The following is a 144179-nucleotide window of genomic DNA, read 5'->3' as shown; positions in this document are numbered from 1 at the left end:
TTCTGTTCTTGGACGGCGGAGAGGCGTCATGAGCCAACTTCGCAGGGGATTGCCCTTGTCACCCAGCAGCCATCCATCCAGCTGAGCCAGAGCGCTGAAGAGCCTCGGCACCTGGGAGTGTCTGAGGATGTAGGCACGTGGGAGCTGCCTGGGTACCTTGCACAAACTTGCAGAATCACATCCTGTGATCACACACTATCTGCACGTTCATGGAGTGGAAGCCCTTCCTGTTGACAAAGGTACCGGGCTCACCTGCTGGCACCTTGATGGCCACATGTGTACAGTCGATAGCACCCTGGCTCGCTGTGTCTGGCTTGCCTGGTCGCAGTGGAAGTGGATGAAGGTCAATGTCCATCTGAACAGAGTGTCTGTAATCTGCTTGTCACAAGTGTGCACAGCTGATTGGGAGACACCGCAAAGATCACCCACTGAGCCCTGGAAGGAGCCAGATGCATAGAAGTGGAGGGCAATTGTGACCTTCAGAGCCGCTGACATGGGGTGTCCACCCACATAGTTAGGGGAGATCTCAGGGCCAATCATCTGACAGATATATTTCACTGTCCCCCTTGACAGCCGGAGCCTCCTTCGGTACTGCATCTCAGTCATATTGAGGTAGCTGCTTCGCCGCCTGTATACCCTGGCAGCAGGATAGTGGCGTCTTCTGTGGCCTCATCCACCTTGGACTACCTCTTGGCCCTGCGCCCCTTGTGCCTGCACCTGGCCTCCCAAAGGTGGCTCCCCTGGAGGCCAATTGTCCACTCCTGGCCTCCTCCTTATTCTATCCCTCTCTTCCTCCTCAGAGGAGCAGCCTCCAGTGGAGATGTCAGAACCCATACCCAGGCTAAATGGAGGTCTCCGGAAATGCAGGCCCGATAAAGATTACTGTCTGCAGACTGGTGAGCTGAAGTTTCAAAGTACAGAGAAAGCTATTGGAAATCGATCTGAACTGCTGACAATCACACAGGCAAGTTTAAAACACTTTCTGCATTAAATACTTCAGATACAACTTTAATAAACCCTCTGAGCCCACATATTCCACCTGTGGATGAGGTTTGTTAAAAAATCAGTTACCCACCTGCCTGTTGGGCCCGTGTGCCGAGGCAAAGATCACACGGGCTCCTCAAAATCAGCGTCAATTGTCGAGTTAAGGTCCTTAACAAGGCCTTTAATTAATGGCGGGCGTGCGTCGTGCTTCATAGCGCGCCCGCCCAGCTAAATATCGCGGTGCCGCATGCTGACATCGGGACGCTCGCCCGACATCAGTGCGCGACATTTTAAGCACTGACGTGTGGGCTCCGCCACCCGCACGTCAGCTAGAAAATTCTGCCCCTTGAGTTGGTCAATGGTCTCTGTCAGTTGTTGCCTAAAAGACATGAATTCCATCCAAATAGTGTATTCTAAAGTTCAGCTTCACTCGTAATTGATCTTCAAGTGTTGACCTTATTTTATCTGGTTTCTTAAGAAGGTGGTCAGACAGACCTGATGCGTTCAGTCTGTGGAGGCCTTCATCGCCTATAGCAATTTAAAGTTTTTTGGCTTGTTTATCTGGCTTGGAAATATTGTAGTCCAGAAAGCATAGCTCGACGTATTGTGGGAACAAGGTAAATTCAGATAGAAGATCTGTTGCCTTCCAGTGTTGGAAATTTTGTGGTAACCTTTTAGCTATTTGCACTATTTTCAACACTATTTGGAGCTTTTGATAGCTATCAGGTTTCCTCCAGCTTGGGTTAATTTAACCTTGAATTGCAGTACGTTTAGTGCCACTGCCTTTGCTGGTCTAGGTTACTGCTTGACTGCAATGGTGATGTTATTGAGCTCTTTCTGATTGTTCTTAGTTTGGCTCTAAGCTACATCCACAAAACAGGTGGGATTTAGGTGGGAAAATGGCTGCAGGCTTCAGAAGTGAAAAGCAAAGAGTGAATAGCTTTTTTTACAGGCTTCCTCTGGCTATCATTGGATGGATTCTTCTCAGCCTAGTCTGCAGTATTTTACTTCCCCAGAAAGAGTAGCAATGGATTGTCTCCTGTCTGTGAGTACTAATCAAAATGAGACCCTCCATGCTCTGCCATTTTATTCCTGTTCCCGCTTAAACTTCACAGCATGTAGACTTTTGCTATTTAAGCTCTCCCAAATTTGAACAATCTTACCAGGACCCGATGCCTGCTAACTGGAGTGAGATGTGACCCCAGAACGGGGAGCTACTGTGTATGGAATCTCTACAAAGCTGCAGAATCCTCACGCACAGGGACCCTTGATAGTTGTTTCACTTTCACACCAGCTTTTTTCTTCTATTGTGTGTGAAGGGCTGAGGCTTGTATATTTTGCAGTCAAATTTTAAAAACTATGCTGCCCTACCACTATCCCCTACCACCATGTTACGTTCTACTTCTCTTCGATGTAAACATACCAATCATACACAAGGATTGGTGAAACAGTAATGTGAGTTCTTTATTTGAAGATAAAACTTTATATATATATATATATATATATATATAGATAATGCTCACCAGGAGACTGTGAGACACATGACCTCAACCATTGCTACTTGCCGACTGACTACAAGTCATGGACTAATATGTCATGTCCTGTCGAGGTAGTAATGATTGACAGAAGTTTAAGATACTTAAAGGTATATGCACATCATATCACAGCAACTATCATGTCCTCAACTACCTGTGTGATTTGAAAAAATGATCCAGTACATTAGTGATGTCGTAGTATGAGCTGACGCTTGCAGCTGGTTGAGAAATGCATTAAATTTATTTGCAGCAATGTCCAGATCTTTATTCAAGCTGTAGATTGGTTGCTTACATAATAATTTCACACAGTAGAAGGTGCATGTAGTTCAGGGAACAAGCGTCAAATAATTTTTGCCTGTCTGGCAAGTGGGTTTGTAGATTGTATAAAATGATGCCAGGATTCTTTCAATGGCTTAATAAGTAAATTGTCTTATCTGCTGTGTCATTATGCCAGGCCATAAGTTCCCAGGTTTGATTCTTAATTTATGATGAACTGGCTGATCTCAGCCAGCACGGGTGGTACAAACTGGCCCTACCACTGGGGAAAGAAATCAGCCTGTTCCTGACTGTCACATATTAATCCTTGCTGAGAAGTGTATGTTAATGCATCCAAGTGTGTGAGTGTTTGTGTTAGTGTGCAGATGCGCACACACGTGTGTGTTTGTGTGTGTGTGTGTGTTTATTTGCGTGTGTTTGTATGTTTTTGTTTGTATGTGTGTGTGTTTGTTTGTATGTGTGTGTTTTGTATGTGTGTGTGTGTTTGTTTGTATGTGTGTGTTTTGTTTGTGTTTGTGTTTGTGTGTGTGTGCTGGTTTGTTGGTTGATTGATTGAGAACAAGTGCAAAATTTTCCTGGGGGCTTCTGACCCCTGCTGGCAGGCTCAGATGGGGGTCAGAAGCCCGCACTGTGTGGGAAACAGTCACCCGCTTGTGATTTTTCCTGAATTGTAGGTGGGCTCATGGTCCAATTAAGAATGGTGGGCGAGCTTTTGAAGTTAGCGTGAGCAGCAGCGGGATGCCATTGGCAGCTAAGTCTAGGAGAAGGCGTGCCAAAGTGGAGGGCCCCTCTCTCCAACACTTTCAAGTTTAATATAAAAACAGGTTTTTGCAGCCAGGCCTCCACTGTGTGGGGGTGAGGAGGGGACCCTTCCACAGGGAAGTCTGTGATGACTGCTGAACCCAGGCAGGCAGAAGGGGCCTCTAAAATAAAAACAACATGCTGGGGTTGCTGGAGATCTGAAATAAAAACAGAAAGTGCTGGAAAAACTCAGCAGGTCTGGCAGCATCTGTGGAGGGAGAAATAATGTTCCAAGCCCAATATGACTCTTCTTCGGAACAGAAGGAGCTCTACACCAGCATCATTGGTCACTGGTCTGCTGCTGGTGGACCATCTCCAGGGAGCTACACTCTCCCCTGTCACCTGCAGATACCTGGAAGCCAACTGGAATACCCCAGTCAGCCTCTGACAATAGGCCTTTGTAGGCTCTTAAGCAGGTCAATTGGCTTCCTGCAACTTGTGGGTGGTTAGCCCTGCTGCCCACCCCTCCATCCAGCTTGTAGGAAAATGGCCTGGTGGTGGAATGGAACCAGGGAACTGGCACTCAGGCCAGAGGTACAAATTTCCACACCCACCTATCACTTCCTATCTCTGGCAGGGGATAAAAAAATATAACCCCAAGTTTTGGTTTGTTTCCCCATAATGGAATAATTTGCCAAAATTCAGTTGCAAGGTTTAGATGCAAAGTATGGATAGTTGGGTGAGACTCTGGGGGAATGCCAGTGACATACAGCCATATCATAGCACCTTCAGAAGAGGGGAAGGGAACAAAACAAACACTACCAAAATATTGAAAGGATGGTAGGACTGAGATGAGGAGAAATTTCTTCACTCAAAGGGTTGTGAATCTTTTGAATTCTCTCCAGAGGGTTGTGGGTGCTCCATCGTTGAATACATTCAAGGCTGGCATAGACAGAGTTTTGGTCTCTCAGAGAGTTAAGGGAGCAGGTGGGAAAATGGAGTTGAAGCCCAAGGTCAGCCATGATCGTACTGAATGTGCTACAACCACAGCCAATGTTATTCACCGAGCAATCCAAATCCCAGAGGGAAACTTATGTTGCTGATCATAACTTTTTTTCCTGTATTTTAAAAATGAGGGGAAAACTACTGATCCCAGAAGTATAGAATCCCAGTAACACTTTTAGGATTTTATAATTAAAAGATTTATTATCAAGGAGAAAAAAAACTTAAACAGGGAAGAGTAAAATTGCACAGTTGAAACAGTTGAACAAAACGTTCCCCAAAAATACTCACTTGGTCAGAACACACAAATTGTAACTTTTTAACCATAAAAATCCAGTAATATTACCCAAGGCAAAAACTGCTGTTACTTTAATTAAGTATACCACATGACTGCTCACCCTCTTCCACTCTGCTGTGGAAATCTTGAAAGAAGCTCAGAAACAAACTACTTTCTGAAAATAAAGACTTTTCTGGCTTGAAACTGGATGGTTGATTCAAGTTCACAACTTTCCTCAGCACTGACCTCAGGACATCTCCCCCACACAGCCACCTCAACTCAATTAAACATCTCCCTTTAATATATTTTTTTACCTTTCATTCTAGACTCCATTGTCCAAAGCACCTCTTTGAATTCAACTTTTCCAAAATATAAAAAATCTTTCATGTCTTCCTATTGCCTCCACTTTTGGGTCAAATAAAATTTAATAACCTTCCCTTGTTTACTTATGAAACCTTTGTAAGTTGTAAAAGCCCGTTGAACTCCCTTTGAAATTTGACAGCTGAAAAGTCAAGTCCTTACCTATCACCTAATGCAAATTTTAAAACCCAACTTATTTACTTGTAATTCCAACTTCACCATCATCTCTCATTACAAATGCATGCATCTAGCACCTTGATCTTTCATCTCTCAGTTCCCATAGACAAGCTGTCCTTACTAACCTTCTCCCAGTTTATTTACCCATGGACACACACACAACCTTCTTTACAGAATACCACCATATTCCCAAAAATATTTAAAAAAAGATAACATCCATCTTCATAAATGGCAGAGCAGACATGATGGACAGTGTGGTCCACTGCTGCTCCTATGTCTTATGTTCTTATGGTAATAGATTAATGGTCCTTTATCAGTGGAGTTAGATGTTAATTTATTAGAACAACAGACAGTAATTTTCTATTTCGTTAATGTACATCACTAACCACTAGAGGGAAGTCTCGCCACATAAGGTTAATATTGGGTTACGGCAAAACAAAAACAGAATTACCTGGAAAAACTCAGCAGGTCTGGCAGCATCGGCGGAGAAGAAATCAGTTAACGTTTCGAGCCTTCATGGCCATTTTACGGCAGTTACGGCAGTTCACCTTTCTGTTCTCCTTGCATTTTTTATTTAGTAGTATTTTCACTTTACGAGTGAATACTTTAAAAAATAAATCGATTTTATGTGATATAAGACATCTTTACTAGGCAGAAGATACATGCAGACATGGACCCTGGGGAAAAAATGTTCGGAAAAAAAGAGCTGCACAGAATTTTGAGCAATTTGTGATAAAAATAATCAGCAGCACCAGATTAGAAATGTGAAACTGCTGGGGAATATTTTGGGGTTTTCTGATGCTAAAACATACATAAGGTAACAAAGTATGGAGAAAGAAAAACTATTCAGCTGATCAAGCTCATTGTTCCAATGCACAACTTGCCCAGGAATTACTTTGTTTATAATATTAACAGACAAAACTTTAATCTGTTTATTTGGCATTTCTTAACCTACTATTTTAACACGGGCATTAAAAAGGTTAAAAGAGATTGGCTGCTGCATTCATTCAAGTACCTCAGAAAGACATGACATTTATTGCCAACCATAATTACTAAACTGTTCTCCAGGGCCAGAACATTGATGGATAAAATTCAATGAAATGTCTCCTTGACCCAGCAGTGTAATTGAACCAAGGCACTGATTTTAATTCCAGATGGGTTTTGTGTGGGTGGGTACTATTCAAAACTTACCCAATGCAACATAAATAAAGCATGGGTTATTTTAACACAAAAGCAAAATATTGCAGATGCTGGAAATCTGAAATAAAAACCCAAAATGCTGGAAATACTCAGCTATCTAGCAGCACTTACTCAGCAATAACTTGTTCACTGACACCCAGTTTGGCTTCCACCAGGGCCACTCAGCTCCTGATCTCATTACAGCCTTGGTCCAAGCATGGACAAAAGAGCTGAACTTAAGAGGTGAGATGAGAGCAACTGCCCTTAAGATCAAGGCAGCATTTGACTAAGTGTGACATCAAGGAGCCTTTGCAAAATTGAAGTCAATGGGAATCAGAAAATCATACTGAGCACAAAGGAAGATGGTTGTGGTTGTTAGAGCTCAATCATCTCAGCTCCAGAACATCACTGCAGGAGTTCCTCAGGGTAGTGTTCTCGGCCCAACCACCTTCATCTGCTTCATCAATAACCTCCCCTCCATCATAAAATCAGAAATGGGGATGTTCGCTGATGATTCCACAATGTTCAGCACCATTTGTGACTCCTCAGATACTGAATCAGTCTGTGTCCATATGCAGCAAGACCCAGACAACATTCAGGCAGGGGCTGATAAGAGGTGTAACACAAGTGCCAGCTAATGACCACCTCTAACAAGAGAGAATCTAATAATCACTTTTGACATTCAATGGCATTACCATTGCTAAAACCCCCACTACGAACATCCTGAGGTTACCATTGACCAGAATCTTAACTGAACTAATCATATAAATACTGTGTTACAAAAGCAAGTCCTAGGCTAGGAAGGCAACGGGGAGGCAATGGTGACTGGACGAGTAATCTAGAGACCCAGGGTAATGCTCTGGGGACCCAGGTTCAAACCTGCCATGGCAGATGGTGGAATTTGAATTCAATAAAAATCTGGAATTGAAAGTCTAATGATGACTTTGGAACCATTGTCGATTGTTGTAAAAACCTATCTGGTTCGCTAATGTCCTTTAGGGAAGGAAATCTGTCATGCTACCTGGTCTGGCCTACATGTAACTCCAGACCCACAGCAATGCGGTTGACTCTTAAATGCCCTCTGAAATGGCCTAGCAAGCCACTCAGTGTAACAAACTTCTACAAAGTCACAAAAAGGAATGAAACCGGATGGACCACCCGGCATCGACCTAGGCACTGGAAACGACAACAGCAATCTCAGCCCTGTCGACCCTGCAAAGTCTACCATAGTGCCAAAATTGGGAGAGCTGTCTCACAGACTAGTCAAGCAACAGCCTGACATAGTCATCCTCACGGAATCATACATTACATATAATGTCCCAGACTCCACCATCACCATCCCTGGGTATGTCCTGCCCCTCCGGCAGGACAGGCCCGGTAGAGGTGGCAGCACAATGGTATACAGTCAGGAGGGAGTTGCCCTACGAATCTTCAATATTGACTCTGGACCCCATGAAATCTCATGGCATCAGATCAAATATGGGCAAGGAAACCTCCTGCTGATTATCACGTACCACCCTCCCTCAGCTGATGGATCAGTGCTCCTCTATGTTGAACACCACTTGAAGAAAGCACTGAGGGTGACAAGGGCACAGAATGTACTCTGAGTTGGGGACTTCAATGTCCATCACCAAGAATGGCTCGGTAGCACCACTACTAACCGAGCTGGCCGAGTCCTAAATGACATAACTCCTAGACTGGGTCTGCAGCAGGTGGTGAGGGAACCAACAAGTGGGAAAAACATACTTGACCTCATCCTCACCAACCTGCCTGCCGCAGATGCATTTGCCCATGGCAGTGTCGGTAGGAGTGACCACCGCGCAATCGTTGTGGAAATGAAGTCTCGCCTTCACATTGAGGATACCCTCCATTGTGTTGTGTGGCACTACCACTGTGCTAAATGGGATAGATTTCGAACAGGTCTAGCAGCTCAAGACTGAGACGATGTGGTCCATCAGCAGCAGCAGAATTGCACTTGAACACAATCTGTAATCTCATGGTCCTGCATATCCCCCACTCTACCATTACCACCAAACCAAGGGATCAACCCTGGTTCAATGAAGAGTGCAGGAGGGCATGCCAGGAGCAGCACCAGGTATACCTAAAAATGTGGTGTCAACCTGGTGAAACTATAATACAGGACTACTTGTGTGCCAAACAGCATGAGCAGCAAGTGATAGACAGAGCTAAGTGATACCACAACCAACGGATCAAATCTAAACTCTGCAGTCCTGCCACATCCAGTCGTGATTGGTGGTGGACAATTAAACAACTCACTGGAGGAGGAGGCTCCACAAATATCCCCATCCTAAATGAGGGGGGAGCCCAGCACATCAGTGCAAAAGATAAGGCTGAAGCATTTGCTACAATCTTCAGCCAGAAGTGCTAAGTGGATGATCCATCGCAGCCTCCTCTGTAGGTCCCCAGCATCACAGATTAATTCCACGTGATATCAAGAAACGGCTGAAGGCAATGGATACTGCAAAGGCTATGGGCCCTGACAATATTCCAGCAATAGTGTTGAAGACTTGTGCTCCAGAACTTGCCGCAACCTTAGCCATGCTATTCTAGTGCAGCGACAACACTGGCATCTACCCAGCTATGTGGAAAATTGCCCAGGTATGCCCTGTACACAAAAAGAAGGACAAACCCAACCAGGCCAATTACTGCCCCATCAGTCTACTCTCCATCATTAGTAAAGTAGTGGAAGGGGTCATCAACAGTGCTGTCAAGCAGCACTTGCTTAGCAATAACCTGCTCACTGACGCCCAGTTTGGGTTCTGCTAGGGCCACTCAGCTACTGACCCCATTACAGCCGTGGTTCAAACATGGACAAAAGAGCTAAACTCCTGAGATAGGTGAAAGTAACTGCCCTTGACATCAAGGCAACATTTGACAGAATGTGGTATCAAGGAGCCCTAACAAAACTGGAGTCAATGGGAATCAGGTGGAAAACTCTCCGCTGGTTGGAGTCATACCCAGCACAAAGGAAGATAGTTGTGGTTGTTGGAGGTTAGTCATCTCAGCTCCAGGATATCAATGCAGGAATCCCTCAGGGTAGTTTCCTCAGCCCAACCATCTTCAGCTGCTTCATCAATGACCTTCCTTCCATCATAAAGTCAGAAGTGGGGATGTTCGCTGATGATTGCACAATATTCAGCACCATTCGCAACTCCTCAGATACTGAAGCAGTCGATGTCCAAATGCAGCAAGACCTGGACAATGTCCAGGCTTGGGCTGGCAAGTGGCAAGTAACATTTGCGCCACACAAGTGTCAGGCAATGACCATCTCCAACAAGAGAGAATCCAATCATCACCCCTTGATGTCCAATGGCATTACCATCACTGAATCCCCCACTATCAACATCCTGGGTTACCATTGACCAGAAACTGAACTGGACTAGCCATATAAATACTGTGGCTACAAGATCAGGTCAGAGGCTAGGAATCATGTGACGAGTAGCTCACCTTCTGACTCCCCAAAGCCTGTCCACCATCTACAAGGCAGAAGTCAGGATGGAATACTCCCCACTTGCCTGGATGAGTGCAGCTCCCAAAATATTCAAGAAGCTTGATACTGTCCAGGACAAAGCAGCCAAACGATTGGCACCATATCCAGAAACATTCACTCCCTTCACCACCAACACACAGTAGCAGCAGTGTGTACCATCTACAAGATGCACTGCAAGAATTCAGCAAGGCTCCTTCGACAACATCTTCCAAACCCATGACCACTACCACCTAGAAGGACAGGGGCAGCAGACAGATGAGAACGCCACCACCTGGAGGTTACCCTCCAAGTCACTCACCATCCTGACTTGGAACTATATCGCCGTTCCTTCACTGTCGCTGGGTCATAATCCTGGAACTCCCTTCCTAACAGCACATCCCATGAATGAATTTTTAAAAAAATTCTGCATGAGTAACTCACCTCCTAACTCCCCATAGCCTGTCCACCATCTACAAGGCACAAATTAGGAGTATTCTCCACTTGCCTAGATGAGTGCAGCTCCAACAACACTAAAGAAGCTCAACACCATCTAGGACAAAGCAACCTACATCCCATTCACGACCTTAAACATTCATTTTCTCCACCACCAATGCACAGTGGCAGCACTGTGTGCCATATACAAGATGCAATGCAGCAACTGACATGCAAATTCGTGAATTGTGCCATATTTTTAACTCAACTGTATACAATTTACATAATTGACTTGGATGATGGGATCGAAGGGATGGTTGCCAAATTTGCTGATGACATAAAGATAGGTAGGAATGTAAGTTATGAAGAGGACATAAGGAGGTTACAAAAGGATATAGATAGGTTAAGTGAGTGGGCAAAGATCTGGCAAATGGAGTATAATTTGGGAAAATGTGTAATTATCCATTTTGGCAGGAAAGATAAAAGAGAAGCATATTATCTAAATGGTGAGAGACTGCAGAGCTCTGAGATGCTGCAGGATCTGGGAGTCCCATTGCATGAATCTCAAAAGGCAAGTATGCAGGTATAGCAGGTAATTAGGGAAGCTAATCGAATGTTATCATTTATTGTGAGGGGAATTGAATACAAAAGTAGGGAGCTAATGCTTCAGTTGTACAGGGCACTAGTGAGACCACATTTGGAGTACTGTGTACAGTATTGGTCTCCTTATTTAAGGAAGGATGTAATTATGTTGGAAGCAGTTCAGAGATTAATATTAATCATTAAATATTAATCATTATTAATATTAATAATAATAACATTATTAATAGCTGGAATGGGTGGGTTGCCTTATGAGGAAAGGTTGGACAGGCTAGGCTTGTATCCCCTGGAGTTTAGAAGAGTAAGAGGTGACTTGATCGAAATGTATAAGATCCTGAGGGGTCTTGACAGGGTGGATGTGGAGAGGATGTTTCCTCTTGTGGAAAAATCTAAAACTAGGGGTCACTGTTTAAAAATAAGGGGTCACCATTTAAATCAGAGATGAAGTGAAATTTTTTTCACTCACAGGGCTGTGAGTCTTTGAAACCCTCTTCCTGAAAAGATGGTGGAAGCATGGTGGAGTCTTTGAATATTTTTAAGGCAGAGGTGGATAGATTTTTGGTAAGCAAGGGGGTGATAGGTTATCGGGGTAGGCGGGATGCAGATTTCAGGTTACTATCAGATCTGCCATGATCTTATTAAATGACAGAGCAGGCTTGAGGGGCTGAATGGCCTACTCCTGCTCTTTGTTCATATGTTCACATGGTCGTAACTCATCAAGCCTCCTCCGACAGCAGCTTCCAAACCCACGACCTCTACCACCTAGAAGGACAATGGCAGCAGACACATGGGAACACCATCACCTGCAAAATCCCCTCCCAGCCACACTCCACCTTGACTTGGAAGCATATCACCTTTCCTTTACTGTCACTGGGTCGAAATCCTGGTACTCCTACCCTAACAGCGCTATGGGTGTTCCTACACCACATGGACTGCAGCAGTTTCACCTTCTCATGAGCAATTAGGGATGAGTTACAAATACTGGCCGAGCCAGCGACACCCATATTCCATGAAAGAATAAATAAAAACTAAAGCAGGCCAGGTAGCATCTGTGGAGAGAGAAAAACGGTTGCTTGCCAATCAGTGAGCTATTGACCTGTTGTGCTGCCTGCATCTTGTAAAATGGCTCAGCAGCGCAATGATGCCAGGCAGCCATCCTGATGCAGTCCTACACATTTGACTGACCCCCACCCGCCATCTCCATGCCCGCCGCCACGGGACTGATAAAATTCTACCAATTAATTCTGTTCCTCTTTTCACAGATGCTATCTGACCTGCTAAAAAAATGTTCTATTTTACTTCAAATTTCCGATGTCCGCAATATTTTACTTTTATTTGAAGGTAAATAAGAAACTGGGGTGGAATCATCCCGGATTTGCGCTAAGTGTGGTAGTGGATGGGTAAAAAGATGTTTTACCCGCCGGCAGGCAATGGCGGCTTTTCATGCCGTATCATCCCAATCCCGCCACGTTAATTATGCATTCCCGGGAAACACACCATTTCCATGGCGGGTGGGCTCTCATTCGTCCACCACACCATCACTTCTCTGCTTCCTCACGCCGGGCACCATATTTAAAGTGCATCCAGGCGCACACCTCCCAGTGCTACTAGCCCAAGGACTGCTGCACAGAATACATGGCCCCGAAAAGCAAGAAGACTGCAGCCCCTCGGTTTAGTGACGTGTCCCTCGAGTGCCTTTTGGACGCCTTGGAGGCCCGCCCTGATGTCCTCTACCACCGCTCTGGCCGCAGTTGTGGGGGGAAACAACATCACCGATCCTGCTTGGAGGTGTTGGCAGCGGTGGTCAGTGCAAACACCCTGTAAAAGTGTACAGCCACCCAATGCCAAAAAAGGATGAATGATCTCCTCCGTTCCCCCAGGGAAGTCACTCTTGTCATCACTCTCAACTCACACACTCATAAACCCATCACACATCCACACGGATCTCACTCACTGCCAATTCAAGAGACATCACCATTCACTCTCTCACATACTCTTCCACTGTCCTCATCCTGTCCATGGGACCACTCACCGCCCGCACATGCCAGGCATACTTATCATCTGGCCTGGCAGGTGTCCTGCTTACACTCTCTCCATCTCTTTCATGCAGGACAAGTTGGCACACAACAAGAGCGAGAGGTCGCAAACTGGTGGAGGAATGCCGGAAATCAAAGTCCTCACAGACTTTGAAAACAGAGCCATCCAGCTGACTGGCAAAGATCTGGACCGTTCCTGTGCTGATGGTGAGGTCGGCGATGCTGAACCAAGTGAGGATCCAGCAGTGTAACATCCATCAGACAACCATGCCTTGAGTGATGTGTCATAGTTCACAGGCCACTGCCATCCACTAATTATCTCTCCTTGCTTTCGCAGGCACATCTGGGAAACAGCCAACAGAGTCCCAGATGCTTGACTCAAGCCCTGAAGAAACCTCTGAAGAGTAATCTGAAGACGCTTCATTGAAAACGCATCATAGGGCTCACCCGCACCATCCACCAGCGCAGAGACACACACTTGGTGGAACCTAGCTTTAGAGTAGCCTCGGGATCACAATCTGGTGAGCACAATACACTATCCAATCCCCACACACACTCACAAACCCATCACATATCCACAGGGATCTCACTCACTGCCAGTTCAAGGGACAACACCATTCACTCTCTCATACACTCTTCCATTGTCCTCATCCCATCCATGGGACCACCCACCACCCACACAATACACTATCCAGCGCAGGGGCTTCCCAGGTCTCCAGCATTTGGAGGACTGCTGGAGGCCAGAAACTTGCTGAGTCCGAGTCAGATGATAAGCCTCTGGACTCGGTCATGTCACAGTTGCTGGAGCTGCAAAGGCAAGCTCGGGAACATCAGGATGGCATGTCCACTGCACTCCTCAGATTGCAAGCCACGATGGAAGAGGCTGTCTGCCTTCAGGCTAAGGTGATAGCATCGGCATGCCAACGCACCTAGGTCAACACTGGCCGGATGGAGGCTGACATGGAGACCTTGTTCCAGCACATCAGTCCTGCATTGCTCCATGGGCTGAACTTCATAGTTGACGCTGACACCATAGTTGGCCTCCAACAGTGTCAATGCGAGACTGGTGTGGGGCAGTTCGATCTTAGTCCAGCTACTCCTTCTCCTCAAGGAGTCAGCCAGGGGCCCTCAGGCACCCATAGGGAGGAGGGTCAGCAGATGCACACCTTGGGGCCATCCAGCCAGGTGACTCCGGGGGTGTCTGGCCCATCTGAATCCCCTCTTCCTGTGACCTCTGCAGTTCCAGCTCCACAGGCCGAGGAGGGTGCCATTGCCACACAACAGGGCTCCGCAAGCAGGCCGGGGCCCTCCAAGACTCGGCCCTCCAGAGGACGCCACCAAGGTCATCACAGATAGGGCGTTGCAGTCAGGAGCCTGCCTCCACCTCTGCTGTGGATGTCGGGGGAGCACCAAGATGTAGCGTCAGGGTTAGGAAAGTTAGGAAAATGTAGTTGCACAGCCTGGGCATGGGTATTAATCACTTGTACATAATGTTCACTATTGTAAATAAATTCCCAAGAATGTCTCCCTGTCGGTGGCTCCTTGTTATGATGAGCAGTGTTTGTGTCACTCAGATGTGAAACCTTGGTTCCTGCACAAGATAAAGGCAGGTGTTTCAGTCCAGGGCCTCTTCCCTGTGCAATGTGTAACCTTCAGACCAAAGTGATGGTTTGGCTTCACGCTCACTGGACACATTAGTGGTGCCTGCACCTCGATGGTGCTTGTTATTGCTGCCAGAATGTTGTGGGCAGGCGTCACAGAGTTCCGTCATTCTCTCTGTGTGTTCTCAGCACCTTTAAGGTGTGGCTGGCCCCCATCTCTACAGCATCTGTAACCGGTGACACTGTGCTCCTTGAGGGGTCAGGTGCTGAAAGCTGACAAAGGGTCAGATGCTTTTAAAGTTTCATGGCTGCGTCTCCATGATATGACCCTGATCACAGAGCGCAGGCAAGCTGCCCTCAGCCAGACTGGAGTCAGACATTCACAGAGACAATGTGAAGATCTATGGAATGTCCTCACTGCATGTCGTCATCATCCTCCTGGAATTGAGCAATTGTTAGGGCCTGCACTGCATCTGCATGACAGAAGCATTATCAAAGAGGGGATGTGCGCTACCATCTGCCAGACTGGTGTCTAGTGTTCATAGATGCAATGTGAGGATCTAAGGCATCTCCTCACTGCATGTTGTCATCATCCTCCACAAATCTAGCAGCTATGAGGGCCTACCGAGGATGCCTGCCTCGTCTGGCTAGTGCTATGGCCTCATCACCACCATCGTCACCTTTGAGGACTTCCTCACCCTCATCCCCATCGTGTCCTCATCAGAGGAGATATCCAGCTCCTCTATCTCCTCCTCAGCCAGCTCCTGTCACTGCTCAACTGCCAGGTTGTAAAGGGCGCAGCAGGTGAAGATGATGCGTGACACCCTCTGTGGACTATATTACAGGGCTCCACCAGACTGGTCCAGGCACCGGAACCTCATTTTCAGCATCCCGATGGTCTGCTCCACCAAGTCGCGAGTTGCAGCATGTGCCTTGTTATACCTTCGCTCTGCTGCTGTTGCACAGGTGTCATTAGCCATGGCCTCTGTGCGTAGCCCTTGTCCCTGAGGAGCCAACCCTGCAGCCTCTGTGGACCCTGGAGGACGTCAGGGGTTTGTGACCGACTGAGAATGTAGGAGCCATGGACACTCCCTGAAAACCGTGTGCAGACCTATAGGGTGTGTTTGTGGTGGTCGCACACAGCTTCACATTCAGCGAATGGAAGCCCTTGTGGTTGATGTAGTTGACCCCTTGTTGTGATGGAGATCTGAGCACGACATGAGTGCAGACTAACCAGTTCCCTCAACATGCACAGTTTTCAGTGACACTGGTTCTTGGTCAGCTGCAGGAATGAAAGGCGGCATCTGGGTCTAGATAGGCACTGACCAGCGACAGCTCACTGTGGCTGTTCAGTGGCGTGTGTGGGAGCACCAACCGCCCCTTCTTCCTAAGGGTGCTACTCCTCCCTATGCTCAACCAGGCATCTCCATCGCTCTCTTCTCCATCATCTTCGCTCTCTGCACACCACGAGGCATACAGCTAGTTCACCAGGCTCCATGATCCTGATATATTCCCCCTGAAAGATAAAAGAGAACGATGCGTGGGTTAGCATGGGTGTACTAGGAACCTGTCTTGATTAAGTCTTAAGGCCCCTTAACGCATCCTGGAGAGTGCTGGTCACCACTTGGATGGCCAGAGTTTATCACGCTGCATCACTGCCCGAAACCCCACCCATCTACACCCCACTCCACCTGACCGATTGGCGGCAGCTTTGCCCACTGGACTGCATGCTGTGCTCTCAGCTCAGGCACAGGCATTCTCCTAACCCACACTGCAAGGCTGCTCTGTTAGCTTGAACCATGGGGGATATTGATCCAAACTGGGATGATGACTTTGCAAGGGGCTGTGAGCGCCTCCATGGCCAGCTTTAGTAAGGAGATTGTACAACGTGCCAGTCATCCAACTGTTCTGACGTCCGCTAAAACACTCAATACTTTGCAGTCTGTGCCTGAGGGGTGAAAAGCTCTGGAGCACTTGGGGGCTCTTTCATGCCTCTGTGATGCTTGAGTGCTTGAGTCGAGTGCCTGACTCCAAGCATGTAAATGTGGCTGCGCCTGAACTGTCCCAGCTGCAAAGGAATTGGCACTTTATACAAGGTTTCCCTAATGTTTGGTTGCTTCCCTCTACCTCACCCTGCACGTGCTCGTGCACCACCATCCACCGCAGGGCAGCCCTTGCCCTGCAACCCCCCAACTCGCCTCAACCACCAGGCCAGTCCTTCCCCCCCACCCGCTCCTCCTAGCAAGTCATTTCCACCTTGAAGCCCAACAGGCGACCCTGGTGAGCACTCCATCACCTTACTGTGCACTCACCTCCGAGTTCCACTCAAAGTGTAACCCGCCAGGTTCACGCCTTATATATGCTGTTGTGAAACACATTGGTGTGTCACGCCGATGTGGGTGGATGATCCAGCGTGGGGAGATGATTCCGGCGAGCTGGGCTTATAATGAGATGCAGATGTATTACAATAAAATTCCCAAAATCCTGACACCCAGAAATATGGCCACAATTGACGGGCAGAGCGGACGATTGCAAACTGGTTTCGAGACGTCATGAAACCTATTTTTGGCCTTCTTGCCATATTGTCCACTCACACTGCCGAACACACTTGACACCAGTGAGCACAGAAAATTCGACCCTTGGTTGCATTAGCAGATGGACAGAATACAAAATCAAAAGCAATTGTTACGTTGCTTTATAAGGAGCTCATCATACCCCAAGTGTGACAAGTGGCAAGTAACATTCATGCTACACAAGTGCCAGGCAATGATCATCTCCAACAAGAAAGAATCCAACCATCGCCCCTTGACATTCAATGGCATTACCATCACTGAATCCCCCACTATCAACATCCTGGCTGTTACCATTGACCAGAAATTGAACTGGACTAGTCATATAAATACTGTGGCTACAAGGGCAGGTCAGAGGCTAGGAATCATGTGTTGAGTAACTCACCTCCTGACTCCCCAAAGCCTGTCCACCATCTACAAGGCACAAGTCAGGAGTGTGATAGAATACTCTCCACTTGTCAGGATGAGTGTAGCTCCCACAACACTAAAGAAGCTTGACACCATTCAGAACAAAGCAGCCCACTTGATTGGCACCATATCCACAAGCATTCACTCCCTCCACCACCGACGCACAGTAGCAGCAGTGTGTATTATCTACAAGATGCACCGAAGGAACTCACCAAAGCTCCGTAGACAGCACCTTTCAAACCCACAACCACTACCATCTAGAAGGACAAGGGCAGCAGACACATGGGAACACCGCCCCCTGGGGGTTTCCCTTCAAACCACACACCATCCTGACTTGGAAATATATCACCGTTCCTTCACTATCTCTGGGTCAAAACCCTGGAACTCCCTTCCTAACTAGGGGGCACTGTTTTTAAAATTAGGGATTGACCTTTTAGGACAGAGATGAGGAGAAATGTTTTTCTCTCAGAGGGTTGTGCAACTTTGGAACTCTTTGCCTCAGAAGGTGGTGGTGGCGGGGTTATTGAATATTTTTTAAGGCAAAGGTAGCTAGATTCTTGTTAGGCAAGGGAGTCAAAGTTTATCGGGGTTAGATGGGAATGTGAAATCAAAACACAAGAAGATCAGCCATGATCTTATTGAATGGTGGAGCAGGCTCGAGGGGCTAAATGGTCTACTCCTGTTCCTATTTCTTATGTTCTTATGTTCTAACAGCACTGTGGGTGTGCCTACACACATGGGTTGCAGCGGTTCACGAAGGCAGATCATCACCACTTTCTCAAAGGCAATTAGGGATGGACAATAAATTCTGGCCTAGCCAGCGAAGCCCACATCCCATGAATAAATAATAAAAATTGATTCAAAGTGGGACTTTCATTCCCATCTGGGAGGAAGCCCTGCCCTAGAGAGCTGCCAGCCAATCACAGTAGCATTATGGTCGGGTAAAGCTCACTGCTGGGACAACAAGCAGTCCCCAGAAAAGAAGTGTCATGGATTCTGGACTTCAGCTACATCCAGGGATTTTGGATGGGCCTACCTGGCAGACCCCAACGAAGGGGTAGGGAGGGGTGGAAGGCTGTGCTTTAGATGCCAGGGGAGGGCAGCAGACTGCTCAGTGAAAGCTGTTTGACTGCCTGCCTTGTTTCTGCCTTTCCCTGCCACACATATTATAATGGCAGAGGTGGAATGAAGCCCTTAGTGGTATTAATTGGCCACTTAAGGGGCTAATTAGGCTCAACGGTGGATGGGCTGCCTGATGCCTTATCCACCCGCTGTAATATGGAAGACAGGTAGGGAATGGATGGGAAGGTGCCAGACAGGCCACCTCTTTTATTTTACGAGTCCCAAGCCTTCAAATATCCCAGCGGGGGACTGTAAAATTCATTCCTAAAAAGAGGAATGGCAACCTATTGTGAATGCTTCAAATGCTTCAGGGAACACAAGTTAAAGCAGGACGTTAGGAATTAAGAAGAGATTTTAGCTAATAACAGAGCTGTGGAATAATTTTAAGTCTAATTGGGCCAGGACTAAGTGTCAGTGTTCAGGCAATTTGTTCCACGGGAGCCAAAACTCTAGTCAGCTCCGCCCACCTCTGAAACTCAGGCACTTGTGCTACTCAACCATGACAAAAACTGGTGCAGTAGCTTTCTCCTCTCACTGATGTGTTTGTGTGTGTCGCTTTCTCTCTTTTTATGCTCTAGTTCTCCTCTCCCGCTCTTCCCATCCCCTATCACTGTATAGTTTTTGCTTGTCGGATTTTGCATTGGCTGCTCGATCTTTATCAGTTATCTGAGCCTGTAGTGAATCATACCCATTTCAATAAGTGCACACAAATATATCTGTACGTTCATTACAGTGAGCAAGACTAAGAGCAGTAATTACTGAAGGGAGGAGGAGAAGTGAAAAATATAATGTTGGATACATTTGGGTGTGGCAATTTATGCTGACTATTGGAAAATACATTATTAAATAGTGAGTTATTAAAAATGAATGAAAACATAAGAGTTTCTTCCTGAAAATAAAACTTTCATCAGCGAATATTTTTTCTTTCGTGTTTTACTTTCAAATTTATCATATGTGCAATATTTAAGCCTTTTGCATTTCTCTCACTCAGCACTCTTCTCAAAAGTGAATGATTTGCCATATTTCTCTCAGCACAGATCCTTCTCTATAACATTAAAGGTTATATTTCAATTCCCAATATTTCATTCCTGGAAATTGCACAAGAATGGTCAGTGATTAACCCACTGAATTTTCCCCTGACCTTTACCCAACTGGATGAGTTGACTGAAGTTAGAAACTTCTCTACATGAGCGGAATTACACACGGCTACAGCCTCAGTGAATAAGGAGATAGCAGTGTTTCTTAGCTATAAATCATAAAGTAATTAATAACAGGCTGGCAGATCTCCCATGACTGCTCACGGCAATTTGGAGGATGGGGTGTTTTGTAACAGTCGATCTCTCGTGATGTTACTCATGGACATAATCAAGATTGCATCGTTGTTTACACAGCTATCAGTCTCTATCCCATTCTTTAAGGGATAATTTTTTCACTTTGTACACAGGAGTTCTAGCAAATGGGAGTGCAAATTGGAAGTAGCAGTCAGACAATTGCTTGTCATATACATCCAAATTTAGAATATTCTCCCCTGACAGGTAAGTCAAGTTGAAAAATAAACTTTCACCCCACCAGCCTCTGCATTCAAAGGATCCAGCTTCCGCCATTTCTACCACAACAGCAGGACGCCACCACCAAATACATCTTCCCCTCACCCCCCTGTCAGCATTCTGTAGGGATCGTTGCCTCCGTGACAAATGGCAGAGGATGATCCTCTGAACGCGGAGGCTGGTGGAGTGATAAGTGAGGACAAGGGGGACCCTCAACCGTGTCCGGCCCATCTCCTGCGCATTCACCCTCACACCTTCCTCTCCCTCCCAGAACCATGATAGGGTCCCCCTTGTCCTCACTTATCACCCCACCAGCATCCACGTTCAAAGTATCATCTTCTGCCAACTCCAGCACAATGCCACCACCAAACACATCTTCCCTTCACCCCCCCCCGGCGGCTTTCCGCAGGGATCGTTCTCTCCAGGACACCCTGGTCCACTCCTCCATCACCCCCTACACCTCAACCCCCTCCCACGGCACCTTCCCATGTAACCACAGAAGGTGCAACACCTGCCCCTTTACTTCCCCTCTCCTCACTGTCCAAGGGCCCAAACACTCCTTTCAAGTGAAGCAGTGCTTCACTTGCACTTCCCTCAATTTAGTCTAATGCATTCGCTGCTCCCAATGTGGTCTCCTCTACATTGGAGAGACCAAACGCAGACTGGGTGACCGTTTTGTGGAACATCTTTGGTCTGTCCGCAAGCATGACCCAGACCTCCCTGTCACTTGCCATTTCAACACTCCACCCTGCTCTCATGCCCACATGTCTGTCCTTGGCTTGCTGCAATGTTCCATTGAAGCTCAAAGCAAACTGGAGGAACAGCACCTCATCTTCCGACTAGGCACTTTACAGCCTTCTGGACTTAACATTGAGTTCAACAACTTCAGACCATGAACTCTCTCCTCCATCTCTACTCCTTTTTTAATCCAATTTTTTTTTCATTTTAATTCTAATTTTTATTCTTATTTATTTTCATTTTTTTATTTATTTTTACTTATTTATCAATTTTTAAATCCTCTTTCCCCAACCCCACCCCACCCCCACAGGGCCATCTGTCACTTATTTCTATGTTGTGCTTTCACAGAATGCTCAGCCTTGTTCTGCTATTAACACATTCTGCCACTATCAGCACTTCCTTTAGTCCTTACCACTACCATTAACACTTCCTTTGTTCTGTGTCCATGACACCCTTGTCAAATTTCTTCTTACCTCCCACCCATCCCTGATCTGCTGAATCACTTCATCCTAGGGTCTTAAAAGAAGCGTCTGGTGAGATAGTTGATGCATTGGTTTTAATTTTCTAAACTCCTGAGATTCGGGGAAGGTCCCATTATTCTGGAAGATAGCAAATGTAACTCCATTATTCAAAAAGGGAGGGAGACAGAAAGCAGGAAACTACAGGCCAGTGAGCTTAACAGCTGTCATAGGGAAAATGTTAGAAATTATTATTAAAGAAATTAAAGCAGGGCAGTTGGACAAGTTCAAGGTCATCAGGGAGAGCCGACATGGTTTTGTGAATGGGAAATCATGTTTAACCGACTTATTGGAATTCTTTGAGGAAGTAACATATGCTGTGGATAAGGGGGAACCAGTGGATGTACGTACTTAGATTTCCAGAAGGCATTTGATAAAGTGCCACATTAAAGGTTATTGTGGAAAATAAAAGCTCGTGGTATAGGAGGTAATGTAATGCCATGGATAGAAGATTGGCCGGTTAACAAGAAGAAGAGAGTAGGCATAAATAGGTCTTTTTCAGATTGGCAAGATGTAACGAGTGGTGTGCCACAGGGATCAGTGCTGGGACCTCAACTGTTTACAATTTATATAAATTACTTGGATGAAGGGATTGAAATGATGGTTGCCAAATTTGCTGATGACACAAAGATAAGTAGGAAAGTAAGTTGTGAAGAGGACATAAGGAGGCTACCAAAAGATATAGATAGGTTAAGTGAGTGGGCAAATGTCTGGCAAATGGAGGATAATGTAGGAAAATGTGCAATTGTCCATTTTGGCAGGAAGAATAAAAGAGAAGCATATTATCTAAATGGTGAGAGATTGCAGAGCTCTGAGGTGCAGAAGGATCTGGGTGGCCTAGTGCATGATTCACAAAAGGCTAGTATGCAGGTGTAGCAAGTAATTACGAAAGCTAATGGAATGTTATCATTCATTGCGAGGGGAATTGAATAAAAAAGTATGGAGATTATGCTTCAGTTGTACAGGGAACTAGTGAGACCACATTTGGAGTATTGTGTACAGTATTGGTCTCCTTATTTAAGGAAAGGTGTAAATGTGTTGGAAGCAGTTCAGAGAAGGTTTACCAGACTAATAGCTGGAATGGGTGGGTTGTCTTATGAGGAAAGGTTGGACAGACTAAGCTTGTATCCCCTGGAGTTTAGATGAGTGAGAGGCGACTTGATTGAAACATATAAGATCCTGAGAGGTCTTGACAGGGTGGATGTGAAGAGGATGTTTCTTCTTACGGAAAAATCTAGAACTAAGGGTCACCGTTTAAAAATAAGGGGTAGCCTATTTAAAACAGAGAGGAGACAAACTTTTTTCACATAGATGATTGTCAGTCTTTGGAACTCTCTTCCTGAAAAGGCAGTGGAAGCAGAGTCTTTGAATATTTTTAAGGTAGGGGTGGATAGATTCTTGGTAAGCAAGGGGGTGATGGGTTATCAGCAGCAGGTAGGATGCAGATTTCAGGTTACTATCAGATCAGCCATGATCTTATTAAATGGCGGAGCAGTCTTGAGGGGCTGAAAGGCCTACTCCTGCTCCTTGTTCATATGTTCTATCTTGCTTCACCTGCTGCACCCCCTCTTAAACAGTATAAAATCCATCACTTTGAGTCTGTATGGTCCTATCGCTAGCCTTCTATCCAGCTCAACCTGCTCCATCCCCCCTTAAACAGTATGAATTTAATCACATTTCTTCTTCTCCTCAACTCTGAAGAGTCACATGGACTTGAAATGTTAACTCTGTTTCTCTCTCCACAGATGCTACCAGACCTGCTGAATTTCCAGAATTTTCTGCTCTTATTTGAAAAAAAACTTATTTTTGTGTATTGCATTTTTAAGTTGTTCGAGTGGTTTTCAAATCTCTCTCATTCTCGCTCCTCCTCACATACTTTTTCTCTTTGTTTCTTTTTCTCTTTGTGTTGTGTTGGATAAACTCTCTACTGAACACTCCATTGTGGATCATTTTCCAAGACTTTAGGAGCAGAATCTCAAATGTGTCTCCACTCCATTGGCGTATGGTTCAGCTGTAAGCATGTTCATCAGGTGTTCTGATGAATAGCCATTAACCCGAAACGCTAACCCTTTCTCCGACTCTATAGGTGCCGCTGGATATTTCCAACACTTCCTTAATGTTTGCAGATTTTCAGCATCTGCAATATTTTGCTTTTATCTTGTACAAGCTCTGCATCAGAAAGCGAGATAGAGCTGTATGGACAACCCCTGTTAATATGCACAGTTCAGTTGACTCAATGCCAGGACTTGAGTATTGCTGTCTTGCCTCATCAGGATACTTGCAAGAATACCAGTGTAAGGGGAAAAACAAAATTTTATACTGTATGTGAAGAGTGCTGATTGGTTGGCAAGTGACATTGCCATGGAGAATGCACCGCTGATGGTGACTGACAGTTAACTGCCAAACGTTGTTCGACAGGACTGCTGCGCTGCAGCCTCAAACCCTGCATATGGTGATTCCTATCTCTTTATTTTTGATTGTCACTTCCTATCCCTTGCCTCTTTAGCCTGAGCTAATGGTTAATGCTTCATGTCCGTCTTGGGTTTTCCTGAAGGTTTTATGCATCCTCTTTCGTTGTGACACCCCCTCCTTTAGTTTTCCCATCCTTTTAAATTTCACTTGGACACAATTTACCACCCCACCGCTAGGTGAATACAGGAGTCTGTGCATCCAAAATTCTGAGCATAACTTTACATCAATTCTGAAACATGTTGAGCACAGAGCCATTACAATCAGCCACAAGAAGTCAAGTTCAATAAATGGGTGTAAAACATCGAGGAACTTTGGATGTAACCTTAGTCTGTACATTACACACATACTGCTGGATCTCCTCAAGATTTTTATGCCAGACTTTGGCTTTATCCCCCTTTTCCTATCCACAATTTTCCAGCCAGCATGTTCCACGTCAGGTGGCGCCCGACAGTGGAATCAGTCCTCATCGATGTTATGTACATTGACTGTTCTTGAATACCAATCGTCTATGTTACAGACCTTATTTATTCATATTGATTCTATTTTGTATTGTAGTTAATTACACTGATGTGGTGAGAGTACAGGATCCTGACTCGTTGACTGATCAGATATCACATTAAATTATGTGCTATATTCATTGATGAAAAAAGATACTTTGTGTATATACAGTTTTATTGACATGTACAATACATATACATATTGAATATAGAATAAGAAGGCTATACAGTACAAATTTGTGTTCACAGTTTGATATGACAAAATGTCATTACTAAACTCCCATGGGACAATCTAGAAATGAAGAAGAAATAGTAAAAAAACTTTATAATTTCACATCTTTAATTATATAGACTGCAGGCACTATCGTATTACTTAAATAAAGTTAACAAGACTTAATATAAACCCAAAATTAGTCTTATTAACCCTTGAAATATAGTCCTATACTGTTCTACATTTTCAGCACAATTTATTGCTTGATCTAACAGCAATAAACCAGAGTACTCAAAGCAGGACTGCAGAGGTGCTGAGCAGATGAATTAATCCTGGCCACGTAAAGAACAGAACATTATAAACTGAGAAGTGAAAGTGCTTAACAATGAATGGCGGGTAAATTATCTTCACAACTTAGGGTAATACAACATAATATTTTCGGGCAATATTTTTCAAGAACTTTAAAAACATCTTTGGAAATCAAAAGTATTTTTCCAACAGTGTGCACTTTTAAAATTTTTCTCCAGCATGCCTCCCTGTTGTCGGTTCTCATCACCACACATCCATCACTAGTCAGAAGGTTTGGAGTAAGTGGAGGTGAGGGGGAAATGGGGTAGTTCAGCCCACATGATTATTATCACTGCTGCGCTGTCCACTAACTCTTGCGGCCTGTCTGAGACTAATGAAAATCATCCGACCGAGGAAGTCAAATTCAAATGATAGGGGCTGTAGCCAATCACCTTCTGGTCGGAATTGAACCCACAAAAATCTTTTGAACTATTATTGTAAAATTCATTATTTCTACATCCTTTTTGTTAAAAAAAGGATAACAATAATGCTTTTTTAAAAACGTTTATAAAGTAACTCTGTTACATGTTTCATAGTTAAGAGCATTTTGCTTGATGGATTCTTGCTGGTAAAAATGAATTTATTCCTCTGCTGAATGTTGCTAGGTTCACAGATCAGTGGAGTGTTGAGGGACATATCTTTTCTTATTAACTGGTTTTGAAATATTGCATTAATTGTGGTATTATGCACATACTTCTGTAACTGTTGAAAGCTCTACATATTAATATTAGAGTTCAAAACAATACATTGTAAAAAGTGTAAATACTTAATTTAGGATTTGCAGCTGTGCATGTAATGCAGAATAAATATTATCCTAATGCAGTGTGGCTCCAAATAGTCAATCACATCAGGTAATATTTCTGTGGATCAGTTTAAAGTTCTATCTACAACAGCCACTGCATATGATCATGAAAACAAGGCAAGCATATTTACTACATTTCTTGCATCTGTTCAGCACCTCGAGTTTTCTTGAATGCCTCTTAATATTAATGCTGTCAAGTTATTATCCCAAAACCAACATTTTCAACCAAAACATGTGTTTCCCCCACAAAAAAGTTAAAATTCACATTTTAAGTATCTAAGCTGAGAAGAATTGATTCACAATGTGGATGCCATCTAAATCTCCCTTCCCACCTCAGTATATGACACAGCAAACAAGAGGACGTTTCAGTTTTTTCACACCCTTGCTGCGTTATTATAATTTTTTAAAAATTACTTTTTTACCTTTTGAAGCAGAGGCTTTTTTATACAAAAAATAGGAACTCACAACATTTTATTACTTATGTTGTGAACATTACCTGATTGCACTCATTTTCAAGTGCATTTTATTTTAAATTCTTCGAAAGATGTCCTACTCTATGGCAGGTACCCCACACCCCCCATCTTATAGAAAACCACATCATGCTTTCATATAGAAAACAGAAGAATGACTACAACCCATGAGGCAGGCCAGCTGCCACAAACTGCTGTGTTCACATGTCCCAGTTATCCCTCAGCCCCTTGTTCAGCCTAGAAATAATTCACTAAAATGCATGTGAAACTGATGTGCTCAACAGTTTTTATCCTATTACACAGGATGTTGTACCGTGCGCTTCTGATATTGAGCATCATCTGCAGCGATGTGCACCCAATTCCTTACAGGTATTCCTGCCAGTGATGACCCAAGCTCAGAATTTAACTCTGAAAAAATTGCGCTTAGAATATTTACTTCTAACAAAACACTCATACTATTTGAACCTGTAAACTCCATAGGTATTATTTTGCTGCTGTTTGGAAAGCTTACTTTAACTACCATTATTTATCACAATGCTGTGATGATACAATGAAAATTCATTTATAGAAATCAATAAAACAAAAAGCAAATTTCCTTCCAATTTTCTCTCTTAAAGGATTGACTGCTGCTGGGTTGCAGTTCTACAGGTTTAGACAACTCCCTCCCCTCTTCTCAGCCCCATCCACACCTCCTGAGTTCTTTGGCTAAGTAGCTGTTCAAGTGTAGACAGTGGATGTTGGTGGGCCACAGTCGAGCCTACTTCTGTCCTCAGCTGAAGTCCACCCATACATACGCTTTCCAGCAGCAGTCAATTGATCCTGATTGGAAACCGGAATCACACAGCTTTGATTGTTTGTGCCAGTTTATCCAAAGACATTTAGGCTAGTTGTAGCATCTCCACTGCTGCCTGCGGTGAGATTAAGTAATTCCTTATGAATTGGGGATCAAATCTGTGCCCTTTCTGGTTTGTCTGGCTCAATTCCAAGCTTATCAATGCTTTTACCAGCCGAGCCATTAGAGGATCTGCAGAAATAAATGTTGCATCTCAAATTCTACTTTATTTCAGAGTTTCAAAATGATATATGATGTTTGCTATGTATTAAAGTACATTATTGATTTAAATGCATGTTCAAATTGGCTGCAGTGGTAACTAACATATCTTACAGTCAATGTCTTTTCAAACATGAACATAGAATAAAAACTGGCACATTAGTGACTATTTACTTTATATTTTTAAAGATAGAGCAAGAATTGGAGAGGAATGATTCATCCAATATATTTTTACAGCAGGGATTTATATATGTATGTGATATCAGGCTGTAACTCATCCATTTTTACAGGTTTTTGAAATTTACATTGTCAGAAGTCATACTGGTAGGCAATCATTTTGTTTTGCTGTTCAATTAAAAGATTGTATTGCTTTAAATGTTCTACACAAAACTATTGGAACAGTTGGTGATAAATATATTTGAAAAATTATTCCCAAGGGAATTGAAGTTTGACTTTTCAAAATATGGAATAAATTAATAAAATTGGAATCTGATGACACACATTTTAAAATGCTTTCTGATGGCTGTTAATGTAACTTTACACAGGATACGGTTCACCTCTGCCCTAGATATATAAAAGAGGGTACCTTTAGTGACCCTATACTTTCAGCATTCAACTTGTTGACTCGATACAGATATGTTAAAACCTTATCAACTGCAAGCAATGAACCAATAATAAAAATATTTACACAAGAGTTTAAAAGACTGATGATTATTTTTTAAGCAGCTTAATATATTTGGCCCCAAATACCTTAAAATGATTAAAATTAAATGTTATAACCATTGCAATAAATGAAAACAACTGAGCTTTGATAAAGTGCCTTTTTTGGCAGATCTTCTTACCCACATTGACCCAATTCTTCATTCCCATTGATTATGTTTTCCAGAAAAGATTTTCCAGGACACAGCAACTGCTGAGTCTAGTCAATGCATCAGGAAACCAGGATTGTATCAATGGGCGGGATTTTCTGACCCCACTTGCCGCCGGAATCATCTGCTCCCGCTGAAAGTCAATGGACTTTTGGCAAGGCCGTCGAATGTTCCGCATCAGGGCCAGAAAATCCTGGCCTATGAATTTCTATATCTACCTGCCAAAGGAATATATCGAGGGTATTGGTATAATTGTAGTTTGGCTAAGCTGTTGGCATAGCCAATGAGAAAAGCATGGAGCAGAATTCTTTTGAAACAGGAATTGAAACAGGTTCCTTTCTCACACAGGTAATTAAGGAATTTTGTTATTTTTAATGTGAATCAAGTAATTTTTGACTATTGTCCATAACAAAGACAATGGCAACAATATGGTTTATTGGTGATTGCAAGACATTTAGAAGTTATGAACTCATGACACAGCATTCTTTTTATCTACTAATTCTGGCTGTAAGGAATCAAATTTAGCCAAATTTGACAAAATAAGATCAACCTTTTAAAATGAAATTTAATATTCTTCAGTTTTTGACCATCTTTTATGTGGTTTGAAATAATTTTTTCCAACAAAGACAGATTCTGAAAACAGACCTAAATATTTTTCTTTTGGTAATTTGAATTATATCTGGATACCCTATTTTTCATTTTTGTTTACCTTCTTAAGTTGGCTATAGACCTAAACCAAATAAAAAAGGTAATTAGAACATTAATGAAAGAAAACGCAATATAGTGCAGGACAAGGAATATGTATTTAAACCTCACTTTTACAAACTCTAGGGAACTGGATAGGTTGATTTCCTGGATTTTCTGTCTTTTTTATTGAGTCTCAGCCCCACGAGTGAAAGCATGAAACTTCCACTAGGGAAAGGGAAACTTTATTTGAATGACAGAATTTCTAATAAAGGAACTGTAAGAAAATGAAGCTTCCATTGTGCATCCATATGAAAAGAAGGCATTGTTGGTGAACATCCGGTGCTTATCTCCATTAAAGTGTTAAAGTTGATATTGAAACATAGATATCACTGCTGAAGAAATGACCCTTTCGAATACTAACACTGAAGAATGGTCGGATGACATTTGAGAAACAGGAGGTGAGAGCAATCCTGAAATGGTTGTCAAAATAGGCAGGTTCCTCCAATCCCAGGTTATGGCCTTTCCTTCTTTCACAGTTGTTTGCACAGGAATTTCTTGGGGTCCTCCAGCCTCACAACAAAAAATTAATTTTGCACCACAAGTCTCTGAATAATGAGAAACCATCAATATTTTTTTTTGCAAAAGAAAAACATTTTGGATGAGGTGTGGTTTTGATGAAGGAAATGGAATACAGCAGCATTCTACACTGAAGCAGGGGTTTCACTGGCAAGACGATAAAGGCTGATTAATCAATTGAATTGCCAACAATTTCAACCAACAAATCAGGCTGCACAAATATGTCATTTTATATTCACAAGTTTGCCCAGCACAGTGGGGAATGCTATGCATTAACGTAAAGACATTCATATTGTTAAACATAACTCCTGCATATAATGAGAAAAATAAGCTTTGTTTGTGTATCAGATACTGACTACATGAAAGTATTCATTTGTTGAATGATTCGGCCCAGCTGAATCTTGGTTAGGTAAAGGTATGAATTTAGTTTGCATCTTGTCTGGCTTACATTGTGAATGGTGACAGGCTCAGACCAGCATGTGACGCTTTCTGTGCAGAGCGAGGTGGTCTGAACGAGAAAAGCTACGGTCACAGTCAGGGCACTGGAAGGGCTTGATGCCAGTATGCTTACGATAGTGCCTGGTTAACTCATCCGAGCGGGCAAATTTCCACGTGCAACCTTCCCAAGTACATTTGTAGGGCTTCTCACCTTCAGGAAAAAGGAAAGTCTAAGTTTAGCTATAATAAATAGTTTGAAGTCATTACAATGGTTCTTATGCATATTATGAAGGGAAATCCAGACCAAACATCAAAGTAAACGTGAGTCTATATATAATGATAAGCATATTAACCTTGCATTAGATCAGAATAAAGATTATTCATAATTTTAATTAATGACCCATCTAAATTCAGTTGTGAAGGCAATCATATTTAAAACTTTAAGAAATATCCCTTGAAATGCAAGGGCAGAATTTTGCCCTCAGATGGCGAGCGGGCCCCACCGGCTCAGCGGCGGCCGGGCAGCCGAATGGGGCCGGCCGCCATTTTGAGTGGATGGGCCAATTAAGGCCCGTCCAGCGGCCTTCCCGACAGGATGCGCTATGCGCTTCCTGTGCGGGGGGGTGGAGGGATTCCCCATCTGTCAAAGTGCACACTGCTCCCTGAGGCAAAGTGCTGTCTCAGGGAGTTTACTACAGGCAAGAAAAGTCAAAAAATAGAGAAATATTAAAATTATTAACATGTCCCCCTCATGTGACAATGTCACACGAGATGGGACATGTTAATAAGAAACACATAAAGTTTATTAAATTTTTAAAAAATGGACATGAAACTTTATCCCGACTGGCAGGATGAGGTTTCATGTAGGGTTTAAAAAACTTTAATAAAGTTTTAGTGAAATTTATTAACATGTCCCATCTCATGTGACATTGTCACATGAGGGGGACATGTTAAGGATTTTTTTATTTTTAATGTTTGAACAACTTTCAGCGATCTCCCTGAGGCAGCACTTAGCCTCAGGGTGATGTGCGCATGTACGAAAGAGCGCACTCTCGCATTTGGGGAATCCCCCCCACCCACTCAGGAAGCGCATCGCGCTTCCCGTCGGGTGGGCTTTAATTGGCCCGCCCACTTAAAATGGCGGCGGAGCCTGCTTCTCCAGCGGGGATCGGCTCTCCGCCCGCCGGAGATTGGGTCGGGCCTGCCTGCCCGGTGGCACCCATTAACATGTAAGGCTGTATTTTATGAATTCATGCTCTCACTGGCATGCATATTAGAAATTCAAGCATGAATTCAGTGCAAGATTTCCCATCCATTAAAATCAATTTGTCCAATGTTGGTATATTCCAGAAAAACCAAGAAAATACTTGGTATAAAGGGATGACTTCAAGGAGATGAATTGAACTGCATTAATAAACTGTGTTAATCAGTAGTCTCCATTGTTGCATGAAAACAGAATAAACGCAATTTTAAACCAAAAGAATGTGATCAGTAATAGCTGACAAAAAACAAAGATCAGTGAAATTGGCCAAAAAAAACTGCAACCATTTGAACTACTAAGGCCGATGTAGCTGCAAAAAAAAAAAAGGGACACAATCCCGCCTGGAATTTTTCCAGGATTCTCCAGCAGCAGTCAGTGGAACCCGAGGATTATCACCTGTGTTCTGCTGAAGCTACAACAAGAGATCAGGGGAACCCTGAAAAAATTCATGGCTGGGTTCTTTAAATGGTTACAACTAACTGTTAGGGATCAGGTTGAACAACTTGATTAAAGCTAGTCCTCAAAGATTTTTGTACAGACAGTGGTTTAATGGCTCTATTCTAAAACATCTAGACTTATAAGAAATAACAATCTCTAAGGAATGATTTCTCTTACCTGTGTGAGTCCGTCTGTGTGCCTTGAGGTGTGAACTCTTTGTGTACACTTTGTTACATCCGTCAAAGTCACACCTGTGTATGCGACGCTTCTTCTGAGTGTCTGGGGATTCAATTGGGTGTGGTCTTGATACAGCATGTACAATAACTGAAGGAGTATGGCTCCTGATAGAATAGAAATGAAGTATCACATTTCAACTGTTCAACCAACAATGGATTCCTCATGCATTGATATTACAAGTCCATTTGTTCTGTATGCTTAGGAGCCGGACTTCAGATAAGATAGTGAAATTATGCGCCTGAGTTCATAACATACGAAAAACATATAGGCTTTTGACACTTCAATACTGATCAGAGGCATTTGTGCAGGCATATTTATTTGTAATGGCCCCCAGCAAAGACTGTTCAGAACATACAGCCATTTAAATACTCAGGAGTGTGTGTTCTATGACACACAAAGTGTGGTTTCAGGGATTCAATTCCCTTTGTTGTGAACAGATAATTTCTTTGTAGAGGATCACTCGCTGAGCACCTCAGAACTCTGCTTGTTCATCTTTTACCCATAAAACACAGTGCGAGGGCTGCTCATGCTACAACACTTTTGATACATTATCCGACACCAGATAAAAAGCAATTAGAGCCAACAGACTTTGCAAAGTAACAGGCCCAAAATGCATTGCATTAAGGATTTTGGCTGAATCTTCCTCAGTCCAAAGAGGTTCCAGAACGAACTTCATTGATTTGTACACTTCTTCAGTACATATCATCGATAGGTATAATATTTATAAAGGTCATTTCCTTTCTATGGATTTACCTTTGTTGACATTTTACCTGGCTGTAAAGTTGGAGGTGAGCCTGCCTCCACATTGCCAGGTTGCTCTGAAGTGATTTTATGACCAACAGGCTGTTAAGTGGCATGAAGGGGGACTCCATCCCCATCTGGGAGGAATCCAGCCTCCAAGAACTGTCAGCCAATCAAATGGCCAACAGCTCTTTAGTTCCAGCATCAGAAGCACAGGCCACTGCTGAGGCTACAGCCCCCAAAAAAGAGACACTTTGGACCCTGACTTAAGGTAAGTCTGGAGTTTTGCTGTGGCCAGGTTGGCAGGCCCCGATGAGCAAAGTAGGAGAAATGGAGGGTGAGAGTAAAACAACCTAGGGGGCGGTGATTCTCCATTGGGCACAGGGTGCCTGAACAGGAGGAACCCAGCACCCTAGCCCAGCAACAAGGCAGCCAGGTTTTACCTGGTTGCCTGGGCACCTAACTCTGGCAAAAATCTGCTAGTGCAAAATCCCAACAGCAGAGGGAAGAGGCCCTTAAGTGGCCATTAATTTGCTATTCAAGGGCCATAATTGGTCCATAGGCACACGCCCAACGTCTTCCCCTCCAAAGGCAAAATCCAAGTGGAGGCGGGTAGGCAATGGACCTGGTGCCATCCCATCCACCCCACAACCCACACCAGGTGGGGTATAAAATTCCAGCCCTGGTCTTAATTTTGCATTAGGAGCCAAGTTCAAAGAGAATATAATTTTGTGGATCATACACAAAATAGCTGACTAAAAGTTTGAAAGCAACATGAGGGTGAATAGCTAAATGTACTTCAAACTGAAACCATCTATTCTCTCTTGTTTCAATTCATACATCAGATCTTGCATTGTAAAAAGGGCTAGATATCCCCATTAGTGTTGAAATTGCATTTAAGCAATTTTTTTTTGGAAACCTCATCATATTCTTCCCACATATCAAAGTGAAGTGTTCAAGACCAATGCAAAATTGGTGAGCACTAAAATCAATAAGTTTACAAAATTGCAATAGCACTTACTGAAAGATAGAGCAGACATTTTCTGGGGTGGGCGGGGGGGAGGGGCGCAGGGGTGGGGTGGGTGTTATTGTTGCATTCCTCCTCGGTGTCTCATGACAAAAATTAGGCTGTATTGCTGCAAAATTATATTTTTGCATCAAGCTTACTTACACTGAAATAGGATCCTGGCTGATAATACTAAAATGACAAAAATAGATATTTATTGTCACTGGCAGCTAACCTAATCTTATTCTCACTTATAGTTAGGATCATTCTTTTACAGACTCATCTATCAACATTGGAAACATGATATGAAGTAAATACATCAAATATATTCTTTATAGAGAGAATTTCATAAGTGAATGACATGGCCCAGGTTTTCAACACAACAGAGGTGCTCTTCATCGTGACGAAAATAGCAGAAAGGGATGAAAATCCTAAATCCCATCCCTGAACACATTTCCTATTTTTATGGGTGCGGCACCGGATTCAGGCTGGGGTTTGCGCATGCATGCTTTATGGAGGCAGCTGGCTATTTAAATCATCAGCTGCCTCCACTGAAGTAGGATTTTGGTTGGCCAGGAATGTGACCAGGTAAGAGCTGGTCTGAACTTAGTGGATTCGTTTGGATAGCTAGGGTACACCTTTGGAGAGGTGCAGTACTCCTTTGGATATGGCCCTGGGACACCTTTTGGAGAGGTCAGGCACCCTTTGGGATTATTAAAAATAGACAGGATTGTGCATAAAAAGTGCAGAAACTCATTGGAACTGTCAAAGCTCATTAGAGCTGTCAAAGGATTTAAGTCTGCTGGGCTTTAAATTTTAAAAAGTACGGAGTTCAAAAAAAAATCAGTGCTTGATATTTCATTCTGTCTGCTGACATAAACCTGTGGGTTATCATTATAAGATTTGTGCTGCAACGGGAGTATGAGGCACCGTGGAGGTGGGTAGAGGGGCATGGGTTTGCATAGGGGGTATGAGGGGCCATGGGGTGAATGGGGGCATGAAGTGGCATAGGTTGTCATGGCTGGGGCATGGGAAATGTGTGGGACCTGGGGATTCTCCCGTCTTTGTGCACCTGATCTGGGAGCGAAAATCTGGGCCCATGTCTGTATTAAATAATATAGTTCTGTCAACTTATTTGACGCTTTAGTAATGCAATGCAAGAAGTACATTTAAACCAATTTGCTTAAATGTAATTTTAACAGGGATCATGTGAGGTGCTGAAACTTGATGCTGATGGGGAAACCGTCACCATCATACAAAGAACAAGCATTTATATAGAAACAACATACTGCGGATACTGGAGATCTGAAATAAAAATAAAGTGCTGGAAAAACTCAGCAGGTCTAGCATCTGCACAGAGAGAAATAGAGTTAACACTGAGTCCAATAGAACTCTTCTTCAGGACTGAGCGTTTATATAGTGCTTTTCTCAAAAGTGCTTCCTGACCGATTGAATATTTTTGAAGTGTAATCAATGCTATAATGTAGGGAAACATATTAGCCAAATTACATACAGTGAGGTACCACAAATAACAATAACATAAATGAGCATCTGTTTTCTAAGTGTAATGAATAAGACCATCAGATCCCAAAAGCTACCTTTATATTTACTCTCTTCCCATCAAACATTCAACTCTTCAGAGAGGCTCTCTCTCTCCAACTGTCCTCATATCATAGTGGCTCCCTTTATTTCCAACTCATTCCACTCCTTAATGCCAGTCCTAATTGTAGCTTCTACCTGCTGTTGCTGGTTGGTTCTGACCCTGAATACTGTACTCTGCTGACACTGGCAGGAAGAGGTTTAGTCAATGGAGCACTGCAATTTCCCAGCCATGTCTACTGGGGCAGCAAATCAGCTCCTGAAGTATGTACTTTGCATTCTCTTGGCTGAGTTACAGGTTTCCACATAAAGACACTGGCCAGGATTTTGACATCGGCATGCGGGGACAGGCCTGACAAGTCAACGTGTAAAATGACGCATGATGATGTCGGGCGTGCGTCCTGACGTCATTGCGCATCATTTAGATCTCTCGTTCGGCCATTAGGGAAGTTATTAAGATAATTATCAGCACTGCCCGTCCAACCTTAAGGTTGCTGGGCAGGCAAGGATCCCAAGCGGCATTTGTGTTTTTCAGGAAACCTCATCCACGGGCGGGATGAGGTTTCCTGAAGGTTTAATAAAATTAATAAATAAATTCTGTTAAATTGACAAATATGTCCCAGCTCATGTGACACTGTCACATGAGGGGACGTGTAAATAATTTTTATCTTTCTTTTTAAAACAATTTCAATATGTTCTTAATCTCCCTGAGGCAGCTCCGTGCCTCAGAGATATTTCTGCACTCTTTCTCGCATGTGTAGGCTCCGAATTTCCCTCCTACCCCCCGCCCACACAGGTAACGCTACTGGCCATGCGTCACACCAACTTAAAATGGCCGCGTGGAGCCGAACGTGGGCTGCGATCAGCTCTGCACCTGCTCCCGACCGGCCTGCTGAACATGCAGAAAATTCTCCCCACTGTAAATACCAATTGCATTTCTACTACAAAATTATCTGCTGTTGCCAATCTAAAAGCTCGAAAAGATTCAACTCAAACTCAGACTAGATGCCATCAGCAGGATTCTACAAATAGCAATTTGTTTAGCAACCATTACTATGAGTAAATGAGCAAATTGTAATCCTAAGAAGTTTCAGCTGATGTGTGCAATTGTGTGTATGTGTGTGGGTATGTGAAGGTCATCTTCAAATCCTGGCATCTTTCGGTGAACTTGTGTGTGTGTTTTGATGATTTATCCTCTATAATTTGAATGAAACTGGAACATAAATTTGCTCATACAATCCAAAATAATTCCACTCAATGCTGGAGGTGGTGGCAGAGGTGGGGCGGCTGCATGGTCGGGGCAGTGCAAGTTTGAAGTAAATAATGATCCTGTGTTGTTGAATAGAGCAATTATGTCATAAAGAAATGAACAGTGGATTGTTGTTTCTGTGGTGTATGTGTTGAATTGGCAGCCAGGTTATGTGTGCAGCACTGGGCATGTAGCAGACTGCAACTCAGCAAATGAGGTGGCTATCGTTTGGCTTCGGTGATTTGCATTCACTAAGTAAAATAAAGACAGGGCATATGTGGGTATTGAATTTTGCTAATTTATTTGTGATTTGAAACATTTAAGGCCATTAATGCCCAATGTTAGCTCAATCTAAACTTAAGGGTAATAAAACTATTATTTATACATCAATACTCCACTGCCCCATCTACATTAATGAAAGACAAGTTTTACCAAAGAGATTTTATCTAACCTAGTGCAATTAAAATTTTGACACAAGTTTTCAAAAATAGGTTTCCTCAGCTTTAGGGCTTTAATCTATTTGGACAAATGATCATGTTCATACAAATGCAAACACTTGTTTCTCCAATCCACATGAAAGGGCTTCAAAATAAGTTGGCTTATTTTTCAATAGTTGCTCCTCTGATAGGATTTTAAGGGGAAGGAAGGGGTTGAAAGCAACTTCTATCTTATAAATAGTACCACAGTTCCTATATGCATATAGAAAGCAAGGGTTGCTTAATATGAATTTGATGAGAACGTCAGAAAAGGTTTTATTAAGTGGACTATTTATTTAGAATTCTTCCTAGCAATAATCTAAAGGGAGCTGTTTACAATGATTTTTGTTTAATATGGATCAAAAGAGAATTGGAGTGATATAGCAGCAAAATATATTGTCTTCATGAAATATTGCAGTTTTACAGTAATAGATTATCAATACCATGATTAGATTTCACTCATAAATGTTTTGAATAAGCTAAAAGTCAGGTTTGTATCTAGGAGTATCAACTTTTACTTTTACTAACCTACCCATATGAATATAAGAAATACAAAATTGTGAAACTTTCCTTGGTTTTCTTCAGATTTATTTCTAACATGGACTGTTATGATTTCCCATCTCAATATAATGATTTTGTTCAATAAGCTTCAATGGGAATAAAATTAACCACGCGTTGATCCTCTGTATCCCATGGTTAGCAGCCCTGTGTATTTCTGGACAGTCTATGGCTTATTCCACTGCCAGATTTTGAACTCCAGTAGAAGCAAATGATTCGGGGAAGAAGGTCTTCAATTTTAAATAAGGCCATTGAAATTTATCGATGGATGAGCTGGAAGCAGACTTGGTGATAATATGCTAAATTATTAAAGAAATTATGTACAGTTATAACATACTACAAAGTTTGTCAGATTTTCTGAAAGGATTTTAAAACATTGAGTTACATATTACCAGTAGATTTTTTCTTATTTATCCTTCTAACACTGCAATTTATGCATAAATAGTAAGAAATCCATTGTTGAATAAGGGATTTTTCCTTTGTTTACTGATAGTATCAAATTCAGCTATATCATGAGTGAGATGAATAGATATTACCTACACAAGTTCAACACTATGCAAATTTTCTGCCTCAAATGACATAAATGTGAATATAGAACAAATTATGTTTTTCCATAGTGTACATTAAGCTTGATATGTTTAAATGACAATTCCGAAAGGGCTTCTCCTGCATCACCATATATGGTTCATTCCCAAATGGTTGTTAGCTAGTTGCAGTCTGTCAACTATTTACACTAAACTGGAGGATGGTTCATGCTGGATGTTCCAAATTTCTCAAACTAATTTCATTAAGGAGCCTTGATAGCTGTCAGTGAAAGGGTGCTTTCACTCAGTGTGACTGGACAGGAAAGTGAAAAGTTCAAACACATGACACCACCCAGTCCCCTGTTCCGCAAAACCCATTTTCACAACTATAGACAAACGAGGGAGTGCCAAAACTGTGTTCAGTGCCTCTCCCTGATGGTACAGGCAAGATTAGGAGGTCACTATGAATCCAAAAGATTTCATACCATTATAATTCTACTGCAATGAATTACAAAGCAAACCAGCATTCATTTTTATGAAATAACACTGCAGTTCCATGTATTTTACTTAGTGAAAAATGTAGTTTCCAGGAATGATAAATTTCGATATTATCTGAAAATATTTCTGATTTAAAACATCAAAATAAAGGTTCGGGGTCCCACACTAATTTCAAGTGTTGCATTCTTCAGCACTGACATCCTTTACCTTGATGAGTACACCATTACATTCAACTATTGGTGGGACAAGTTATTTTTTAGATTCTAAATTATCCTCCATTAGTCCTCTGTCTGCAAAAGTTTAGAACTTTGGATTTTTACTGTGGAGCCACTCCTTCAATGTGCTATTAACTGTTTCCTGTTGTTTTGATACTGCCTGTCGGGTGTGGCTGCTTTCAAACACTGATGTCAACATCTAAAAGTAGTTTCAGCTGTGGATCCCACCCACAGGATGTCTGCTACAGAGTCACCACCTCACAAACAGGTTTCCAAAAGGCGCTTTTGTTAGCTTAGTATTTAACATATAAAGATATTTAAGTAGACTTTAGGGTGAAATTCCTGTATTTGCTATAAAGTTGGTGTGAGGTTTTAAGCAGGAAGCAGAGGTTTATACTCAGAAATGACCTTACTGCTAAAATTAGCTTGGATGGGAATTCCACCTCTTTAAATACAGATGAGCGAAGAACTGATTGTCTGTATTTTGCTGACAGTTAATTAAGTATAATCAATAAGTAAATAGTTTTTTTAGATAAGTTATTTTTGATAAAGAGAGCCTTTATTAACATGTGTATGTATTGGGGTGGGGTGGACAGTTTTAAAGCACATTCTACCTTTTGAAAATGAGTAGGGAAATTATTGAACAGTTGGTTTGTGTCCATTATGCAATGCTTCATTTACCATAGAAACAAGTCACTGTGTTATAAAAATGTAATTGCATAACCTGAACATAATGGAGTAGTACCAATAGTGGCAGAGATACAATATAGTCTTACCCCAGAGGCTGGAATATGTGACAGACTGTAGGGGTACTATTACATTCCAGCCATCTTCTTTCCTCAAAAAACAACAACTTGTATTTATGCAGGGCCTTTAATGTAATAAAACATCCCAAAGTGCTTTGTAGGCCTGGATTTTACCTTTGGCAGATGCAAGCGATCAACGGGCCCGGGAGCAGACGGGAAACAGGCCCCCGACAACAATTGGCCCCCGACTGCGATTTCATGCTGACTGTCCAATTAACAGCCAGCCAGCATGAAATGTGTGCTGAAACGCTCAGCGCTGCCGGGTGAGGGCAGGAAGAGGGCAGGTGATGACGTTTTCGTGGGTAAGCGCTGTGAGAGAGCTCCCTGAAGCCACGCAGCTGCCTCAGGGAGTCGCAGAACTGAAAATACTAAAATAAAGGTTTAAAAAGCTGCAGAAAAAATGTCCATGCATCAGAATCAATCACCTGAAAATAAAGCTGATAAAAGTGCTGTCCACAGATATTTATTTTTAATTTTATTTCATAACAGGAATTTCATCCCGTCCTTGGATGAGGTTTGATAAAAAATGCAAAGTCCGCCTGGCCAACCGCAAGATTGGAGGGGCCATGAAAAATCGGAGACAATTGCGCCATTAATGGGCTTAATTGCCCTCTTAATTGTCAGCAGGCACGCTTCCGACTTTTGCGTGCGCCCGCCAAGTGAAATAGGATGCACGCCTGTCAGGTTGGGCGCACGCCCACCTGCGGAACATAGGAACGTTATAAAGCAAAATTTGATACCTAGCCACAGAAGGAGATATTAAGGCAGATGGCTAAAAAGCTTGGTCAAAGAGATAGGTTTTAAGGGAAACAAGAATGAAAATTTTAATAAGAGTGTCACTGCTTAACTGGGTGCCTATGTAGGTGAGTGGGCACAGCAGTGATGGATGAATAGGACTTGATGTGAGTAAGGACATGGGCATCAGAATTATGGATCACCTTAAGTTTCATCAAGGGTAAAATGTGAGCTTACCATAAGAACATAAGAAATAGGAATAGGAGTAGAACATTCAGCCCCTCAAGCCTGCTCTGCCATTCAATAAGATCATGGTTGATCTTCTTGTGTTTCGATTCCCACATTTCCATCTAACCCCGATAACCTTTGATTCCCTTGCCTAACAAGAGTCTATCTACTCCTGCTTTAAAAATATTCAATGACTCCACCCCCACCGCCTTCTGAGGCAGGGAATTCCAAAGTCGCGCAACCCTCAGAGAAAAAATTTCTCCTTATCTCTGTCTTAAATGGGCGTCCCCTAATTTTAAAACAATGCCCCTAAGTTCTGGAATCATCCACAAGAGGAAACATCCTTTTGACGTCCACCTTGTCAAGGCCATACCTTGTATACTTCAATCAAACCACCCCTCACTCTTCTAAACTCGTGGAAACAAGCCCAGTTTGTCCAACCTTTCCGCATAAGACAACCCACTCATTCCAGGTATCAATCTAGTAAACCCCCTCTGAACCGCCTCCAGTGCATTTACATCCTTCCTTAAATAAGGAGACCAAAACTGCACACAGTATTCGAGGTGCAGTCTCACCAATGACCTGTATAACTGAAGCATAACATCCTTACTTTTATGTTCAATCCCTCTCGTAATAAAGGATAGCATTCCATTAGCCTTCTTAATTACTTGCTGTACCTGCATACTAACTTTTTATACTAACATACTAGAACACTTAGTACATGAGAAGTGCATTGGAATAGTTGAGTCTAGAGATAACAAAAGCATAAACTTGGGCTCACCCAAAACTCTACTGTCGATATGCTAACCGTTAAAAATCTCATTCACCTATCATGCCCATGCTCACTGACCTATATTGGCTCCCAGTCCGGCAAGATCTTGATTTTAGAATTTGGAACCTTGTTTTCAAATTCCTCCATGGTTTGTCCCTTCCACATTCTGTAACCTCTCCCCCAGCCCTACAAACCCTCTGAGATAACTGCCCTCCTCCGATATGCATTCCCAAATTTAATTACTCCACCATTAGCAGCTTCACCTACTGCTGCCTCGGTCCTAAGCTCTGGAATTTCCTAAAACTTCCATCTCTCTCCTCCTTTACGATGTTATTTAAAACCTCTCTTTGGCTAAGCTTTTGGGCATTTATCCTATTTTTTTTAAGTGACTTGGCGTCAAATTTTGTTTGATAATGCTCCTCAGAAGTGCCTTGGGCTGTTTTACTATATTAAAAGCCCTAAATAAATATGTTATTATTGTTGTTCTCGACAGAGATAAAATGTGCCACGTTGTTCTGTAAGAATTTTGACTTTAAACATTTCAATGTTAAAGCACAAAGCCAACCTGGAAACCTAGGTGTGATTACTCCCATCCTTTGGCTGGCTGATACGTTAGGTTTCTTTGAGGGCGAGGAACAAAGGAACTCCCAATGTTGGCAGTGCCATATCCTTTGATGTCTGTCTTGTAAGGGTAGGGGGAGGATAAAAGCACCTTTCACAGATTCCATGACCTGAGGCTCCCTAAGTACGAAGCATTGGTCCACCAATGCAGTCTTTGTCAAGTTGAAGCCGAATTGTACAGAATGCACCACATACTTTTCGCTGGGTGACTGTACATGGAGATATTCTTATTCATGATACTTAGAAATAAATTTGTTCCAGATACATGGACAATCTTGGTAAGGCAGTATTTATTACTTTTCTGTGGTTTTCTGACAGTATTTATGAGTTTACTGCACTGCTTGGGGCTGGGGTCAAATGTAGACTAGATCAGGTAGGGATGGCAATTTCTGTTCCCTGAAGGACATTCATGAACCAATTGGACTTTTGCAACAGAGTGACAGAATTTTAAGGGCACAGAAGGAGGCCATTTAGCCCATCGTGTCTGCACCGGCTCTCCAAATGAACATTACAACCTAGTGCCATTGCCTTGCCTTTTCCCTGTACCCCTGCACACTGTTTCCATTCAAATAATAATCTAATGCCCTCTTGAATGCTTCGATTGAACCTGCCTCCAACACACTTCCAGGCAGAGCATTCCAGACCCGAACCACTCGTTGTGCGAAAAAGCTTTTTCTCATGTCACATTTGCATCTTTTGCAAATCATTTTAAATCTGTGCCCTCTTGCTCTCGATCCTTTTATAAGCAGGATCAGTTTCTCCCAATCTACTTTGTCCAGCCCCTCATGATTTTGGACAACTCTATCAAATCTGCTCTTGACCTTCTTCTCTCCAAGGAGAACAGTCCCAACCCCTCCAATCTATCTTTGTAACTGAAGTTTCTCATCCCTGGAACCATCCTTGTAAACCTCTTCTGCACACTCTCCAATACGTTCACGTCCTTCCTATAATGTGGCACCCAGTGTACACAATACTCCAGCTGAGGTCTAACGAGTGTCATATATAAATTTAGCATAACCTCCTTGTTCTTGTACTCTATGCCCCTATTAATAAAGCCCAGTATATAAATACTTTATTAACTGCTCACTCCACCTGTCCTGCCATCTTTAATGATCTATGCATATATACACCCCAGGTCCTGCACCCCCTTCAAAACTTCACCCCTTATTTTATATTGTCTGTTCATGTTCTTCCTATAAAATGCATCGCCTCACACTTCTCCACATTGAACTTCATCTATCACCTATATGCCCACTCCACCAACTTGTCTATGTCCTTTTGAAGTTCCTCTTTCCTCACTTTCCTCCTCACAGTTTACAACACTCCCAAGCTCTGGATCATCCACAAACTTTGAAACTGTCCCCTGCACACCCAAGATCTAGATCATTAATATATATCAGGAAAAGCAAGGGTCCCAATACCAACCCCTGGGGAACTCCACAACTAATCTTCCTCCAGCCTGAAAAATATCCATTGACCATTACTCTCTACTTCCTGTTTTTCAACCAATTTTGTATCCACATTGCTACTGTCCCTTTTATTCCATGAACAATAACTTTTCTCACAAGTCTGTCGTGTGGCACTGTATCAATTGCCTTTTGAAAGTCTATGTACACCACATCAACAGCATTACCCTCATTGGCATTTTCTGTTAACTCTTCAAAGACTCCAGAAAGCTAGTTAAACATGATTTCCCCTTTAGAAATCCATGTTGGCTCTTCCTTATCAACCCATATTTTTCCATGTGACTATTAATTCTATCCCAAATAGTTGTTTCTAGAATCTTGCCCACCACTGAAGTTAAACTAAAACAAAAATACCTGGAAAAACTCAGCAGGTCTGGCAGCATCTGCGGAGAGGAACACAGTTAATGTTTTGAGTCCGAATGACCCTTCAACAAAACTAAGTAAAAATAGAAGAGAGGTGAAATATAAGCTGGTTTGGAGGAGGGGGGGGGGGGGGGGGGGACAAGTAGAGCTGGATAGAGGGCCAGTGATAGGTGGAGATAACCAAAAGAATTCACAGACAAAAGGACAAAGAGGAGTTGAAGGTGGTGATATTATCTAAGGAATGTGCTAATTAAGGGTAGAAAGCAGGACGAGCAAGGTACAGATAGCCCTAGTGGGGGTGGGGTGGGGTGAAGGAATCGAAGAAGGCTAAAAGGTAGAGATAAAACAATGGATGGCAATACATCTAAAAATAATGGAAATAGGTGGGAAAAGAAAAATCTATATAAATTATTGGAAAAAAAGGGGGGGATCAGAAAGGGGGTGGAGATGGAGGAACCACCCCCTTTCCGATCCCCCTCCCTTTTTTTCCAATAATTTATATAGATTTTTCTTTTCCCACCTATTTCCATTATTTTTAAATGTATTGCCATCCATTGTTTTATCTCTACCTTTTAGCCTTTTTCGATTCCTTCACCCCACCCCACCCCCACTAGGGCTATCTGTACCTTGCTCGTCCTGCTTTTACCCTTAATTAGCACATTCCTTCAACACCTTTTTGTCCTTTTGTCTGTGACATCTTTTGGTTATCTCCACCTATCACTGGCCCTCTATCCAGCTCTACTTGTCCCCCCCCCCCTCAAACCAGCTTATATTTCACCTCTCTTCTATTTTTACTTAGTTCTGTTGAAGGGTCATCCGGACTCGAAATGTTAACTGTGTTCCTCTCCGCAGATGCTGCCAGACCTGCTGAGTTTTTCCAGGTATTTTTGTCTTTGTTTTGGATTTCCAGCATCCGCAGTTTTTTGCTTTCATATTACTGAAGTTAAACTGACTGGCCTGTGATTGCTGGGTTTATCCTTACAACCATTTTTGAACAATCTAGCGTATTTCATTCTAGCCCATATATGACCAGGCTTACTAAATTCAAATTAATATTCTGCTATGGTGAAATATGAACCAATGGTCTCTGGGTTGTCAGTCCAGTACCAAACAAACTCACTAGGTTACTGTACTAGCTTCAACCACTTTGTAAAAAAAATCTGCTATCTTAAAACGCGCATTACCTAACAAATTTGCAATGTCATTTCACCATGTACATGACAACATCAGGACAAAGTAAGCATGTGGCAGTGTTAGTAGCAGTAAACCTTTTCTAAAATCACAAAAAAACTGATGTTAAATTATAACAGCATCAATAAGAAGCTTTATGTGCATATAGCATTAAAGAAATTAATGTACACCTGTTTTGTTAGTTCCTTGATACCTTACTGAGTAGCAGCTCAATAAAGACCATGAGGGTCCCAGGATGAATCCTTGCTCTATGCAGAGTTTTCTGATCTAAGGTAGCAGTTGGGGACTACAATTGACTTCAGTATCACGTGTTTGAGGGTTGGTGGGTTTCAGTGGTGCTGTGATCATTACCTAATGTATCTGACAGAGAGGTGAGCACACATGGATACAGAACAAGGATAGGATCAGGCTTAATTGCAATGCTAACGCCCCTCCATAAATGTTTGCACATCACATTAAATAACTTAAAAGTTATTGTCTAGGTTCATTAATGAAAAATGGTCACTTGGTGAGGAATGGGAACTGAAATGTAACCCAACAAAGTAATAATATTTTTGGGAAAGTATTAGAGAAAATGTTTGTAAAGGGAAAAAAAACATATTTCAATAGCTACATAATTTCCTAATAATTTGGTGGGTGTGTTCTACTGCTGCAATACAATGCACTCATCTTAATGGTAGAAGTGCAACAAAAGACAGCTAAATGACGATAGTTTCTAGGGATGTATTTTTGTATAACTTTGGTAAAGCTGGTTATAGCAATGCATAGCTGAGTGACAAGATCTGATACTGACTCGTTAGATGAACATCTAACATATGCTTGTGCAAAAATGAAGATAGCGATTAGTGACTGATGTAGTCACTGTGTGCATGGTCTGTGAAACTGTACACTTAAATTAAAATGATACTGCACCAAGTAATAATGACTCAATCGCAATGCAGCATTGAGAGCGTGGACTTGATATAAAAATTGTTATCGATAGACAGTTTCCCATTGTGGAAAATCATTGCCCAACATAAACATAACATTCACATGCTCTGTGATAGCTTGAAGCATGACAATGCATTAAATAATGATAACATAATTAGTCCTCTAACTGGCAGTTATAACTCTCAGAATTTGAAAGGAATGTTACCATTCATCATCCGGAGTTACCAGCAAAATGCTATTATTTGAAGTTGCACAACATCTATTACCAGCAAGCTCTTGGGAGTAAACATTCATTATCTCACACACAGAGAATATGGAATGTAATTGACATACCATAAGGTAACATAGTGACAGACTATTTTAAACTGAGATACAATTTAGAGTACCTGTCCATTCTCCACAAGCATCCTGAAAGTCCATAGGAACAAAAAACTGGACATGTGTGAATAATTTTTAGCCCATCCACATAGTAAAGGAAAACATTTGCAACAACATAGCCTTCAAAAATGAACACAAATAACAATAATTTTGATTTAAAAACTCTTAATGCTTGGTCCTAAAACTGCATTATTGTACAAACTAACATGTCTGTCTGAAATCTTACTTCCTGCTATTTTAGCAAAGGTATTTTCATCTGTTTATTCTAAATAGGTTATAGATGTTACTGCTTTTGTATCTTCAGATTATTCCCTCATTGGACAGTAGGTTTTAGTAGTATAGCAGATGCATTACTGAACTAATATTCCAAAGTTCTGGACTAATAAACAAGTAGAGCATGAGTTCATAATCTCACCATGGCAGTTTGTCAATCTGAATTCAGTTCAAACAAATCTGGAAATAAAAAGCTGGTATCAGTAAAATAAGGGACCCATCAGGTTGTTGTAAAAACCCAAGTGGTTTATTAATGTAAGAATATCTACAGCCCTTATCCAGTTTGACCAATATATGACTCAAATCTAACAGGAACATAGTTGACTCGTAACTGCCCTCATCCAAGAATGAATTTTAAAAATGGCTAACATTGTCTTTCAAGTAACAAAGAAAGAAAATTCAGATCAATATGTTAAATATTCACGTCATTGTTCTACACCATAATTTTATAGCCTAATGTTTTCAGACATTTAATCTTTTTCAGAAATAGCTCCATCTATCTCGGTACTCTCATGCCCAGTAAAGGCAAGCCATATTACGAACTTACAGTCAAGGCTTCAAAGAAATGGGACAGAAACTATCAGAGAGGCTGCTGCAAATCATGTGACTTTTGACATTTGGACTGGAGACAGTATCAAGTGTCTGACGAATACCTAATTAAATATGGACATTGATAAGGGTACTTCAGAGCCCTTTATGGAATTCACACATCTCATTGTTTAAGGATGGGCCAACACCTAAATACCAGTCTGGAGTTTCCAGACTGCCTGTCTCCATGTTTCAAACTGGACAAAAAGGAAGATCGAAACTCAATGGTTGCTATCACCTTCCCATTGTAACATGATGGCCTTCCCAATCCAAACCAGACTGGATGGGCCTCAGAAGTGTTAACCGAGTGGTTATGTGATTGAAACTAGTTTCAGGGACTGTATCTTATTACCCCACAATATCTATCAGAATCATCAGTCATCATCCAGTCTGAGGGCAGAGTCATCCCAGATTTGCCCTAAGTGCGGTAATGGGCGGGAAAAATAACATTTTTCTTACTGGCCGCAATGGCGGCTTTTCATGCCGGTTTGTCCCAATCCCGCCTCATCAATCATGCATTCCTGGGAAACATGCTGTTTCGATGCTGGGTGGGCTCTTATTCACCTCCCATGCCATCACCTCACCTCTCCCTCAAGCTGGGTGCCGTATTTAAAGTGTAGTGCGCACACTAAGTGTGCGTGCACACCTCTCGGTGCTTCCAGCCCAGGACTGCTGCAAAGAAGAAATGGCCCCAAAATGCAAGAAGACTGCAGCACCCTGGTTTAATTATCTGTCTCTCAAGCACCTTTTGGATGCTGTGCAGGCCCGCTGTGATGTCCTTTACCCCTGCTCTGAGTGAAGATCAGCAAGCAAGGTCACCAATCCAGCATGGGAGGCAGTGGTAGCTGTGGTCAGCGCCAATACCCTGCAAAGGAGGACAGACACCTAGTGCCACAAGAGGATGAATGGTCTCACCCATTCTGCCAGGGTAACTCACTGTTCTCATCACTCTCAACTCTCACACTCACAAACCCATCACACATCCACAGGGTTCTCACAACTCAAGGGACAATGTTATGACCGATGCAGTTGGTAAAGCAGAGTTATTTAAAAATTCCAGAGGGAAACTTTAAACAACTGTCATAATCTATAATTTTAAGTGTTATGTTTGAGATGCGACTCTAAATTCAGGAATCAGACCATCTTGAGGTTTTACATTAAACTAATTAAAACATTTTATTAATTTACACAGGTTATAAATATATATATATATATACATACACATGGCTACAAATTACTACTATCATAACTTTTAACAAATTCCCAAACTAATCTCCATTAAGGCAACAGCAACCCATAGGCTTAACCAAACACCAGGCAAAGCATTTTCACCTTATGAATTCAAATTCGTTGGGCCGCTATTTAAGAAGGGTTGTAGAGATAAGCCAGGGAACTACAGGCCAGTGAGTCTCACGTCAGTGGTAGGGAGAATATTGGAGAAAATTCTGAAGGAGAGAATCTATCTCCACTTGGAGAGGCAAGGTTTGATCAGGGATAGTCAGCATGGCTTTGTCAGAGGGAGGTCATGCCTAACAAATTTGACTGAATTTTTTGAGGAGGTGACCAGGTGTGTAGATGAGGGTAGTGCAGTTCATGTAGTTTATATGGATTTCAGCAAAGCTGAATTTCAGCAAAGTCTCCATATGGGAGACTTATAAAGAAGGCAAATGCACATGGAATACAGAGTAATCTGATAAAGTGGATTCAAAATTGGCTTAGTTGTAGGAGACAGAGGGTGATGACAGGAGGCTGCTTTAGTGACTGGAAGCCAGTGTCCAGTGGCATACCACAGGGATCTGTGCTGGGTCCCTTATTATTCATCATTTATATAAACGACATGGTTGACCATGTGGGGGGTGGGATTAGTAAGTTTGCGGATGACACAAAGATTGGCCGGGTGGTTAACAGTGAGATTGAGTGTCTTGGGCTACTGGAAGATATAGACAGGATGGTCAAATGGGCAGATAAGTGGCAGATGGAATTTAACCCTGAAAAGTGTGAGGTGATACACTTTGGAAGGAGTCATTTGACAAGGAAGTATTCAATGAACAGCATGACACTAGGAAGTTCATCGAAACAAAGGGACCTTGGCGTGTGTGTCCAAATATATCTGAAGGTGGAGGGGCATGTTAGTGGGGTGGTGAAAAAGGCATATGGGACAATTGCCTTTATCAATCGAGGCATAGATTACAAAAGTAGGGAGGTCATGTTGGAGTTGTATAGAACCTTGGTGAGGCCACAGCTGGGGTATTGTGTGCAGATCTGGTCGCCACATTATAGGAAGGATGTGATTACACTGGAGGGGGTGCAGAGGAGATTCACCAGGATGTTGCCTGGAATGAAACATTTAAGTTATGAAGAGAGGTTGGATAGACTTGGGTTGTTTTCGCTGGAGCAGAGAAGACTGAGGGGCGACCTGATCGAGGTGTACAAGATTATGAGGGGCATGGACAGGGTGGATAGGGAGCAGCTGTTCCCCTTAGTTGAAGGGTCAGTCATGAGGGGACATAAGTTCAAGGTGAAGGGCAGGAGGTTTAGGAGGGATGTGAGGAAAAACCTTTTTACCCAGAGGGCGGTGACGGTCTGGAATGCGCTGCCTGGGAGGGTGGTGGAGGCAGGTTGCCTCACATCCTTTAAAAAGTACCTAGATGAGCACTTGGCATGTCATAATGTTCAAGGTTATGGGCCAAGTGCGGGTAAATGGGATTAGGTAGGTAGGTCAGGTGTTTCTCACGTGTCGGTGCAGACTTGATGGGCTGAAGGACCTCTTCTGCACTGTGTGATTCTGTGAAAATGAGGTTCTTTTCACTGTGGAGCCAGTTGGAGGCTTGCAACTGCCCTTTGGTGTTACATTGCCTCTGCTCTGCACACTCGAAAACTACTGAAGTTATACTTACAATCACTGATTGAATTCAAATTCTCATTGTCTCACCAGTCTCTTTGAACATTACCTTTTAACAATGAAACCCCATTCATTGACCAAATTTTATTAGTAATATAAACAAATTGCTTGGTAGCTTCTAGAAAGGCATCAAGTTTTCACCCCACTTCTTTAATGCTCTATTCAAAAAATGCAAATACACTCTACCTCCCTGTTTACATCTCAAACCAGTACACATCAAAGCAGCCAAACTAGCTGACTTTAATCCAATTAAGACACACCTGCAAACTAAACCTCTAATTTAAAAGAAAAAATATTATATACATTAATAGCTTCATGACAGACAACACCATTAACTCTCACACACACCCTCATATCTCTATCAGGCTCATATCCTCTTGAGCTCACATCCTCATCCTGTCCATGTCTCTGCTCACCACACAAACATTCCACGCAGTGCTATGTGTCCTGTTCACACTCTCTCCATTTGTTTTCATGCAGGAGAAGCTGGCTCAAAGCAGTAGGAAGAGGTCCCAGACCAGGAGTGGAGTGGCCCACATTAGGCCCCTCAATCACTTTGAGGAGCGTGCCATCGTACTGACTGGTGAAGATGTGAACAGTACCTGCAGCGACGGTTAGGTGGGCAGCAAATGCCCATGTGAGGATCCTGCACCACATCATCCCTCTCTCAACGCAAATGTGAGTGCTCTCTCTCCTGCTTTTCACTCTGCTAAGATGTACTAATTATCTCTACTTTGGTTCACAGGCAGCTCTGCCAAGCGACTGACACCCTCAGCCACCCAGCCCTTCAGCTCCATTCAGGTCCTCATCTCCAGCCAAGAGGACACCTCCTCCATTGAAGAGCTGGAAATAAGCTGCCTGGAAGACCTGTCACAGCGCTTACCCACACCCTGCACTAGCGCAGAGGCACACACCTCAGTGGGACCTAGATCTCGATCAGGCTCGGGTTCACAATCTGGTGGTCACGTGCCCGCAGCAGGAGGAGGCAGGTTCGGCCGAGCTCCCCGACACTCGGAGGACTGCTGGGGAAGAGGCATCTGTGAGGTCCGAGTCAGATGATAAGCCTCTGGATCCAGCCTTCCAACTCATTGTGGAGAGACAGCAGAAGGCAGGGGAACATTATGCAGAGCTGTTGGAAGTCCTGAACACAGTGGCACGCGAGTCAGAGGAGTGCATCCGCCTGTTCTCTGATGAAATGGTGCCCACATGTGCCTGTATGGAGGCCTCCATGGGAAGGATGCCAGATGCCATGAAGACTCTAGTCCAGCAGAATGCAGAGGTGTGCGCAGATCTGCACTCCATTACAGTCGCCATGGGTGAGTTCCTGCAGTGACAAAGCAAGAGGGAAGCGGGGCACCTCGACATGCCTCCAGATGCTCCTTCCCCACAAAAAGTCAGGCCGGGGCCCTTGGGCGCCCGAAGGGAGCAGCAGCAGCAGCTGGGCACCCCTGGGTCATCCACTCAGGAATCTCAGAGGCTGTCTGCTCCCTCTGAGTCCTCTTTGCCTGTGGCCCCCTCAACCTCATCCTCTGTCACCACAGACAGTGCAGCTATCCCACAGGAGGACAGCCAAAGCAAGCTGGGGCCCTCAAGGCCTCGGCTCTCCAGAGGACCCATGCCGACGTTATCAGAGGCGAGAGGGCCAACCATTACACAGGCTTTCTCCGCCCCTGCTGTGGATGTCAGGGCAGCACCTAGAAGCCTACGGCGTAGAAAATTTAAGAAGTTCTGATAACAGGTGATTGCACGGATGAACACATTTTGTCACTTTACAATCTGGAAATATACGCACTTTCACTGAATAATGTGTAATGGTGTCTTTCAGCTTCATTGACAGGCTTTGCAGGTCCTCTCACTGCATCCCCCCCGACTAGCAGTTCAGCTGCACACAGACAGCCCATGAGTGATTCTGGAGGGAGAAGTGTGTGTGTGGCAGGGCCTATCGGAGCCTCATGCAAGCACTCTCCCATGCACGCAATCCTTCCGTCATCACACTCATCTTACTGTCTTGAGCATTTTCATTGCTGCCTGCTGGGGTTCATTTTCAGCTAAAATCTGAGCTGAGCTGCATCTCCGCCCACCCACTGATCAAACTCCCATGCAGCACCTGTTCTCACCCACCATAAGTCTCCTTTCACTTTTGATTTAGCCTGCATGGTAGTGATACAGTTTTTCTTGAGGTCTCCTGTCCTTTCCCCTCCCCCAGTCACCCATTTCCTTTCCTCCATCACTATCGGCCACCTGGCATCCCCTTCCACCTTCCCACCCTCATCTACCAGCCACAACCCTTTTCTTTCAGGGATGTCCAGGAGAACGTGCACGTTCCCTACCTTCCTGAAAATCCCGCCCCCATCCACGTTGACCTCCCCAACTTTCCCCTTCCCACCCCCAGGGACCCTGTCTGCTTCCAAATCCCCACCAACCACCTTCGCCATCCCTTCTACTGATACTGTTGCACACACTCCCATCCTACCACCTCATTTTGCCCTCAGTGATTCTCACCATTCCCTCATACCACACTCACCATCAGTTCACTCCCCAGGAGGCAGTCATTGACTCCACAGACCCCTCCTTTGCATGTTCACCTGCACATCCCCCCCCCCCCACTCTGGACTCCTTCCCCCCTTGGAACCCCTTCCCCCCTTGGGACTCCTCTCCCCCGGACTCCATCCCCCCACTGCCCCTTAGCCCTTCCCCCACACTGACTCCTTCCTCCACCCTTACTCTTACCCCTCACCGGACTCCTTCTTCCCCCTGGACTTCTTCGCTCCCCACCTCCCAACCCCACCGCCCCCTGACACCTTTGCTCCCCGCCCCCCGCCAACTTCATTTCCCCGCTACCACCACTGACAAACCTTCCTCTCCCAGTTGAAACCAGATCTTCCTCTGTAGCCCCAGGACATATTTCTCTCCCAAACACAGCTGGACTTTCATCTCCACCCCCCCTCCCCCTTGACGATCATCTGTTGTAGACCATGGTCAAGACACTCAGCAGACCCTCACAGTGACTTTCCACCTTCCATGAGCAGCTTCGTGGTGGAGCCATGTCCATGAGAATCCATACAGCATGCAATGGACATTCCTCCAGGGTGCTGTTGCTGTTGGGCTCCAGCATCTTCTGCTCCTTGGATGTCTGCGATTTGAGAAATTCCCTGATGGTAAGTCTTGACTTCTGCATGTCACACTTCTCAAATAATGTTCTGCACCAGCATGTTTTCCCGTCGACATGCTCAGATGATCCAGTGTGGGGGGTGATTCCAGTAAGCTTGGCTTATAATGATATGCAGTTGTATTGCAATGAAGTTCCCGATGTATGATGACCGAAAATACGGCCCATCATTGACGGACAGAGCGACGATTGCAAACTGGTTTCATGATGTCCTAAAATCCATTTTTGGCCTTATTGCCATATTGTCCGCTCACCCCGCCAGAGGGCACGGAAAATTCCACTCTGAGAACCAGACCCTGAAACAAGCTGCAAGTCATCAAATAGCCAAAGTACTTAACCTGTTCCAGTTTCAAAGTTCACCTGCAAACCTACCTCCTAGATATCTGACTACAAGGAACCTCTCAATGTGCTTATGAACCCTTCACTTTACAAGACCCTCACCTCAACTTTAAAACATCGAATCCATTCAAGAAACCACAGGCCTGCCACATGGGGGACTGGAAATCGTAAATCGTGAATTAACTGTGATCTGCAGAAGTGCACTATCTTTAGCTGTCTCCATTCTTCCTTTGTGCATGTGCGCGTGTGTGTGTCTGTGTGCATGCCCGATGCCGAATGTGTGTCGTTGCGTTAACTCGAGGTAGGCAATGTGAGAATAAATAACCTTCTGTACTTTTAAAATCACAAAAGCTTGCTGTTGAATTATTTAATAGGAATACACAATCCAAGGGTAAGAAAAGACACACCTCTTTCCATACAAAACGCACAGATTATTGGCAGCAAGAGAGCAAATAAATTCCGTCCGTGACAGTATCCATCTCCTGACCCAACAATATGTCATCACTAACTCTCTTATGTACCCTCACAGTATCGCTACGTTCTGACTGCACAATCAGAAATATCAGAGTAGATTTTACAAATTCAGGCCATGGAGACTCATGCATCAGGTGCATACTCAGCTATGGAAAATCTTTCAGGACTTAGTGAACTCTACAACCAAAGTCCTGACGTGACTCCAGGCACTCAGAACTCTGCACTAAAAAGTATGAATCTTAAAATCTATTCTATACATGCATCTCAGATTAAGGGTGGGATTTTCTGGCACCTGCGGGCATTGTCGCGGGCAGCACGGAAAAATTTGGAGAGCCGTTGACTTTTAACAGCTCTCCAGATTTTCCCATCCTGCCCATGATGATGCCCACCAGCGTCAGGTCAGAAAATCCAGTAACACTCAGCACGGCAGGAGCCCAATCAGACCCTGCACTGGCTAAGCTTGGCAGCCATTGACTGCCTCATCAATGTACAACCGTGAATGTGTAACATCACCTAAGCGTTCTATGATACAGTAATTGTGATTTTACTATTTTGTGACAGTAACAGCCCTTGATGAGAAACCTTTTGGAGTTCCTTGCTGCTTATGGGATCACCCTCATTTTCCTTACATTACAAAGACTATATTTCAAAAGCACATCAGTTTTCAAGCACTTTGGGAGATCCTAAAGTTGTGAAAGGCATTGCATACAACAACAAGTTGTATTTATATGGTGCCTTTAATACAATAAAACATCCCAAAGTGCTTCACAGGAGGCTTATAAAGCAAAATTTGACACCGAGTCATGTAAGGAGATGTTAGGTCAGATGACCAAATGCATGGCCAAAGAGTTAGGTTTGACATAGTGTCTTAAAGGAGGAAAGAGAGGCAGACAGGTAGAGATCTTCAGGGAAGGAATTCCAAACTTTTAGGTGCTGATAAAATAATTGAGTTTTGAAACACTTGGGGCAGGACTTGGGGTGCGCATGCGCCCGATTGGATGTAAAATAGCACGGGATCATGCCAGGCGAGCGTCCCGAAGTCATTGCGCACTCGCCTGATATTATGGTCGGCGGGCGCACGCGAGAGTTGGCAGTGCACCCGCTGACAATTATGAGGCCTATTAAAGCCATTAATTAATTAATTGCTTTTTTTTTCGCTTCCCCGGGCAAATCAGCCAGGCAGCCTTTGGATTTTTGAGGAAACCTCATCCAAAGGTGGGATGAGGTTTCCTATAAAAATTTTTAAAAAAAAATGTTTGGGCAGAATTTTTATCATCAACATGTTTAGGTGATTGATTCTTATGGGTGGAAACTTTTTCTGGGATTTTAAGGTCGTTATTTAAAGGTTTAAAATTTTTCAGCACCTGCCTTCAGGGAGCTTTCATTGTGTGCTCCCTCGAGGCTGCGCTGACTTCAGCGCTCGCTCTCCTCCCACCCCCACCCCTGCAGTGCTAAGCCTTTCAGCGTGTGTTTCACACTGGCTGGCTGTTAATTGGCCAGCCAGAGTGAAATCGCGGTCGGGGGCCAATCACAGGCAGCAGGCCATTTCTGGGCCCGTTCGACGACCTCAAAATCCTGCCGCTGAAATTGTTTCTTGAATCCTTTGCACATGTGGAGAGCTGGGCATGGCTTGGTAATGAAAAACAGATAATTCCACCTGTTAACTTGGCCGTCATTATAACGTTCTGTCACAACAAATAAACACGCAATAAATCAAACTCCCAGGACTGTTTTCAAAGTAATCCTTGATCCAACATGGCACAGCCACTCTATACTTACACAAAAGACTTCTAACAACTCTCCTATCATTGATTGACAGTGAAGTTTCATTGCCCTTCCCAAGAATTAGAAACTTTCCTACATGCTGCAGGCTACACTCCTTAAGGGCATACATCACATGTATAAATGCAATGAAAGACAGATTGGGTGGCTCAGTGAAGCAGTATTTTCCAGCAGCAACATGGCGTAACATGGGATGGTAGGATTCGGAGGGAAAGGGAGTGAGGAAGGAAGCGCTCCTCAATTTCACCCTCCTTTCCCTTCCCAAGATTACCCACACACAGATCATTTGCACTCATATCTTGTGCATCCATTTTGAAGCGTAAAATAAAAAAAGGTTTAGAAAAGGTGTATAAAGCACTTACTCATGTGACGTAACTGACTGCATAGGACTGTGGGCTGAAGGAGACACCTCATTGATGCAGTTATTTAACATATCAAACTCTTGCTCGCATTTTATCACATTCATCATCATGGGATCTTGTTCAGCAGAATTAAGTAGTTGACCTACTCAACAGAAAACAAATGAGCTGTTAGTCAAAAACTGAGTTTTTAAGGCACATGGTAACATATTGTGCAAGAAGGGCCGGCTCTTAATATTCAGCGGTAAGCAGCTTTGCATCGAATCTCACATTACTTTAATGTTAGTTACTGGAGTTTAGTGACAGTGAATGAACAGCAATATATTTCCAATTCAGGATGGTGTCATTCTTACTCACTTCCTCGTGGATGGTTACAAAGTTGTACGTGCTGTTGCCTGGAAAGATGTCGGGTGCCAGGAATCGCGCATTGCATAAGAGGAGCTAAGAAAGGAAAAGAAATATAAAAAAGGTGAAATACTCAAGAACGCAAAGGATGCATCACATGCGAATTTCAATGTCAATTAATTTATATGCAAATTTTAGCTGTTTTTTTTCCTGCTCTATCCTGTGCAAAATCAGGTGAGATAGTGGCGAAAATGGTGGGAAAATGCTGTGCAGAGATCTTCCATCACCTCCTAGCCCTGTTCCCTATTCTTCTCCCTTGTCCTACCATGACTGCCACTCCTTCGCTGACCACTATATGCAAATACTGGCTGGGCTGGGGCTGGGGGTGAATTAAGGACCGGCTCTTCCATCCCATTTCTCTCCCATCCATTTCTAATATTGTCATCCTCAGGACTGTCTGGTGGAAGGTTCTGGTAGACCCAAGGTGGAGGTAATCATGGCCCTGACGTGTAGGCATTGTGGGAAAAGGCCTCCTCACTTCCAATCATGACCCTATGCAGATACCTTTGTAGGCCTTGGTCTCTTTGTCTCTGTAAGACTTAAAAATATGTAGCTCCTGCCTTTTTCAGGGGCTTTCTTTCCCCTTAAGGCCACTCATTGGTGCTGTCACAATCTATCCACAGCAGCACGGCTTTAATTTCCTCTTTAACCATGCTGGGCTAGCTTGTGGTGCTGGAAATCTCACTGGAAGAGCACTGTGCATGGCTAGATCCAGAAAAATTGTGTCAGGGTAACCAGGGGAATTGGAGGAGGAGTGTGGAAGGTCTGCACTACTGTGACCCCACCACTGGGAAAAATTCCAACCTATAATGCAAATATACTTCATCAAGTTTTTAATATCTTTGGGAAATGAAATAATATTAAATCATTTTGAAACAAGTTATCTCTTTAATTGCCAGCTTGGTTCAGTCAGGCACTCTCACCTCTGAGCCAGAAGGCTATGGCTTTAAGACCTAGGACTTAAACAATCTAGTCCAGCACTTCAGTTCAATACTGAGAGAGTCCAAATTATCAATACTCTCATACAAACTGCAATGAAATCATTAGTGCACACACCAACATTAAAAAGGGCAAAGTCTGTTCACCCTGTAGACTTCTATGACCTGCTCAGATAGTACAATGTAGTCCCCAGTAAGTGCACTTACCTTGTTGATTATTTCTCATCTCGTCCTTTAACATAGTGGGGACCATTATAGGCTGCGTGTACACGACAGGTTGTACTACCACTGGGTGAATAACCGAGTACAAGCCTGAGCCTGGGATGCCTGAGCGGGATAACAGTGGAGCTGTAAGCACTGTGGGGATAGTTAGCGGCATGCTGATGGGAGGCTGAGGTGACCTCTTATTAGGTGAACTGGAGCGTGATATGTTCATTGTAGGAGATGCAGAAGTTAGCATAGTCATTGTATAGGGAGAGGAGGGGGAGCTTGACATATGCGGAGAGTGCCTTTTGTTCAGTGAAAGATCGACTGGTTCAATTTGGCTTCCATTAGCCTCTAGCGATTGAAAATGTCCACTGTGGCAGCCAGGTGAGTAAATGATGCTGTGCTTATTCTCAGGTTTAATATCGTTCTTTATTCGGACTCTATACCCTTGTTGGAATGGCTGTAAGAAAAGGATGGAGAATTATTAGAAAGAAGTTTAAAACTACAACTCTGAAATCACTCAGTTGGATCACTCCAGTTTTTAGCTACTTTGACAATTTGTGAAGGAGTAGTGATATGTCTGCATTTCACTATGCTGAGTTATAGTTATCTGTGATCGTGGAATATATTCAGGAATTAGATTGTTTAATTTGTTTAATAGCATGATTAATAATGGCACTGTGTAGCTGAACCATATACATTAATTTCTCAGTCTGTGTGAACTAACTGATTTCAACTTTGACATCAATAGATAGGGTCACTAAAATTGACCTCAGTGCTTCTCCAAACAGTAAATGATGTCAAAAATGTATTCATAAAGTTACTTCTTCTTTAAGCTTTTAAAAACTGAAAGTAATTTCCACTTCTTAATGTACACACCATGTAGAGCATTGATCCTGAAATTACACTATTGGGGTCTAAATTTATGAATGCCTTAAAGCATTCATCTGAAACCTCTCTCTCCACTATGTTAAAGGAGATGTTACCCATTTCTTTTAAACACAATATTTCCAATAAAGTAGGGGAGAGAGGGATTTCAGATAAAGATATTAAACATTCACCGGTTGAAGTTGGCCATTCGCTGGCAATGAAGTTTGTCACATCTGAACTTTGAAGTGAAACTTCAGCATAAGTTCAAGGATGAAGGGAATGATTTGAATCCTATCTACCAAGTGGAAACCGGATGGGTGGGCAGTTAAAACTCGTCATTACTTACCCACCCCAGAGCCACGGGAGCTGACAGATTCTGATGCTCACTTGCTCGCTCTGCTCTCCTGAACAGCCAGCAAGGACATCTGTCAAAAGCATTTTGGATCTTGATGATGTCATCTGGACCCACCTGCAATTTTAACTCAGGGGCTTGAGCGGAAAGTGACTGTGTATTTCCTGCCAGACCAACCCAGCGGAGAAGAGGATCAGGGCTAGAAGAGACCTCCCGAAGCTCAGAGGAGCAGGAATGCTCCTCCAGGGACTATAAGGAGAAAAAAATACATATGAATGTTTACCAATTGGCAGATTCAAGCTTTGAAAAAAAGAGAGCAACATATGTCTGAGATTTTAGAACAGGTACTCAAAGGTTAAATTGGATTTCTTGAGTTTAAGCCAAGGTTTCTTGAGGTAAAAGAAAACGTCCCTGAATTGTGTCCCAACAGTATCTTAGGGTATGAAAAAATGCAATTACATTGAGGCTTGCTGCTAATACTGACGTGAATAGTGGTCTTTTAAATTGGTTTCCTCGAATTATGTTATTACCCCAATTTGCACTGTAATCATTATATGGAGAACTACTACTAGAATTCAGAGGTTTGAGGATATGTACTGGATTCAAATTGGAAGCTAAAAATTTAGAGTAATCTTACACGTGAAATTAGATGTGTCACATTAACCCAATAGGAAACAGGTGCAATGTGACTACAACAGAACTTCACCAGACCTGGGGAGTGGGCAGCACAGTGGTTTAGCACTTACAGCAGCTGAAAATCTAAAACATCCCTTCATTCGCTAAATTTAAAAAGATGGAATAAAGGGCAATTAAAGTTAACTATATACAGATAAAGAGCTATTAGAATGAAGCAAATGACACAATAAAATGCAGCTGAAGAGTCTGGCCTTTCTTTGAAGAGAAGCTGTGTTCACATGACGTGCTCACACGTGCTGTTTTAAGTTCTTGGCCTTCCACACTATTTTAATGAAGATCAATGGAAACTCGAGAAAGAGCACTTCATTTTTTGATTAGGCACTTTGCTGCCTTCCAAGCTCAACAATTCAAATCATAATCATTACTCCCACTTTTTCAGGCAGCAGTAACTGGTAATGATTCAACTGTTGTCATTTACCATTCCTCTTCATCCATCTTTTTGTTTCTTTACTTGTTCCATTACCACCCCTTTTGCCTTGTTTCCTCATCCCTTTTGTCATTTAATCTCACCTGCCCTGCACCCAACACAGATCTCCCCTTTTGTTCTTTCCTCCTCTGCCCATCCCACCTTTCCCTGACTCTGTACTTGCTTTAATCCTATTACATATCTAACTATTCCAGCACGGAGGAAAGGTCATTGACCTGACCGGAACTCTGTTTCTGTCTCCACAGATACTGCCCCGCCTGCTGAGTATTTCCAGCTTTTTATTTTAGATTGCCAGCAGTTTATCAGACACTATAATGTGATGACATAAATCACAGGAATGTGTTATTGCATCGCAACAATGAAACAAATTGCCGATATTTATGACCATTGGGTTGAAAATGGCATGACTGTGCCAGTTGTTATCTCTTCTCAGTGACTGAGACATTGCTCCTTTCAGAACTGAATGTTGTCATGTTAAAATACAGTCTGGTAGATTGCCAGATTTGTTGCTCATTTGCTTTTTGGAATGACTGATGCAATTTGTAGATGTGAGGAAACTGATAAAGTAAATGATTGCAAAATGTTTTACATAGAACTGGTGACAAATTGGGTTTTTTGAGAATAGTGTCTAAGAGTGGGGCAACAAAAGGTTGAAGGTCATTCGGACTTGAAACGTTAACTCTCCGCAGATGCTGCCAGACCTGCTGAGTTTTTCCAGGTACTTTTGTTTTTGCAACAAAAATTAAACTGGCTATGTTGTCCAGTTTTTTTTCTCTTTCATAAGATACATCCAGCTCCTTGATCACAAGAAGAGGTCCTCGTTTCCTCAGGTTCTTTATATGTTTGCCTGTTTCCTACATTGCAACTTCGGAAAAGTACATCATTGGCTGTGAAGTGCTTTGGGACATCATGATGTCATGAAAAGACGAAAAATAAATGCAAGTCCTTTCTTTCCTTGCTTCCTTTTTTCCTTCCCAGAGGAATTCCAAGAATCTGTGTGGCTCCAAGTTATGTGACTAGATTCTCAATCAGATTATTTGTCAAATATGTCAGCATTAATTCATGTGACTGTCAATTCAATATTTTAATCTGTTTTACATCTTTCTCCTGTTGACATATATTGGCTGCTTTTGGATTTTCTGAGCAGATGGTTATCCTACTGATAAAATCATTGTGTGCACGCAGCGTGTTACTGAGCTCAAACATGACATTGTGGGGAAACACCGAGCTGAGCTCTTTCCCAATTTCACGGGAAGAGGAAATTCTCAGTATGATCACTATGGCCTATCTTCATAAGGTTCTTATGGACTTAATTAATTGCAGCAATGACAGCAGAAAGGGAGAAACTTCCTTTTCCTTTTACTCAAAAATTAGACATGCCACCAAAACTGTGTGTTGCCTACACTTGCTAAACCTCAGTGCTGAAAGTGTCAAAGGTAAGGTATTAGCCAGGGAACTTAACCAAACTTATCATCACATAAACCTAACTTTTGTCCTTTTTGTAAAGATATTGATAGATCATGTAATAATAGTGCCAAAGGTGAAAGAAGTTTTTTTGGTGAAAGAAGTGAAGGGTAGAAGAAATGCTAGCAGGAGTTTCTCATTTATTTTTCATTTGATTAAATAGGTGTTTTTCCCCTATCCTGTTCATTCCTATCTAAAATATACTGAATAATTTGTAAATTATTCTGCCTCCCATGCACAATTACTGACAATAGTGTTTTTTCTTCATCATACATTGCTGAAGAATGTAATATCTACATGAACAGTGGAACCTTCAATGAACAACACTTTAAATATCTGCCTTTCTGCAAATTTTCTTCAATATGCAAAGCTGCACCAATTAACTCAACCAATACTCAAATTCTTCCTGCTCATTAATAGGTACCTGAGAGATTTGAATTTTATCCCTCTGCCTCCCCAATTTAATGCGTCATGGAGTGCTTTATTGATTAACAGCTGCCTTGCCTGTGCTGAATGGTCATGTTGAGCTATGTTGAATGTGAAACCTTCATTCACATGAAGGTACTCTCAAACCTCTTGAGGTTAGATTTGCTTCATATCATGATGGCCTGATCTAAGCACAGTTCCCTGAGTCCATGACAAGGGTTGTCTTGAATCAGTTCATGCACTGAAAAGTATGGATTTAGATTTAATTAAATGGCTTGCCTGTGATACTTCTTCATTTAACGCACATTTCCTGCAAGTATTAATATCAATCTTATGTAAATCATCTTCTCCACTACTCCAATCTAAAATGAGGCAAACAGAAGAGAAATTTTCACTTTTCCACCCACGGTCGTTGACAGGACCCTCAACCGTGTCCGGCCAATCTTCTGCGCATCCGTCCTCACGCCTTCTCCTCCCTCCCAGAAACATGATAGGGTCCCCCTTGTCCTCACTTATCACCCCACCAGCCTCCGCATTCAAAGGAGCATCCTCCGCCATTTCCACCAACTCCAGCACGATGCCACCACCAAACGCATCTTCCCTTCACCCCCGCCTGGCGGCATTCCGTAGGGATCGTTCCCTCCGTGACACACTGGTCCACTCCTCCATCACCCCCTACTCCTCAACCCCCACCTACGGCACCTCCCCATGCATACGCAAAAGATGCAACACCTGCCCCTTCACTTCCTCCCTCCTCACCGTCCAAGGGCCAAACACTCCTTTCAAGTGAAGCAGCATTTCACTTGCATTTCCCCCAACTTAGTCTACTGCATTCGTTGCTCCCAATGCGGTCTCCTCTACATTGGAGAGACCAAACGCAAACTGGGCGACCGCTTTGCAGAACACCTGCGGTCTGTCCGCAAGAATGATCCAAACCTCCCTGTCGCTTGCCATTTTAACACTCCACCCTGCTCTCTTGCCCACATGTCTGTCCTTGGCTTGCTGCATTGTTCCAGTGAAGCTCAACGCAAACTGGAGGAACAGCACCTCATCTTCCGACTAGGCATTTTACAGCCTTCCGGACTGAATATTGAATTCAACAACTTTAGATCTTGAACTCCCTCCTCCATCCCCAACCCCTTTCTGTTTCTTCCCCCTCCCTTTTGTTTTTTCCAATAATTTATATAGATTTTTCTTTTCCCACCTATTTCCATTATTTTTAAATCTATACCTTTTATGCCCTGTTAGTCTTATTTCACCCCACCCCCACTTGTGTGTCCTGCCATCCATTCTTATTTAGCACATTCTCTTAGATAGTATCACCACCTTCAACACCTCTTTGTTCTTTTGTCTGTGACATCTTTTGATTATCTGCTCCTATCACTGCTTGCTTGTCCCTACAACCACCGCCCCCCCCCCCCCCCACCCCGCCCCACTTCTCTCCCCCCACCCCCCCCCCACCTTAAACCAGCTTACATTTTACCCCTCTCCTAATTTTACTCAGTTCTGTTGAAGGGTCATGAGGAATCGAAACGTCAACTTTGCTCTTCTCCGCCGATGCTGCCAGATCTGCTGAGTTTTTCCAGGTAATTCTGTTTTTGTTTTTTCTAATTCTGTTGCTTTGATAATTCAGCAGGGATGGAATGGGACTTCTCTTCGCTTTGCAAACAATATATATTGGAGGCTATCAGGCTCGCTTTGTTAGAATTGTTACAGCCAATTATCCAAATAAAGAAGCATCTGCGCTTTGGATATGAGGCCCCATCAGTGACCCTATCCCTGTTTTTCACCATGGAGCTCACTGTAAAAAATAACTAACACTTGCTAAACAAGTAATATCCATGGCAACAAATCATAAATTAATAATATTTTTCTCAGCGTGAGAGAAGATATTCTTCCCTTGTGGAAGTTGCAAGACCTGTATAAAGTTGGAATTCTGGTGTTTGATGACTACTTCAGGGTTTGAGCCTTCAAAGTGGTGCTGATAATTGCTGCTTTGCTGATAATGCCTGCCTTGCCACTGACATTCAGCACTACTGCACGTTGGAATGAAATCCAAAGCCTGCTAATGCCTCACATCTGATATGGTTCTCCACAGTTTTTTTTTTAAACTCCGTTTTTTTTAAAGTTAGGCTTATCTTTTAGTTCTGGCAATCGGGTAAGAACCCAGAAGTTATGAATTCTAATCTCATCATATCAAATTGGAAATTCAATAAATCAGGCATCAGGGAAAAACTGACCATGAAAGCTGTCACGCTGTTGTAAAAACCCAACTGGTTAACAAAGCGGAACGTATGTAAGACTCAAAACTGGACATCTATGAGATGCTAAGAGTCATCAACAGCAGAACTATATAACACCATAATTTGGGATCTCATGACATATATCACTGTTCCTTCATGGTCAGTAGATCAAAAATTGTGATTCCCTAACAGTACTGTGGGCAGTACTACTCCAGAGAGACGACAGCAATCCAAGGCATCTCAGCGCCACCTTCTCAAAGACAATTAGGGATGGGCAACAATTGCTGGTCTTGCAGCAATGTTCACAACTCATGAAATAATGGAATAAATATCTGGCACATCCTTCTCTCCTCCATTGGTATCATGCCAAGGGATTGACTCAAGTTCAATGGGGCAGCACCAGGCACACCTGAAGATGAAACACCAACCTAGTGAAGCAGTTACACAGGGGTACCTGGATGCAATAGCATCAAAAGCAGCAGGTTCTACACAGAAAAATAGAATTCAAAACCAATGGATCAGTAGCCCTATTGCATCCAGTGAAGAATGTGCAGCCAATCAAAATAATGGTAGCAGATTGAAGTGTTTGCAAGTATCTTCAGCCAAAAGTGCCATACTGTAGCCTCCATTTGAGAGATGTCAATGTTCAGCCAATTTGGTTGACTCCCATGACATTAAAAATAAACTGATACCCTGAACGTAGGAACAGCATCTCAATGGTAAGATTGAAAACCTGTCCAATAGAACTGGCCTTCCCTGCCCAAGTTCTTCCAGAACAGCTTTGACACTAGTGCCTGCCCAACAATGAATTACACATAAAATATTGCGTCAGCAATTTACCAAGTGGAGGATATTCAATAATAGCTCGGAAGTCCACAAGGTAGAACAGGTGGTCAAATGGGCTCCTTTTTTCCCCCAAATGATAGGAACTTGACTGATGCCTTTTGAGCCACAGGACATTTTGTGAATCCATGACTTTGCCCAAATTGTGTTTTCAGATTTGCCCAGAAAAGCCTAGGTAAACAAGTTCTGCTTTCCATGATACCAAATAGTTCTTAATTCTTAAAAACTGCACAGTCTCTAGGTTGGTAACAGATCATTCTCATCACTTCATTCATGGTAATTATAATATAAAATAAAAACATAAGATCCTGGAAGCATTCAGTAGATCAGGCAACATCTTTGAGGAGAGTAACAGAGTTAAAATTTCAGGCCAATGATTTAATGTTAAATCTCTCTTCTTCCAGTTCCGATGAAAGGCCATTAACCCAGAAGCGCGATCTCTGTTTCTCTCTTCACAGGTGTTGCCTGACTGGCTGAACGTTTCCACCATCTTACATTTTTATTTCAGATTGCCGGTGCCATGAATGGGGGCAGAAATCCTGGAATCAGGTCATGTCTGCCATTTTTAAAGGCCTCCAGAATAGGCCCGAATCTGCAAACATCCATCTCAAAAGGTGTATATATTGTACTGTTGCAAGGATCATCACTAAATGGTGCTGCATTAGGGCCACACAGTCATTGTTGAACTATCCATGTTATCTGCTACAGGCACATTGCTTGCCTGTGTCCTATCACTGGATTAGAATAGCAATGCTCTGACCGCTCATTCTAAAATTACCATGACACTTTTGGTATGGATTGTAGCAGTGTGACAGCCGATCTCTTTGTTCTGATTTATGTTTTGCCTTTCAACAGTTAGCTATACTGATGGATCCATCATTTTACCAGCAAATAGCTGAGTCAAACAGATCAAAAAGGTTAGGAGTGTGCTGAATCACATAATCTTGACCAGACAACAACATTGATACTAAAATTAGCCCACTGAGTTTGGGAGGAGAATGTTGGTCAGAAGATTCTAATTGTAAATGTCAGGGCAGAATATGATCAAGGCTGGCTGTGAATTGCTTTGCAATTGAATAGCTTTGTCAAGTCCTAGTTAATGCTCACACATAAACAAGGGAAGAGGGCGTATGCCTTGCGCTAACTCAATGTACAATTACGCAGCTCTTCCTTGAGACATTTCCTTGCCTGATTGATGTTCTATAACTACAAAGCTGAAAAAAAGAAATCTTTTTATTTAGAGCTTCCATCTCACTGAGGAGGCTTCAGGCCAATCTACATTCAAAAACCTGCTCTGAAAACTCTGCTTACATTTTGACAACTGTGACAAATTCTACCACAATGGCTGAGACAATCCACAACATACTAAGACAATCCACGACATTCCAAAACAGTCAACAACATTCTAAATAAAACAACCCATTTGCACTATCTCCCAGTGTTAATGGATCCTTTAAAAAAATTCTAGGATCTGGATCCATATCTTTGCCAAAAATTAATCAGATCTTCCTTGGGCTATACCCTCACTTTGTATCAAGTTTTGTTGAAAGCTGTTATTTAGTTTTTGAAATATAGGGCTGAATTTTATGGGCAAGGGGGTGGCAATGGACTGCTCGTGTCAATTGGCAGCTGACATGATGGAAAGCAGGCTGCTATGCAGCCATATCATGCTGGGGATGGGCTAAACTAGACGAGAGTGGGACTTCCGCCCCTCAGTAGGAGGAAGTCCGGCCCTCGAGAGCTGCGGGCCACTCTGATTGGCTGACAGCTTTGGCCGTCCCGGCAGTAGTGGGTGCTGCTGGAACTGCAGGAAGGAGAGCGATGGGTGCCGCAGAAAGGGAAGTCCTGGGCTTCCAGGGTGGTGGGGGGAGGGAAGAGGGATGTGAGGGGCCAGGTTTTGGAGGGCAGGCAGCGAGGAAGGAAGAGGACAGTGATATCTTGGAGGGGCGTTCCCCCAGTGCACACAGGGTCTCCCCTGAATAAGGTGACACCCCCACCTTCCTGCCATTTTTCATCTACACCACAAATAACAGCTTGCCCACTCCCGCCCAACTGCCCATGCCAGCCATATTATGGCAAGGGCAGCGTATTATCCCTGTCAATAGGCTTGCTAACAAGCCTAATTGACCTTTAATTATTATTTAAATATAACAGGCAGGCTGCTGATTTCAGCATCCGCCCACCTAACGTATTTTGAGGGTCAGCTGGACTAGTAATCCAGAGACCCAGGGTAATGCTTTGGGGACCCAGGTTCAAATCCCGCCACAGCAGATGGTGGAACTTGAATCCAATAGAAGTATGGAATTAAAAGTCTAATGATGGCCATGAAACCATTGTTGATTGTTCTAAGAACCCATCTGGTTCACTAATGCCCTTTACCTGGTCTGGCGACGGTGGGGGTGGCAGTGGACTGCTCATGTCAACTGGCAGCTGACATGCTGGAAAGCAAGCCGTTATGCAGCCATAACATACTGGGGATGGGCTACACTAGACAAGAGTGGGACTTCTGCCCCTCAACAGGAGGAAGACTCCAGACTCACAGCAATGTGGTTGACTCTTAGATGCCCTCTGAAATGGCCTAGCAAGCCACTCAGTTGTATCAAACCATAACAAAAAGGAATGAAACCAGATGGACAACCCGGCATCAACCTAGGCAGTAGAAACGACAATGGCAAACTCAGCCCTCTTGACCCTGTAAAGTCCTCTTTACTAACATCTAGTGGCTAGTGCCAAAATTGGGACAGCTGTCTCACAGACTAGTCAAGCAACAGCCTGACACGATCATCTTCACGGAATCATATCTTACAGATAATGTCCCAGATTCCACCATCACCATTGCTGGATGTGCCCTGTCCCACCAGCAGGACAGGCCCAACAGAGGTGGCGGCACAGTGGTATGTAGTCGGGAGGGAGTTGCCCTGGGAGTTCTCAACATTGATTCTGGACCCCATAAAGTCCCATGGCATCAGGTCAAACATGGGCAAGGAAACCTCCTGCTGATTACCACATACTGCCCTCCCTCAGCTGATGAATCAGTGCTCCTCCATGTTGAGCACCACTTGGAAGAAGCACTGAGGGTGATAAGGACGCAGAATGCACTCTACCATTACCATCAAGTCAGGGGATCAACCCTGGTACAATGAAGAGTGTAGGAGGGCATGCCAGGAGCAGCACCAGGCACACCTAAAAATGAGGTGATAACCTGGTGAAACTATGACACAGGACTACTTGCGTGTCAAACAGCATAAGCAGCAAGTGATAGACAGAGCTAAGTGATCCCACAACCAACGGATCAGATCTAAGCTCTGCAGTCCTGCCACATCCAGTTGTGAATGGTGGTTGCCAATTAAACAACTCACCGGAGGAGAAGGCTCCATAAATATCCCCATCCTCAATGATGGGGGAGCCCAGCACATCAGTGCAAAAGATAGGGCTGAAGTATTTGCTATAATCTTCAGCCAGAAGTGCCGAGTGGCTGATCCAGAGGTTCCCAGCATCACAGATGCCAGCCTTCAGCCAATTCGACTGATTCCGTGCGATATCAAGAAACAGCTGAAGGCACTGGATACTGCAAAGGCTATGGGCCCTGACAATATTCTGGCAATATTACTGAAGACTTGTGCTTCAGAACTTGCTGCATCCCTAGCCAAGCTGTTCCAGTACAGCTACAACGCTGGCATCTACCCGGCTATGTGAAAAATTGCCCAGGTATGTCCTGTACACAAAAAGGACAAATCCAACCCGGCCAATTATCGCCCCATCAGTCTACTCTCTATCATCAGTAAAATAATGGAAGGGGCCATCGACAGTGCTATCAAGCAGCACTTGCTTAGCAATAACCTGCTCACTGATGCACAGTTTGGGTTCTGCCAGGGTCACTCAGCTTCTGACCTCATTATAGCCTTGGTTTAAACATGGACAAAAGAGGTGAGAGTGACTGCTCTTGACATCAAGGCAGTATTTGACCGAGTGTGGCATCAAGGATCCCCAGCAAAACTGGAGTCAATGGAAGTCAGGGGGAAAACTTTGCGCTGGTTGGAGCCATACCTAGCACAAAGGAAGATGGTTGTGGTTATTGGAGGTCAGTCATCTAAGCTCCAGGACATCACTGCAGAAGTTCCTCAGAGTCGAGTCAGAGGCCCAACCATCTTCAGCTGCTTCATCAATGACCTTCCCTCCATCAGAACATCAGAAGTGGGGATGTTCGTTGATGATTGCACAATGTCCAGCACCATTCGCGACTCCTCAGATACTGAAGCAGTCCATGTCCAAATGCAGCAAGACCTGGACAATATCCAAGCTTGGGCTGACAAGTGGCAAGAAACATTCACGTCACACAAGTGCCAGACAATGACCATCTCCAACAAGAAAGAATCCAACCATCGCCCCTTGATGTTCAATGAAATTACCATCACTAAATCCCCCGCTATCAAATCTTGGGGGATACCATTGACCAGAAACTGAACTGGACTAGCCATATAAATGCTGTGGCTACTGGAGCAGGTTAGAGGCTGGGAATCCTGTGACGAGTAACTCACCTCCTGACTCCCCAAAGCCTGTCCACCATCTACAAGGCACAAGCCAGGAGTGTGATGGAATACTTGCTTGGATGAGTGCAGCTCCCACAACACTCAAGAAACTTGACACCATCCGGGACAAAGCAGCCTACTTAATTGGCACCACATCCACAACATTCACTCCTTCCACTACCGACGCACAGTAGCACAGTGTGCATCACCTACAAGATGCACTGCAGGAATTCACCAAGGCTCCTTAGGCAGCACCTTCCAAACCCACGCCCACAACCATCTAGAAGGACAAGGGCAGCAGTTAGATGGGAACACCACCACCTAGAAGTTCCCCTCCAAGTTACTCACTATCCTGACTTGGAAATATATTGCTATTCCTTCACTGTCGCTGGGTCAAAATTCTAGAACTCCCTTCCTAACAGCACTGTGGGTGTACCTACACCACATGCACTGCAGTGGTTCAAGAAGGCAGCTCACCAACACCTTCTCAACAGCAACTAAGGATGGGCAATAAATGTTGGCCTATCTAGCGAAGCCCACATCCCGTGAATGAATGAAAAAAGTGCTCGGGATGGGTGGGAGGGTGGTGGGCTAGCCTCCCAACATATTTTACATGCCCCCTGCTGAAACACACCCAGTGTGGTGACTATAATATCCAGCCCATACTATTTACAAACAGAATAACAAACATGGGTGCAAAGATTACCTCTGCCTACCTGCAGTGGTAAAGCTAATAATGGCCACCTGATGAATGGCATTGGAAGATGACCTGCATCAGGGAACAGTACTCCAGCAAAAAGTCAATGCTTTGAGAAGGAGGAGGAGGGGGTGAAATTGGCAGATAATAAAACAAGTAATTTATTGATAATAGGAGCTCCTGAATATTTTGCAACTCGTTATTCCACTGTTCTTTAACCATGGCAAAACACATTCCACAGTTGCAGCTTCTCGTCTTTGCTGATTTAGTTATTATTTCTACAAAACTGTTTTAACAACATTTTGTTTTTACTTAACCTCCTGTTATACCAAGAGTTTACTACATTCAATCTGTGGTGATAGCCTGTGGTGGTAACAGAGCACTACACAGCAAAAGGCACTACGGTTATCTGCACAATAGACCTGATGCACTTCCTATCAGTGTTGCAGAGGAATTAAAAATGCATAACATACTCTATTGTTTTGACAATGTTCAAGAAAAGAGAGGTGATCTTATTGAAACATAAGATTCTAAGGCAGCATGACAGGGTAGATGTTTACCCTCCCAAGGGAGTCTAGAACTAGGGGCCACAGTTTCAAATTAAGGGGTCTCCCATTTAAGGCAAAGATGAGGAGAAATTTCCTCTCTCAAGAGGGTTGTTAATCTTTGGAATTATTGAATATATTCAAGGCTGAGTCAGACAGATTTTTGATCTACAAGGGAGTTAATGGTTGTGGGGACAGACAGGAAAGTGGAGTTAAGACCACAATTAGATCAGCCATGATTTTATTGAATGGCAGAGCAGGCTCAAGTGGCTAAGTGGCTTACTCCTGTCCTATTTTTTATGTTAACAAAGCAACAGAAATACCTGAAAAACTCAGCAGGTCTGGCAGCATCGGCGGAGAAGAACAAAGTTGACGTTTCGAGTCCTCATGACCCTTCAACAGAACTAAGTAAAAATAGGAGAGGGGTGAAATATAAGCTGGGTTAAGGTGGGGGGGGGGGGGTGGGGGGGGTGGGGTGGGGGGAGAGAAGTGGGTGGGGGGGGGGGGGGTGGTTGTAGGGACAAGCAAGCAGTGATAGGAGCAGATAATCAAAAGATGTCACAGACAAAAGAACAAAGAGGTGTTGAAGGTGGTGATATTATCTAAAAGAATGTGCTAATTAAGAATGGATGGCAGGACACGCAAGGTACAGATACCTCTAGTGGGGGTGGGGTGAAATAAGACTAAAAGGGTATAAAAGGTATAGATTTAAAAATAATGGAAATAGGTGGGAAAAGAAAAATCTATATAAATTATTGGAAAAAACAAAAGGGAAGGGGAAGAAACGGAAAGGGGGTGGGGATGGAGGAGGGAGTTTAAGATCTAAAGTTGTTGAATTCAATATTCAGTCCGGAAGGCTGTAAAGTGCCTAGTCGGAAGATGAGGTGCTGTTCCTCCAGTTTGCGTTGAGCTTCACTGGAACAATGCAGCAAGCCAAGGACAGACATGTGGGCAAGAGAGGAGGGTGGAGTGTTAAAATGGCAAGCGACAGGGAGGTCTGGGTAATGCTTGCGGACAGACCGAAGGTGTTCTGCAAAGCGGTCGCCCAGTCTGCGTTTGGTTTCTCCAATGTAGGGGAAACCGCATTGGGAGCAACGAATGCAGTAGACTAAGTTGGGGGAAATGCAAGTGAAATGTTCTAAAATAATTTATTGCTGTCACGCTGTGAAATAATCAACTAAAAGGAATATTTTAGCGTTGTGGGGCTAACAAACATATGTTTCTGGACCATTTCATAAGAACAAGGAATGGTACAAATGATCCTTTGCTGTTAAACTGCACTCTGCATGGACGACTATTTTACGAGCAAGTCATTGAGAAACATAGGGCTGGATTTTATGGGATGTCATAGTCCCGGCACCCACTGGCTATAAAGTTGAAGGGGAGCCCGCCTAGTGGATGAACGGCTGCCGCACTGTCATTTAACGGCTAATTGGCCAATAAAAGGCTGAGGCGAGTATTGCGCCCCTCAGCAATAGAAAGTCCCACCTTAGAGAGTTGCGACAATCTGCCTGGCATGGGCCCTAGGTTTCCACCCACCATTGGTAGGATAGCAGTGGGGACAGGATGAGACCCTTAAATGGCCATTAATTGACTACTTAAGGACCTCAATAGACCCAAGAGCTTGCAGGCCACCTGACTCCTCCCCACCCCCCATAAAATTTCATACAGGTTGGGGGCAAGCAGGAAGGCCACACGCTGGATTTTAGAAACACCTTCACACATACCCCCCCGACCATCACCAGCCCCCCACCTCCCCCCAACCCCTGGCTTCAAACCAGCTGACAAGGAGTGTAAAATCTAGCCCATAGAACATTTTCAGCACAGAAGGAGGCCATTTGGCCCATCATGTCTGTGCCAGGGAAAAGAGCTATATAGCCTATTTCCAGTTTCCAGCTCTTGGTCCATAGACCAAGGTTACAATACTTCAAGGGCATAACCAAGTATGTTTGTTTAATACTACAAGAGTTTCTGCTTCAACTACCCTTTCTGGCAATGAGTTCCAGACCTCCACCACTCTCAGGGTGAGAAGATTTCTCCCCAACAGGTTCTTGCACAAAATGGAGGCTCATGGGATTGGGGCCAATATATTAACATGATTTGAGAATTGATTAATGGACAGAAAACAGAGAGTAGGAATAAATGGGACATTTTCGCTTTAGCACTAGCGGGGTACCGCAAGGATCAGTACTTGGGCCTGAGAAGACTGAGTATTACGTATTGAAGTTTGCTGACAATACAAAGTCAGGTGAGAAAGTAAGCAATGAAGATGCAAAGAGGCCGCAGAAAAGTATAGACAGGTTGGATGAGTCAGCAATATCACAGCAGAGGGAGCACAGTGTAACAAAGTCTGAAGTTATCTACTTTGGTATGAAAAATAAAAAAGCAGAATATTTTTTCAATAGTGAGAGACTGAAATATTTGCATTTGGGGAAAACAGGTCAGGGAGGGGGATGGATGTCTGGATGTCCTCGCACAAGAATCACAAAGTTAACATGCAGCTACAGCAAGCAATTAGGAAGGCAAATGGCATGTTAGCTTAATTACAAAGAGATTGAAGTATAAGAGTAAAGTAGTCTTACTACAATTATACAAGGCATTGATGAGGCCACACCTGCAGTATATTGTACAGTTTAGTTCTGCTTCTGGAAGGACACACTTCCCCTAGAGTGAATGTAACAAAGGTTCACTGGACTAGTTCTTGGGATGGGGAGATTGTTCTATGAGGAGAGATCAAGTATACTAGGTCTATATTCCCTGGAGTTTAGAAGAATGAGCGGCATTCGAGTTGAAACATAAAATTGTTAAAGGGCTTGATAGGGTAAATGCTTAGAGAATATTGTCCCTGACTGAGCAATCTAGAAAATGGGGTCACAGTTTGAGAATAAGGGGTTGGCCATTCTGGACTGGGATGAGGAAAAAATTCTTCACTCAAAGTGTGGTGGATCTTTGGAATTCTCCACCCCAGAGAACAGTACATGCTTATTCATTGAGTATATTCAAGACAAAGGTATTTAGATTTTTAAGTATGAAGATAATTAAAGGATATGGGAATTGTGCAATAAGGTGGAGTTGGGGTAGAAGATCAATCCTAATTGCATTGAAAGGTTGGAAATGGCCTACACCTCCCATTTCTTATGTAGGAGGGACAGAATCTGCATGAACCCGTCCTCATCCAAAGTCCACAGATAGATATTTCCAGCAGTGGGTCATTGGATAATGATCATGAGTGGAAATTCTTGCCTGTGTTCTCCCTTTCACTCCAACTGAGATTAGCAAATGGCACAGACTGTCAAACAAAATGAGAGCCTTTTGATTGGTACGGCTTAGCTATTAACTGGATAAACTCTCTTTAAGCTGAAACATAATCACAATGTATACCTTTTAAAATCCACTGTTAAAAAGAAAGAATCCTGTTTAAATGACAGCTATATTTTGAAGGACATTCTCCTGTAAATTAGCATGACCATTTCATCTATATTGGTGAACTATGTAGTAAGTCCTGAATCAGAAAATAGGTAAGAATCCTAAACTGAAATAATAGATTTAATTTTAAGAGATATTGCTTCTTTACCAACTGTTTAACAACGCCAATTCATACTCACCATTGGAACTGGTTCCATTGAGTCTTGTTTGCCAGGCAAATGGTCAAACATAAGCATTTTGAATGAGTTGCAATGCCAGAAGAGTTGGGTTTACTGCCTGTCAAAAGAAAAGGGAAGGTCTTGAACTTTAATCATGAACTCATTCTGTGCCTACACATAAAGGACAACCCAAGTGGATTAAGCAGATGTAGAAGCATGCCTGAGCACCTGACAATTGGCCTCCAGCTAGAAATGGGGAAGTATCAACCAGCATTGTCCTCTTCCTGGAGGGCTATACAATAGGTTCCCTCTCACAAACTGCACAACACATCCCTGCGGAAAGAGCAACAGGTTGATGCCAATGATAGCACACCGCTATTGGTCTTTATCTGTACAAAAAAAAAACAACCCAAGCCAACACAACACCCAAGAAAAGATGTGGCCTGCCCCCACCATATGCCTGCACTGCCCCCCATCCTGTGCCTCCTCAAACTCCTCAAATCATGAGAATATGCCTGATTTTAAAATTGTGCATGTGAATGGGCTTCAAGTAAGCCAAGATCAGGCCCAATAAATTATATCTGTGAAAGCTGATGTATGATTTGTCGCTTTTGTAACTTTGTAAAAATGTTCAATTTAAAAATGGTTTACATCTGGATCATAAACTACATTTTTGCCAAGTTTTCAGTTACAGTTTATTCTGTTTGCAATGCTTAGTTCTTACATAAATATAAATATGTTTATATTAAAATTGCTTGTCTAATTATTCTTATATTAAATTGTTTTATTCAAGCTCTTTTGCGAGACGTGACCCAATATAACAGAAAAGGACTTAATCTAAGTACATAACTCTGTGCAAACTAAAAGCTGGGCTTCATTTATTAAACCCCCCTTATATCATCTATAAATTATTTCATCAATACATTTGAACAAAGGATGCACCAAAAATACATCACACAATTGGAAGTAAAGGTCTTTTGAGAATTTTCAACAAAGCGGAATTTAACTGAACTGCAATACAAGACAATGTAAAGGAAAACTAGCTTCATTCAAAACGTATCCCAAACACTTCAGCATATTTACAAACACATGATGCAATAATTGCGAACATGTGAAACTGCTGGATGAGCAGCTTGTGCAAGATACTATTATGATACAAATTATGCGTGGCTCTAATGGATCTCCCCTCCCCTTCCCAAATAAACACATAATTTTCTCAAACATTTCTCATCAACATGGTGCCTATTTAAAAAGAGTTCTTCTGCTTTTTTCAAAACTGCTGAACATGCACATCTTCCTTATTTCAAAATTCAGGTCTAAGGCTGTAAGTAAAGATTTTCCCCTTTTTCTTTTACACATTAACACACAGTAATACAGGTCGACAGCATATGTGCAGCAAACATGGAGTTATTGCAAACCTACAAAAATAATCTTGAATTTGTGTTTCTGCCACAGACTTCACTACTGGGAGCGCACACAGGGAATATGGGCGCTCAAGTCAACAGTTCCCACAGGACTCCTCAACCAAAAAGGAAATATTTGTGAAAGTTACCCTCCAATTATTTTCTAACATCTAAATTGTAATTCCAGCATTTGAATAAATATCAGTCCTGTCACTGCCTAACTTCATTGAGTGAACCAAAATGCAGAAAAGTGTAAATCTCACTGAAACCTACAATGTGCTAATGATTGGGACGTTCAGCTCCCACTATTCAGCCAGCTGCCACTTCACACTGGTTTTGGGTTGGCAACGAACTCATTTAAAATTGGCTGAACCTCACACTGTTGAGGTCAGGGGGAGGCTGGTGGTGATTTGCCATTCACTTCGGCACCTCCGCCTGCCTTATTTCCGCCAAAGTTAAAATCAAGGTTTTGGAAATAAAATTCCCAGATGAAAAATAGATCGATTGTATTAGTTCCAGATACAGTTAGTAAATATTCCAAGATTGTTATATTCATTTTGACCAAATAATGTAACACCTATACTAATTAAAAGAAACAGTTTACGCTATTTTAATGTGTTCTCTTCCATTTCTCTTCGTATCTTCCCATGTAGCACAATATGCCCCAGTCATGAGAACTGAGGGGCCCCCTCTCCCCTTTGTTTGAAACTGGCACTGAGGGGCAGCAGTAAGCTTCTGTCCACTTGTTTACCAGACAGTGTAATTTTACACAAATGAACCTACCAAAGGGCATATCACTCACCAACGTTACGTTTAGTGAGGATGGACGGCCTCACCAACAATGGAGAACAACTTGTTATATGAATAACTATAGGGAGGGTGTGCTGGCCTTTGTCAGAAATTCCATCTGTCATGGCAGAAGTGTGGTGTGGTTGGCCTCCTCACCCGCCCAAGCTCGGGGGAGGAATTATGCTCTCCAGAATAGAAATGACATTCTTTTAAGGGAAACAACAAAGCATCTTTAATTATCGCCCATCCCAAAGGAGAAAGCAGCAAATATGATCTCTTGCCAGAATTCGACAAACACGGCTGCCTGAGATGTGCTTCTTATACCCCAATTGTGTTGGTAGAATTTAGCTTTAAATTAAAGAGCTTCAAGAAAGGAAAGAACCTGCATTTATATTGCACCATTTGCAACCTTAGGATGTCCCAAAGCATTTTACAGCCAATAATATGCTTTTTGAAGTGTAGTCACTGCTGTAATATAGGAAACGCACAGCAAGATCCCACAAAAGCAATTTGATACATGCCAAATTACTTGTTTTTGTGATGTTGCTTGGGGGATAGGTATTGGTCAGAACATCGGGATAACTCTCCTGCATGCAGCATATCAACAACAGTGAGTTAATTCTTTTCTTCTCCACCGATGCTGCCAGTCCTGCTGAGTTTTTCCAGGTAATTCTGTTTTTATATCAACAACAGTGCCTTGAGAAAGGTAGGTGATAACAGATAAACAGTGCTTAATTCAGTTAATGACTCACCAGTCGGGCTCATTTATGATACAAGGCCACTATTGATCCCACTTGACCTCAGTGACAATGCAGGAGAAGCAGAGATTCACCCCACCGGTTAGCATTTCATGGAGTTTTCTGCTCCCAGCAATGCCATCGATAGCAAATATCAACTGGCCAATTTTTCACCAGCAGCGGACAGCTGTCTGGTCAGCCTGTGAGAATATTTTCCACTTACGGGCATTTAGGCCCATGAGCAGAAGTGAAAGTCGCTACTGCAGTAACTTGTGCCAGATGAGGTAAACATGGTAAATTCCACAACACTGGCAGGGGTCAAGAATATTTCAGAACCACTTCTGCTTAAAGCAGTTCTGTAAAGCATGGGGCCTTAAGGCAAACATCAAAGGAATCCTACACAACCCCAAAGCACCATTAAGAGCATTAGTTTGTGAACAGCAAAAAAGATGATGATAAAAAAAAGATAGGATCCACCACACATAGGCACATACACACATTTAATCAAACAGCAATAAAATGTGAATGCCATTCACAACATGGCTGTGAGGCAGTATATGCTTCTGCACAAATGAAACAAGAACCTTCAATAAATCTGAAACAAGGGGTGGAAATTATGCCCTGGGATTTTGGTAAAAGACAGGATAAAATGCTTGCAAGAAGTATCTCTGTCCACTATTTTAAGAAAAGGATTAACTAATATAAAATAAATGTTTATCACCTTTGTTAAACTAACAGACAAACAAATGAGTCTTAAATGTTTGTTGTAATTTTCACAGAACACAATTTCAATTTCCAAATTGTCCAACTACAGCAGGAATTTCTGATCTCAGACTGCTTGGAAAGAAATACGCTCTGAACCCGAACAATAGGAACTCTCCCACACATGGATCCGACAAATAGCAGTGGGTATTTCCACAATACAAGATTTAAAATACCTCTAACAGATAATGACCCACTACCCCTCAATTAGAGGCCACTCAATTAGAAGGCATGTGTGAATTCACCATTGCAATATCCTCTCCAAAAAGATATGTTTTTCAAATAGAGGATGTGGACACCAACTGAAAGGACAACTTTTGCTATAACACAGTGAGTCCTGTTTGTGAAGGGCATTTGCAGGCCTCTTGGGGGATAAAAAATCAGCTGGCATTCCCTTCACTTTTGACTCACCAATTCCAGAAATCCATTTCACACTGTCGACTAGTTAACAAAAATTCAGTGTTTCTATTTTCTTGATTAATAGTTTGTATTGTCATAACCCTTTGTCTCTAAACCTATTCTCAACCAGGGATGCACACATAATACTATACTTCCCAGCAAATCAATATTACAAACGTAAAAAGAACTAGAATATGATCCAACTGAACAATCCATTTTTTTCATAGAGGTCTTGCATCTCTTCTCACCCATAAATCTGAGACACAGTCATGTGTGCAGTAACTGTGCTTGGTGCACTCCCATGATTTTCTGTTCACCAACAAGTTAATTCAATAGTAAACATCCCAAAGTATGTTTTCGGTAGGTGAAAGTCCATGTCAGGATAATACATTTGCAAAATTTGTTCCATAAAGTAAGGGCACTTTGACAAAGTCACTGTCAGATAAAAATTATAAAAGGTGAGCTATTTACAATCCTATTTACATAAAGATATACTTACCAAGAGAATTTGTTTTACAATGGCATTCCAATTAACTTAACAATACATACCTTACAGATATCTAATGGAAGATTAATTCTTAGAATCTAACATAGCTTTCGTCACATTGGCTAACCCAACTAAAAATAATTTCCTTGAAATAAATATGCATGCAGTGCTTTAGAACGTAACACTGAATAAATAAATTCCTTGATACGTAGAGTAGGGTTTAGGTAATTTAATATTGTTGGGTCCTGTACCCAGGTTTGTTGGAGCTAAAGGATTCGGGCTGCACGCTTGTTTTGGGATGACCAAGTTCTGTTTATTTACAAAAGGAACTCAACAGCTACACTTACTTGTGTGCTTACAACTCAAAACTCTTGTCTTTACTCTTCAGACTCTAACTCAAGGCTACTGACTACAGAGGTAGCCCGCGCTACTCTGCTATTGGATACCAAGATCATGTGATCTTCCATTACACATTCATTTTAAAGGTATATTGCAGACCAGATTACGACAAATATACAACCATATAAAATGCAAATGTTTGTGGGTCACTGGTGTGTGCTCTCTGTGTAGATAGGGAGGTGTGTGATATATCAGACATTCAGGAATTCAAATTTTTTGATTCAAGGCTGTGTATTTTTTTGTTAAAGGTCTGGGCAGGGAAACTAAAACAGCAATTAGTTTGCATCAATTGTCGCACCTTTCAGAATTTACTTCTACAAACCAGTTACCTATTTTATATATATTTACAGCAGTTTTGTTTGAGAAATCACATTGCTTTTAAAAGATGCATTGGGCACAATGATTTGTATGTGACAAGAGGCAGATTTTTTGTTTTCTGGTCGCGAAACACGAGACAAGCCATTTCGCAACACACAAACTGTACCCATGAACGCTGTCCAACGTCACCCGCCGTTGTCGTAATTTTGGCAGGAGACGGGTTCTGGGTGCAGATTGGAAGCTGCAACTAGGCTTGGAGCTGGAATGTGTCTGAGGCAGAGGCGGGTTCCTCCTATCCTCTGCCTGTTAAAGGGCACCAAGCAGTGCCCACTAAATCAGCTCGGATATAGCCCTGCCATGATGCTAGAGGTGACCTGTGACCCTTGGAGTACTATGTATTTGTTTGCTGGCTGATACATTGCTGCCCTGTGTAAGCTGGCTCATTGACTGTATAGCCTTAGTCATTCACACACATTTATTGTTTTATGCCAATGTTCACACTTTCCCTTATCTTCTCACTCCCCTGCTGCGCCAGTCTTGTGATGTTTACCTCTATTAGTCTCTGGCCTTTGAACAAACATCATGCAAAAGCTCACAAAGCTCTGCAAATCGCCGCAGCAGCACACTTCACCTCAGTCCAATTCAGAACCCCTCACACCCACCCTCTCACACCCACAGCAACCATCTTGAAGCATTCCACCCACACAGGATGTGCAGCAAACTGAGCACCCCCCCTGGGCCTAACCCCAGAAGTGCCAAAGGAGAGTCACAAAATCTCCCCTATATCCCTTGTGCCCTTGCAACATTGTTGACCTGGGACATGGCTTGCTACCCGCTCACTAGCCATGCAATAAAGGCCACCAAACTTTTGCCAGCCACACCTTTCCCTCCCATATGGCCACCCACAGAGCAATACCATCTCCTCAGGAGCTTTACATGAACTACTCGACAATGAAAGGCATCACACATATTCATGCTGACTCATATGCATCCTCATATCTTATTCCAGGGTGGCCAATGCTCAGAGCGGCTAAGAGTCCTGGGAAAGAGCTGCAGCATGGTTCTCTGAGCATGACCTGGAAATCATCCTGCGCCAGATGGAGGCTCACAGGAATGTCCTATTTCCCCATGTGCCCAGGCAGACGCCCAGTTCCACCAAGGCAGCCTCGGCCAAAATAAGCGAGGAGGTCAGTGCCTCAACACACCACCAGGGAACCTGGATCCAGTGCTTTAATGACCATCTGTGCTATGGTAAAGTGAGTGAGAGGGAAGAGCTATGTACTTCCTGTGTGGGCGGGGAGGGATTCCCCAAAAGCGAGAGTGTGCTCTTTCGCACATGCACACGAAAGAGTGCACATCTCCCTGAGGCTAAGTGCAGCCTCAGGGAGATCGCTTCCACTTTGAAAAAGATTAAAAATAGAAAAAAAAATTCCCTAACATGTCCCCCTCATGTGACAATGTCACATGAGATGGGACATGTTCATAATTTACACTATAACTTTATTGAACTTTTTAAAACCCTGCATGAAACCACATCCTGTCGGTGGATGAGGTTTCATGTTTTTTCTATTTGCCGCCAGGGTTCCTAGCCTGCCCGCCAACCTTAAGGTTCGACAGGCAGGTCCTTTAATTGCTTAAATGATCCTGTCAATGGCCTCAATTGGCCATTGACAGGTCGGTGGGCCCGCAGCTGATTTTGCTGCGCCCCTGCCTTCCTGAAAATTTAAATGGGGCGGGATGACGTCGAGGGTTCCACCCGATGTCATCCTGCGTCGGCGAGCGGGCCCCGCCCCCTGCTCATCAACGGCAAAATTCTGCCCAATGTCTTCAATTACATTTCTGTAACTCTTTTTTTTAACAACTACAGATTCTACTCAACTCCAACTCCTACTCTTCGCCTCCCAATTCATAGTCCGGGGAGATTCAATCTTTCTCAGTATTCTCGGCCCATAGGGAAGACCGCTTGGAGGCATAAAGGTTTTCTTCTACATCTGGCAGGACATCATCATGTGCAGAATAGGGCAACACTTTATCAGCATTGCTGTCAGCATAGCTGGGAAGCTGAATGTAGATTTCGGGATATCCGAACTGCAAGGACAACAAACTCTTTTTAACAAAAGGCTGATTCAAAAGAGCAGACTGAAGAGAATTGAACCTAGGACCTTCTGGGACTAGAAGAGAAGAACTCAGGACACTCTGAGAAACTTGTTGCTCTCCAGAAGGACTCTGGGAAGAAGCTCCAGAAGAGGAATGATCTTCAACTCCAGGGAAGACTATTACAGCTGTATTCTCCACTGCTGTATCAAAGACTGAAAAGGCATTGAAGATCTGAGATTTCAATGAACTTAAACAATGAAGGGAAAAACAGCCAACTTTCTGTCAGGAAAAGAAGAGATGATTTCCCAATGATTTATCATGGTAGGCAGTGGTAAGAGAGCCCACTTCTCTCTGTGTGAGGTGACTCCATTATGGGCAATGGGAAGAATTACTGAGAATATGGAGACAAGTCAGCCTCATGTTCTGTAACAAGACAAATTTCTTGTAGACAATCAACTGTGGGACAAGATTGCTGTACAGGATTCTGCAGCTTCAGAAGTGCTAAAGATTTACTGCAACTTGTGCGCTAACCTCCAGCTCTGAACAGAAGACTTTCAGCTGGGACTGAAGTATGGGTGCCATTTGACTTTCACCCTGAGAAGGGACCAGCTCTCTAACAATGTGGTCCTCTATGGACTCCAACTTGAACTCAGGGGAAGCATTCTCAGGTTCCTGGTTCCTGCATTTCTTACACTACAACAGTGACCACACTTCACAAAGTCAAGGTCAGCTGCTATACTATGTTAACAGTTGCTCCAGTATCAATTCTAAAGGAAGTATTGAATCCTTGAACTTATACCATAACTGACCAGTAGTCTGGGTTAAGACCATTTACCTCCCCTAGGAACTCTGTAGGGTGATTGTTTTCTGGACTTTCTATCTCTGGGAAGGAATGTGTTTTGTAAATATTCACTGGTTCACGACTTCAATAAAAATTGCTGGATTTTCAGAAGGTCTTGAAATGTCCAGTTTTGCTACACTGGAAGCATTCCCCTGCTGTGCAGTCCTGGCATCTATGCTGGGTTTTCACACCACAACGCAAGCATCTCAAAATGGCTGCCGGTGTGGAGTTTCCGGTCCTTTTGCTTTGCTTGGTGAGCTTTAACATGGGTGGGCCGCTTGCCGTTGGCCTACCCAATCTATGGGGTTATGTGAAGCCTCGGTGTTGCCATGAATTATAGCCCAATTCGCCGCTCAGTGTTGGGGCTGTTTCATGCACTGAACTGCCTGCTCGATAATGGGGTTGCGTGGCTGATTAGAAAAGGTATCAAAGGCTTTAATAATGGAATCAAAATCCGTAGTGGGCTCCTGCTGTCTTAAGAGAATGCCACCTGCTCCTGGACCTACTGCATAAAGAAAGGAACTAACTTGAACCTTTGGTGAAGACCTGGCGCTGTTCAGTGTCAGAGAAAATGGCGTTTGCATAACCCCCACTGCTGGCCTCACCGTGGGCCCTCAGGCCAGTCAAACAGGCAGGGCAAGGGCAGGGACTGCTCACTAGGCCTGGTCATTGTTACCTCTCTCCAGTGTAGCTCCGACCTCCAAAATTTCTCCAGCTGCTTTCAAAGGCTTCTCCACTCTGTGGTTCCTTCGATAACAGTGATGCGTTTTTTATATCAATGTCTCCATCGCTGGCACCATGTTCTGAGATTGAGTCCTTCTGTCTTGGACTCTAGGTGTGGGGCTTGGATCTTAAACAGACTATAGACATACTTTGGTATCTGCTTAACACTTGTCTATTAGCATTAGATCTAAACAGGTGACAGAGTAGGCACGTAGCTCTTAGGCAGGATTTCAACTTCTCTCTCTCTCAAGTCTAACACACGACTGACTAGTGTCAGTGGTACATCATCATCGACATCAAACATTAGCATATCCCATCTGTTAACCCTTTATACTACATTTCAGACTCAGGAAGAAGGCATACAAAAATGGTGTGGGTTTAGGAATGCAGAGGAAAATCAGATTTCCTCCAGAAAAACTCTAATGGGCCCTTGTGAATCAAAATGCACCTCCAAAGCCAGACAAAAATTTGGCCCAAGGTGCCTCTACCCATCAGAGTTTATCATCAAATCAGCCCAGCTTGCTATTTTCTCTCTTCAGTTTTCAGATGTGTATTCAGGGGTTTTGACTCTGCACATTTTTTTTTAAAAGTAGCTCCTTTAATAAACGTTTTCTTAATCCAAAGGCTATAGCCCACGTATGCTTTACGACCACAAGCACTAGCCATTTTTATTCACAGCAACGACTCTGGCAGCAGTGCTGTAATATAAATGGGGGCCTGTTAGTGTGTCTGGCAGCACAGAGACCCATCTCAAAGAGGTGGTTTCTTCCACACCGCAGGCAGCAAACATAAATCCCCACTGATGCTGGTGCTGCATGCTGTGGGACACATTTTGTTCTGGCCCCAAACTGGCTGAATTCTCAGTTTGCCAATACAGGCCAGCAATGAATTTCTGTTACTGCTTTTTTATGGATCTTACCCTGATATTAGAGAAAGGCTGTAGTCAGAACATTAAAAGGTTTGGAACGTTACTTATGAGCAACTATAAATGTGCAGGATTTTGCAAAAACCCTTGGACAACTTACATGCTCAAATACTTGAAGGAGATAAATTTGCAGGACTTTGCAGAAAGAACAGGGGAGTGGGACTAATCAGATAGCTCCTTCGACGAGCTGGCACAAGTATAATTGTCCGACTAGTCCTTTATTCGTTTGTGTTGTGCTAGTCTCTGATTCTATGCTCAAACATTGTACAAGACGCGTTCAGCATTGCCCCAGTGCACTGAAACCCACCTTGCAATAGAAAGTAAAGTTTTAGTCATGTGCTGGTAAACATAGTGTAACTGACTCCAGTGCAATTAATTCACATTGTAAAAAATGAGATGACCGAGAGCTTTTACACAAGCCACTCTGAAAATCTCATGATTGCCATGTAAACAACTAATCTGCTGAAGTGCAAATCATTTCATTGAAGCTTTAAAAATATTTTTATTGAAAGCACAATACAAAAATAAAAGGATAAGTGTGAATTTTATCAAGAGTGTCATTGATTGCATCGACTTACAATCCAAGTTAAATATCTTGTGGATGCTGTATAGCGATGACCCGAATCCTTTAAACCATTTACTTTTAGGAACAGGTGTCATCACCTCAATGTACAACTCTGTAAAGAATTTCGCCAAACTCAACAATGGTTATTTCTATCTAGTTACTGAGGCTGGGTAAATGCATGTGTTCAGAAAGGGAAGGGAAAGACACCTTGACCAAACAGGAAGCCGGCTGAATGTGGGTTTCCATTCAATTGTTGCCAGTAAATTTTAAACCCCACCAATTAATTCCAAAAGATTTCTGCTGCATTTCCCACCCTTGCTTTTGTAATTTCTAAGTGCGAAAGAGGAAAATAGCAGTGGATCTTTCCAAACCCATTTCCTTGTGAAAATCAATACATTTTTATCACCATAGCTTTAAAAACCTCAGGAACCTTAGAATCGCTTCAGAAGCATTTTAGAATAAAGCAAAGGAGGGCCAGGGAACTGATAAAGAAAGGGAGGACAGAATATGAATGTAGACTAGCAAAAAACATAAAAGCAGACATGTAAAAGCTTTTATAGGTATTTAAAAAAGGAAATTTTGGCTCAGACAAATGTGGGTTCGTCACAGATAACGTCAGGAGAATTTATAATGGGGAATAGAGAAATGGCAGAGAAGCATAATGATAGTCTTCATTGAGGAAGATACAAGAAATCTCCCAGAATTAGAGATCCAAGGGACCAGGGAAAATGAGGAATTGAAGGAAGCTAGTATTAGTAAGAAGGTTGTATTGGAGAAGTTAATGAGACTGAAGGTTGATAAGTCCACAGGACCTGATATTTGCATCCCAAAGTGTTGAAATAGGTAGCTATGGAGATAGTGGATGCATTGATGATCATCTTCCAAAATTCTATAGATTCTGGAACAGTTCCTGCAGATTGGAAGGTAGCAAATGTCACCCAACTATTTAAAATGGGACTGAGTGAAAAAACAGGGAACTACAGAACTAGCCATATGTCAGTAGTAGGCAAAATGCTGGAATCTGTTACAATGGATGTGATAAATGGACACTTAGATAATAATGATCTGACTGGGCACAATCAACATGGATTTATGAATGGGAAATCATATTTGATGAACCTATTGGAGATTTTTGAGGATGTTACTAACAGGATTGATAAAGGGAGTCGATGGACATAGTATGCTTGGATTTTCAGAAGGCTTTCGATAGAGTGCCCCACAGGAGGTTGGTTAGCAAAATTAAAGCACATGGGCTAGGAGGTAATATACTGGCATGGATTTGGGATTGTTTTAACAGGCAGAAAGCAAGGAGAACAAATAAATGGGTCGTTCCTGCATTGGCAGGCATTGAGGTACCACAAGGATCATTACTTGGGTCCCAGCTGTTCACAGTGTATATCACTAATCTAGATGTGGGAACCAAATGTAATATTTCCAGGTTCGTAGATGACACAAAGCTATGTGAGAATATGTGTTGTGAGGAAGATGCAAAGAGGATTCAAGGGGCTTTGGCAGATTAGTGAGTGGGCAAGAACATGGCAGATGGAATATGTGGAAAAATGTGAGGTTATCCACTTTGGTAGGTGGAACAGATATGCAGAGTATTTCTTAAATGATGGGGCATTAGAAAGTGTGGATGTACAAAAGGACCTGGGTGTCTTTGTCAATAAGTCACAGAAAGCTAACATGCAGGTGCAGCAAGTAATTAGCAAGGCTAATGGTATGTTAGCCTTTATCACAAGAGGATTTGAGTACAGGAGTAGTGAAGTCTTGCTTCAATTGTACAGAAGCTTGGTTGGACCACACCTGGAGTACTGTGTGCAGTTTTGGTCCCCTTACCTTAGGGAGGATATTATTGCCATAGAGGGAGTGCAACGAAGGTTCACCAGACTTGTTCCCAGGATGGCGGGACTGTCCTATGAAGAGAGATTGGGGAAAGAGGGCCTGTATTCTCTAGAATTTCGAAGTATGAGAGGTGATCTCATTGAAACCTACAAAATACTTAAAATGGATAGACAGGGTAGATGCAGGTAAGATGTTTCCCCTGGCTGGGGAGTCTAGAACAGGGGACACAATTTCAAAATAAGGGGGAAGCCACTTAGGACCAAGATAGGGAGAATGTTTTTTTTTACTCAGAGGGGTGAGTCTTTGGGATTCTTTACCCCAGAGGGCTGTGGAAACTCAAGTCATTGAGTATGTTTAAAGCAATTGACAGATTTTTAAATGTCAATGACATAAAAGGATATGGGGATAGTGTGGGGGAAAAGGCATTGAAGTGATGATCAGCCATGATCGCATTGAATGGCAGAGCAAGCTCGGTGGGCTGAATGGCCTACTCCAGTTCCTCTGTTTCCAACCCCTGTTATCTCGGTAAAAAAAATTGTATTGCTTTCCATGAATTCAGGACATCCCAAATTGCATTACAGCGAATGAGGTGCTTTTAAAGTGTAGTCAGTGTTGATCTACAGGGTTGGATATCCAGGAGCCAAATTATGCTCATCAAGCTCCCACAAAAAAAATTATATAAAATTATTAGATAGTGTGCTATAGATGTTAATTGAGGGGTAAATGCTGACCAGGTTAACTTCCCTGTTCGTCATGCCATTGTATATTTTCATAGGCCCAAGGAGGCAGACAGTGGCTCATCTTAGAATTTCATCTAAGAAACAGCAGCTGTGATATTGCAGCAGTCCCTCAGTGTGACGCTCAGGAGCTAGCCTAGATTTTCTCAAGTTTCTAGAGTGAGACTTGAATCCAAAATCTTCTGGTTTAGAGGTGAGAGTACTACCTAAGTAATAATCTTTCTAGAATTTTGACAGGTGTATGATTGATGGTCTTTTCTGTACAGAATAGACAATACTCTATTCATTATTCACTGTTTCAGCTTTAGCCACTCCATTTATTTCCCCGATTTCCAAGATTTTGCTCTGACCCTCTTTCCAAGTTTCCTGATTTGAGGGAGCTGGACAGTAATATTAAGACCAATACCTTTGGGGTGATGTATATCTGGGCCTCTTCCAAGCAGACTCTGAGGGAAGAGCCATGGTGACATCACTCTAGTCTTATTTATATATAATTATAATTATAACTAGACACAAGCACTCCTACACTCCGTCCCCTAAAAGAAACTATGAATAAGCCTGGTGCTACAGGTCTTTGACACTTTTGTTCTGCTTTGCGCTGCTAGCTAAATGCTTCTCAAACTAAAAAGAAGTTCTGCCACTTTATGTTTAAATTAAGAATAAATATTTACAATTTAAAGTACAAGAGTCAGAATGATCATACAAAGCTCTGTGTGTTCCACAATAGACAAGTATCACTTCATTAGAGTAGGAGTGCGAAACTGGTTTGTGTACATCCACCGCCACCACCCACCACCCATCCCCACTCTGCCAACCTCCCCACCAGTGAATGCACAAAGATGTTTGCACGAGTCAGAGGGGCTAAGGTGGGGTTGGAATGGTGATAATAGCTTCACAGTGAATGACATGGACGCCTCAAACGTCCTTCTGAATAGTCCCAATAAAAATTGCTCAATGGTGCACGACTGCAGGTTTTTAATAGCAGCACACATAAAAGTTTAGCGCTTTATTTAATGTGGGATTTCTCTTATCTGATCGCTGTCTCTTACTTTCCCTTTACAGTTAAAACACACTTAGTGGTACATTTGCCTGTCTGCATTAGTTTACGACAGTAAACCGTGATAAACATTGCCTGACATATGTATGTAGAGATGACGCACAAGTTTCACCATATTAAACATAAGGAGGTTAAAAAAAAAGAGCTAAAATATTTGCTTAGGGTGGAGGTTTTTGCATTTCTAATATGACCTGCATAGTGAATGATGGAGACAGATATTATTGAGCCAAAAACTAGGACAATATATACTCAAAACAAAAACTTTCAGTACATTAAAAGGCAAAAGGTGTGTCTGTATTAAAATTCTCAAATGCACATGAACCAAGGTAATTTAGAACAAAACTGAAGTTATAGGTGCTGGAAAGCAGGATTAAAAATGAGCAGCCAGTTTCTTTTGTCTCTTTTTTTGGCCTGCGTAGATACGATGGGCTGAGTGGCCTCTTTCTGCACCTAACCTTTCTATGGTTCTAAGCTATGGAACCGCCCCATAAGCCTGTACAATTGACACAGAACAACAGATCAATCCACATCTGAAGAGGATAAAAGAAAGATTCTGATGAAAGATCGTCAACTTGAAACGTTGGTCCTGGATTTTAACACTTTCAAAATCCATCTACTTGCAGATTTAAAATCAGGCATGGTAACTCTGTTTCCCTCTCCACAGATGCTGCCAGACCTCAGTATTTCAAGTATTTTCTGTTTTATTATTAAAGAAAGTCTACTGGTTCAGGTATAATCTTCCTCTAGAATTGGACGACAATTAGGCTCAAGAATTGAGCTCCCACCTGAATTATTCATCTGTCTTTTCCTGACACTGATGGAAATCTGAATTTTCAGCATTCTCTGTTTTCACTTCAGATTCCAGGTACTGGCTGATTCTTCTTATCCAAACGGATGAATGATGTATTGTATATTTTCAGTTTAACAAGGGGATAGAGAAGAGGATTCATTTTGTTACATCCTGGCTTCTGCCAGAAAGACAAAGCTGTGACTGAAAGGTTACTTCACAGCAGTCCGTTTGTGTTATGTTAAGTGGCATTGTGCTGGCCTTTATTCCTATCTCTACTGAATTGCTGTACTGTACACCTAAAGCACTGTGCATCTGTACCGTACATCTAAAGCCTAATTTTGGTTCAACAGTCAGCTGAATTCCATTTTTCACAGAGAGGCACTCTCCATAATGATATTTAATTTAGACACCACCATAGTTATGAGCAATCTTTCATAAGATTGGGCTACCATGAAATCTGCTTTGGACTTCTGGGCTGTAATTTTTTTCATATATTCGTTCACGTGGGCATTGCTGGTGAGGTCAGAATTTAATCCCCGTCTCTAACTGCCATTGACAAAGTGGTGGTGAGCTGCCTTCTTGATCAGTTGCAGTCCATGGTGTAGGTACACTTGCAGTGCTGTTAGGGAGGGAGATTCAAGATCTTAACCCAGTGACAATGAGGTCAGGGAACTGCGATATAGTTCCAAGTAAGGATGATGCGTGACTTGGAGGGGAACGTGCAGGCGGTGATGTTCTTCAATGTCTGCTGCCCTTCTCTTTCAAAGTGGTGGTGGCCGAGGATTTGAAAGGTGCTGTCGAATGAACCTTAGCAAAGTGCTGTAGTGCATTTTGTATAGCGTACCCTTTACTGCATTTGTTTCAGTTTTTCAGTATTTGCATAATCAACAAATGATGTATATTTACTAGTGCTCACTATCTTTTTTGATGTCAGGGCTGCAGTCTGTTCGGAGAGCTAGGAGTGTAAAAGATAGTTTACTGGTAGACTGGAGCCAGTTCTGGAATTTTCTTTGTGTTTTTTCTCAGTTTTATGTTGCTATTTCCAAAAGTTAGTTTTTAATTGGTGAATTTCAGAGCCCGACAGGTACAATGTTCACATAATTATAGACACGCTATCAATACTTTGATAAGGTCAGATGATATGCTGATTAGGAGAAATGAAGTTACGTGGGAGGGGGCTCATCTAGAGTATAAAAACCAACATAGAATGGCCTGTTTCTGTGCTCTAGATTTTATGTAATGGCTAAAATTTTTGTTTCATTAAGATTATAGCCATCAGTCCTGAGGGTTCGTAATGCTAGGGGCAATTTTAGTCATTTGTGCTGCACGCGCGCTGGCTGCGACTAGTATGAACTCGTAGGGTTCTCAACATGTTGTCAGCATCACGTAATCTGAAATCAGCATAAGAAAGCCAATGTTCTATCTACCACACCCCAATAACGTGCCTCAGGCCCAGCCGCAGAAGAACATAGCCCACTGCCATGGGTGAAATTACTATTTTCATATTTTTACCTATTCTCTCTCTGCAATATTGCCAATTTGACTTAAATTATGATAGCGTGTCACTTACTGCACTATATGCAAAGTTCAAAATTATAATAGTGCGAATCTTATGATCATGAAAGCTACTCAGTGCCCACCTACACTGTTCAAGTACACAGATGATTCCTAGGTTATATGTCGCTTCTTTTTAAACACAAAAACACTGATCTAAAGGCATCACCTTCCACTTCAGACAAGAGTATGTTTGTTTTCTCATTCACAGGATATTGGCATCAATGGCAAAGCTAGGATTTGTTGCCCATTCCTAATTGCCCTTGAGAAGGCAGTGGTAATCCTCCTTCTTTAATTGCTGCAGTCCCGGTGGTAAAGGTACATCTACAGTGCTGTTAAGTAGGGAGTTCCCAGATTTTGACTTGGCAATGATGAAGGAACAGCAATATATTTCCAAATGAGAGTGATGTGTGACTTGGGAAACATGCGACTGGTAGTGTTCCCATGTGGCTGCTGCGCTTGTCCTTCAAGAGGTTATGGAATTGAGAAGAAGTGAGCCTTGGTGAGTTGCTGCAGTGCAACTTGTAGATGGTACACACAGAAGCTATGATGTGTTGGCGGTGAAGGGAGTGTATTTTTAAGGTGGTGAATGTCGAATGTTTAAGAAGCTGCATTTTTGGTCAAGTTGTTCCGGTACATCTACAGCACTGGCATCTACCCATCAATGTGGAATTTTCTTCCCAAAAATATACTTTATTCATAAAATTTATAAAAATACATTACATGACTGTTTAAAGTTGACGTTACATAAAGTGTAAAAAAATCAGTTTCTTTCAATATTGTAGGATACTCACGACATTTACAATTACAGTTAACATTTACAATATTGATTACATGGCAAACATACAGCCCAAGGCGTTTTTACACTGGTTACACTCCCTTTGTGTACCATGGCGGGAGAGTCTTAGTTATAGCCTTTCCCCATTGTATCTTTGCGGCAGTTGCCCAAAGCTTTGGTTCATCCCTCAGCACGTAGTCCTGGACCTTGGAAATATGCCAAACCCAGGTATGTCCTGTCCACAAAAGGCAGGATTAATGAAATCCTGCAAATCACCCCATTAGACTTCTCACAATCATCAGCAAAGTGATGGGAGGGGTCATTAACAGTGTCTCAAGCTGCACGTATTCACCAATAATCTACCCAATTTTGTTCGGGCACCTCCATGCCACACTTGGTCAAATGCTGCCTTGATGTCAAGGGCAGATACTCTCACCTCACCTCTGGAATTCAGCTCTTTTGTCCATGTTTGGACCAAGACTGGACAGGGCATCCTTGGGCAATTTTCTGCATTTTTTTTTATTTGTTCAAGGCCTGCATTTATTGCCCACCCCTAATTGCCCTTGTTCAGCATTTAAGGGTCAACCACATTTAATGGAGTCACATGCAGGCCAGAATGGGTAAGGATAGCAAATTTCTTTCTTTAAAGGACATTCGTGAACCAGATGGGTTTTTACAACAATTGACAATGGTTTCATAGTCATTGCTTTTAATTCCAGATTTTTTATTGAATTCAAATTTCACCATCCGCCATGGTGGGACTCAAACCTGAAGCATTACCCTGGGTCTCTGGATTACCAGCCCAGTGACAATACCACTACGCCACCTCCTCCCAACATTATTGGGTAGATACCAGCATTGTAGCTGCACTAAACAGTTTGGCCAGGGACGTAGCTAGTTCTGGAGCACAAGTAATCAGCACTACATCTGCGATGTTATCAGGGCTGATAGCCTTTGCTGCATCCATTGTGCTCAGCCATTTCTTGATATCAGGAGGAGTGAATTAAATTAGCTAAAAAGTGGTCTCCACCCTCATTAAGGATGGTGATGCTGATGAACCTCCTCTTCCGGTTAGTTGTTTAATTGTCCTGTCATAATTGGATGTGGCAGGACTGCAGAGCTATTTATCTGATCCACTGGTTGTGGAATCGCTTGGCTCTTGTCTATGCCAGTTGCTCTGCTGTTTAGTGAGGACTTTTTTGAGCTGAAGCAAGCATCAACTTCATTTACTGATTACAAATTGCCAAGGAACATTTTAATATCCTCCTTCATATTTATCACTGGCATCTGCACTTCATTCTATCGTAGTGTTTTCCTCTCTTTCCAGAAGAAATGTTTTGGGCCCCTGAATTCCATCGCCCTGACAGCTGCCACTCAATCATGCCGTTGAGCATCATGAAGCTCTGCAATCTCAGTCCATTGTCACAACTGCTCTGTCCGTGACAATTAAAGTGACAACAGCCCTCAAGTATTATACCTCTGAATCCTTCCAGGGTGCCATGAATCTGCTGCACCACATTAGCCAGGGAGCCGTTGGACCGTATGTCATCCAAGTTGCTGACAATCTCTGGCGAGCAACTTTCAGACACTTCTGATGAGTCAATGATCCAAAGGTAATCATTAATGATAACAGAAAAAATAATAATACTTATGGCCCATAAATAATTCTCCATTACATAAACCCAAATGAGTTTCCTCAAGTGGTATTTTCAAATTCATTAATATGCATAAATGAAATGCACAAACAACTGGGAGGGCCCTTTAAATGTTCCAAAATCCTGTCTCTGCTCCTCACATTGTTTGCTTTGTTATTTTTGTCATTTACATTCCTCCATCACCACAATCCATTCCCCAGCCACTTGGTGACCTGTTCTCTCTGCTATTCCAATTTTATAATTGGCTACGAAGAATTGCACGCTAGTGGTTGGTTCACACCCTCCAACCTGTCACCTTCAGTTATGCATCTTTCCTTACTTCCCCGGCTGAAATCAAGAGCTTAATGTGACAGGAATTGTGGCATGAACCATGTTGTACCACAGTGCACCACAGTGCATTAGTACACCCACATGCCGGGATGTTGTGATTATAAAGTTGCTCATTGTAAATCTTACTCAACAGCAAATTAATATATTTATCTTCTGATGTCACCATTGCACAGTGTGGGTGTGGTCCACTACTCGATTCACATTTCTTTAATTTGCCAGACCCTGGCCTTCAAAAGATTGTTGTAATTATTTAATTAATAAAACAAGGGTCACTTCCCTTTAAGTTTTAAACTTACTTCCTTCCAAGCACAGAATCTGTGTAACTAATCAGCAATGAGGTTTTCCACGACTGACTTTGTGGAACTTTCTCAGACAGCACCTGTGTTTGGAAGTGCATCCCTTGAATGAAGGGGTTTAAACATAGTGTCAACCAGCTGTTGAGACATGTACCTGAGCACATGACAGCTTGACACTTCAGCACAGCCACGTCTGTCAGCCACAATTAGTGTTGTCAGCAGACAAGCTCAATTTTGAACTACATCAGGCTTCATTACAGCTTTCCCCACCTGTGCCCCATTGTTGAGCACCCTACAGTAGTCTTATGAAAACATTGGGGTAGGTTTTTACAAGTTATCACTTCTGATATAAAATTTGACATGATGGACAGAGTGTGGGTTGCGGGGAGGTGCGGGGGGTTGGTGTGTGTGTGTGCGGTGGGAGATGGTCAGTGGGGAAGTTGCCAGGGGGGAGATTATGTTTCTTGGAAGTTTTCAATAAGAATAATTCATAACATCTATCTCATGAGATTACCTAGTGTCAATGGAGTTTTGAGTGGGTATTGTAGGCCTACTGCGCAAAACTACTTAGGATTTGATATTAATTAGCAACCAAACTCAAAGGCTATAAGGACCAATGGCAAAATTCAGTGCTGGAATAATGGACAGTCTTAGGTAGTGGGGGCAATTGGTTAATACCAATAGATAGGGTGGTAGTGCCTTTGTCCAACAACGTTTATGTTCACAGTGTCTTTGATGTAGAAAAGCCTCTCATGAAAAGATGCTTCACGTGAGTGAGGAAAAATTGATGCTGAACTAAAGGAGAGATTAGGAGGGAATGATCAATTGCACATCTGGTTTACTATATCAGATTTCAGAATGTCTGACGCTGATCATCGAGGTCTGAAATGGAAAAATTACACCATTTCCCCAACAAGATTGTTCCTCAGCCTTACTACAAGAAACAAAATAAAGAAAAATTATCCCTGTTGTAATATATAAAAGACTGAAGTATATAATCCACTGTTATTCATCTTGACAATAACAACATCTTGCCTTTAGTTAGCACCAAGAATATCCTAAAAACACCTAAAGCTTCTGCAGTATGGAGGGATCTGGGTGTCCTTGTACATGAATTGCAAAAAGTTAGCATGCAGGAACAGCAAGTAATTAGGAAGGCAAATGAAGTGTTGGCCTTTATTGCAAGGGGAATGGAGTATAAAAGTAGGTATGTCTTGCTACAACTGTACAAGGCATTGTTGAGACCACACCTGGAGTATTGTGTAGAGTTCTGGGGAAGAATTTTGCCCTTGGTGGGCGAACAGGCCCCACCGGCTCGGCGGCTTCCTGTGCGGGGGGGGAATCTCCAACTGTCAAAGAGTGCACTGGTCCCTGAGGCAAAGTGCTGTCTCAGGGAGTTTACTGGCAGGTAAGAAAAGTCAAAAAATAGAGAAATATTAAAATTATTAACATGTCCCCCTCATGTGACAATGTCACACGAGATGGAACATGTTAATAAGAAACATATAAAGTTTATTACATTTTTAAAAAACGGACATGAAACTTCATCCCGCCAGTGGATGAAGTTTTATGAATAATCAGGAGCCTGCTGGGGTTCCTGGCCTGCCCGTCAGCCTTAAGCTTGGACGGGCAGGGCCTTTAACAAGGTTAATTATCCAGCCAATGGCCTTAACTGGCCATTGACAGGTCGGCGGGCGGACAGCTAATTTCGCTGTCTGCCCGCCTTCCTGAAGATTTAAATGGACAGGGATGACGTTGGGGGTTCCTCCCGACATCATTTTCCCCTCGGCGAGTGGGCCCTGCCCCCAAATCGCCGAGGGGAAAATCCTTCTGCTGGTCTCCTTACTTAAGGTGGGATATACCTGCATAGGAAGCAGTTCAGAGGAGGTTCTTTCATCTGATTCCTGGGATAAAGGAGTTGTCTTACGAGGCAAGGTTTAGCAGGTTGGGCTGTGCTCAATGGAGTTTAGAACAATGATAGGTGAGCTTATTGAAACATAAAAGATTCTGAGGGGGCTTGACATGGTAGATACTGAGAGGATGAACTGGGTGCAGAGTTTAAAAGTAAGGAGTCACCCATTTAAGACATAGGTGAGGATGAATTTCTTCTCTGAAAGAGTCATTAGTCTTTGGAATTCTCTTCCCTAATGAGCAGTGGAGACTGCGGGATCAATGAATATATTCAAGGCTGAGGTAGATAGATTGTTGATCTACAAGGGAGTCAAGGGTTATGGGGATGGTGTATGATGTGCCTGCATGTGTTTGTAATGCAGGAGCTTGGTACAGCAAAAGTTAATGTGGGACTGGAGAATAGCACCACCCACAGTATGATGTAAAGAGTCACATGGTAAAACACAGAGAACAGAGAACAGCCTAGAGACAACACTCTGGAACCAGCCAGAATTTAAGGCCTAGGCAGGTGAAGGCACAGCCACCAATGATGGTTGGATGAAAATGAGGGATACGCAAGAATTAGAGGACCATCAATATCTCAGAAAGTTGTAGGGCTGGAGGAGGTTACAGAGATAGGGAAGATTGAAGCCATAAAAGCATTTTGAAAACAAGGATGAAAATTTGAAAAGCGAGGGGTTGCCAGGCTTGGAGCCCAGGTCAGCAAGCAGAGGGATGATGACTAAACAGGACTTGGTGCAAGTCAAGATATGGGCAGTAGAATTTTTGGATCCGCTCTAGGGTGGAAAATGGGAAGCTGACCAAAAGAGCATTCTATAGAAGAGTCTAAAAGTATATTTAACTGGGAAGTTACAGAAATGTATGATCATTTGTTTGTATGCCAATGATTCATTTCATTGTTTCATAATTAGCAGTCTATTCAATTATGAATATAATTGGTTTGAAACCTTCCTACTTGCTGAGTCACTAACTCCCAAATGATTTAGGCCAATTGTTTACCTGGTTGTGATCATGATTCATTCAGGTACAAATTATTCCTGCGCCTACCATTTATTCAACAGCAAGAAACCAGGTACACACTAGTGTTTCTCCTTCTGCGTACCATGTCTTTTTTAAATTTCAAGAAGAAATGTGATCAAATATACTTTATACTCGAGTACAGACCACTGAAGGAAATCGACTGTACTAAAAATTAGGATTGCCACACTGCCAAAACAATGTCCATTTGTGCTCCTAAATGCTGAACACACCAGAGTCGTGAACTGAACTGTCCCCACGGTTATACAATAGCAGCATGATGTGTCAATGCATGGTACAGCCATGGGCATAGTCTGCTTTCTTCACCATTAGGAAAAAACGTTTACTGTTTAATGTGAGTGACGTTAAAAAGGACAAAAAGTACAAGAGATGGGACAAGGTCTTTCACTGAATGGTTATTGAAGCTGCCACAAAATTATTCCAAAACTCAAAAGGATGAACTGATTTGAATTCTGAGTCAGGCTGATTTTGTTTCAGATAAGTTATCAGTGAAAACAGAGCCATTTAAACAAACAGAAACTTGCATTTATATCACACCTTCACAAACACAGGGCATTCCGAGCTACTTCACAACCATTGAAGTACTTCTTTTGAAATGTATTTACTGATGCAAGACAGGAAAAGCAGCAGTAAAATTCACACAGCAAGCTCCCACAAACAACAGTCTGATAATGACTAGATAATCTGTTTTTCTGATGTTGATTCAGGGATAAATACCGGCCAGGAATTGCTCCCCTGCTCTTCAACATAGTGCCATGGATCTTTTACATTCACCTGCAAGGACATGAAGGGCCTCAGTTTAACATCTTATCTGAAAGACAGTACAGAGCTCCCTCAGTACAGTACTGCAGTACTATCAGCTTTAACCTGGATTGTACCCTTGTAATGTTGTTTTTGAAATGGTTTGGAATGTGATTGAAGATATTTTATGAATAAAGCTTTGATTTATATGTGCTCAAGTGCTGAAGCAGAATTCAAATCCTTAACCTTCTGACTCAGAGGGGCGAGTGCTGCCAACTGAGCCATGGTTGATGCACTTTTCAGTGCGTATTCCTTCTCTGCATTCACAATGCCATATGAAACATCGCACACTAAACATTGACCCACTTCCATATTTCATCCTCTTAATTTGGAACAGCACTGAAGCTATATGTCTTGCCCCCCCACATCTCAACTGCAATTCACCAGCCCCTGAGAGTGAGAGAGACCAACCCCCAGTACATGCTCAGCACTTCTTTACCAGCAATTGAAGTGAAATATTTAGAGAGTGATCTGTTGGCTAAGGACTGATGTGGGGAAGGATGGGAATACAATTTAAGCAATCTAATTTGGAGGTCTTTTTTCCTGTACAGTCAGGTTAGACTTCTGCCTGAGTTTATATGGCAACTTTACATAATGAGAAGTTCAAATTGCTTTATGTACCTGACTGAAAATCAGTTAATAGCCTTTGGATTTTTCATAGCATTTTAAACATTGCAAATCTGATTTGACGGATTTCATTTTATGCCTGCTCCCTTGATTCTGGGGTGCAGGAGGGTGTGTGATGGTAGAGGTAGAGCAATAAGCACGCCATGGTTTTGAAAATAACAGTTCCCTTTTGATCTATTCTCTGATCCATAAACATTACCGTACAAGCGCTCGTAACTGTACCTTACTGACTTCAGAGGTAGCGTATTCCTGTCAGCTTCACCATGAGTAGCAGAATTTAATTAAGGGTTACCCCCTACTTTAAAAACGGAGTAAAATTCCCCTAGTAGCAAAATCCAGAGTTAACATAATTTAAGATTTATTTTGCTCTTCCTCTTTTTTGCCTGTCAGCTAATAATACCAGTAGAGTGGTTCTTATTTACTTGTCTAAAGTGATGGATCTCACTGCAGTCCACATTTAAATTGAGTGTCATTAATCAATGTACAGTTTTTAACTCACTTTCTGTGTTCTTGTGAAAATCAGACACTGGATCATGATGTTAAAGTAGTCGAGTCCAAAAATTCACAGCCCTGTCAATAAGCAGTTTAGTTCCGTAAGTACAGTGAGGAGACAGGACTTCACTGAACTGTGACCATTCAAGGGATTGGATTCAGTTAAGTTAAAAGGTTAGGTTTTACACAAAGTTTGGACTTTTGAAACATTCTAAGAAGTTTAAAGAAGTCTTTTTTTAAAACAGTGAAGTATAGAAAAGTACTCCCACTGCTCCTTCTATAAATACACCCTTTAAATCACTTTTTTAAAGCTATCTTTAGCAACTTGCTGAGTTTTAAAGGTGGTTTCCTTATAAGGATTCTATTTTCTCAATTACTGAGGGAGACATAAACCATGTCTGCTATAACAGAGGTCACAGTACATCTGAGTGGCTTAGAGTAAGCTAACCAGATGTTCCAGTCTAACAGAGGATTGTTCCACTTTTGTTGATGCAATCCTGGTTATATTTTTCTTCAGTCAGCTGATTGTCTGGATTTAATCTTTTAAATGTTACTAAAATTTGTTTTTCCTGAAAAATTCAATTGATCCCGATTAATCAAGGTCTTCCACCCATCACCCTATTCTTAGGATGTCTGATAGCTCATTGGTGTTCTTTATGAAGTCTCCATCTTTATGAAGAATTGTTTGGCAGGTCTATTGTTTAAATAAGGAGAGGAGCCAGGGACAAAAGCTTTTTCATCACAAATGGTGGGATGGTGCATTTTATATTTACAACATTGCCTCATGTCAGTAAAGGGTCAGCAAGAATGTTTTTCAATGATGATTATATTCCTTTTCAAAGTACCCATCCCCATTCAGCTCCTGGGTTTTGCAGTAGAATTTCCTGGATACAAACATTTGAAATGTAGCCAAATTGTGTTATGAACTTTATCTTAGCATACTAAAGAATGAAGTTAAAAACAGTTTTACTGTACTGCTTTAGGGAGAACTAAGCTAACTGCCATAGGAAACACCGTACTACATGCTGAAAAAAGGCAGCACAAGCTCACATTACTTTTTCCACTGCTCTTTCACAACAAAACCATCCGAAAGTCTTATGTAGAGTGCTATTAATGTAAGCAAACAATCCACCTTTTCTTCTGTTAATAAACGTTTCTGTAGCACTCCACGTTCCTGCCTTTCCACACCCAGCCCCATGGCTCTTTGTCAGGGCTGTTTAACTTGCCCAAACAAGACAGAAATTTGGAAACATAATCCACCCATTCCCACATAGTGAAACCAAGCAACCACTTCTGTATGCAAATGAGGTGGATGAGGAGGCAAAGCCAAAAAACTGTGAGCAATTGTCCAGAGGCATTAACTAACTGGGTCACGTAAATAACTACAGCTTGGTCAGGCATGAAGAGAGAAACTTGCTGCATTTTACTAGTCATTCTTCTTACCACTAAAATTCAGTTATGGGTCTAAACAAAAACAAAATGTCAATCAAATATATACATATAAAAATACAAAAAAAAGAACTTGATAATGCAATCAATTCCCCATGTAGGTTCACCAACAATCAGCAGAAGTTTAAAAATGACTGGAGGAAAGTCTCTGATTTGAAGTATTGTTTCAAGAAGCTTCCATGCAATCTAATTGAATGGTCGACTGTCTTTGAGCACCAAAGTCTACACGTTACACTTCTGAAACTAAACGGATCAAAATCAGTGACCCACAAAATGAAAGCAAATATTAATTTTAAATATTTCTATAACTCTTTCATGAAAGCCTTAGGAGAAATAAAAGCATTTTCTGAAGAATATGTTCTCAGCTCAAACTGTGATTCCCCTCCAATGCTCCAAGATCAAATTTCAGTCAGCAAAATGTTTACCCAAAGGACACGTTGAACCAAACTGGCACAATTTCCCATCCCAGCTGCCCCACAGCAACAAGACAACTTTAAATATACTTTGTCTAATTATTACACACAACTGTCATATGATTCACATAGATTTATGAAAGTCAATTATATCCAAACTAACTGTTTTTTTCAACAAATTCAATGCTGTGGATATTATCTACAGGAAGGCAAAACAATAGAAAAACTATTTTGCGAACAAGAAACTGCCCAATTAATAAGTCATTTTGAAAAGACGTTTATGCTAAGATGAATTAGAATTGGCATTTTTTTTTGACGGGTTAAGTCTTGACCAAATCAGTCACTTATGCCCCCCAGGGTGATCCTGGAGTAAAGATAGGTCCCAGCTTCTTTTATCAGCCATTGCCATACAACTCTCTCTCCTAATCCCTCTACACTCACCTTCAAGTATAAGGAGCTCATGGACTTTTTTGTCACTCAGATTAAAATTATCTGCCATCATCGAAGATCAGTTCAGCTACCTTTGCTGCCTTCCCTTTTTCCCACCAAACCAAAATTCCTCCCAAGCTTCCCCTGCTCTAGCCACGAATCCATGACCTCTAGTTTCTCTCCTGTGTCCCCTCATGCCCTCAAACTCATCTCACCCATGAGACCCACCTCTTGCTACACTGACATGACTTCAATTCTACAGATGACCACTAACTTCCCTTCTATCCACTAAATGTCATTGTACATAGTTCGGAATCCTCAGACACTGTCCGTTTCCATTCAAAACCACTGTCATTGACACCCTCTTTAAAAAAAAATCCTTGGTCCTTCTGTGTGGTGGATTTTGAAACCTATGCCCATCTTTCCTGCAACTCCCAGTTTGATCCTCTTGATCAGGTTTCCTTCCCTGTCACAGCATCAGAATGATGCTACTGGAAATCACCAATTAGATCTACGGTAACTGTGATCATGGTGCAGCATCTTCCCTCCCTCTCCTCAACTGCAATATCCTCCTCCAACACCTCACCTCCCACGTCCAGTTCAGTGGGACTTTTGGTCATATCAAGTGAATTTGCTGAAGCAAATATTGATCTGATTTGGGTCAGCTGAATTAAATCACAGCTCTGGTTGGCTGCTTGTACAGCAGGATTGTAACCCCCCTGTTTAAGAAGGGAGTGAGGCAAAAGACGGGAAATTACAGGCTGATTAGCCTGACCTCGGTCGTTGGTAAGATTTTAGAGTCCATTATTAAGGATGAGATTTCAGAATACTTGGAAGTGCATGGTAAAATCAGGCAAAGTCAGCATCGTTTCATAAGGGGAGGTCATGCCTGACAAATCTGTTAGAATTCTTTGAGGAGGTAATGAGTAGGTTAGACAAAGGAGAGCCAATGGATGTTATCTACTTGGACTTCCAGAAGGCCTTTGACAAGGTGCTGCACAGGAGGCTGCTCAGTAAGATAAGAGCCCATGGTGTTAGAGGCAAGGTACTAGCATGGATAGAAGATTGGCTGTCTGGCAGGAGGCAGAGAGTGGGAATAAGGGGGTCCTTCTCAGGATGGCGGCCGGTGACTAGTGGAGTTCCGCAGGGGTCAGTGTTGGGACCACAACTTTTCACTTTATACATTATTGATCCAGATGAAGGAACTGAGGGCATCCTGGCTAAGTTTGCAGATGATACAAAGATAGGTGGAGGGATAGGTAGTATTGAGGAGGCGGGGAGGCTGCAGAAGGATTTAGAGAGGTTTGGAGAATGGGCAAAGAAGTGGCAGATGGAATACGACGTGGGGAAGTGTGAGGTCATGCACTTTGGTTGGAAGAATAGAGGCATAGACTATTTTCTAAATGGGGAAGAGAATTCAGAAATCTGGAGTGCAAAGGGACTTGGGAGTCCTAGTCCAGGATTCTCTTAAGGTTAACTTGCAGGTTGAGTCGGTAGTTAGGAAGGCAAATGCAATGTTGGCATTTATTTCGAGAGGACTAGAATATAAAAGCAGGGATGTGCTGCTGAGGCTTTGTAAGGCTCTGGTCAGACCACATTTAGAATATTGTGAGCAATTTTGGCCCCGTATCTCAGGAAGGATGTGCTGGCCCTGGAGAGGGTCCAGAGGAGGTTCACGAGAATGATCCCAGGAATGAAAGGCTTAACATATGAGGAACGTTTGAGGTCTCTGGGTCTATACTTGATGGAGTTTAGAAGGATGAGGGGGGATCTGATTGAAACTTACAGAATACTGAAAGGCCTGGATAGAGTGGACGTGGGGAAGATGTTTCCATTAGTAGGAGAGACTAGGACACGAGGGCACAGCCTCAGAGTAAAGGGAAGACCTTTTAGAACAGAGATGAGGAGAAACTTCTTTAGCCAGAGAGTGGTGAATCTATGGAATTCATTGCCACAGAAGGCTGTGGAGGCCAGGTCATTGAGTGTATTTAAGACCGAGATAGATAGGTTCTTGATTGGTAAGGGGATCAAAGGTTATGGGGAGAAGGCGGGAGAATGGGGTTGAGAAACTTATCAGCCATGATTGAATGGCGGAGCAGACTCGATGGGCCGAATGGCGTAATTTCTGCTCCTATGTCTTATGGTCTTATGATTGACCAAGCATTTTGACTGTCCCATCTTCTGATCAGAAAAGGTTCACAGGGACACACAAGTGATGAAGAGAACAGCGGGAGGGCAGGAATACAAGAGGAGAAAGGAGCCAAGTGATCCTTTTCTTAATACATACAATTTTTAAAAAAATTCACAAAGCTGTCAACCATGTGTACTGTTGCCATAGAAATGCACACATGTGCTATTTGATTCACTAAGAATGACAACTGTGACTGATCAAGGGAAGAGTTAGATTTGTTCAATTTTATCATTCTTCCAGATATTTTCATACACCCCAGAAACATCCTGAGTCCTGCTAACAATGCTCATGCTCATACATTTTGGAAAATATTTTTCTTGTTTGCTGATGACTGAAGCAAATCATAATGGAGTACAAACAAACAATGAAATGATTACATTTGCGACGAAGTTATACAACTACATACAAGATGAGATGACGTTCTAAATGTATGCAGGTTTTTCCCATTAGTTATTTAAGTAAAAACAGCCAGCTGTAGAGAAGAATATTAGGCAGTTTTACATGTGGTATCCTGTCAGCCATCCCTTCCCACCCAAAAATCTCTGGGGACTTGAGCACTTGAGCCAATTCCCTCAGACAATACCCTCCCTTATCAGAGCAGACTGCTGTCTGGTTTCCTGTCTCAAACCCACACTTCTGCTTGGGACAAGAATATAACTATAGTAGAGAGCTTTGCTAATTATTTCTACTTTTTAAACTCAGGTTGCATAACATGTGCTTCTGTTTGACCACGATTGCTACATTGGTTACAGATGCTAACATTTTCATTTGTAGATCATAAGCCGTACCAACAAACTAATACTTGGTCAATAACTATTTTACATAATTCTTGTTTGCTATGTATATACATTTGTCAAAACAATCTACATTCAATTCTGACGGATTAGATCATTTTTGAATCAGCATGCAGGCCTCTGTTGGAACACTCAGTTCGTTTCAAATCAAGCTAAGCTAATTGAATGAAATTTGAGAACTCAAATATTTCATAATCGTCCGATAAAAGAACGAGACTGAGCTCCACACTGACCTTTTGAACTAACACCGACACGTAACTTGTTACGAATCAATCATTAACTATTTCAAAATGTTTCCTATCAGAATAAATAACAGGAAAATAGATGTACAAATCATTTTCTCTGTTACCTGATGTACACATCACAAATAGATGAACAAATAAGGCCTATATCCTGTTTCTATTAAATTGCTGAAGGTGTGAGAAGCACAGGTCGATAATACAGGCATATGCTTACACTGTCTGCAGTGCAAGTTGTGCTTAAACTGAAAATACTGGAAATACTCTGCAGGCTCACCATCATCTGTAAAGAGAAAAATTACAGAGTAATGCAGAGGCAGGCAGAGACCCTGCATCAGAACTCAAGAACTACCATAGATTGTGGCATATAAGTCGACATTTGAAGTCTCGAAAATTCCTTCCAAAAGTGGGGGTCGACTTATACACTGAGTATAAAATGTGAACTGCCAGTGTGGGTGTGGCTATTTTGAAATATGAAAAAAACACTAATTCAAATCAATGTGGCACATTTTATTGAATGATTAATTCTACAAGGATACCTTTAAGCACAATCAAAACATTTTATAAACCCATCAACCGCATTGTCTTCGGCATCCAACGTAAAGAGTTCGTCAAATTCATTCTGAGTCACTTAATTTGGCTATGGCATCATTGTGAGGATCCCACTCTGGATCAGATATGACGCTTTCAGTTTCAGAATCATCCCTCCACAACAAATTATCTTTCTCTCCATCACTGAATTTGATATTTTGCATTTTTGAACAATCTGGTGACAATTTATGCATTAATTGTATCAAACAATTTGATGACGGAATCAAACAAAACATCAAGCAGGCAGTGCACATCATTTTCTCCATCAACCATTCCTTTGGCATGAACATGATCCCTAAATGGCTTGTTGAGGCAGCTGAACAATGGATGTTAGACCCCCCACAGTATAACAGCAATTTCTTCACAGGAACTTCTTGATCTCAACGGTTAAATGGAATTTGAACATGTCCCACACTAATAAGCTGCATTCTTTGCACAGACCACCAGGATACCTATTCCACACATTATTGATCCACAACTTCACTCCATCCAACTGCTGTCATGGATATGCATAAAAAAATCCTGCAAGGAATTTGATTTTCAGCATGACTTTACATTTGAAAATTACTATAGGCTTTAATTCCATCGGCAATGCAGGCTAGCACCACTGTGAATCTTATCTTCTGCCTTGTGGTTTTCACTAGAACTGATTAAATCTTTCCACTCTACAGTTTTGTTGTTGAGTATATTGAAATTCCTGAGCACTTCATCCATGTTGCCAATGTGACATTGTGGGTGCCCGTGTTTTTGCACTGTCTGAAACGGAGAATTTTTCTACTAGAAACTGGTAAATTTGGACTGGGGGCCTTTTGGTAGTCTCTGAGCAATCTTGGTCCTCTGCTAGACATTTTCATTCCATATAGTGGGTATACTAACTAGCTACAGCTCTGAAATCTTTGCTGCACTTAGTGTTTAATTTGGCCCACTTAAGTGCATATATAAGCATTGCATTTCTGGTGATGATGTAAAAATCCTGATGATTTTTGAGAACCCATTCCAATACACGCTTCTCAAGATCAGATCAGTGGTTGGTCCCTGTTCTTATGGTGCATTTGGTCTTGGGCATCTTCTTCAAGGTGGATTCCTTCTTACTACATTCAGTTTTTCACAAACACCAAATTCGCTCGCTGCAGCATGGTTATTTGATGAGTTATTGAATGTTATGGTTTTTAGCTGGAAACCAGCTCCACTTTTCATTCTTTTTGCCAGAGAACCCATTTCTGTTTGTCATTCGCCAGCTGCAGTCTGCTCTGTGTGGACATGTCTTAAACTCACGCACATCTTCATGGCAACATGGCTCGTATTGTCTGCTTGATCCCAAGTGCCAACATAAGATCAGTCAAATATGCATTTCTGGGGTGAAAAATTGAGGCTGACTCTTAATGCAAGTATAGCATTACAGGTAATTAATTACCTGTAGCATTACCTTCACTGTCGCTGGGTCAAAATCCTGGAACTCTCTCCCTAACAGCACTGTGGGTGTACCTACACCACAGGGACTGCAGCAGTTCAAGAAGGCAGCTCACCACCACCTACCCAAGAGCAATTAGGGATGGGCAATAAATGCTGGCCCAGCCAGTGATGCCCATATCCAGTGAAAGAATAAACTTAAAAAAGCATGTCTTAGCAGAAAAGGCGGTCAACTTACACTGAGTCTAGGCCTAAATAAGATTTTTGGCACCGAAAAGATCTTTTTTGCTGGGCTGAATGTTACCCCGTGATCTATGGTAAGTTCTGACAAAGAGTTTTAACTTGAAAAGTTAACCTGCTTTTCCCATTTTCAGACGGTGATAATGTCCTTGTAACATTTTCTATATTCCATATTTCCAGCATGTTTTCTTTATCGCCTTGAAATGTAAATGCCCTGTATCAGCAATCTCATTTATTCCAACGCAATGACGTTTCCAATTGGGAAATAACAAACATCCTTGATTCTAGCATATGGTGATGTGATCATGTCATTACCATATTCCTAAGAAATAAAAGCTGGAAGAGGTCATTAGGCTCTTGGAACCTGGTCCACTTATTTGTTGTACTGAAGGTACATGATAAGTGTCACAACTTTCTGAGTACAGCTGTGCATAACAGCTGGCCAGTTAGAAAGTAAGGCAAGGTGGACACCATGGTAAATTAAGGAGGCTGTTATATTACTACTTTTGAATTGTTATGAAGTGATGCAACAGGGACAGAATAATTCCAGTGTCAGGTCCTGATCTCACTCTATAACAATCACTTATGCTTAACAATCCATGGAGCATAACTGGAGTAAGGCGCCAAGTCAATGAAGGGGTCATCTGAGTATCCTTGATACTATATAAATTTAAGCAAAGTTCTCTCTTTTGATTAATAGTATGGACACACTGTCCTGCACTCTCATACGATCAAAGGGCATCTGGTGGGAGTAGAAATCTATCCATGCTCATTGTTTTTACGTTTGCATTACTGTTCTGAGCTGAACAGTTGGATTGATGCAGTAAGGAGACTGTGTATTTGCAAGTGTCAAAATGGTAATTAAATGGAATTAATATTCAATCAGTTAAACTTTTCAGTGAGCTAAACTTCTTAAACTGATCAAAGCTTCCTTATATAGTGTGTGTGATCTCTTGTCTCCTCAAGGCACCATGCCTACCTTAAACTAAAGCTGCTCCTATCTTAGAGTGGTTGTTGGTGTCACCAGCTCTTGTGGCGTGGTCTCTTGATAAACCCAGAGTGAATGTGTCAGATTCACTAAGACCAGCCACCAGCAAGACCCTTTCTTTTCATATCGGTTTGTCTAAACAAAGCCAGTGCATTCGCTCTGGGATTGATGCAAGCTACACAGGATGCAGACTGAGAACTGCTTGCACAGACACCCCAAAAAAAATAACGTGTGAGCAACGATAAAGCTAAATTAAAAGATGCTCATGAGAAGTAGCTTGTTTGTATGTAATAATGGATGCGACACAATCATTCCCACATAATAAAATGAAGCATGACCTAGGAGGAGATAATCAGTTCAGAGCACTTACCCTGTCTCCTCACTCAATTAATGTTGTCCCTTTCTCAGGCAACAGATTCTTCCTGGAAAAAGAAAATCAGGAAAATGTTGTAATTTCAATTATAATAATACCATAGAAAAGTTTGTTTAAAATAAAGTTAGGAAAGCCACTTAAAGACTTCACAACACAAATCTAACTTACAACAACTGGATACCTCCTCCGTTTGTCTCAACTCCCAGAGTACTAGGTACATTGACTTTTCTGTCACAAAATAAATAACTCCACAGCGACTCTTGATTGTCTAGCTTAAATCAATTTGTAAACTGTTATCTCATGTGAAGCTTCATCTTTCCTGACTGGAAACAACCAAGCAGAAGTGACATCAGTACAGAGCATGTCAATAGATAATGGCTCTGGGGGAAGGAAAGGGCTGGAGGGGGGTGGGGCGGGGGGGGGGGGGGCGGTGGGAGGTGGTGGGTGGGACAGGGCTGGGACAGGGCTGCAACTCCACTGGTAGAAAACAACCTAAACAGGAAAGAACATTGAAATAGCACTTGGAATGCATGACGCAAACCTCAGCCCTTAAACAAAGAGCAGGAAACCGCTCTGGCTGGCTGAGGTGGAGTGAAACCAGGGAGAGGCATTTACACATTCTAAACAGCCTTATTTACATGGGCAGCTGGGCCAGCTAGGGTCAGGTGGTTTTGAGGAAATGATCATTGGCTGCTTGCCATTTAAATGCTGACTGACATCGATGTGTTCTTTAGTTAGGAGAACGATTCTTTTAAATGTTCAATCCAGATTTAACCTGCTTTTTGAGTTTGCTACTGTTTGCACGAATGAACAAGTGGCACCTTATGGGAATACAGATCTTTTTAAGAAAACAAATCCTCTTTCATTTGACACAGTTCAGTTAAACCTTGTCTACAATTCCTGGGACTGAATGAATCCCTTTTTTCACAAGGTAAAATATTATCGCTTCTGGTGCCAGTACGCAGTTCTGGCGTGAATTTGGGGATGTAGAAAACAATCAAGTGTTTATTAACACTATTTACAAGGCTTATGAGATTCCCTGTATTCAGCTCCTTATTTCTCCAAAAATGTTAGATAAAGCCTTTGGACTATACATATATAAAGTCAAAAGTTTTTCTTAGTGTTATAGTACTACTCCTTCACTGTTGATCATAAGTAAATCAAATTCTTAAAGCACCAAAGCACAAAGACAGTTATATTAAACAAGCATTACTGAGTAATATGAACCTTTATATCACTCACTCATATTAGGTTCTTTGTCATTATCACTAACAAACAAGTATTGTTGTAGATTGGTTTCCTTATCTACTTCAGGTTTACCTGTGGAAATCCACATCAGGTACAGTAACCATTCTCATCAAACTAGCAAGCTAATCAGTTTCAAAGGATTTATATGACTTTAAGCTTAATTTAGGAATTTGGACCACCTGAATTTAATATTGTCCATTAACAAGCCAGTAAGAACAAAGAGCTTACCTAGACTGCCAGGGAATACAGGCAGTTCCCCTACCAGATATAACTATATATGAACATCTAGCCTCCTCCCTCAGCTTGTTGCCTGTCAGCCCAGTCACGCCCTTATGGCTGTTAACACCAGTAAGTAAAATATTTGGCACAAGTTACAATATGATATCTTGAAAGCACAATTCAACACACTGAACCTGTATGAAGTGTTTCTTTCTTTAAAAGGGATAGACCATTTTGAATATGAATCTGCTCAAATTAAACCTATATATAAAATATGATAAATATTCCTAAAATGGATACATTTGTTTTAACTTGGATTGACCTGAATCAAAAAATAATTGCTGTGTTATCGTTAAATTGCAAGTTACCTTCATACCTTTCATTGATTTGACCTGTAGAGGGAACCAGTTTGCATTGAATATGATTCCATCAACTTAGTACTCAAGTACCTTTCAAAACATATGACCCCTGCAGAGATTATAAACTGACGGTAAGTGACATGGGAGTAATCTCTGTTTATTACACTAGTGGAGCTGCACTCTTAGCTCAAACTCAAAGTTGTCAGTGGGTCTATTCGGCTTTTCCTATGAATGTAATGAATAATGTTTTATATATTTTATTTCAATGCATTGCTTTCATTGAGTTTTGAAACTGTTTTGTTTCTGTAGTCTCACTGGGCTGCCTTGCACACAGAAGGACTTTGTGACCCAAATGTTGAGATTTCTTTGAAACATTGATATTTGAAATATTTCTATCTATAAAGTAGAAGAACTGAGAGTACAGGTTAAGAATTTTGAGACTAGTAACTTAAGATATTTTTATTTTTTGGGTGTGGCCATGTTTGTTTGGAAGGGAGGGTTTGTTTTTATTGTATTGACCACGCAGTAGCTGTGGCTAATGGGATTAGATAAACATGACTGACTCTTAATGCTGTAACTTGTTCTCTTAAGAAATTAGTGTGTGATAACTGAACTCTCAACATAATTTTCTCAACACGCTTCTGAAAATACCATAAACACACTCATATCAAATATTTGGTGCCTTCCAGGCAGAGAATTATTGGAAAATGTTAAAACTGTTTTTGTCAGATTACTTCATTAACTTGTGAGATTATAAAGCCAGCTCCTAATGGACAACTCCTATCCTACACCTCCAGTGGCAATGCCAAAGTCCACTGGGCTTCACTTGAGGCCAACTACTGCTAAGATCTGGTTATAGATCCAATTTTAATTATGTGTAAGTAAATAGTTTTTGAGAGTGTTAAAATCTTGCCAGGGACTCTTACATTTGCAGGGCAAGAACCAGCAGTTCCAGCACACCACTAAACCAAGAGAAAAGCAGTCAAGCGCATTCAGAGGTGAAGGATCAAAGGTGTTGCTAACATTCAAACTGCACTCTTTCTCTCTCTCTCTCTCTCTCTCTCCATTCCCCCCCTCCCTTCACACCACCCCACCCCACTCCCCACCCCCGATTATATCAGCACACTACACACGATCCCGAGCATTTTCTTACAGGAAGGATTGAATTTCAGCAATTTGACTCAGAGTGAATGACCGTTGATACAGCAGTAGCAAAATGTTGCATCAGATCACTCCACTAATCCTTCACCAACATGAAGCTGGAAACAAGGATGGAATCACTTCATTGCTCCATCACAACAATGGTATCTACATGCTGTCTACACACGTATAGGGCAACAGTCCAAGACCAAATTTTCTCTGTTGTCTGTGAAAACAAAACCAAGTAATAAACTGAGAAAATACTGTGGCCTGTGATTCATATTCACAGCAATGTTACGAGGAACCTCTGGCTCAAGTCCTTTTGGTTTTTTTGCCTCTGGTCTTGTGGTCCCCAAAGCACTCTGTGTGAAAAATCGCACAATCTCTAGTTTTGTACTTTGCTCCACTGCAATTTTAATTTATTGAACCGAGGCATATCTGAAGAAGCCTTGTGCTGAAAATTTAAACCATGTCACTCAGCGAAAAGGCACTGGGTGTGCTTTCATTTGGCCTAGTGTTGATTGCATTTTCTACTAGTGTCACGTCAGGCTTTGCAACATTCACCAATAATCCAGTCCTTCTTGTTCTCAAGTAAGAATAGAAAAGCAGAATATTTTTTAAAAGCCATGAAATTCATAAATATTGATGCTCATTGAGACTTATGTTCCTACAAGGAACAAAAAAATTGGAATGCAGGTAAGCAAGAAATTAGGAAAACAAATGGCAGGTTGGCCTTTGTTGCAAAGGAATTGGAGTACAAAAGCAAAAACGTCTTGTATATGGCTTTGGTGGGACCATACCTGGAATACTGTGTTCAATTTAGGTCTCCATATTTAAAGAAAGATATACCTGCATCAAAAAAGGGGAGGTCTTGTGGCACAGTGGGTAGCATTCCTGCATCTGAATCAGGAACTCTGGGTTTAAGTCCCATCCCAAGACTTGATGACCAAGGAAAATGTGGCCAAGCAGGTTGATTAACAATCTGCAAATCCTTCCATGTCAATGGCAGGTGGTAATAGTGAGAGAGATTCCTGGTCAGCCATGTGATAGAAAGAATGCTGGAGCCTCTACCATCATTATCAATAGATCCAGACTAGCACTCAGATTCCCTGAGTGAATGCACTACACCATGTTTGCATTGGAGGCAGTTAAGGTTCACTTGATTGACTCCTGGGATGAGAGGATTGTCCTATGATGAAAGGCTGAGTAAATTTGGTCTCTATTCTCTGGAGTTTAGAAGCACAGAAGAATGAGAGGTGATCTCATTGAAACATTCAAGAATATGAAGAGGGTGGAAAGACAGGTCATTTCCCCTGGCTGGGGAATCTAGAACAGGGAACACAGTTTCAGGATAAGAGGCTGGTCATTTAGGTCTGAGATGAGGAGAAATTTCTTCACTCAAAGGGTTGTGAATCTTCGGAAATCTCTACCCGAGGATTGTGGATGCTCATCATTTAATACACTTAGACAGACTTTTGGTCTTTAGCGATGCAAGAGATACGAGGTAGGAAAATGGATTTGAAGTCCAAAGTCAGCCATGATCATGTTGAATGGTGGAGCAGCCTCAATGGTATCGTCTGCTCATGCTCCTATTTCTTATGTTATGTTCTTATTAAGCCTATAAATCCCAGAGTTGCTGGCAGAGCCCAGCTTGCATCTGTGGAACCTCATGATTTGAAAATCCCATAATGTTCAGGCAAGAAATATGGGGCAGAATTTTCCATTCAGCGTGCGGGTGCGCGCCTGACATGCCGGAATGTTAAATGACGTGCAAGGACGTCGGGCGTGCATCCCGACATCATCACGAAGACGCGCGATATTTCGTTCAGCAGGCACACACCGGAGTCAGCTGCATGCCCGCCGATAATTGATAGGCCTGTTAAGGCCATTAACCAGGTGATTAATCAGTATTTTACGCTGCCCATCCAACCTAACGGTTGGCGGGCAGGTGAAAAGGCCAAGCGGCCTTTACATTTTTTAGGAAATCTCATCCACAAGTGGGATGAGGTTTCCTAAAGCTTTTACAAATGAAATAAAAACTTTTTTTGAAAAATGAAAACATGCCCCATCTCATGTGACACAGTCACATGAGGGGACATGTTTCATTAAATATTTATTGCATTTATTTATTTTTTTAAAAAGCGCTTCAATCTCCCTGAGGCAGCTCCGTGCACGTGGACCCGACTCTGCCTCCTCCTCCTCCTGCCTGCACAGGTAGCACTCAACCACTTGCGATCCACACAGGGCGGGCCTTAATTGGGCTGCCCGCGTGAAATCGCAGTGCGGAGCCAATCGCGGGTGGCGGCTGCCTCCACGACCGCACCCGCCCGCTCCCGCCGAGCCCGCCCGACGCATGGAAAATACTGGCCATGATGCCCACTAAACTAGCGGGCACTAGAACTGGTTTGCATATTGTTATAGAGATATTAATGGAACAAAGTTTTCAAGAGATTTAGAAAATTAACACAATGAATTTACTGGGGTCCACAGTGCAACACCTTGCATTTCTATATAGGTAGAGAGGATGAGGGCTCTAAGGTGGGAAAAGGAGCTTAGGACCTCAACAGCTGAAGGCAGTCAATGGTGCCGCAATTAAAACTGAGTGCCAAACGGGGCTTCTTTTTATTTGTATGTTGTATGTCTGTTTTGCACACATATTTCTGATAATTGATCAGTCAAGTCCCTTGAGACTATTTTCTTTTATTTATTGTTCTAAAGACTATTAATCATCAGGTGGTATGAGCTAAGATTATACCACTCTGATTCTCTCTCCACAGATGCTGCAAGACCTGCTGAGTTTTTCCAGCATTTTCTGTTTTTGTTTCATAATATTACGGTTTAGGAGTTACAAAGAAAAATACAGAAACTCATAATAAGCTATACCCAAATTTTTAAAAAATACTACACAAACTTAAATAAAAACATAGTCACACAGTCAATGAGTTTTCTTTATTAGTGGCTGTTCAATATTATTAATGAGATTCTTTTGGAAATGCAAGCCATGCCTGTTCATACCAGTGAAAAGCTATAGGCTCTTCAAACACAATATTACACCAAGACACTGGGCACAACAGAATCACCCATTATATGTAAATGTCACAGATATGAGTGAGATTACAATGCTCTTTCCTACAACTTCACCCAGGCAGAAAGAGCCCATTAATGGGAGTGATGCACGATAGATTCCAAAAATTAATCCTAGGACTTCAACTTCCAGAACGCACCTCATGGATCGAGCTATTATGGTATAGTTTGCTAGAGCTATCAACCGGCCTTTACATTTTCAGCAGTTTCACAACGCTGCTGAAAGATCAAGGAGTACTCACCAACATGATCATCAGCACCTGGTCCTACTCTGTAAATGTTGCTGATCTTAGTGGGAGTGAAGGAAATGAGTCCTGCTGGGGACCCAGTCCTATAACACTGAAGCTCACATCCATTACATTACATTGATGATTTCTACGGAGCTGCACCTACTTTGGATGCACAGACTAAACTAGAAGGTAGGAGTAGAAAATGGAATAAACAGGGCAGTTGGAGGAAGAGCAGAATAATCAATTATTTAATCTTACTTAATTGAACTAAATAAATAAAGCATGTCGGGATCCTTGACTTTTCTATAACTGCTTATTCTAACTTTCAATCTTTTTAGCATTATGTATTTTCTCCTTTTGTAACAGGTTTAAAGCTTTGTTCAATGTAACAATGCCATGCTTTGCCTTAACTTCACTATTAATCACACCCATTAACCAATTCATCAGGTTGTATAAACTAACCCTAAACTGAACTCACCTATACAAAACCAACAATAAAGAAATATATTTTTAATTCACCATTATTATTTACATTGATGGAATATGTTAATCTTTTTTAGTGCACCTCAAAAGAAGGTGATTTGTAATTGAATTACACTTGATTCTTCATAGAATTCCCTTCCCTTTTCTCCACTCTGCTAAATGAACTGAATTTTTCTGGAATTCAATTCTATAGGCACCAGTATTCCTTTTGTAAATTGTCCAACAGACTATTCTTACTGTGAGAGCCTGAGGCAATAAGGACTGATTTCAGCTTGGCCCACCTGCCAGAAGCAGGCCTTCGTGGAGTTAAAATCGCTGTTGTGAATTTATTACCTGTTCCTGCTACACTATCATATCCTGGGCCTTCTGTGCGGTAGCCTAGGTACCTGTCTAAATCAGGTAGGAGCGTCAGAACTGAATGCAAATTGGGATCCTGTGTTGTATATGTATTTGGTGTAATTTCAAGGGCCAACTGGACACTGTACATACACGAAGAAGCAGAGATCCCAAAAAAGCAGATGAGAAATGATTTATTTATGGTGCCAGGTGGAGCAAATGTGCTTCCACTAGGCTTCAGAGTAGCTGCTGCCACCCTCTGCTCCAGCCTCCACAATTGGTTCCCTCCCTCCCTACCTCCAAGACATCGGATATTGTTCTGGCCTCTAGCATACTGAGCACTGGCAGTTTAGTAATGAGGTCGCACCCTTGAGATACAACTTTTAACAGATGGACGGCAAAGTGTATCAGAATATGGAGCTAAGGCAGGTGGATAAAGTTAAGATGCACATCAGCCAGGATCTCACTGCGTGGTAGAAGAAGCTCGAAGAGCTGAATGGCCTTCTGGTCTGCCTATGATCCCATGACAGAAGGCTAGCCACTGAGAGTAAAAACCTACTCTCAAGTGACAGCAGCCTATCGAGCCACAGATAACATCACAGGGAAGCCCAATGCTGTCCTTATTCAATAGCCAGATGCTTTATAGCAGGGGTTTTCAGGCTGACTCTTGTTTCCTCTCTAGGCCAGTAGATGTATCCCGACTATTCTATTGGCTGAAGTCAGCCAGGTATTAACTCTATCACCCAACTGTGATCTTTACAGAACAATATCACATCATGCGATGCATTTACACATTGAACCAGTGGAGAAGTCCTTTCATTGTAGCAGTTTAAAACCTCAGATTTAGACAGTGACATGACATGTTCTAAGATAAACCATTTATTTCAGCTCTTTTACTTCAATCAAATCCATGCATTTTAAATCTCCAAAGCAATGACCTCAAGCTTTGGAAGCAGGATCATCAGTGGACAATAACCATGCACAAAACTAGATTAAATAACTTCAAGAAATAGTCCTCTTTTAGCCAATGAAAATTAAAATGGCAATTCAACTGTACATTTCTTAAGAGTATTCAAAAAAATCTGCATTAAAGGTACAAATCTTCATAAACTGTTTGCCAAATTCTCTTTGTTTGTTTATAAAGACATTAATCCCCAGGCAAAAGTGTTATCAAACATTTGGATGAAGATCCTGCTCCTTTAAAAAAAATCAGTGAATCATAGAATGGTTATAGCACAGAAGGAGGTCATTCAGCCTGTCATATCCATGCCTGCTTTCTGAAAGAGCAACTCACCTAGCTCCACTTCGCTTTTTCCCTTTAGCCCTGCAAGTTTCCCTCTTCAAAAACTATTATTCCATTATATTTACTATTTGTATTGAGAGCACTTTGCCAACGATGTATGTACACGTGTTCAAAACACAGAATTCAGTGGGTGGATGCAGTAACGTGGAAATGTGGTTTTAGAAGAAAATGAGACACAAAACAAGCAATGGGCAGACTCAGAACTGGCTCAGCATCACCCTGAATTTCTTTCATCTGAGTTTGGGTAGAGTCTCGGGTTAAATGGAATTATCATCACTTGTCCGAGTAGAACCTTGACACACTAGGAATCTTTCCACTACAAGATCAGAATAGATCAAAGCTGAAATATTTTCACCTTTGAGCATGTCATAATCAGAACAGCAAAAAAAATATCAGGAACCTATGCACTGAGAAAAGGCTGTGACCATTTCATTATTACTTTTAGACTAGCCGCAGAGTTTTGACATTAGTAATCAGTGGTGCATCTTTTTTATGTGGTCCCTGAAGCTCTTCGATTGAGTGCAGGTCAAGGCACTTTTTCACAATGACTACACAGATACAGATGAAGAGATCTCTAGGTACCTCTTCACACGTCAGCACATTGCACATTATTGTTCCTTACCCTGCTCACTTTTATTACCCAAACTACAAAAATCTTGTTTTTGGCTAAACATGTCCAAATGATCTAGGGACAATAATATTCCTCTTTGGGGCAAGTGATCAGACAAAAAATGCAACTTTATATATTTTAACTCTGTTATTCTTCCTGGATGGCGCTAATTTATAATATCACAGATCAAAATAGTTGTTTACAGCAATAGACTTTGTGTACATCATTAAAGCAGCTGAACTAAATCTTTGTCTTGTGTGTTTCTTTTTGGCACAAAAGTTAGATTGTTTTTCCTTCGGCCTGTTCAGGTAATCTGTCAAATTGGCTTCTTTCTCCTCCTGGATATAGTCACAGGGCTATTACTGAGGAAAAGTAATGACTTAGATACCAGGCAGCAACAGATGAGTAAACAGACTAGAGCTTCATACATTATGCAATAGCACCCTCACAATATACAGATAAAAAATTTCGGGCATCTGATAAAATTAAATGGATATGCAGGTGAATAGATAAAAGTTTGAGAGAGGGAGCTGATTGTGAAAGACAGACAAAAAGAGTCAGAGACAGAAATATGGAGAAAACATTGTTACAACTGAGTAGGAATAAGGAATATCTTCTACAAAATGTTTAAGACTGGCCCTCCATTCACTTCCACTAGCAACTGAACTGCAGCTTGTGCAGTTCATTTAAACATTTTAAGCAAACTACACACAATCACATATAAATTTGTAACTGAACACATTAACAGTATGATTCAAAAGTAAAACTCACTTGTCTCAGCTTAGTAAATTCCCCACTGTAGTCCTCGATTTCAATTCAAACACTCTGCCTTCTCTCTCCCTTTGAGAATGTAATGTGAATCCTACTGCCCTGAACACTGCCAATACCCTCTGCAATCACATGACCACCCAAATTTAGGGCGGGCCCAAAGGGGGAAGGGTGGAGTTGAAAAAGCTCTGGACTATACTCCTAACATTGCTCAGAATCTCCTATTACTTTTATACTCATCATGCAACTATTTATAATTCATAAAAAAAACTTGACAAATGAACTTTGTCTCATAGTGCCAATTTACTGAGAATAAAATGAGAAAGCTCTGGATCTGCTGTAAAGAATATCTTAAATGTATCTGTGGAAGTAGAGATTGTTTGCATAAAAATGAGTCTGAAGGAAGGGGAAAACTATGAAAGTGGTCAGTAGTCCTTCTTTTGTGCTTATAAATCCTGTTTGAGCCAGAAAATGCAAAGAAGCATTAAGCCAGCAGGTTCAGTGAGAGGCTATTGAGGTTTTGCTGAAATGTTGTGTAAAAAGACTGGAACTGTTGATGGAGATCTGCCAAGATTTTTGTGCAAAGCCTAACTAGAAGATTGCCAACAAAGCAAACGGAAAAGAATTAACACTGAGGACTGAATATTGGGTCAGTCCAGAAAGTAGAATCTGCAGCAAACAAGAAATTGTTTTTACACTGTAAGTCTGTCATAATCTGGAATGTACAACTGAAATGATGGTGGAAGCAGATTCAATATTAATTTTTAAAAGAGAATTGGATAAATACATGAAGGCTGAAAAAAATATGCAAGGCTATGGGGAAAGGACAGGTGAATGGAACGAACTGGATAGATCTTTCAAGGGATGATAGGCCAAATGAAATCCTTTTGCATTGTATAATTCCATGATTACAGTGAAGCAACAAAACGTTCCTCAAATCAGCGTACTTGAACCATTAAACCATAAATTCAGGAACCAGCTTATATGCTCATGAGTATGGATATATGTTTGGATGCATACACAATGAGCAAATATGTGGCAATTTCCCATTTTGTGCTTGTTGCACATCATGTGGTACATTAATCAACGTGAATAAGCAAATAAATCCCGTTTGATGATCAGTTCTGTTAACTAGATGTATTGATTCTCTCTGATGTGGCGGTTTTCTTTCACTTGTTCAACTTTAAAAAATATATATTAAATCCAAAATCTTGCATCAAACTGAGTGAATAGTCTCTTGTCAGGTGTGAGATTGTGGCCTTGTCCTGACTTTACATCTTTATAGCGCTGATAACTGAGCTTTACAATTTCTCCCACTGGCAGAAAGTGCATTGGTGGAATTTGCATCTGCAACCGACAGGGCTGTGAAGAGAGAAAGGGAAGAGGATAAGAGAGACTAGTGGCAAAACTATATTAATGCAACATTTATTCTGCACTAAAGGATGAAGTATAGGATTTCATGTAATGTTTACATAAACTACTCACGTCAATGTAAAGTAATGGAAGGCAGGACTCCCTGCATAGTACTCACAGGCTCCCACTACCAGCATAACAGAGTGTAAAGAGTTGATAAAGTTGTCCCTTCCAGTGAAGCTTTGCCACAGTGCACCGAGGGGCTGGGAACTGTTGAAAGCCCCTCGGGCTATACAGTTCAAAATGAATGTCTGCATTGAATACTAATTGTATTATAATTGTATTGAAGCACCTCAGAGTGCAACATGATGTATGTTGATGACTCCAATACCATTGTCTGATTGTCTGCATTGACCATATTGAAATGATTGTAATATTAATTGATTGTATTGATGCACCTTGTGATACATGTATAAAAGTTGAATCTGATTGTACTTTTGTGATGGTGATTTTGAAATGGTTTGGAAAGTTCTTCCAGATATTTTATGAATAAAGTATATTTTTCAAAAAAAAGTCCCTTCCAGTGAAGCAAGCTATGGGAACAAGATGTTCTGCATACAGGAGGGGTTCCCTTTTCCTGCCTCCATGTTTTACAATAATGTCTCAGGATTTGTTTGAGAAACGGTCGCAGTAGCAATGTCACAGGAGTCTGAAAGAGGATTGTTCTCATTGAAAACAGTGTCACAGAGTCAGGTTAGAGCTGCAGTCTGTTACTGCTGAAAATACCCACCGGTATTACAATGGCCAATGTTGGTCAACTTCTGACTCCAATTCCGAAAGTATGTCCCCTGCCAATCCTGGCTGGGATTTTGGTTGAAAGAGGGGGGCCCAACTTGAATTATAGTGATTCCACCCCATAGATCTTAACACAGCTCCTGTAGATAGGTGCTGGGTGAGGCCTTCAGGCCAAATTTGAAACTGCTTCGACCCTTTGCTTACTCATCGTGATCAATCAGGAGCCTTTTGGCGATTTTAGAGGCAAAGTGATCAGCAACGGTCACAGCCCAGTGAGGAGAAAGCGCTGAGACAGCAGTGTCGACAAGTGCCAGGCTGAAACCGGGCAATGCAACTCAAGGAAGGGTAAAGGCTACAGTGGAATATATGGGTAACAAGCTGAGAAGGTGCAAAATGGAGCTAGAAAAAAGCAAGCAAGGCAAAGATGAGCAAGGAGCAAGCTGCCCAGAGATAGTGTAAAAGATGGAGAGAATGTGAAAGGTGACCTCATCGCTTTCTATCAGGACAGTTTGCACTTCAACACCCAAACTTAGTAATAGGAGAGTGTGATGCTAGGATTAAACTGCAGAAAGAATATGAACCAAATTCATTAGCTTCTTGAGAGAACATAAAGGATTCTAACCTTTTTGACTCTTTTAACATTTGGTGTGTATTTCTAACACACCCAGGCCCATCCTTCCCCTCTGTCAGGTGATTTCTGAAAGGTTATTGATGGGCTGGAAGCTTTTCTATTTATAATTATCTAAACTTGCAACTCAGTGGTTGTAACAAAGAAACCCAAGGGCTGATTTTAAAACTATCCACATGGTAGACACCAGACAGCTAAGCAGTTTAGATCAACCATGTCCTTCCTGGCTCCCTCTATCTTTGATCTTAACCAGCCCTGCTGAGTATAGGTGACAAAAGTGTGAGGCCACTGGGGTCCTTATTAAATGTGCAGACTGAGATCTGGTGCCATCTGCTATTTTAACTCTAACCTGATTGGAAGCTGCTGCAGCTCTTTCCCATCAGGTGAACTCTAGTTAGAGAGGATCACAAAGAGGAAGCCTTTCCAAGATAAACTCTTTGCTTTGTGGGACCAGGAGGAGCAGAGTGCTGCTATTCCAATCCCAAAAAGGAAAGTTTTGGCTTTCCCTGCCTGAGCTCCAGCTTCCTCCCCTCCTACAAATCCTTAGCTCAGGGCCGAGCTGCATGCCAAAGTTGTGAGCAGCCTAATTTGAGCTTGATATAGAGGTCATGGGCAGGGGGGTGCGGGGGCGGTATGAAGTCATGATCAAGTGTATGGAGTTTGTGCCTGGACCAAAATCAAAGTCTTCATGCAGGCTTGCCAATGTTTACCTGCAGGAAATTGCAGTTCATCTAAGATTATATATTGGAGAAACAGGCTGACAGCAACGAGGCAGTGAAATGGTAAGCTGTAAAGAACAGGGCCCTGTGTATTAATATATGTAGCTTCCAGTACACGCAAATGTGCCACACTGTGAACCCAACTGACAATCTTAAATTGGCTGTCAGTGTAATTTTTAGCACATTGAGGATTATTTACCAAATGTTGTCCAATCACAGAATTAAAACTAATGTTGGATACTGTAGTTGTGTCCAACATTAGATTTGATTCCGTGAATAGACCGTGCGCCTTTTTCAGCTAAACAAAATAAGTGATAGCCATTCGCTGGTTCATTCCTTAAGGCAATGCCTTGATCAATCAGAATCAAGCTGCCTGGTTTAAATTTCAAACAATGCTTGGCGGTTAACTGTCAGTCACCACTAACTGGTGCATTCTCCATGGCAACACCTCACGGCCACTTTCCAACCAATCAGCACTCTTTTCTCATACAGTATAAAGTTGTTGTTTCTCCAGATATTGGTATTCTTGTGATTGTCCTGATGAGGGCAAGACGAAAAGCTTTGTCAAAATGTCTTTTTTCAGCAATACATTTACATTCCTTCAACTACATAATCCCTTTTAAACATCTCATTCAAGTGCATAATTCCTTATGAAAACAAGGATTGGAATTCATAGTCCCACTTCAAAGAGTCTATAACCACTTGAAGCTGTCAATCAAGCCACAAAATGGCAGGCACCATACTGTGATAATGGAAGGTTGTTAAGTCAGTCAGTTTGCCTGACAGTTGCCTTTGACAGTTCATTTTGACACTTTTGATAGTTCCAATGAGCTTGACAGTTAATGAGTTTATGCACATTCATACCTACTTCTAACAATCCCAAAGGGCACCTGACCTCCCCCAAAGGTGTCCTGGGACCACATCCAAAGGGATGCCCTACCTTTTCAAAAGGGAATCCCACCTCTCCAAAGGACTCCGCAAAGTTCAGACCTGCTCCTACCAGGTCTAACCTACGCACGTCATGCTTCACACACCTGGGTCACCAAAATTAGACAAGAGTGGAGGCAGCTGCTGATTTATATGGGCAGCTGCCTCCATGAAGTGTGTAAGCGAATCCCGACCCAAGACCATTACCATCCCCATGAAAATGGTAGGTGCCATGTTCGGAGGCGGGACTTCAGATTTTTGGCCTCTTCCACCATTTTTGCAACAATGGAGAGGTGAAAATCCAGTCTGCCAAGAGGTAGCACATAAATAAGGGAGAGGAAGAGGCTAAAGATGGATCCTTTAAATCCTTTGGGGACTCCCAAGTGATAGTAATGAAGTGGGAAGAGCAAACATTGCTAGTGATGCTCTGACTATGGGCAGAATTTTATGTCCCATGGGGGGCACGCGCTTGACCATATCGGGCATAAAATCACACGAGGAGATGTTGGGCAAGCGTTCCAACATCATTGCGTATTTGCGCAATATTTCGCTTTGCAGGCGCATGCAAAAGTTGGAAGCCCGCCCATCGGCAATTAAGAGGACAATTAATCCCATTAATGGCGCAATTGTCTCCGATTTTTCATGGCCCGTCCAACCTTATGGTTGGTGGACAAGCAAATCACTGGCGGCCTTTGCATTTTTCATCAAATCTCACCCAAAGGTGGGATGAAATTTCCTTTATAAAATAAAAATAAATATCTGTGAACATCATTTTTATCAGCCATATTTTCAGGTGATTGATTGTGATGCATGGACATTTTTTTGCAGCTTTTAAAACCTTTATTTGAGCATTTGCAGGTCTGCAGCTCCCTGGGGAAACTGTCTGCCTTCAGGGAGCTTTTTCGCAGCACTCACCCACACCCACGGAAACATCATCGCGTGCCCTCTTCTTGCCCCCATCCCGGCCGTGCGTTTCACACTGGCTGGCCGTTAATTGGCCAGCCAGCGTACAATCCCTGTGGGGGCCAATCGTGGTCGGCAGTCCATTTCCCGACCATTCCTGGGTTCGTCAATCACGCGTGCCCACCAAAGGTAAAATTCAGGCCTATGTTAAAATAGGTAAGAGTGGAAGCATGAAGGCCTGATGAAGAGCCCCCCAACTCTACAACCTGTCTGGCAGATTAATTTCCCACTTATCAGTCATTGTACTCTGTCTGAAATGGGCAAAAGAGAGAACGGCAGTGCCTTAACCAATGGTATAATGCAGATTGTAAAGTACGTGGCAACAGCAAAGATGCAATAAAATTATATATTATTAAAATTTTTACTTCCCCAGAAATGAACATATTTGTCTCTTTAAAACTTGCTTCTATCTTCAGGGAAGTGCTGAGCAATCTTGGTCTCAAGTTTTACTGGTGCGATTAATGAGCAGAAATAAGGTGTGAATGATGCATCTGGATGTATGATGACACCATGTCGTTACTGCCTCATTAACATGCACATATCCAGAAATGGGTGGCTACTTCCACTGGAACTGATGACAGAAAATGTGACTCACAAAAAAATGGGCAGCAATCTGACATTTTGGATCATTGACCCATATCCCATCTCAGCTCATCACCAGTGGCCCATCGCTTCACCAATATGGCACTTCCAGTCCACCATATTGGGAGGAATATTGGTTGGAGCCTGGAGATTTGGAGGGTTGGGGGGTGTGAAGCTGGAGATAGGGGAGGCTGAAGATTTCATTGAAAATTCTAGGGGGGAATCACCCTTGCTCCTGCTGGCCCTCAAGGAGTTCTAGAAGAGCTACTTGTCACAGGAAGCTGTCATCTCCCCTCTCAGAACAGTTACTGGTAATCCCACAGTTTGGGCCTCCACTTCACTTTCTGTTAAAATTAAGTTGCAACACCGAAGATGTAATCAGGTTGCTGCTTCGATGTGTTAATTAGGCGCCCACCTTCTGCAGGAGCTTCATCCATGACCTGAATTCTGTACTTTAATATTTAAGAGGTAGGAGTTGGGGTGGGTTGGGGACAGATTGCCTGATCCTGATATTTTAGCCATCACTCAACCCTCTCCTGCCTGATGGTGGAAGAGGTATTGGTTAACATCGAGGAACAGAGGTCATATCGCCCAATAGCCCAGCTATCTTTTATATACTGCCTTATCAATCAGAGGCAGAAATTTGTCCCATTCCAATTTGAACGCTTCCAGCAAATCTATACTCAATGCGTGAGCTGATAATCTGTTTGAAAGGCCAATGACTCTGTAAAAAATAGACATCCTATAACTTATGCACCTGTCCCTGGATCTTCTTAACCCACCTATTGAAAATAGTCTATCCACACAGACGTAGCCTAGTCCCTTAATTTTTTGATAACCTTGACCAAGTCCTCTTGAAGTGTATACTTCTCTAAGAAGAAAAAAACGAGACCTCTGAACTTATTTTGGGAACTAAGGGATTTTGATCAAGGTATGAATTGAAAGACCTCTCATCTGAAACTCTTATAGACCTTCTATATCATCCACCATGTGAGGGGGCTGAGGTAAGGACTAAAGATTATTTGGGCAGAATTTTACCTCGTCAGGCGGGTACGGTGGGCGGGCCCAGGAGCAACGATGAACCACTGCCCGCTATCGGGCCCCGACCGCGATTTCAGGCTGGCTGGCCAAATAGCGGCCAAACAGCGTGAAACGTGGGCTGATAACCTCAGTGCCCCCGGGGTTGGGGGTGGAGAGGAGGGCGAGTGCGGAAGTCAGCGCATGCGCGCGGGTGCGCTCAGTGAAAGCTCCCTGAAGGCAAAGAGCTGCCTCAGTGAGCTGAAGGCTTTTCACATTAAAAATAACATTTTCAAAGAAAAGGAAAACATGTCCCCTCATGTGACTCTGACACATGGGCAGGAACATGTTGAAAATGAGTTCTAAAAATTTTTATTTTGTTTTAAATTAATGAATGAGGTTTTCTCAAAAATCCAAATGCTGCTTGGCCTATTCACCCGCTGCCAACCGTAAGGTTGGACGGGCAGGGAAAAATTCTAATTAATTAATTAATTAATGGAATTAACAGCCCTCTTAATTGTCGGCAGGCGCGCTGCTGACTCCCACAGGTGCCCGCCGATCGAAATATCGCACAAGTGCGCAATTATGTCGGGACGCTCGCCTGACGTCATCAGACACTGTTTTTCTCCCATTTGGGTTGGGCGCAAGCTCGCTGACGAGGAGAAAATTCTGCCCTTATTCAAGGACAACATGGCGATTTCTGTTTTATATACGATCATCCTATCACTGTATCCTAATACTCTGTGAATTTGTGGACAGTTAACAGGGAAGTAACAGCCTCAAATGGAGTTGAAAGCTCTACCATCCAATGAACACTGCAGTTAGCTCCATTTCAATGGCGGGGCAGGGGAGCTCCTACTAGGTATCCAAAGCAGCCATTTATCTCAGGCAATGGAGCCCTTTTAATATGTGGTTCATCGATGTAAATAGTATTGTGATTGTCATTTTAGATTTGAACTGGTTGGAACCTGCAACTGTGCACACTCCAACCAGTTCCACTGACCTAGGAAGCAAAGAGGCTTGTCAAATGTAAGTGTTGAATTATTCCTCTGTCTCCTCTGTGTCTCCCAAACATAATTTGGGCCAATGCTATCCCAGGACCCCGGACCCTCTGAGATCTCAACCTACCACGCCTCTCTTGCTGTATTTGGGGCCCAAATTTGTGGCTTTAATCTAACAAGATGCCAGAGTTAACTAAGGCCTCATAATCAATGGGGTGTCTTCACCTCTGGAATGGGCAGCTGACCAGCACGTTTCGCTGGTCGGCCACCTGAAGTCAAAATACACTCCTTATTGTGCAAAACGTTTCCCTCTAATCTCAAGTTTAAGCTCAATCACATTTCACCAATTAAATGGTCTCCTTAGAATTGAGGAGCTCTGGCTGATCCCCAGGCATTAACTTCACTTGCCCCACAATGTCTCGTGAATGTTTGTTTCAAAAGAATTCCAGCAATGCAAGATGACAGGCACTGTTGAGGCATTGACATGACCCTGTCCCAAATACGGGTCATTAGAATCTGAGGGCCACCCATCCAGCATCGACTTTGGGATAGAATGGCACTCCTGTTGCTCCGAGGAGGGGAGGCGCAGGCTGGTTCAGCCAAAGCTTTAATGTTTCAGAGTGTTTTTCTCATCCTCATTACAGAATACTGGGCTTTGAAGCAAAGAGCAAACCTTCCCCAGGAAAAGGCACAGTGGGGCCCACCCAGGCCTCAGGCCTGTTCTCAGCAGTGTTCCCTCAGGAAAGGCAGGAATGCCTCGAACTTGCTGCCGGGATGTCAGAGACATGGACAGAAGAAGCATTCACACCCACAGATTCGAGTTTACTTGAGCTGTAAGAACTCCGGTGGATCTGGGATCTGCCTCAAATCCCATATGCTCCACCGCAGATGCCCACCTTATAAGAGTGGATTTTCTGACCTGTGGGGAATAATTTTAACCTAACCCACCCGTCAGGAAGCTGACGAGAGTGGGTCCAATGCTGATTTAACCAACTCCCCTGATTTACTGTGTATTGAAGCAATGGAGAGTGATATTTGACAGGTGTAAAACCAACAATCCAGCCCTGTCATAAAGACAACCACACAGCAGGCAGGAGGAACTACTCCTCCAGAATTTTCTCTTCCCAAAAGAGTGAAGACAGTGGAGAATTTCAACCTTTTAGGACTGATATGAGGAGAAATTTCTTCACTCGGAGGATTATGAATCGTTGGAATACTCTACTTTGGAGAGCTGTGAATGTTAAGTTGTTGAGTATATTAAAGACAGAGATTGATAGATTTTTGGGTATTTAGGGAATTAAGGAATATGGGGATAGTGGAGGAAGTTGGAGTTGAAGCAAAGGTCTGCCACAATCTGAATAAAGGACTCAGCAGGCTCAAAGGGTTGAATAGCCTACTCCTACTCCTATTTCTTATATTATTATGATTTTAGAAATCAACAGCTACATCTGGGCTCCATGAATTGGTTTCACCTCCCTAGTGCCTTGGAGAATCCTTGGTGCTCTTCTCTTTCTGTGTGTCATTTGCCAGTAGCTAAGTTCAGCTCAGCCCAGGACAGTATAACACACACACCGTGACTCAGCCCAGGACAGTACAACACAGCGCATCCTGACTCAGCCCAGGACAGTACAACACAACACACCCTGACTCAGCCCAGGGCAGTACAACACAACACACCCTGTCTCAGCCCAGGACAGGACAACACCACACACCCTGACTCAGCCCAGCAGTTAACACGGGTAGAGCACTGAACTAGACACTCACTCATTGACAGGGCCCATCTGCCAACACCTACATTTAAATTTTAAAATTTCACTGCATTAAAAATAAAATAGCAATTGTGTATTTGTTTGTATAATTTCTGTGTTGAACTCAGAAAAGAAAGCTGATGCCCATGGGATTAATGGGACAGTGGCAGTATGGATAGGAAATTGGCCATGAGACAGCAAACAGAAAGCAGTGGTGAACGATTATTTTTCAGACTGGAGAGAATATAATGGTATTCTCTAGGGGTCAGTATTAGAACCACTACTCTTTTTCACATATGATTAATGACCTGGACATTAGATGTGTAGATGGTACAGAACTTGGTAATGTTGTAAACAATAAGGAAGATAGTAATAGATTTCAGGAGGACATAGGGCGGAATTTTACGGCAGCGGGATTTTACATTCCCGCCGAAGCCAATGAGGTATAGAATGTCTCGCTGCATTTTACAGCCCCGTACCTACCGAAACGGGGCCGTAAAATTCTGCCCATAGACTGGTGAAATGGGCAGACAGATGGCAGATTGAATGCCAAGTGTGAAGTGATATATTTTGTAAGGACAAATGTGGAGATGTAATATAAACTAAATGTCACATTTTTAAAGGGGATGCAGAAACAAAGAGAATTGGGGGGTTATGTACACAAAACATGAAAAGTGACAGAACAGAAGTGACAGAAAGCTCTGCTTTGCTCCATTAAAAAAAAATTATCACATAGATGCCAGGATTCATAAGCCTTGACAAACATGACAGGTAAAAGGAGGCAAGAATGGTTAGTTCCATATGAAGGTTCCATATGCACCCTCCCTCCATCTGCATCTTTGACCCTACTCCATCTGTGACCCTTGAGCCACCCACCATCACCCTTTATCAACTGGCTATCAACCTAGAACTGCCCCCGCCACCTCTGTCACCATTGAGCTGCTCCCTGGCACCCTGGACCTGCAACCCCCCATCGCCCTCAAATCTGCCTTTATCACCTTTGACCTGCCCTAGGTTGCACTTGACTCTCCCAGCCTCACCATTGACCTAGCCTCAATCACTCTAGATCTCCCCTTTATCATGCTTATGCTGGGTTCGGTAGAGATTGATCTTCCCTCTGTCATCCATCTCTCTCCCTCTGTCCCCCAGGACTCTTCTTAGGGTGGCCACAACCTGACCTCCCTCTCTGAGACAGCCACGCCCCGACCCCCCTGGAAGCTGCCTCCCAGGCTCAGCGCAACAGCTCAGCCTCCTCTTCCCGAACAAAGCTCCCCATACAAGAAAGCAGCTCCTACTCACTCCAAATCCACCAGGAAGACTACTTCACCTTCTGCATGCCACCTATAACCAGTGGTGAATCTAAAGGCACATGATTCTCCTTTGCTGCCGACTTAATCACAAAGGTACAATTTAACCTGACAACCATGTGTTTTAATGAGTAAGCATGACATGCCAATGAATTAAAAATAGGTTCCCGCCTCTTCTGTCAGAAACAATGATCTGTCATTAATCTGTCACCAATTTACTTTACGACTTTCATTCTGCCATTGGGATGCTGATATTTTGCCTCCCACAAAATGAAGTGCCCCCCGCCCACCTCGTTTACAAATCTTAAAGCTTCACAAGAGTCCGCCTAGAGAAGTTACACTAAACCTTAATAAATCACTGGTTAAATTTCTGCTCATGTTTTGTGCCCAATTCTGGGCACCATACTGTATGAAGCATTTTAAGACCTTGGAGAGGGTACAGGAGAGATTTATCAGCTACCAGGAAGGTGGGACTTCAATTATGTGGAGGAACTAGAGAAGGTCGTGTTGTTCCCTATAGAGTAGGAAAGATTTAATGAAGATGCTTAGGAAGGGGTATGAATTAATAGATAGGGAGACACGTTTGTCATTAGAGGGAAGGTCAGTAATCAGAGGGCAGACATTTAATATAATTGATACCAAAAACAGGGGTTCGTGGCGGGGGGTGGTTGAGTAGTTATCTTTTACGCAGCAAGTTGTTGCAATCTGGAATGCACTACCTGAAATGGCTGTGGGAGCAGATTTCAATATCAACTTTCAAAAGGGTATCGGATACTTTCAAAAAGGGAACATTTGCAGGGCTATGGGGTAAGAGCAGACAAGTGGTAATAATTGGATAGGTCCTTCAAAGAGTTGGAATGAGTATGATGGGCTGAATGGCCTTATTTTGTGCTGTATCATCATTATTCTATGATTCTCTGATTCTACTGAGGTTAAACCATTCATGGACATTTGGTTTGGATGAATTCCTGTTAAATATTTAATTGATTCAGTTATCATTATAAACTTAAAAGTTGGACTAATTTAAGCTAAATTAAATGCATGTTTATTGTATAGCAATCCATTATAGTGATCTGAACATTATAATTGAAATAAATTACTTCATTGGCAGCTTTTGCAGAAATTCTAATTAGTGTTAGTATTTGTGAAGAGGCTAACATTTTATGATTGTTGGATTATACTTGTAATAATTTGACAAACATCTATTAAAGTTATGGGTTTATTAACACAATTCCATTCTTACTTTGGTCCCACCCTGTTTTTAATCCCTTACCTTTGGCAACAAATTGCTGAAATACAGTTAGGTTTGGCAATTTCCATCATTCCAGTCTCTTTCCACCTTGCCTGAAGGTGACTGAGTGAGATACACGTCAGCAACTACACCCACATGAGAACTGACATAAATTGCAATAATAAACAGTTGACAGGTTTAAATGCCTCCATTTGCCAGTGTGTCCCAGTCACTGCCAGGAGAAGCATATCGCTTCTGGCATGTAAACTTGGAACCAGAATACTGCTATTGCAATTCAGGTATCCAGTGTAACCATTTCCAACTCAGGTACAGATTTTCAACTCCACATATTCCACACCAGACAAACTATAAACTGCAATGTTCACCACCACCTCACTCCCACCACCCCAATGATGGGCAGTAGAGTGTCGGCAGCTGGGAGGGCGGGAGGATGTTAAAAATTTTAAATTGGGCAATGCAACCCCAACCCTCTGCGGACGTACTCATTGCCATTCACATGACAAGAAGTTTCATGAAAGCACCCCAGCCTAGAGAGGCAGAAAACTTCATTATCATATTTAAATTGGGCTCTTACAATCAGGATCCTGCTTTTAAATTTAACAGTTGTCGTGAGGGTCTCCCAAGATTTGGGAATTCTGAAATGAGAAAGTGGGGTGGGGTAGTAGCAGGAACTGCTGGCTCAAGAAGGTAAGCACCTTTTACAGCACTTCTTGTGGGCCAGGAGATGCAGAAGTATTTCCCCCAGCCCCTCAAAGAAGCCTTTGGCATCCTCCCAGCCTATAGTGGCCTCTCCCTGCTGAAATCATCGACCTTCCTCCTGCACAAGCCCCGATCTCTTGCTCCCTCCCCGTCTCGATTGTCAGGGACTGTCCCAATGGGACCTGGCTACAACCTGCCACTGGATTTGACAAGCTGATTGGCTAGTGATGGAAAATATAATGAGGTCCCGCCATTAAACTCAATTACCCTGGCCTTGCCAGGTTTCTTCACGCTACTGAGCTCCCGCCACCTCCTCGCCTCACTGTAAATATTGGGGCTGCAGCCTCTGCAAAATTGCCTTTTTATTGAAAACTAGTGCTGAACGGGGTTTGGTACTGTGAAACCAATCCTACTAGAAATCTCATGTCATGTAGGACCTTTACAGTAAACAGACACTCTGACCCTGATTTCAAGTCCAGCTCCCAGACTAGAAAGGCCAACCTTTAACTCACACAAGTGTCCAGTTCCTCGTTAGCCACTATCCTAATTGTATATTGTAGGGTGTACATTGTACCATGTAGGAGACATGGCAAGCTCCCACAAACAGCAATGTGCGAATGACCAGATAGTCTGTTTTATGTGATGTTGGTTGAAGGATAAATATTGGCCAGGGCACTGGGGATAACTGCCCTGCTCTTCTTTGAAATAGTGCGACAGGATCCTTTGCACTCAGCTGAGAGAGCCGGCAAAGGCTGGAAGCTTCTGGCCCCATCTGCAGCGGGCAGCTTGGTGGGCAGAGGAACTTAATTGGGTGTGATGCCAAAAATAAGTTCCCCGATGGCAAGATAAACTTTTGCAATTAAGTTCTCAGGACTTCAAAGGTGGATCAAGCTACCCGATGCACAATGTCGGGAAGCCTGTGATTGGGTGGGGGAGGGGTTTCCAGGCAGGGATGGTGGGAGAAAGGTGGTTGGAAATGGTGGAGTCAGTACGCAGTCGTTCTGAAAGTGTGATCCTTCAAAATGGGAGGAGTGTCATTTTGAGTGGGTGGAGTTAATGGTGAGCAGAAATGGCCGACTAAAGGGACACTAATCATGAGCCAACTGGATGAGAATGATGCTCAGGCTTGTTCTCTATATGGTGAAGCCCACACAGCAGCAGGTTTGCTCCCTGACCCATGGGTCCCATAACATTGAGATCCCAGCAAGGTCAAATGCTGCAATAAACCCTGTGCTAAAGGCAACTCAAGTTGACCAAGATGGGCAGGGCAGGGGAGGCAAAGGTTAGCTCCATGAAGCCCAGGGGTGGCAGGGGGTGGGGAGAAGCACAATAATGTGCTGGTTTATATTCTCATGCGTTCAGGGTCTTTAGCTATAAATCTGTTGCCTACCAATTGGTTGGAGTCATACCTAGCACAAAGGAAGATGGTTTTTGTTGTTGGAGGTCAATCATCTCAGTTCCATGACTTCACTGCAGGAGTTCCTCAGGATAGTGTCCTAGGCCCAACCATCTTCAGCTGCTTCATCAATGACCTTCCTTCCATCATAAGGTCAGAAGTGGGAATGTTCACTGATGATTGCACAATATTCAGCACCATTCGTGATTTCTCAGATACTGAAGCAGTCCATGTCCAAATGCAGCAAAACCTGGACAATATCCAGGCTTGGGCTGATAAGTGGCAAGTAACATACACACCACACAAGTGCCAGGCAATGACCATCTCCAACATTAGAGAATCTAACCATTGCTCCTTGACTTTCGCTGGAATGACCATAGCTTAATCCTCCGTTATCAACATCCTGAGGTTTACCATTGACCAGAAACTAAACTGGATTAGCCATGTAAATACTGTGGCTACAAGATCAGGTCAGAGGCTAGGAATCCTGCCACAAGTACCTCACCTCCTGACTCCCCAAATCCTGTCTACCATCTACAAGGCACAAGTCAGGACTGTGATGGAATACTCCCCACTTGCCTGAATGAGTGCAGCTCCCACAACACTCAAGAAACTTGACACCATCCAGGACAAAGCAGCCCGCTTGATTGGCACCACATCCACAAACATTCACTCCCCCCACCACTGGCGCACAGTAGCAGCAGTGTGTACCATCTACAAGATGCACTGCAGAAACTCACCAAGCCTCCTTAGGCAATACCTTCCAAACCCACAACCACTACCACCTAGACGGACAAGGGCAGCAGATAGATGGGAACATCACCACCTGGAAGATCCCCCCCCACCCCCGAGTCACCATTCTGACTAGGAAATATATCGCTGTTCCTTCACTGTTGCTGGGTCAAAATCCTGGAACTCCCTCCCTAACAGCACTGTGGGTTTACCTACACCACATGGACTGCAGCGGTTCAAGAAGGCAGCTCACCACCACCTTCTCAAGGGCAACTAGGGATGGGCAATAAATGCTGGCCTAGCCAGCGATGCCCACATCCTGTAAATGAATTTTTTAAAAGTTGAACATACTCAGTGACAGAGCCTCCATTGCCCAATGGGCTGGAGACTTCCAAACACTCACAACCTCTGAGTGTTGAAATTCCTACACATCTCAATCCCATTTAGCCTAGGTCTCTCTTAAACAGTCTCTCTTACTCTGAGACTGTCCCCTTATTCTGGACACCCCAGCCATGGGCAACATCCTGCCTGTATCCACCTTGAACAGATCTGTAAAAGGTCTTTATGCTTCACATATATAGCCTCTCTGTCCTCTGCACACTTGAGGATACAGGCCAATTCTCCTCACACTCACCTCAAAGGACAACCCTACAGTCCCTGGGATCAGTCTAGTGAACCTTGGTTGCAATCCCGTGATGGGAGGCCTATTCTTCCCTAGGTAAGGAGATGAACAGGACACACAATACTCCAGGTGAGGCCTCACCAAGGCTGTAGGCAACAGCATCCTGATCTCTTTAATACTACACTCAATCCCACTTACAATTAATAGCAACTTTCCAGTTGCGTCCTTACTTGCCACCTGCACCTGCATGTTAGCTCACAGTTACCTTTGAACAAAGACAGCCAGGTCTGTTTGGCCATCCACACTTCTCATTATCCCGGAATCCAGGAAAGAATCTCAGTTGCTATTCCTCAGACCACAGTTGAGAGCTTTTGGCCCTCATACTCCATCTGGCTATTCATTTGGCCTGCCTAATTCCCCTTAAGGCCTCTTTACATCCTCCTCATATCTCACATCAGGACACCAGCAAGACACTCAATGACTTGGCTGCAAATGCTGTTCAGACAACATTCTCAGAGGGTTTAAAATCAGGTGAGCAACACCTGCTGGCTTGCCTGATGCATGCCTATGCTGCACATTTACGAATGGTGGCCAAGGCTTAAACATACTCAAGTTGGGACCTTCGACCCCATGAGGTAATGGTGGGGATGGTGACCTCCTGCCCGCCCCCACCATGAGATTCGCCGAGCTCCTCACAGATACTTAAGTACTGAGCTGAACAGTGCATGATTGCACCTGGTCAGCTGTGCCACTCCACGCACCCCCCCCGACCAGCAGAAATCACTCCCACCACCAAATTTAAACTCTAGAATGGAAGATTCCACCCAAGGTCTCAGTTTAATATCTAATTTGAAAGATGTCACCTCCAACAGTGCAGCACTCCCTCAATATAATGCACTGGAGCACAGCCTAGATTGCTATGCTCAATTATCCTAGAGTGGAACTTAAACCAACAACCTTCTGGACTCAGAGGCAAGAGTATACCCACTGAACCACGGCTGACACATGCTCAGTATATTAAATCTAGTCTACTTTACCTAGGCAATCTCCATTTTACACCTGGGGCTTGGAGATCACTAGGAAGGCAATGATCAAGAAATCACACATCAGGCATATACTGATGCAGCAATAGACTGCAAATTGAATAGCATTGTTTATGTCACTTTATGTGTCCTGGAATGACCCTGCAGTGTTGAGATTAAGTGCCACCATTACCTTGACAGACAAAGGCAGCATTGCCTGTCCCTAAAACAGAGTTCTGGTTGGATCTGTGACAAGTGCCACAGCTCTGTGACTGCTTCCCTCATGAAGTGGGGGTGGCTCACATGCTGCACCCAGTTAAATTCAAGTACAGAATCAGGTTCCTGTGTTCACACAGCAATGGAGCCTCCTGGGCCCTCCCCTCCCCTGCCTCCTACCTGCATTTCCTTTCCTGTATACTCTTCCTTGTTGGTGCTGCTGCTCCTCATTCTCCTGCAGATCAGCCATTATAAAAGTAATAGCTTAATATTTTAATAGCCTAAATTCTTATTTTAAGTAGGGGGCTAGGAAGACCAAGGGCTGCCCAATGTGATTTCAGCCTCTATTGGACATGTGTGATCATCATCTGATATTGGTATGTTTAAGACACATATGTCTGAAATGACAAGATGAGATCAAATTATCTCCCCCCACCCCCCCACCAAGTGTTTAACATCCAATTTACAATTTCCACATATGTGAACCGCATCAGTGACATCAATAGCACCAGTCAGATTGTTCACCCTCGTGTATCACAACAGGACTCAGGTTTCTTATCCCTTAAGTGTTACTATCTGACCCAGAAGTATATTTCCCAACAATCCTGCAAAGTGGCTTATGGCAAATCAAGGCAATGAATCAGAAGGTGCTTTTGATAATTCACATGATTATTTTAACTGGTCATGAATTAGGAACATAGGGCTGAATTTTAGTGTTGAAGAGCGCTTGGATGCAGATTGTGGGGGAGTGGGGCAGGTTAAAACCGACAAATTTAACTAGCGCTGGGGAACCAGCTGCAACCTGCTGATTTTGCCATTTTGTTGCAGCATGTTAGGCTGCCTGCTGTGAAGCCCTGACGAGGGGCGGATTGTTAATTTCTATATATTAATTGCTCAATCAGAGTGAAATTGACACTCGGTTTTCAGTTTCACATTGGGTTCACAGGTTTACCCGGCTTCCTGAAGTTTGCCAGTGCAGAAAAGGCAAGCAGTAATTGAGGGGGCTCGAGCAATCTCAGTCAAAGATACCAATAAATACTCAGCACTCACAGCTGTCTCCTTACCTACGAGTGGAGGGTTTGTTCACAATACTTTCGCTGAGAGGTTACTTTGTACAATTTAAAGGTTACTCTCTGAACTTTGGAGGTTTGCTCTATCACAACAAAGGAAGAGGACCACTTATGTTGCCTTAGATTGGACCCCAGGTGAGGACCAAGGTGGACTGCAGCAGCACCCACAAGCTTGTTGATCACAGACCTGTAGCTCCACAGCAGAGAAGGGACCATCAGAAAATGCAGCATGCAGGAAAACAGGGCCTACAGGCAGAGGAGCAGTTTCCTTGACATGTCTGAATACCAGTCTCTCAGGAGAGTCATGATGTCCCATCAGGTGGTGGCAGGCATCTGTAGCCTCTTGGAAGGATATTGGCTGTCTGCTGGACTAGTGGCAATGAGTTGCCAGTGGCTGTCAACATTTTTGCTTCCGGATCCTTCCAGGGCTCTGCACATGCAAAATCCTCTAGTCAGCCGCACACAAATGCATAAGAGAGGTGATGGGTTGTTTGCCAGGACTGCCATTATGTCAACTTTGTCCCTGATGATTGTGGTCAGAATGAATGAGCACTTGGCTTTGGAGCTCTGGCTTTCACCCATGCAGGATGCCCTCGACTACACATGTGCCAATCTGGGCACCCACAGTATAACCGGGCTTATTTGTCAACTGCAGGGACTTCCACTCCATCAATGTGATGCTGGTTTGCAAACACAAAAATTATATTTCTGCAGGTCTGTGTAAGATTCCCAGGCAACTACAATGATGCTTTCATCCTGTGGCTCCTTGAAGTCTTCGGACTTGGAAGCAGAATTAAAGAGTGGCTGCCAAGTGATGAGGGATACCGACTGCAAACTTGATCATGACACCCAGCAGGAACACAACCATGAAAGATCAATAGCATGACAATAAATGGCATATTACCACCAGATGTATTAAAGAACAGGCCAACGTGGTGCTAAAGGTGCACTCCAGGTGCCTGGACAGATCTGAGGGTGCCTTACAGCATGCACCAGCCAGGGTTTCATGAGAATGGTCATGGTTTTCTGTGCTGAAGAACAAGGTGAAGAGCTCAGATCCTCCTCAGATGATTCGGAGGGAGAAGAGGAGGAAGAAGAAGAAGAGGAACATGATGAGGGCAATGCATCCTCAGCTGCTCCCATTGCTGCCCAGGATGCCAGAAACCCCTTATTAATACAAGTTTCTCTTAGATTGCACCAGTGCACCCATGTCACCAGAAAATGAAACTGCCTCTTTTCCCCCTCTCCAAACATCACCCAGCCCCACACTGGCACTGACACACAACCAACCAACCATCCCTTCAACAACCTCTATTGGTAGCCATCAATAGATGTCCTCACATTCATCATCAAACACCTAGGACCCCATTCACCAGCAAGAATGGAAAAACTGGGAAAGGGGTGAAAAAAAGTAACATCTATATGAGCTAAATAAAGGAGAAAAACTTATCAAATGGATATTTTCTCAGACACGCAAGTGCATTCCCTTGTGCAACTACAAAGCCTAACCCTTTCTTTTTCTGCCACTCCATTGTCGTGCAATCTGTGCAGTTCCAGCATGAGTGGAGGTCGGCTGCTCAGATTCCTACTGAGTTGCTCTTGGTCAATTTTCTGAGCCTGTGAGGGCTCAGCCAAACACTGCTCCTCCTGCATATGTGCAGGGGCAGACTCAGCCATTGGAGATGAGGCAGTATGCAGACTATTGGCTGAAATATGGGGGCAGTGGATAAGAAACTGAAGCACTTTGAGTAGAGTCCTCACTTCCCTGTTCCCTTTCACCATCATCTCTCTCATGCCCAGCCTCAGTTCGCTGCTACCATTGTGCTGGAGAACACTTTGATGCAGATCAGTGCAGCCGCACAATATCAAGGTTAAGGCATCTATCAGTCTATTTGAAGTGGCAAACATGTTGGCATCCAGAGTCTACATGGTGGTGTTCAAGATGTGCTTGGATTCATTTGATTGCAGTGGTTGATGGTCCATAGTGCTGGTTACTCTTTCTGTGGAAGACAGCGTCATAGCAGTGTCTTGTGATGTAATGCCCTCTCTGCAATTGCGGTGATTCCACTTTGAAGATCTGTCAATGCATTGCACAGTGTCTGTTGTTGTTCAATGATCCTCCCCTTTGTCGATGGCCCCCAAGGTACAGCATCTGTGTCCAGCTGAGTGGAGCTTGCAGAGGGCTGCACCCTGTGAAGCAAATTCTCCACTGCTCTCCCTAAGTCCAGCATCTTCTGTTGCTCAATTGTGATGTGTGAGTCACCAGGTGAAAACCCAGCTCTCTGCCTTCCTGCTTCCTCTGAATGTAAATATCTGTATGAGTCCTGTGATGGTGCACTCTCAGATGGACTTAGCTCCTCTGAAGAATCATTGTCAGTGACCTCTGCCAACTGCTGCTGCATCGTGAAGGTGCTGAGGGAGATAAAAGAAAATAATCCTCAGAAAGGTAAGAATATGTTGCAAGTTATCTTTATGAAGATAATCGTTCTTTGCTGATTTCAAATCAGGTCAACATGACAGTGTCATATGACACGTCCATGGTTTTACTTTCAGCCACCAGGAAGCTAGGAGTTTTCTATCTTCCCATCTCCGCCAGCTGAGAACACTGAGACTTCACTGATCTTCAGTGCTTCCTCCTCTGTGCTTGTTAGCTGTGAGACTTTTGGAGGGTCCCCTCCAGTTTTCTCCCTCTTCCTGATATTCTGTGTTCTCTTTTCCTGAAAGAAAGGATAGAGGAGGTGAACAAGTGAGTGTCATGGCATGTGTTCATCGAACGGATGGAGACCATTTGGTGTGGCTGAATGTGAGGGAAAGGCATGAAATTGCAAATGGATGAGGGTGAGTGAGAGAGGTCGACGGATAGATGGGGATGTGAGGAAATGCACAGAAAGACTCGATGGGTGCACTTGTAAAGATGAGTGAGTGTGGGGAGTGATCTGCTGGAGGGCTTGACAAGGCAGAGCGAGGGATGAGGTGATAATATGGCAGGATGCAGCTCAATGTGCCACTGTACTCACCTATCCTTACCTACTTGGGGCATTAAAACACTTTTTTCATGGAACCCAGTAACATGCCACCACATTCCTGCTGCTGACCTCCTCTGCTGCCTCCAGCCACGCTTTCTTGGTCTCTGCTGCAGACTTCCTCCCATTGGTAGGGAAGAGTATATTTCTCTCTTACACATGAATGGAGGCATCACTGAAATGAGGTGCAGACGTACATGTGGACTCCATTCTAGCATTGCTTCTGATTCCTTCCCAACTCCAAAAACCTTCAACTTGCATGTTTGGAGTATCTTTTGGAGTTGAGATTCACTATATCAGAATTTTGAACACTTTGTCTACCTACAGAAATGAACACAGATCCAAGTTTGCCAAACAGAATTTGATTTCTTTGCGGATTAGGAGCTGGATCATGTGACAGATCTTTCCTACTGCAGGCCCTAGATTTTGTGATGTTAGGGGATCAGCAAAATAATAATCCAGCCATTAACAACATCTCCAAGGGCTGTGATCTTCCACAGATCACAGAGGCAGAAGATTGGGACAAGCCCTGTAGAAATTCAGGGCCTAGATGTTTGCTTCGTGTGTAAATACATTGAATACTTTATGAGAAAGTTGGTTTTAAAGACATTTGTCATTTTTAGAGGATAAGAACGGAGGAGCTTTTATTGGTCTGTGCAGATGGTGTCAAGTTTGGAAAATACCATACAGTTCTCTGTCTCTCATATCCTTCAATCCCTCTCTGTGTAATACCTCCTTGAATTCAGCAAAAGCATCTACTGCCCTGGGTCATCTGTTCCACATATTCATCATTCTCCATGTAAAGTAGTTGAACTTGTACTGTCTCTTTCATCCTTGTTTTTCCTTCGTTTAGGCTTTAGAATCGTGAGTATGTTTCCTCAATTAATTGTGTACAGTTTGCACATTAAGGAACTCCAACTGTGCTATAAAATCTCTCCTGTGTAGCAACCTGTGCCTTTGTTGATTTTGAAAATTGGGCATGTCTGCTTCATCATCCCATAAGTAGAATGATTTATTATGCAGTGATATAAAAATTAATCAAAGCTTCACCTTTGCTATGGGTTTTGCTGCTGCAATGATGAATGAGGAATGCAGATATTTGCTCCAAATGTTACAGATGTTGACAAAGGCAATTCTGGTGAACTGAAACAGCCCACATATCCTACTCACTCGCAGCCATCATCTTTAATTGTCTTTGACTGGTATAACAAGAAGAAAAACAACATTTACATAGCACCTATAATGCAGAAGTGTTTTCTGGGTGCTTCACAAATAGAAATAGAGGAAGAAATGCTCAGCAACAGGTGAAGAGTTGGGCTGCTGAGATTTGAGATGTTCTCCAAAGGTGACAAGAGGCGTACCGAAGTGAAGAAGCAGAAACCTAAGGGAAGAGGTTCCAAAGAGTAGGGCTAAGATGGAAATATAGAAACGGCACTGTGTAAGGGCAGCCCAATGGAGCTGGAAGACGGAGAAAGCTTGATGGAGGAAAATGGTGCAGTTGGCTGTGTTGAACACTGTGGAAAGCTTGAGGAGGAGGAAGAGAGATGATGCATCATTGTCACAGTCACAGAGGATGTTATTTGTGTCTTTGAGCAGAGCAGTCCTAGTGCTATGAGCAAAGCAAAAGACAGACTGGTGGAGTCCTACTTGGTGTTTTGGGAAAGATAGTCTTGGAAGTGGATTACAACATCACATTTAGACAAGAATGGTGGCTTAGAGGTGGGATAAGAATTGCAAAGGGAAAATGGATCAAATATTTTTTTTGAGGTGATGGTTGATGATGATGGATTTGAAAGAGACAGAGAGCGAGAGAGCGAGAAATTAAGATCGTTGATTAACATTGTGCTAAAACGAGTAGTTAATTGGGCAATAGTTGAATGAGGAGAAGGCCAAAGGGAAAAGAGTGGGCCACGTGGAACAATGAGCCTGGAATGTGAAGGGAGATGGGAGAGAACCTGTAAAGTGACAGGAGATCAGAGCTAGAGTATGGCAGAGACTGAGGAAGGTCAGGAGCAGATAGGAGAGAAAGGGATGATAGCAGTAGAGGTAGCTCTATGGATGGTCTCAATCTTAGAAATGAAGAAATCAATTACCTCTTCACATTTGGCGAGGGTGGAAGGGGCAGTTAATCATACGGAAAAGAAGCCTTGGGAGGTCCTTGGTTTTCAAGATGATCCTGGAACACTGGGTGGTTTTAGCTGAGGCAAGATAACATTTCACACACATGGTTGAGCCATTTCTGACAATGGATAACTAGAATAGAGCATGAATTTGGGGGAGGAGTTTGGAATCCTAAATCAATGTCAACAAACCAGGTTTTATGGAAGCTTTTAAATCAAGGAAGGAGGTAGTGTGGTGAAATGGTTTTAGGAGAGAATTCCAGAGCACAGTAGCATGGTAACCAGTGTATCTATCTTTCCTAAATCACTTTGCTTCATCTTGTAAACCCTCCTTCTAGTCCATCTTATTTATGGGGCATAATATCAGGAACAAAAGCAAACACTTCACTAAAATAAAGATTTTCCATGTTCTTAAATATAGTGAAAGCACAGACTGCCTGGGTAATGGTATTTATTGTAACCTCAATTATGACTGAAACTGTAAATGCAGCTTCAATTTAATTTTTTGTTACGCACCATTCTGAATTATTTAAACCACTTCTACTAATGGCCCTAATGGCTTTGGATACTGCATGGTTTCCTGATAGAGTTCATGGACAATGTTGAGTGGCAATAATTATACCAAGGTGCAAGTATAACACCAATGGCAACCCACAGCATTTGCGGCCAATGCTGGCACTAGTTAGCATTGGTCCCCATTTCTAAATCAGCATGTATGCACATAGATTACTATTTGATTGATTTTGACTGTATAAATGGGCTGCAAATTCCCCTGGTGGTCATTAAAAAAGGATTTAAATGATAAATGCTCCACATGTTTTTCAATCTACTTTTTTGATGAAAGACAGGTTCTGTTCATTGGCAAATGTTCCAGCAAAGCACAGTCATAATTTGATCTATGGTTTTTCTTAGTTCTGCTTTTGATTAGTCACGTCTGTTGCCTTGCAGTTAGATGCTTATTTTCTGCCTTTCACTCCCCCACGCCCTGCCCTCCACCCTCTGCACTCTGCACCTGCTCTTAACAATGTTTAACTATGGTAACACCCTCTAGCTAAACTCTCCCAGCTGAGTTGAAACTTGCTAAGGCATTTCAAATTGCCTTAGTGACAAAGTTTACAGTCCAGAAAGGTTGTTAAGTTTCTTTAACAAACGTGGCAAGAATTTATGTTGTGATTTGCCTTACGCAAATTAACAAAATGTTTTCTTTTGTGTACCTGGCTGAATTTGGCTTCCTGTTCGTTGAAGACTGCTGCTGCACTTTGGCAAAGCTGCAATATCTCTGTTTATGTCAAACTAAAGATGTAAAGATAATAAATATACAAATTACAAAGAAACATCACTGGCCTCAGCTATTTCTTCATTCAGTTGGCAGCATACAGAGTATCTTTTGGGAATACAAAACACAATGTGAATTCTATTGTTCACTACAATTAAATATAACTTTCTGAGCATCAGGATTGAATATTTTTTACTTCCAGGTTTGGGTTCAGTGGTTGAAAAATGTGCTAGCGGTTGTGAAGCCAATACTTGTCGCCAAATTAATATTAATAATGCTGCTGATCATTAGATCATACAGATCAGCAGAAAATAAGGACATTTCCTTCCCCAAGACACACTGTGATCAAGATCTGGTACATGTCCAACATGAAATAGACAGTGAATTGATCCCCATGTTGATCACAAGGCTGCTAAGGGAAATTGATACATATACTCATTATGCCCGGAAGTGTCTGGCCCATGGTAACAATAATTATGGAGTTTGTACAGTAGCTCTGTGAGCTCCTGAACTCTCGTGTTTCTGCCCACAGAGATCTGTCCTTAAGGTGACTGAAGGCTAATGGGCAGTACGTGAGGAAAAAAACCTCAATTTTCCTGCCAAATTTGCCGAGCCCTCTGACACTACTCTCCCAGATGTGGATTCTCAAGCTATTTAAATGATAATCTATGGCAGAATGTACGCCCCCAGATGGGGATAGCTAATTCAGGCAAGTTAATGGCCAACTAAGTCCATTTAATGGAGACCAACTGGAATTTTTCGATCCATCTGGAGGATCCCGCGGCATTGGAGGCGGCCTCCCAATGGCAGTCCGGGGTCCAGCACTCCAGGCAGGCGTTCAGGCCCTCCCCAGCTACCTGGCATTGCTGCAGCTGTGGGTCACCCTGTGGCGGGGTTCCCCCTTCACAATGGTGGCCTGGCAACATAGCCATTTTTTAAATTGACAAGTTTTTAAAGTTGCTGACAGGGCACCTCAAGATCAAAACTCGCTCTCTCTCTCTCTTTCCTGAAATGCAAACGGAAGCTCCTTCCCAGCTGGAAGGCCTCCTATTGACCCTCCAGCTTCAAGATCAGCTACAACCTTTAAATGAATGGTGAGCATGCCATCTGGTCACTAATTGGCTAATTCAGGGAAAATCACTGCCGAGTGACTGCTCCACACGTAGTGCAGGTTTGGGACCCCCAATTGACCCTGATGTTGGGGTCCTGACCCTAAACCCCAAATCCTTTCTCTAATATGACTCTTCCACTGAATGCTGTGTGGGCAAGAGTTTGCACAATACACATATGGCAAACAAATTGGTATATTGTGGGGTTCGGGGGTTAACTGAAGATAAGACCCCCACCAAAAGCACCCTGATTCCTGCATCCACAGCAATTTTCACGATTATAGGATTAGACACTCCAACCATCACCTACATACACGGTAACTGAGCAGGCTTCGTTATGCATATATAATCCTCCCCTCCTGATTTTTCTTTATGTCAAGTGATTATTTATCACCCAAGTGCAACAATTTGTCCTTTAGAATCATAGGCATAAACTAGGGCAGATAAATATGGGATCATCACTACTAAATCAAATAGAAAACTCAAGAGAAACACCTTCAGCCAGAGAGTGGTTAGAATGTGGAACTCACCATCACAGGAACAGTTAAGTTAACAGTCTAAATAAATGCATATAAAGGGAAACTAGATGAACACATGAAGGAGAAAGGAATAGAAGCATATGTTGATGGGGTTAGATGAGGAAGTGTGGAAGAATGCTCAGGAAGTGTGGAAGAATGCTCATTGTGGAGCATAAATATTGGCATGGGCCTTTTGGACCAAATGGCTTGCTTCAGTGCTGTAAGTACAATGGGCACAATATTGGGCTCAGTAGCACCCATTGTGAAATGACTATGGATGTAGTTTTGGAACCAATATGGCATCCAATCCATGTGTATACTTCAACTGTGAATCACGCCAGATGCCATATTGGTGAATCCGATAGCACCTGCATAGCTAATGTCCATCATAAATATACAGAACAGGTATATAA

General features: G+C 42.7%; 1 protein-coding gene across 4 annotated transcripts; it reads right to left on the bottom strand.

Moving 5' to 3' along the window:
• Nucleotides 1-24718: 24718 nt before the first annotated feature.
• On the bottom strand, nt 24719-109387 carry LOC144683193 (Krueppel-like factor 3). 4 transcript variants are annotated; one of them, XM_078546162.1, is made up of 9 exons: nt 109368-109387; nt 107889-107940; nt 74440-74536; nt 58959-59213; nt 57743-58202; nt 56550-56633; nt 56196-56337; nt 31891-32054; nt 24719-30225 (listed from the first exon to the last, which is right to left on the bottom strand). In XM_078546162.1, the coding sequence occupies exons 3-9, from the start codon at nt 74494-74496 to the stop codon at nt 30044-30046; spliced, it is 1344 nt and encodes a 447-aa protein (XP_078402288.1). In that variant the 5' UTR covers nt 74497-74536; nt 107889-107940; nt 109368-109387; the 3' UTR covers nt 24719-30043. The 4 variants fall into 4 exon arrangements, with proteins under 4 accessions (XP_078402288.1, XP_078402282.1, XP_078402292.1 ...); XM_078546156.1 differs by lacking the exon at nt 109368-109387 and adding an exon at nt 108073-108240; XM_078546166.1 differs by lacking the exon at nt 109368-109387 and adding an exon at nt 108073-108240 and having other exon boundaries at nt 59082-59213.
• Nucleotides 109388-144179: the final 34792 nt, after the last annotated feature.

The sequence above is a fragment of the Cetorhinus maximus genome, chromosome 1, assembly GCF_964194155.1.
Source record: "Cetorhinus maximus chromosome 1, sCetMax3.hap1.1, whole genome shotgun sequence".
Classification (NCBI taxonomy): Eukaryota; Metazoa; Chordata; class Chondrichthyes; order Lamniformes; family Cetorhinidae; genus Cetorhinus; species Cetorhinus maximus.
Note: the sequence above shows the minus strand (reverse complement) of the source record. Positions and strands in the feature narration are given on the sequence as shown.

Bases quoted from the DNA above. Each gene is read 5' to 3' on its own strand.
- LOC144683193 (XM_078546162.1), bottom strand. From the start codon at position 74,496: ATGCTTATGTTTGACCATTTGCCTGGCAAACAAGACTCAATGGAACCA. The intron at 59,214-74,439 runs GTGAGTATGAAT...TTCTCCTTATAG, and splicing joins CAATGGAACCAGTTCCAATG to TCCCTGGAGGAGCATTCCTG. The intron at 32,055-56,195 runs GTAAGTGCTTTA...CTATTCTATCAG, and splicing joins CAGTCAGTTACGTCACATGA to GAGCCATACTCCTTCAGTTA.